The 144179-nt window shown below is 38.7% G+C and overlaps 1 protein-coding gene across 1 annotated transcript; it reads right to left on the reverse strand.

Moving 5' to 3' along the window:
• Positions 1-27822: 27822 nt before the first annotated feature.
• On the reverse strand, positions 27823-94286 carry LOC137261652 (vesicular glutamate transporter 2-like). Its single transcript, XM_067799430.1, has 12 exons — positions 93999-94286; positions 60141-60423; positions 59389-59507; positions 58420-58534; positions 57946-58033; positions 55513-55599; positions 53802-53938; positions 51564-51713; positions 50942-51071; positions 40526-40636; positions 31620-31765; positions 27823-30470 (listed from the first exon to the last, which is right to left on the reverse strand). Exons 1-12 carry the CDS (start codon positions 94085-94087, stop codon positions 30129-30131), a joined length of 1797 nt encoding a protein of 598 aa, XP_067655531.1. The 5' UTR covers positions 94088-94286; the 3' UTR covers positions 27823-30128.
• Positions 94287-144179: the final 49893 nt, after the last annotated feature.

The raw sequence follows: 144179 nt of genomic DNA on the forward strand, positions 1-144179 counted from the left end.
TGAAACCACTTTTTCCCCCAGGGTTGGGGGAAATTTAGTGAATCGTTTGAACTCCGATTTCGCGATTTTTTTTCATCGCGTTTTTTCAACTTTATAGGTTGAATTGGCATGTTTGGTGATTTGTTTCAGGAAGTGCATACCAAAAGGTATCAGAATCTGCAAAGTTGTGTTTTACGTTGCATGTGACCTTTGCATTATGGCCTTATGTTACATTACGACCTTGTATATCGATCAAGTGCTGCAAAAATGTTATCGTCAACGTTAAGATGTAGGCAGTGTACATAATAACGTATAATGGAACGTTCAGTAAATCTATTTTTACTCATGATCAAAGTTGACTGATAAATATTTACGTTTCCTAGAAAATTGCATCTTTTAAAACAATACATACAGTCGCAAGAGAAGTTACTTGTCAAAAGAGTTAGAAGCCAAAGTATATTGACTTCCAGGTGAAATTTCGCATCAATTGTTTGATAACGACGTGCTGTATCTAAATATCTCAGAGCGCAAAGGTGGATCTTAGATGTTGACTCGCCAACTATTTGTTGAAAGTCTGCAAAGAGTTCTAGACATCCTGATTTAGCTCCAGATAAGAAAATTAAACGACCATGACACGCGTTCAAAGTTGTCTTTTGATAGCAAACGAGGATAGAACATCAGATGTAAGCGAAACAATTGTAAGGCTCTGTATGAACCTATAAAAGAATGCTACAATAAATTAGAAGTCACCAAATCAATCAGTGTTGTGTAAGAACGCGATTTCAAAATAGTTGTTTTCGAGCTGTGTTTAATGAATGTCCTCTGAACAGTTTCTAATATCAAATATTTCGATCTGAATATATCTATTAGGTGACGTGAATAGATGTTGTGACACCCATGAACAGAACTGGTATAACTTTTATTCGTAATTGTTTGAAAAAGTGTTTAATCATGATATAGTCACAGCTATACAATCGACTCTGCTTTTAGCATTTTTATAAATGTGGAAAGGATGTTGTCGCTTCTATGTACTTAATGCTTCAGAATCCCTGTACTTCTATATGCAAGGATATGATAGGTGTTTATCTAATTCATAAGAATTGATATTTCTCCTGTAGGAGTCTCGAGATTTATCAAATACTCAGTAGCATATCCACTTATACAGATTCAAATGGCGTTATGGTCCGAAGCATTAAAACTTACCATCCACCATTTATCACTTAAATTCTCGCTGTAGTTTTACACGACAGTCACAGTTTAAGAAAGTTCTGATTTGCCGGTTTTTGGTTCACTTGATTGTGTGAATAGTTTGCAGGCAACATGTGCTAGGCAGGACTACTTCTGTGCTGCGCCACTAACATACTTTCTTTTGGGGCAATATTGTGAATTGCGTCTTCAACCAGTAGGGCAGGACATGCTTACCCTTCTGCAAACATACCGTGTCCTCAGTGATTTTCAGTTATCCATTCAGATACTTTTCACAGCGATATTTCACTGCAAACCAAACACCTTTTTAAGGATACAGAAGGCTTCATATGGTTTTGCAGACATAAACTGGTATTTAATTCATTAGATTCATCATGAGTTCAGAGGCATAATTACGTCTGTGGATTTAAGAACAAAGGTGTTTGGTCCGATGCATTAAAGCTGACTACCAATGCTTTGTAAAAGCATATATTTCCAAAATGTTATTTGTCTTACTTTAAAACGTCGGAGTCTCTCGGTCTTGATTCTACTAGCTGTGTTCACACTGTTCCGATTTCGACAATTTTACCTGTGAAGAAATGCAACAAATATTTCGATCTGAATATGTTTATTAGGTGACGCAAATAGATATTGTAACACCCATTCGTATTATTGATATCAGTTTTGAAACTTTATGAGAGACCCGTGAAAGTTCTGGGGTAGAATAGGCCTTCAGCAACCCATGTATGCCATAAAAAGCAACTATGCTTGTCGTAAGAGGCGACTAACAGGATCGGGTGGTCATGCTCGCTGACTTGGTTGACACATGTCATCGGTTCCCAATTGCGCAAATCGATGCTCATGTTGTTGATCACTGGATTGTCTGGTCCAGACTCGATTATTTACAGACCGCCGCCATATAGCTGGAATATTGCTGAGTGCTGTGTAAAACTAAACACGCTCACTCACTCACTTCAAAAGATGAATTAAAACATTGTCACGTGACAGATAATGTGACTAAAATAATATATGTTAGTTTCAGGATTCATATGTTAATATATATTATATATTCAATACAAAATGCCAAAGTAAGAGAGCCACCAGCTTCGATTAACCTTACTATACCCACTTGCTACACCAGATGTCAGGCATACCACAGTCACAGTGGGAGCACCCACCAGCCATGCATGCATCTTCTAATTGTGGAATCATCTTAGTTACCTACGCCCGCCTTGCATTGGCACACAGATGCTGTTTCTTGTAAAGCTCGTCTTGGAAAACTGGGGGACAGTTGTAATGTCGCGGACACACTTTTACGACTCTTATAGATACAACGTATGTTCAGTCTTTGAATGAATGACTTCATAGAAACAGTGATTTGTGAAATGTCTCTCGTGTACACAAACGTCAAGGACATTAACGACGGAATTGATACAATTTTCGATTATTAAGGAAATATTTGAATGACACATTTGCCCCCGGCTCATAAACCCCTTGTGGGGATATTACTGCTGCCTCGCTCATCACTATTTCCATATTTGTCTCATCGACTTCTCTGATGAAGACGTTAAACTGCAACAAATACCAGTTACCTTGGATCAATGGAGTCACGTTTCACGTGATTTAGTTTCGAAATATCAGTATGGAATTCGACGTTCTGACATGTTTGTGAATGATTAAAAGTGAGATTTTGCACAACTTTTATTATAACGCCATGAATGTTAAAGGCTCCCACAAAGATACAGAGAAAAAATCTCACAGCAATGTCATTTTTAGACCAATTTGCCGTTACTGTAAAGGAAAGCATTGATATTGGATTGGTAATGTTCATCTCGGCGAATAGAACTTGTTTTCATTCTGAAACCACAGGGGCATTTTGTGATACCCAAGGCAGTACGTGTGAGTGATGTCTCAACTTCAAAAAAAGTACCAGTTATTATTCACATGAAACGATGGAGGAGAAAGCGTGGGCCAAACGCAGAGATAAATGTGGCGACAGGAGGAAAGGAAACTGATCATGTGACAATCGTTTCTTCGTTTCTTGCATCTTTTGTGAAGGAAGAGGTGTAACTATGTATGAAGCTTTCAGCACGTTGTTTTATCCAGTGTTTGAAGTGTCATGCTTTGTTTTGACTTGTTATGGAGAGAGAATGAGAAAGTTACTCATCTTGTGCTCTGATATTTTCTCGTTCGACACGGCTGTGGGATCAAAGAGTGTAAGGGTGGCGTTTCCTTTAAAGTAACTGCTAATGACTGCAATCCGCTGGAAAAGTATAATACGGTGTTAATCAAATATTCACTCACTCACTCACTTATCCTTTAATGTAAGTTCAGCTATCATTTAGAAACAGTTTGAGGACTCCTGTAAAATATTTCAAAGGTTAAACATTGTTTGTGTTTTTGGAGTATTCTAGGAGATGTTTTTCTTGATAACGAGAAACCTCTGCGCCTGGGACGAGCTTTCACGGCAAAATCGATACAGACGCCTCCCAAATAACACAATAACCATAAATGATAATTAGATTTGAAACTTTATGAAAGAAAGACAAATCAGCCATACACGTGCAATTATTCGATAAGGAAATACGAATTCCGCATCTTTGACTTCCAGATTGCCAGGGTGTGAAACCTCATCTGCAGAACATAATTCCTGACATCCTGGTTCAGGCAGGGGTTGTAGTGCTTGTGTCGATGTTTTGATCAGGATGTCCATTCTAGTGAAATTATATCTGTGGACTTTAAATCTCACGTATTCGGAGACCAATGAAAGTTGATACGTGATGACTTTGGAAATAGTTATTTTCTGCGAAATAGACTTGACCTTAGAACTCTAGGAAGGCCATAACCTGGGTCAGTTATATCTAATAGTGACCCGTGAAGGTCCGGGGTAGAATAGGCCTTCAGCAACACATGCTTGCCATTAAATGCGACTGTACTTGTTGTAAGAGGCGACTAAAGGAATCGGGTGGTCAGGCTGGCTGACTTGGTTGACACATGTCATCGTTTCTCAGTTGCGCAGATCAAAGCTCATGCTGTTGATTACTGGATTGTTTGGTCCAGATTAGATTATTTACAGACCACCATGGTTTGACTATTGCTGAGTGTGGCGTGAAACTAAACCCACTCACTATGTCTTACAGTCATTCATAAGGTTTATGCAAAGTATCCGACTACAATAAGATGTATCATGATCATGAATTTACCGCTACCAGAACTACACATTAACATTGACACGACTTTGGAACTTGTTTATCTGGGAAGGTGATTGCAAGTCTGACGAGAAAACTATAGCTTTTCTAACTTGAGTAACACAAGATCGGCACTGGTAGGACATGACACATGGTATCACCACGTCCCATTTGATGGTGATTCACGGAGCTTTGTGGCATTGTTTCAAGTACGAGATGGAAACAACTGGAGGTCACAAACAAATATTTATGAAAGGCAGGCACTGATATTTTCCTAAATGTGTATCTGATGTGTTTACAACCACTCAAATGCTTTTATGAAATTATGTATAAGCCATCAGTGTTGATAATTACTGTTTGTTGATGTGTGTCCAGAAAATGCCCGCTCTTCTTGCATCAGTGGTCAAAATGTTATTTATTGCAGTTCCCTATTTTGATCTATAAAATGAGTGTATTCTGGCTTATCCATGCATGTTATAAAAATTGAAAGAGGAACAATCTAAATGATATTTCATGTAAACGTGAAAGACAGACGTAAAATATCACAGAATGGATCTATTCAGGGGTGGAGAATTGAAGACTGATTCAATGCTGTATAAGATGATACCCGATGGCATTTGTCCAATAAAAATTTGTGTTTAAAGCCATTCTAATGTAACGTTGTGTCAATAATTGAGACATGACCCAACAATCCTGTGCCTGACTTGTTTGAGTGGCATGTTTAGAAGTTCGAAGTCGAACAAGAATATATGGGTGACAACCTCTTTAATACTAGAGCACGACATTTCTATAGAAGTTCCTGTATCGTTTTCAAGTATGAATGACAGAGGAAGAGAACAGGCGACATATTACAACAGAAGACTAATTAACAAGTGATGATACGGAATAAGGGATAACAAGGGATAACAAGGGATAACAAGGGATACCAAGGCTAAACATAGAAGCCAGTAGAAGCCAGTGATACACAGAGAGTAAAATGTATACAATGTGATGATAACTAATGCTCTAGTAATTAAAGAAGTTGTTATCCATAATACGTGTTCTATCTCACCACTGCCTCATATCATGCAAATATTTCACATCGATGATTCCCAATCATCAGATCTGACCCAGTTGCCAATTATCGTATCTTGTTCATTTTGAATCCAACGTGCATACGTTTCGCGCCAATACTGATTCATTCACCAATACTAATTCATTCACCGACACTGACTCATTCACCAATACTGATTCATCACAGAGTAAAAGCGTTACATTTGAGAAAACGTCCCGTGACTAAAACGTGTTACAAGTTGTTTTTCAGGATTTTCAGGTGTTCTCACCGCAGAATGCATACAGGTTATTAATGTCACGAATTACATGACTGTATTTTGGTTATAAATGTCTTTTAGCAATACTCTAGCAATATCACTACGGGGAAAAACAATAATGGGCGAACCACTTCAGGCTATCCCACCGCCCCTTAAGTACTCCAGGACTCACAAGAGCTATCATGATCTTCTAGGTTGAGAACATCTTGTCAATTAAATCATCTATGTAAAACAAATGCAGTCTTGCTGACAACAGCCACCTCTAAAGACTAAATCATCTGGATTGATGAACACATCGACATATCAATATCTAATTTACCCCTAACTGCTTCCATACTGAAATGAATCGAAATCGAATAATAAGTAACCCCCCACGTATATATGCATATAAGAAAAAGATGATTCAACAATACCATCTGTTCTATTTTAACTTCAACAATTATGCACTTACTATATCTCTATATAAATATGGATCATTTCCCGACAAGCCCTTTTAAATCCGAGGCTACGCTGCTCGTCCAATCAGATTACTTTTATTGTTAAATGGATCGTCTGATAATTTACAGTTAGAGATTGAATATACATGTATACGCCGGCTGTCATCCGTATTGAAAACGCTGTCCGAACTCCCTTCCATAATAAAAACGTCCCAAAAGCAAGACACGTAAAATCACACATGCTATGGCTGGGAGGAAACTAACAATATTTCTATACCTTCTTATGGCTGCAATAAACCGATCTCGCTGGTTGCCCAATTATCATTGTGAATATGTTTGCTCGGGGATGCCCTCTCATGATCAAAACACTGCCGTTGGATTACAGCTCTGAAGTATGTCACTATGTCACTTTTTATGTCCTGAACATGCCAATCCAATTAACAGTTCGGGTTGAAATTGTATTTCAATAGAATTGAAATAGAATATCAAGTTTACTCTCTTCTATTGATTAAGTCATATAGCGATGTGGTTGTATTGACCGCTTTGAAAAGGTTACATTTAAGTGCAGAATGCGCTAAAGAACAATACTCGTGGTGCTCTATTTCCCACAGTTTTTCACAATCAAATCAGCCCGGTTTGCCAATACATAGTCGTTTGTTAGTTCAGGTTGTCACTTCGACTTATCTCGAACACTTCATAACTGTCAAGCAAAACTCAAACGCTCATTATTCAGCGGTAAAAATGCATGTAACATCCACGAAGGAAGTAAACGATGCATTCTATCACATTTGATTGAGGGCTTTCAGGTTGCATGAGATCATCCTTTGTCTGAAATTAGCTTCTCAATCTGCCTTTCAGCACCTGCATGCCTTGACGGAAGTGTCGTTCAAAATTTTCCGCGTACTTCATGATTGACAGCTTGTGGAATTCACAATGAACAGTTTCACGAGTGAAGATGTCAGTTTCATCTCTCAGATGAAATGAAAAGAGCGATTGTACACTTCACCAAGGTCAGGCAAATACCAAGGTTCTCTTGTCCAACATTGTCACAACATGTAACTCATGCAGATAAATTGATCTAAAATAGAAACTGCAGGAATATCTGACACTATTCTGTAATCCAATTATATGTCAAGGGTAAAATACACTGATCGACTTTTTCATAAAGTTATCATAGAAGCTTATCAAAGGGGGATTGCACACTTGGGATTGATGTCTTTTTAAATACCCATGATCAGTAATCGTTCACGAAACTAATTACCAGCCTTAGTCGTTTGATCGTTCTGCTTTGTTTGACGATGCTATAACTTTGTAGTTGTATCAAACAGTTTACCTAATCCCACTTTAATGCCTCCACTCACTCTTGTCAATTCCTTGCTGGCATGTTTAAAAATGATTTATACACGACTTTTATGCTAGACTACTGGTGTACGGTCAATGATCAAAATTACATTCACCTCATAATGCAAACATATAAAGATTGTAACAAGGTATGAGAAAACAACGTTTTGGGCATAAAATCCCATTACGATAGTTCAAAACCGTTGTTTGCACCTAGCACACCGTTTACTGTCCTATGGGGGATTAGCTGCTAACGCCTGAAGCATTTTAATCCATAAATGCTGCACTGTCATGGAAATTGCGTTCAAGCGGAACGCATTTTCGCACACAGAACATCAAAGAGTTTCACTGATAATGTAACATTATGCATATACGTTCCCTCATTCGTATGAATTATTTGTGACGCACTCACTCGCATTTCTTCAGCATCGGTTCTTCAGCAGAATAAGTTATTATGGTACATAAGAACTTGAATGTAGCACTCTTATCAGCTAATGGTCCTCAAATGTCAGAATATACGGCGAAATGTGTAATCATAAGCATTCACATCGCCACACGTCTGTGGTGTTACAAGCTGACAGACTGTCATGACAGTAGTACCATCTCGTATACAGCCAACGCCGCAAGTGGTTTAAAGTGTGCTTGAGGTGAACACAAGATCTGCAGCTTGTGAGTGAGTGAGTGGTCATTCACGCCGCTTTCAGCAGCATTGAAGCAAGATCACGGGGGAGAACACCAGACATGGACTTCACACACTGTACCCGTGTAGAACCCGGTCCTTCGGTGTGACGAGCGAACACTTTATGACTAGGTTATCCAACTGTCCCGCTTTACAAGTGGCACTTTCAGTAATACATTTGGTAGGTGATGTAGTTCTATATAACTCTATCAGTTCTACGCGGGGTCCTTTTGTGTCCATTAAGTAATCTAAGTAATCTTAAAACTGATCTTAGTTTGTTGTTGTTTAACGCCGCACTAAGCTATATGGATCGGTCTGTAAATAATCGAGTCTGGACCTGTGATCAACATTATGAACATAAATTTATAGAACTGTGACACATGTACGATGACATGTGTCACCACGTCAGCAAGTCTTACCACCCTATTCCACCAGTCGCCTCTTACGACAAAGGTTGTTGAAAGCTGCTTGTACCTCGAATCTTACGAATCTGATATTGGTAAATAGTGTAATTATGATGAACAATATTATCTACAGGAGGCGGAGCGTGCAAATTGGCAAAATGTAACAATCTTAGCACTGCTTTGGCAAGGGAGTGTATAACTGTGTAAGAATTATGAATCCCCGCAATGCTGCTTGACAGGGAGTGTAAACACGATAATGAAACAAACCCAGCACTACTCTTGTGAGAGAGCGCAATTATGTAAACTTAAAGAACTATTCTACTGATGTTCCCAAGAGAGTGTTATAATGGTAGATTCAGCAGTATTACTGTTGCCAAAAGAATGTAATTGTATGAAATTTAAAAACATAAGACTTCTGAAGGCAGAGCTGTTAACCGTGTGAGAAGCAAAGAACTGCTAATGACACAGCAAGTGTAATTGTGTGGAATAGAACAACCCCCGGCGCTGTTGTTGGTACATAATGTATTTGTGTGGAACTGAAAAACTTCAACACTAAAGTTGGCAGAGTGAGTGTAATTAAATGCGATTGGACAACCCCAGATTTACTGCTGTTGGTAGATAACGTAAATGTGACATGGTGGGCAATCTGGCTAAAGCACCAGGCTAGACATCCAGTGTGGTTGAGGTGACGGGATCGAGGCCACCTGTGACCGGGTGTAAAAACTTTGGAGTCAACATTGTCTGCAGACTCTTTCGGTGTTGTCACAACCCCTAGTGCACAACCCTGTGCACTTAAAAGAACCCACTAATCTTTTGGTATATGACCAGACGGTGGCCACACGAATACGTGCAAACACCTAGTTGTGGGTACAGGAACATGCAGCATACTTGGGCAATGTGCTGTGACTATGTGTGCCAGTCCATCCAGATGTGAATGGGTACCTCGTAAGGTGGGAAAGTCACAATAACTCAGTGCGCCTGCTCCTGGTGGCTGCAAGAGTTGTATGGTCCCCAGGGAGTTCGGAAAACAGAACAAAGCTCATATATATATACACACACACACATACACACACACACACACACACACACACACACACACACACACACACACACACACGCACACAATTTACAATTCCATTTACATACACTATATACACTATATGTATGTATGTATGTATGTATGTATGTATGTATGTATGTATGTATGTATGTATGTATGTATGTATGTATGTATGTATGTATGTACCGTTCTGTACCGTACCGTACTGTACTGTATGTACAAATTTACTGTTCTTGGTAGATAACGGAATTGTGTGGAATTAAACAATCGAAGCACAGCTGTTGGCAGAGAAAGTGTAACTGATGTAAACATCTTAAGACACTATTGGTGGTAGAAAAACGCACGCAATTGTCTGAAATTTTACAACCTGAACGCTGTTGGCCACTATAGCCCACTGCTTAGTAACGTGTATGTTCACCAACATACCAAAAGTCTCCCATGATATGTACAAGTATAACAGCAAATTATACCCTTGATATTTCCGAGTTGTCTTAAACCACCGTGGAATGGAGGACTTTGATGTGAACACATTTAAGGTATTTTTAATGCATTATCAATCATTGCCATTCCAGACTGTAATAAGATTGATACTTAATTTCGAGATGACCTTTAAAACGTTAGTGTTGATTAATTTTGGAAGTGAAAAGTTCCAACATCATTTAAAGGTTAGTGGCGGCTTTACCACAGACCACTGGTCCCGTTTTTCTATTTTTATTTGAAACAGACTGATTATGTCTGCCGCTTGCCTATAGACTTCTATAACTCTAGTTCATAATCCTGTGAATGTCATGAAACTTGCAGAACCAGACTTCAAAAGTTCGTTCATTACTATTCCCGTCGCATTATCAGTGAAGAGATATGGGGTTTCCACTTCGCACTTCGGGGTGACAGAACGATGAGCCATTCCACAAATGTTCCTTTAAATTGTGTGTTGCATTATGCCTTAGATATCTGGACAAAGCGTCCACCTCCTATCGAGAATGTACAAGCAGGACACGTTATACATGTGTGTCACCTACATACTGAATGATAAAAATATGTTAAGGGCCAGCCCAGTTATCAATGATAAAGTATTTAATGCTTCATATTATGATTCATATAAAACATAACATACAGTGAGTGAGTTCAAATTTAACGTCACATCACACACATACATATGTGTGTGTTTATATTATACATACATACATACATACATACATACATACATACATACATACATACATACATACATACATACATACATAAATACATACATACATACATACATAATGGAAAGTAAAAAAATATGATTATTTGGACAATACAATATAAAACAGGCTATCGCCGGCAACAGAAGATAGATCACCAGCCTAGGGACTGAAACATACAGTAGATGTGTTTATAATGATACGAGTATCTACAATACTGCTATTCATCACGATAGCAAGAATATGTGGTGTGATAATTGGATCGTTGCCATTAGATTCCTTTACAAACGTGATAACACTATTACACTGATTTCATGCACAGCCATCCGCTGTGTCGTGGCTACACCACAAATGAATAGCTGGGTCAATTTTGGTGTCAGTTCTTCTGTCAGGTGGCAGTCATCCACGGTGACCCTCTTGTGTTTAATGACATCTTCATTAAGCGATTGACATATCGACATATGTGACAGTTATATGATAATAATAACTACCCACTGAACACACACATATTAGTCCGACTTCGGTCTTGAACCATTAAATGTAATTACTGTTTCGGTACAGTAGTTGCTCTGTTCAATATCAGAATACTGACTTATTGTCCTCCTGAGAGGGTACGTAAGACTCGAAATGTTTTAACTAAATTTAAACTTACCAGGATTTTAGACGTAGCATTCTTGTATTTTAATTGTGGCTAATATTTCCTACAATCGCCAATCGAAGGGGTGGTGTAAATCCGACTGGGGTCCATGTAGGTAGCGAAGGTACTGTAAATCCCCGTGGACCCTAGTCTGGTGATCTCCCTTCTGTTGTTGGCGATTCTCTATTGTCCAAATAGTGATATTAGTTTAACCTTCCCACGCTAGTTTCAATTCCAAGTGTGATATTCTAGTTGTTTTACTGTTCATCGTCGACGGGGTTTTAATTAAAAACATATATTTCATTTCAGTATTAAATGTTCTCGTCACGATACCGTTACAATTTTGCCGATGTGACGTTAACTATTAACTCACTCACTCACTCACTCACTCACTCAGAATACTGACATATTGACACCTTTGACAATACCTTATCCACGTTCTCATGAAAGCACAGACATAAGAATCAGACTTCAACCTTGTAAAACCTAAACCACCATTTTAAATACCTTCCCAGAACTGCGGATTTTCTGCTAGGAACTATAACAGTTGAGATCGCCTCTAACGAGATTCCTTGCTTCCCAACCACCTCCTCAGTCATGGCTCAGCGCAAGAGTCATCATTTCTGCACTGACATTATAAACGCCAAATCGTCGACCGATTCTTATCTCTTCGGAGATATCATATAACGTTAACCATAAACCCGTATCTCGTAACATGCCACGGACCAGTGTCCCTAGAGAACACCAAGACGTTTTAGCGATAGAAGAATTATTTCAAGCCATCGTTTGTTGGTGTCCCAAGGCGAAAACAAACATCTCTGGTCGTCAGTTATGGGTCTTGGGCTGTGATCATCAGATTCCCGGGTGAACAACACATTCATCATGCGGCTGTGGAGATAGACACTCAGGAAAGAAAAATCGCGATACTATTGGAATTCAATTATCAAGCTCTAGCACGTATGTGTATGATGGAATGAAATCCCTCGAGCTTACACACGCTGAAAGAGGAGCTATCTCGACTTTTTGTATTCGCTTTTGGTGATGGAAGAATTTTATTCAAAGTTTGAGTTCAGAAGTATTTTCGTTACACTTTGGTCAGTGATACGTGATGGTTCCCAAATGGAAATTTAAAATTAAAATTGAATTTTATAAGTTACCCGGGATTCGGTCCAGAAGAGAACTCTGATTTCACAAATCAATACATCTTCAGTACTTCGGTGTCACTGGGAATATATCAAACAGAGACGTAGTTCAAAGAGGCACTTTAATACAAGAGCAGTGATAAAGACACGGGGCGTAATACTGACGCAAACAAGGCAACCGGGCGGTACATACAACGTGTATTCAACAGACAACAGACGTTTAGACAACACAGGACAGAAGAGAATATGAGACTGATGTGCACATGCAGTCATGTGTGATCCACGGGTATGGCAATACTTTAAAACATCATCCGTCTCATGTTTACTTGTCTCAGTAATCTCTCAGTAACAGTGACCCAACTTCCAACTAAGCCTGGCAAGATGGTATCATCCCATACAATGCTGGTCCCCTGATGACTTGAGATCTGAGTCGGTGAGTGAGTTTAGTTTTACGCCGCTTTTCGAAATATTCCACTCATATCAGAGCGGGGAAACCAGAAGTGGGATTCACACGATGGGGATTCGAACCGGTCCAGCGAACGCTTTAACCACAAGGATACCAGACCACTCTTGAGAAGTACTATAAGAAAAAGGGAAAAAGTTAGCACCCCTTATACACTCAAATTAATTTGGCAGAAAGTTGTACAACACCCATAGGGTTGTAAAACCTTGAAACAACTTCGAAATGTGGCGTCTTGGATGACTTCCATGTTGACGTATGGGGTAGGTAGAGTGGGGGTTCGTAAGCATATCTTTACAATGCAGTACAATAAACCCGACTTGAAGGGAAAGAAGTGTCTCATGAATATGTTCAACTCTATGTAAGTGTATGTTTGCCTTATCCCAGGTTTCGGTCAGTTTACGGCATGTCAGAACAATGGGGGAAAGACCTAGGTTACTCAGTTTCATATATACAACTTCGGGTTTACCCACGATCACAACATTTGAAACTTAATCCGGGCGAATTTGGGATTCGAACCCATGACAATAGCACTGGACGCGACTGGACACTGGCTGTTAAAAGTACTCACAATTGCCACAGATGTGAACTAACAGGCAGCATTACTCTGCCATTGCTTCTCTTCCTCTTCTCCTCCTCTTCTCCTCCTATATATCTGCTTCCCCCAATACCTCCTCGTATTCGTCATCGTATTAGCGGAATATACTGGTCGTGGATACGAATACCAGACTTGTTACTCATATTAGTTCTAGTGGTTACCATTTGCACAATACCGTCCATTTTAAGCAGGGATGTAACGTCTAGCTGGGTCGCCCATGTTTCCGAAGTAGTGGAATCTTTTAGTAAGGGCATTACAAAAGACACTCACTGAGATAAGTGATTTGGGTTTTACGCCGCTTTTAGCAATATTCTCATAAACTCACCAGAAATAAGCTTCACACGTACCCATGTAGGGAATCAAACCCTGGTCTGCGACGTGAAGAACAAACGCTTTTGAAAGGTGTATTATTACTTCAAATTTTAGTCTTAGAAGACAAACTTTAAATTGAAAATAGCTCTTTTTTAATTCATAAAAGACGTTATTTCATTTGATTACGAGTGAAATGATGCTTAATGATGTGCAATGTTTGGGTTTAGCAGCCAATGTTGTCCTTTAAAAAGTTACGTGAATGAATCATCGAGAAAGTGGAAATGACAAGCATTAGGATGATGCTTGATTATATGCCGAGTTTAAGAGTGAAATAAATCCCCGAGGGACCACACAGAACACATAAAAAGGCGTTTTGCATGTGGGAAAGTTACCAGTAGTAATTTGATTTAAAGAAGAACTATATTCCGTAATTGCAAATGTAATCGCATCAAATTATTTATAATATCAAAGTTTACAAACGAGGCAACCATCGTGAAATTATTAGGGTTTGTGATCAATTTATGCGACAAACTTTATGTTGTAAAGTGGTGTGAGATAATGAGGCTCAGCCATGTACAACAAACTCCTGAAAAATCCATTATCATGGAACAAACGGTTTCGCCCCCTTCCAATCTGTGCGAGCTCTACCATCCTGGCTGGCCTGACTCTCAAGCTCTGGCGACCGATGCAAAAATCGAATCTTTTTGTTCTGTTTTGTTTCTCTAGCGAATCTCAAATTCCTGTTAAATTTCTCCCAGGCTTTTGTTTGGTAATGGCTTGATTAAGGTGTCGATAAAACTCGACTTTCTTCACAGATACGCACCACAGCTTTAATGAAGGAAAAATGGACCTGCCAGTTTTAATTCCGCATTTTCATGTCCTATTACCATGCTCCAACTTTGAAGTCGTGGCTGATAATTATTCAAACCACTACGGGATTGTCGCACAGAAAATTCGGTTTCATTTGTAGAATCCTTTTTTTCTTTAAAGTCAACAGAATCTTCTCAACGAACTGGTCCAACGATTCTAAGGCAACCGTCGACATATAGGGCCTTTTCTGGTAAAAATAATTCCAATCAGTCAGTGAGTAAATAGGTGAGTGATTTAAAGAAATTCTTGTCAATCTTCCTACAATCATCTCAATGAGATTCTCTGCAATCTGAATGACATTTCAATCATTGGGTAGTCGATACAACGTTCGGCTCGTGTCCGGGGCTGCTGGATACAATTAAATTGCTTCGACAGACGCTAGATAATTATTGCCATAGATAGTAGACGTGTTCCATTTGTTAATAAATGATTAATCAACCTATTCGTATCTGTCACTCCCCAGTCTGTCGAGATAGAAGATTCGCGAAGTTCTGTTGTATATTTCTAACATTACACAATGTGTACATCAATTTATCTAATCGAATACTCATCATAAGGGTCACGTCGCGTTTCTGACGCTAAAGGCAGGCACGGAAATCAAAAGAATGCCACTTTGATAATGAATCATTGGCTGTGTCATAGGGGTCTAGGGGCTAGATGAAGTCTGTCCAACATTCTGACGGCTTGTTTCAAGAATAGAGAGATACGTGCCACATGCCATGATAAAATTGATCACACTGAAAGTAGGAATTCCTTGAATGGCGACTTTTTACTCTGACTACTGCTGCTTCTACTGCTACTGTTACTACTACTGCTACTACTACTACGACGACAACCACGACAACCACCACTACTACTACTACTACTACCACTACTACTACCGCAGCGTCCACCACCACCACCACCACCACCACCACCACCACCACCACCGCTGCTGCTGCTGCTGCTACTACTACTACTACTACTACAACTACCACCACCACCGCCGCCGCGCACACCACTGCTGCTGCTGCTGCTGCTACTACTACTACTACTACTACTACTACTACTACTACCACTACTACCAAATGCTAATATACCCAAAACAATGAAGCTACTCTTTCATATCATTTTTGCTATTCCACATAATTCGCGAATAGCACAATTAGAAGCATATTTCAATCACCAAAGGATGTCCATCATTGTTTAAAGCGAAATCAGAGTAATTTCATGCCTTTGATGTTTTCTACTTTTAAAATGCTATGCATCTTTAATTGGAACTGAAGAAAGGCATTTGTGTTGTGTAGAGAGCAGATAAATTTGCTATGCGACACACATCAATGCTCTTTCAATTTCTCCAACAAAAGAGGAGCTTTCTTAGTAATTAGCACTTCAGCTGAAGATTCTACTACTACAACTACTACAGTCACAACAACAACAACTACTACTACTACTACTACTCCACCTCCGACTACTTCTACAATTAGTAGTGGCACTACTACTACTACTACTACCACTACTAGAATTGCTTTAACATACACTGTGCAGTGTTATGGATGCGACAAGATAGAACTGCAGTTAAACATAAATCAAAACAATTTTTTGATGTTCCAAAAGAAATGAAAAACCGTGTACAGTGTACTCCCTCTAAATCAACATCGCTAGGAACCGGATAAAAATATCCGTTTAGAGGCATGCCGGTTTAGAGGGAGTTTGTAGAAACTCATAACAAGCACTATGAATCCATTGAACACGTAATGGGTCGCTGAAAACCGGTGATGACACCAGGTGTTCGATCAAATTGTAAGAGTCCTCTGCACTTCTTAGGAAACACGTTATAAAGTATAGGGATTATCAGCCGAGCGTCGGTATTCTGATAATGTAGGAATTAGTTTCCAGGAATGAAAACATGTATTAGAGTCAACAAATGCTCCAAATACATTTTGAAATATATACCTCGGCACAATCGGCGAATAGTATTGACTTTTTTGTCTCAAAAACACTTCCTCAGGATATGACACTGTTGGTCCCTTAAGACGGAGACATATTCAGCACCAGGTGATTCACATCTGAGACTTGTTGATTCATACTGAATTCCTCTAATAACGACGTTTTGATGCCATTGAGCTTTAATACTACCGGGAATATTCATTTAGGTATATTTCGATGCATTTGTGGTTTTGTGATGAATCCTGGATACGACAAACAAGGAATGTTTAATACTACTGACATTTATACTCACGAGAGAATATATCTACGATGTATCTATGCTTACAAGACTGCTGTGATTCTACTGGTATTTACAGTACACTCATTGAGGTATATTTCAGATACGATGATAGATCAGGATCCTAAATATGTTTACAATAATTTTCCTGTTGTAATGCAAGTCATACAACAGTTTAGGCCATACAACGTGATGAATGAGCGTCATCCTGGCTTGTAGTACTACATAGGCTCGGGTATGAATCATCCTGACATGACATCGTTTCTCATGACGCTGGGCTACTGTGGGACTACATTGCTTGTTATTGGGGAATTAATTGAATAAAGTCTTCATTGCATGGCTGATTGATTTATTGTGCTCAAAAGTCACTTCCTAGTTCTTAACGACTTTATTTTGGAGGATTCGTAAAGCTGCCTAGATCTAACTTTAAGATGGGAGAATCTTTTCTTTCGTGACCGTGCAATGATGTGAAATGGTATTTCTTGTCAACATTACCTTAAGATTACCGTTGTGTAAATGAGATGTTGCGAATTGACGTAGAAAATCTGAATGTTAATTTGATGCGGGTATAATAGCTTTGGGGGTAATTTTGGTATTTTAGTTCCACTACCTTTCTGGTTTATGACAACAATGCCATCCATAAACAACTTGTATGCATGACAGTGTCCATTCGCATGGTGACAATCACGGGACTGTCTGGTCCACACTCTTCTAGACTCAAATTGTTTACAAACAAGACCGTACAACTGGAATACTGCTGAAACATACCTTTACTCATGATATTGTCACAACTGTAAAATCGTTTGTAATTTTAGCAGAGAAAGTTTCTGGGCGTGGAGGGGCTTTTGTTTTTCAGCAACCCATGTTTACCAGAAAAGGTGAATCTGCTTGTCGTGAGAGGCGACTAACGGGATAGGGTGGTCAGGCACGCTAACTTGGTTGACACGTGTTATCGGTTCCCAGTTGCACAGATCGATGCTCATGCTGTTGATCATTGGATTGCCTGGTCCATACTCGATTATTTACAGGCCGTCGCCATAGCTGGAACATTGCTGAGTGCGACGTAAAACTAAACTCACTCACTCACACACTCACTCACCGTAACCACGGGATTTATCAGTGAGGTTATAAGAACACGTTACATTTAGAGTATTACTGTTTCTGCTAATGATAGTCATATCTGTACCTGGTTTTGCCTAAAACTATTGCAGGTATATCTGGTGTCCTAGTCATTACTAACATGCCTACTGTCCATCATTTTAACTGTTTCCCGGAGCCATGTGTCTAATACTGTTGCTGCTTCCTCTCCTCCTCCTCCTCCTTTCCTCCCTTCTCCTCCTCCTCCTACTACTACTTCTCCTCCTCCTCCTCCTACTATTGTTGCTGCTGCTGTTACTACTACTACTGCTACTAGTACTACTGTTGCTGCTGCTGTTACTACTACTACTACCACTACTACAACTGCTGGTGCTGCTGTTACTACTACTACTACCACTACTACTACTACCACTACTACTACTACCACCACCACCACCACCACCACTACTACTACTACTACTACTACTACTACTACCACCACCACCACCACCACTACTGCTGCTGCTGCTGCTGTTACCACTACTACTAGTACTACTGTTGTTGCTGCTGTTACTACTACTACTACCACTACTACAACTGCTGCAGCTGTTACTACTACTACTACTACTACTACTACTACTACTACTACTACTACCGCTACTACTACTACTACCACCACCACCACCACTACTACTACTACTACTACTACTACTACTACTACTACTACTACTACTACTACTACTACTACCACTCACACTGAAAGTAGGGATTCCTTGAATGGCGACTTTTTACTCTGACTACTGCTGCTTCTACTGCTACTGTTACTACTACTGCTACTACTACTACGACGACAACAACTACTACTACTACCACTACTACTACTGCTGCTGCTTCTGTTACTACTACTACTACTACTACTACTACCACTACCACTACTACTACTGCTGCTGCTGCTGCTCCTGCTGCTGCTACTACTACTACTACTACTACTACCACTACCACTACTACTACTACTGCTGCTGCTGTTACTACTACTACTACTACTACTTCTACTGCTACCACTACTACTACTGCTACTACTACTACCACTACTACTACTGCTGCTACTACTACTTCTTCCACTACTACTACTACTACTGCTTCTGTTACTACTACTACTAGTACTACTACCACTACCACTACTACTACTGCTGCTTCTTCTGTTACTACTACTACTACTACTACTACTACTACTACCACCACTACCACTACTACTACTGCTGCTGTTGTTACTACTACTACTACTACTGCTGCTACTACTACCCTGCTACTACTGCTGCTGCTGCTGTTACTACTACTACTACTACTGCTACTACTACTAGTACTTCTTCCACTACTACTACTACTACTGCTGCTGCTGCTGCTACTACTATTACTACTACTACTACTACTTCTACTACACTCGCTACCCGTGAAGATCCGGCTCAGAATTGTCGTAAGATTTGACTAACTGGTAGTCACGCTCACTGACTTGGTGCCGTGCCCTGTTAAACAGCAACAACAACTGAAAAGCCTAAAGAAACAAACTACTCTAGCCCCAAGAGTCGTATTTGCTCCCTCTGCAGAGGTGATATGTCTATGCAAGTGTTTACATTGGAATTCGGTGTTTGTATCGTGCTCTAAAGCTACGAGCTGCATGTTTTCTACCGCACCCATCCGATCTCACCGCATCCCACCGCACTCAGATCCACCACGCCCGTCTTCATTACATGCCACCACCACAGCCCTGCATCCTCTTACTACCATATTGTCACAATCAATGTACAGGACAGTATGTTTATTAATCAGTCGAAGGTCTCCCTGGTTCTAGTGACACATTTACTTTCTTATGGGAACACGTCCATTAAAATAAAACTAAAATGTCTAGGGTAGAATATGCTATACTGCTGCTTGTGCAAGCATGCGAAATACCTGCTAATTAAGAACTCTCCGATATTCCTTATTAGATACTGAGGCTGTTAATAATAGCTCATAAAGAAACACAAATCTCTCTCAACATATCTTATATGTAGTCATATGTGGATGTTGACAAATTATATGAGAACTAACTTAAAGTTTTATGACGAACAAAATTGTGACGGTTTGCTTTTATGCTAGTAGAAAACATAAACTTTAAGTTCATTCCAAGTGACACTGAATATTAATCGAGAGATTTACCCTTTCAGGGACGATGACTCGATGAGACCTCCACCACATCTCGTATTACGGCGGATCATGATCGTTTGACACAGGTAATACGAGACATGCTCTGGGCCTCAGCCAAAGAAACCCAAACTGCATCCATGGCAGGACTTTCTGATCATTTGGCGGATACTCTCATAACGAGCGTTTCAATTCATTATTCTTCACTTTCACCGGATCTAGCGAATCTGGCCCGTGGCGATGCCTACGGCATTTATAATAAAACTGAAGAATATTAGCTGAAGGGAATCTACCAGCGCCTAACCGATTTAATTAACCGATGGCCTATTTTCTGATATAAAGTCCCTTTTAGGTAAAATCAATCACAAATAGAGACCCCCGCAGCCACCGCCAAGGCATTATAGTACAGAAGGATACTGTCGGTTCTCTCATCTTCGCATCAAGCTTATGGGTCAGAGTTTGAAGAAATTGTATTATGGATAATCCTCTGGAAAAAACAAAGCGATAGAATGCCTATAATATTAAATGCAAAAAACATTAATCGATTTTTTGAATAGAAACGCCATGGGGTTCACGTGTCAGCGTAGCAAGCAATGCTAAGAAATGTCCTTTTAAGAGACATCTAGCTCGTATTTTTACCATTGCGTGAATTATGTTATTTAATTTAAGGAAATGATTTCCAGAAGAAATAGAATGCACATGTAAAATGCGCCCTGCATGCTTAACTTTTATGTACTTAACGATGATATTGAGACTGTGTATTTGTTAATAATGTTCAATTTTAATAATCTTTTTTCTAATTTCGTGATCTTTTCTCACTTAAGTAAAGCGATTGAGGTATTCATGGTGGTAACCTGTGTATAAAATTGTCCGTTTATTGAATTACACTTCCCGACACGATACTATCCGTATTTCTATAATCTTTCGCGTAACTATATATACCCGAGGGAAACGTTTACTGAAAAGCGGTTATGGATCACCATGCATGTTGCTTTACATTATAAACAAGGAAGAATGTATGTCACAGATATAACCCTAATGCATAACCCTAACGTATAACCCTAACGTGTAACCCTACTGCATAACCCTAACGCATAACCCTAACCTATGAACCTGATCCAAAAGCCTGATGTATAACCCTAACGTGTAACCCTAACGTATAGCCCTAACCTATAACCCTAACGTGTAACCCTAACGTATAGCCCTAACCTATAACCCTAACGTGTAACCCTAACGTGTAACCCTAACGTATAGCCCTAACGTGTAACCCTAACGTATAGCCCTAACCTATAACCCTGACCTATAACGCGAATGTATAACCCTGACGTATAACCTATCTGATCTACATGTACATGTGACAGACAAAATACAAACTTCACAACTCAAGGATGCCGATGAGGGTGTAAGTCTTAAACAGATTACGCACTGCTTTAAGACGACCTCTGATCACTCGGGAGACATTTATCCGTAAATTAGTTAATGGGTTGAAACTTTGCTGACCGCAGTCCCCTGCGCAAATAAGGCCAAATACTTGTAAACTGCTGGAAAGCGATCAGGTAGGCCCAGAGCGTTACGCCAAGTGACGTGACTGTTAGCCATACTTGATCGTAATTTGGGGCGATTGCTGAAATTAGACCTAAAATATCAAAGTGGAAGTATGTGTGTTAGGAATAGCATCATCCAGTCTGGCAGACATCTTCCCTCTGTTGAAGCAGACGTCGAAACAAGCAGCCTGACTCTAATTGGCCAGGGAGTAGCTCCATGGTTAGATAGCGAAATGGAAAGCGAAGGTCCTTTTGTTACATACTTAGAAGACAGCTGAGCGCCATGTATTCCATATTTTTGTAAGTCCTGAAAATCCATCTATGATTTTGCTGAGTTCCTTTGGGTAAATATGAAATTTATCTCCAGGAGAGTTGTTACAGACGGCGTAGCTGCATGCATTCACAAGTACTACGTTGCTAGCATGTGATGGACAAACATATGACCTGAAACAACAGGAAAGAAAAACAAAACAAAACAAAACAAACAAACAAATAACAACAATAACAACAACAAACCCCCCCAAAATAAAACAAAACAAAAATGAAAAAACAAAAGGAAAACAAAACAACCAGAATTCATAAGACAGGGTTTTGATCTGCCGATCAAGCAGTAATGGCACCACGTGATCCCATGAGGGCAAGCATATCCAACCACACAGATCAATACCTTTCCACGTGGTGCAGGAAATACAATGAGTGTACACTACATATTACAATGTAATAGGATAAATATACACCACAAACATACTCATGAATTCTAGATCATGGAAGATAAATTTTGAATGTAAGAAGATAATGGATATTAGAATTAACTGAGGTGTTTCAAATTTTAATGTGCACATATTTGGTAAAAGGTATCTTCTTATTTTGTTTTTTCATCGCAACAGGAAAGAGTAAAACTTGGACTTGGTAAGAAACGTGCCGACGAGAAATGAAATTCGGAATCTTGTCATTCAGGAAATCGCTTAGTAGCTGTAATGTATTGAGCAACAGAGTCAATAATTTAGAGTCTTGTTTAGATGCACCTCTCCTGTGTATGATATATAAAAATATATATATTTAGTTACTTATGTTATGAGTAAAGAGATATTTATCTCTGCGTATACGTTGATATATTGGACAGACGAATAGGTAGTGATAGACTTCGGTTAGATGGCCACATTAGCCTGAAGGGTTTTCGGCTTAGAATCTTCTGTGCATATCTGCCCTTAGGTTGCTACGTTCTAATCTTAGTCTACACATATTTCTTTGTAAGTGGCGTGGGCCATAGTTTGCATGCCATTTCAAGTCTTGTGTAAGAGGTCTATCTTAGTTCATAAGAAGATTAAAGTGTTTCACATTTCATGCATTTTTGATAGTGTCACTTAAATTATTCCAGCCTTGAACAACACACAGAAGAAATGACCGGCCGTGACCGACTGACCCTGAGCCTTCTGTTCTGAGGTTGGTCGAGTCCCGGAAATTATAGTGAATCCTTTCTGCAACAGAAGGGGTACTAACAGTGATAGATATGAAGCTGTCATGCCGTGTTTCATTTTGTAAAATGAACTCAACCGATGACAGTATCGGCGTTCATCAAGGGAACTTAATCCAATTTCTCTCAGTAATCACTCATAACTAGTTCGGCGAACTGCACCTGCTATAGTTCTAATTGCATCCACCTGTAAGTTTCTTAATCTTAATTCTTGGTCTTTAGTGCAATTGTGCCAAATATGGTCGCATTAGTCAAATATGGGTAGGATGAACGATTTAGACAGAATTTCGAGGCCTTTCCTGGTAGACGCTAAAGCTTCGGAGGCAGTTTATTAGTGGACTCATTTTGTTAACAACTGAGCCTATATGGCTGTGCCATTTACCCACAAATGACACTTGTCACAAGAGTAATTACCTTAACAACACAGGGTCATGTGGTGCAAGTCAGGCAACTGCCAACAGTAAAGTTCTAACACTTATCACAGATCATTTAAGCAGGAGTTTTACATCTTCACACAAAAAATAACATGTTCGATCGCACCTAAAAGTGACATTTAGATACCTGTGGCTGATGGAATATACGTTCACATGATGGGACAGTTCACTGCTGGAAAAGAATGACGGCATCGCGTCATATAGAGCTGTGGACACAATATTTTAACTTTGTCGTCTTGTTAGTTCATTTCCACACAAACGTAACAGAAAAAGTACACAAATCAATGATATAGGTTGTACTCCGCTTTTAGCAACGTTACAGCATTATCGCGGCGGTGGACATCAGAAAAGGAATTCACACATTGTATCAGGCGTGACGACCGCACGCTTTAAACACAAGGCTACCTCAACGCCCCTAATTAGTCAATTGAAAATCGTCATAACATGTGACGTCTCAGGTTGAAACTAAATAATATTCATCTTGTGTTTGCCCTTAACCGAAAGGCTACATGGCCTAAGCACTCAAAACCAAAAGACGTTGTGGGTCCTGGTCATAATGCGGAGAATAATAAATATTATAATATGAAAATAATACTGATAGTCATTTAGGATGAAAACGCTGTCGACCATAAAGACCAGCACCTTTTGGATCCGAGAGGTTTTCAGTCGGCTTCGGGCCTAACGACGATTTTAATTTCGAACGCTCTCTTTATCTATATCCACTTGAATTCAGTAATTTTTCCCGTCCCATAGTCATAATGATTAGTTTTTTTTATTGTGGTTGTTCCGAATTTATGATAATTCTTTAACATATGTACTAAGCGGTACATAGCTATTTTGAGGTTGATGTGATTAATTTGGGCAGGGGTATACCCAGCGGGGAGGAAAGCGTGCTGGATTAAAAGTAACCCTTCTCACTTGAAGGTGACTATAGTAAATTTAGGCAACGGAACATAAACAAGTATACCCCTGATTTTATAACCCGTGGAACTTTAAATGTTTTCGCACTTCCTTAGTTTTACGGTAATTTACGAAGCAGATGACCTCGCTTGAGGATTTCAGTGACAGCGCCTCTCCATCCAAAAGGAGATTTAGGATTTTTCTTAGTTTCTTTATGACGTCAGAACGAAAGGGGATTTTCTTGTAAAAACACGATAAATTTCAATTTGCCTGTCGGGGGACAATCGCATTTCATTAATGTTAGGGACAGACGGGAATAAATCCAAATGAGTGATCTTATTTGTAGGTGGGAATTTGATCAAATCACACGTGGCAATTCCCTAAAACGAATGGAAATCGATGTTTTGCTCCGAAATTAATATAAAGTTTTATTTCATGATAATTGAAGCATTAAACCACAACTCAAAGAGGACCCGAGAACGTAATTGAATAAAAGCCCAAAGGAAAAAGAATGTGGATGTTCTCCTATAAATCACAATATAGAGAACCAAACCGTTAGTTGGGAGCCCTGTAAAGAAATCCCGAAGGATTTCCATTGAATGATTTATTCAGAACGATGTAAAATGTACTCTTAAAAGACTAGTCAGTTTTTCAGAAGGCGGAACGCACCTTTGACAGTATTATCATGGATTCAATGTCTTCGTGAAATTGCTTTTGAAGATGACACTTCGATATGAAGAGACGTGTCCAATATCTCGTAGGTTACTATAGCAGGCCAAGCGATCATAATATCGTTAGTAGACACAATCTTTAGACCACTAGTCAGTCTCTCAGAAGACAATAGTCAATCTCTAATATTATTGCTGAAGTTTAGTTTCTTTTATCACTGTAGCAACTCAGCCTCTTGTAGTTGTGTTGCTGGTCAATCTATCAAATGACAATTTCTAGTTTGTTACAATTGTTAGTCAATCTATTGTATCAGTTTTACAATTCGATCTCGTATATGCATGTTGTTTGCCAATCTGTCATACAGGTGCTATTGCCCAATGCTTATTATTACTGTTGCTAAGCAGTATACGATATCGCAATTGCTTGTCAATTTTGTAGATGATTATTGCTAATCTGTGTGCGATGAGACCGCAGTTACTCAATCTATTACTACGAAAGCTGCCCAAATCATTCTTGCCGGCATATTTTTGTTGCTACCAATCAGTTATATCACTGTTTACAGTCAACCTCCCTCTGATGTCAGTATTTTACATATCATAACAAAGTATCTAGTCAACGTATCAGTCATATATATATAGTCAGTCATACTAGCTACAAATATATAAGCCCTTGGCCAGCTATTATATATATATATATATTAGCTGGCCAAGGGCTTATATATTTGTAGCTAGTATCAGCTTCATCAGTAGCACATTAAACAGAGTGAACAGCAACAACGATATAGAATATTGACCGACAAGCATCGGGGATATTAATATCTAGGTATCGGCTAACATATATATATTAGCTGGCCAAGGGCTTATATATTTGTAGCTAGTCATGTCCGATACCTAGATATTAATATCCCCGATGCTTGTCGGTCAATATTCTATATCGTTGTTGCTATTCACTCTGTTTAATGTGCTACTGATGAAGCTCATATATTGTGTCACTGATATTTGTCACTGATATCAAATGTTTTAATGCTGTGTTTTAGTCTCTGATAACCCTTATGTAACCACTAGACACCCTTTGATATAGTTTTAAGTATGAACCCTGAAACTATTACGTCATGTTACTCGAATATGTCGCTGACGTATCCGTTAACCCTCTTTGACAGTATGATTCCAACACTCAACTAGCTCGTGTATATGTGATTAGGCATATGCCCTAGATTGGGATTTTCCACCTGTTGTTCGCATTATATATGTAGAATGGACAACTATCATAGTTGTATAATATGTTTGCAAAAAGGTTAGTTCATCCGATCTATGGCAGCTGTCTAACTTATTGTTTTCGACATCTCTTATTGTAAAATGAGAATAACATATGCTGATATTGCATAAATTCAGTGTGTGACAGTTGCAGTATCTTATGTCATTTTTCATGTCAGTCAATCATTCATTTGACTGTTTGAGCTAAATATTTTATGTCATGGTTCCAAAAAATATCTGACTCAAATTTAGGTCTCTTCTACCCATGGTTCAGTTAGTAAAAGTAAGATATATTGTAGATGACAACTTTTTTATTCTATTGTGTTACGACCTTAAGTTTTCGGTGTAGATCTATGTACCTTTGTCAAGAAAGGTTGAACTTAGCAGATTACATATTAACATGGGGTAATAGAAACAACATAAGGTATGCTTGAAAGGCAACAACAAGAAGAACAACAAAATAATGGTTGATTGGTTGTGACCTATAAAATATTCGTGCCTCTATTGTCACTTACCAGCTTATAAACTGCCACTCAAACTTCATACTGTATTACACATCATGTTGTATTATACATCATACTGTATTATACGTCATGCTGCATTATACATCATGCTGTATTATACATCATGCTGTATTATACATCATACTGCATTATACATCATGTTGTATTATACATCATACTGTATTACACATCATGTTGTATTATACATCATACTGCATTATACGTCATGCTGTATTATACATCATGTTGTCTTATACATCATGTTGTATTATACATCATGCTGTATTATACATCATACTGTATTATACATCATGTTGTATTATACATCATGTTGTATTATACATCATGTTGTATTATACATCATACTGTTTTACACATCATGTTGTATTATACATCGTACTGTATTATACGTCATGCAATATTATACATCATGCTGTATTATACATCATGTTGTATTATACATCATACTGTAGTATACATCATGCTGTATTATACATCATGTTGTATTATACATCATGCTTTTATTCCACGTCATGGTTAAAGTTCTTGGATCATACATTTTAATGTGAGTTGAAGCTAGTGAAATGTGATTGCTTCGTGTTTTGCAGTTTTCTCTGGCTCACGGGAAAACCTGAGGATGTGACTGTTGCCAGTTCTGGACACATTTCGTGTTACATTGTACACACTGCTAAATATCACCGTGATTGATATTGATGATTCCTATCAGGAACCGACTGTCCATGCGTGACAAAATAACGATCTGGACATGAAAGGAAAACAGATATTAACGTGTCATGACAATTGGTTTATTTACCAATTTAATTGCTCTTGTTGGTTTATTTACTTGCGCCCTTTCTACTACTTCAAAGTATCGTATGCAAACAGCTCTTCAGTCGGGTTGTATTATTAACAAGGAGGTAATAGCTATGGATGCTAACAATATTTACACATAGTGATTGACATGAATGAACCTGCAATATACATCAACAACTACCTAATATGGGTGAGTATTTCCACATGAAACATCTATGATAGAAGAAGTAAAGAGAAGGTGGGTACTCTGCTCTTACATCGCCATTCTCACCACAAACTATGAAGCGTGTAACAAAACATTGTGAAAAAATGACGATGATGTTCTCTTATCTATCATGATGTATATTCATATACTACATGGAACATTCAGTTTGTCATCAACACAAGTGCTAATAGATCTATCCATGTACTGTCATACAAACACCGCTAATATTGCAACATAACAAGACATGGTTTAACTTCTAAATACAAATATGAAACATATTTAGTTAATACTCTTGCAAATAGTTGTTTTAAATTTCAAAATTTCTTTGCTGGAAAATTTACTTTTATCATTTATCAGTCTTGGATTACATGGAGGCGGTAACACGAAGATAACAGTGCATACATATGCATTGTAGACACTGTAAATCTGTTAAGGGGTACGTTAAATATCACAGATTAGAAGACGAGTAAGACACAAATAAATCACTTGTAGCTTAGTACAAACCGTTATAAATATTCAAAACTTAAAACTCAACACTTTAAGATGACGTTTATGAGTCAACTTGCCACTCAAAATCATTATGTACATTCATGTTATTTACAGAACAGATATGTTTTTAAAGAGATCATTTGAGTATTAGATAATATAAATATAGAATTTCTTTTGCGTCAAATATTTCATATTTAACGTAAATATCTTGATAAATATGCCAGAGAAAATTTTGACAGAAAAGTGCCAGAAATTAGTTAAAGCCGTTGAAGTACTAATGAAATTGATTCATGTCTTTTTGTGGAAGTATACATATAACCTTCACGTATTTATCACAGTATTTCAAAATGAATCATATCTAAATTAATGAGCTGTTGGTTCAATATAAAGAAATCGCCTTCTCTCTTGAATATCAAATGAATCCAAATTGCACGGACTTTCTGCTTTCTCTACCCAACAAACATTATCACAAACATCTGAAGCGATATCACTAGTAACACTTATAATCAAATTCAGTAAACGAAAATTCAGCATTGTAAAAATCAACCATTATAAAGAATACAAACGTAACTTCATTGGTCTGAATACTCCTCCTTTCCCCTTCTTTGTCATTCCATATTTTTGATGTTTCCTATTCCGCTTATACCGGCCTACAGTATATGTTACCACTGAGTATTGATTTTGGTCGTAGACACATGATCAGTTCTCCCCTTTCTCTGTGGAAACAGCTAGATAACTCTTCCTAACCTAATTTACAACCCTCAACTTGAAATGTGCGTTCTCTTTCTTCCACCGTCATCAAATTTAGCTCAAAATGTAATCAACTCAATCCTGGCCCGTGTTGAGGTCCAATCCCATTTTATATTCGGGCATCTGGCCAGAGGGAAAACATTAGCCATTGGGTTATACAGTTGCTCAAAGATATTACCCAGAGCGATTTGGGCAAATTGAATTAGAAAGTGTGATTAGAGCGGCCATGTAAGATGTCCAAAGAAAGCTTGTCTCTTGGAAAATAGACGTTAATAGGAGATACGCAACTACGGCGGCCACCTGATCCCGATAGCCGCCATTTTGGATAGTCACGTGATCACATTTTTCATTTGACGAGCATGGTCGATGATGATTTATCATGATGTGGTTTAAAGCATCTTCTTGTCGTAGAAATTTGATTTTCTACAGTGTTGTATTTGGCCTAATCATATTCTCGGCCATGCTGGCGGACCCTTGTACAGGGATCGTGATTGGATTGGTTGAGAATCCATCCCCTTCTTTCATTGCCGTGAATTCCCTGGATTCGTATTGTTCGATGTTTTTGTTGCTAAGCTTCGTTACTTCCACACTGATTGCACAATGAAACCATCAATCTCGTATCGTGAACATATGATTCAGTTACACCTAATGAAATGAACAACACTCGATTACAATACCGACAGATCCTTTTCAACTCGCCATGTTGCTCCTGACGTGACCTCGAACCAGTATCCATTACTTGAAAATTTAATCTCCTGCTGGTCCTGTGACCTTCAGCGCATGCCAATATTCCTATGACCTACGATGTGGAATTAAATGACAAATGAAATCATCTACTACTTTAGAAATCTCGTTCATTTCCATCAGCCATATAGCGATCTTTCTGTTCCTTCTGAACAAGCTGCTCTTTAGTCTCATACACGGGACTATACGGCGGGGGTACGGGTCCTCCATTGCAAGCAGTGTTCACTTCCCCCTCATACCCGTGGGTTGTGGAACCATAGGTTTGGTATTTCCATGCATTCCCGTCGTCTGTCAGGGTGTGTTCTGGGCGCCAAGTCTCCTCTGCTGGGGGTTCTGCCCATGACTGTTTTTCGCCAGAGGCAAAGATGGCGTAGAACACGACCCCGCAGAAGTGAATGATGCTGGCAATCAAGAACACGGTCTGCCATTCCTGGGCCGCCTGCAAGAACATATCAACATTATGTCACGCAATGTCAGAATGTAAAGCATTTGTCATCATTTCATTGATGGCATTCTAGAAGCCACAGCAATGTCAGTTAACAGTTCTAATTTATGTAAACTCTAATGCAAAATCCGAACGTCAGCTCAAACATTCACATCCATAATTTAGAATTTAAAAATATCGTAACATTAACATTAAGAATACATTTTGAATACTTTGTCTCGCGAAGCGCTGGATGCAAATCTCCTAAACTATTATTCCACTCGAAGGGTTCAAATGCACCAAATCGCTAAAGTGGTTTTCTTCCACGAAACTATTCGTTATTGAAATTGAAACAGATCGACTTTAATTATTTTGCACATGTTCATACCAGCAACCTGTGAGCAAGTATTTCACATAACTCTTACTTCTTTGTTTCGTCCCTCGGGAAACTCATCTCACCGATGCGAGACAAATTTCTGGACGTTTTTACACTTTGGATGTTTTAAATTTAATTATGTGGCCATGTTCCCGTAACAGTTGCACCACATGTGGCCTAATCAGGTTAGTCTTCTTCTTGTAGTAGATCCCTGCTCGTGACAGTGCGCAGTGAAGTTTGTATTATTGATGTTTTCAGCATTTCGAAATGTCGAAAAGTTTGTGTGTAGATGACATTAGCTTCAGATATTTGTGCGATAACAGCTCTATACCCGAATTGTCATCCGCCGTGAGCCGGGTAGCTTGTGTTTTTGTTTAATGCAGTCTCCAGGTGGTCGACAGGACCTAAGGTTATGGTTTGCTTTAGTTGTAACCTATTGAAATGTTCTCTTCTTTATATTTCCAGAATTCCTGATTGATTGCACTCGCCATATCTCACCAATGCTATGGACGCAAGTTAGGGATGATAAATGGCTACATCAATCGAGATCAAAACAGATCTCAAACACAATATGTCACATGGAACAATAACATTTGCCAAAATAGCCGCAGGAAAGGGACAATGCCTTTGTCATTTCGTATGACTAGAAATCCAGTGGTCTTCCCGATAGTACAAGGTCACGTCCACTTTCCCCTATTTACTTTGCTGGATTGAAACTGATTGGTGTTTGATCACACCACAGAAACTAAGTTTGAGCAAACAGGATCTGTCGATCTGTTCTGACCTACCTCTGCTGGAGACTTGTCCTGACCCTTGGTGATGTACTGCACAACAATCGGACACAACATGCCCGACAGCGTCCCTACGCTGTTGGACAGTCCCATCAAGATACTGGCGTACCGCGGGGCAATGTCAAGGTGGTTCACATTGAAACCTGAAAATGAAAGTATTCAGTTATCACCAGATGAGCGTGGGTATACACAGGTATTGGTCCTGGGTATCATGGGTAGTTTGCAGTGAAGACTACCCCCACAACTTCATATTCCACATAAGAAAAAATAGCTCATGACCGCTAGATGATTTAGTCAGTATACGTACATACAGAATGTTTACGTCAGACATTATTTCGATTATCCACCAAACAGATTCCATTGGATTGTCCAAATAGTAATGAAGTTGACACGGATGGTTCATGGGAAATGAGTGGGAGACATGCAACAAAACCTTTACGTATCCACGCCTTGCTGAGTAAAGACCACTATGAACAATTCTTATTTGCGAATTGCTTTACGACATTCAGCTTCAAATAGTTGTTTATACGGAGAACCAAAACTGTATGCATTTTACAAAATCATTTAATTACGTAAACGGAACAATTATTTGGTAAAGCAAGAATCGATAACACGATGAACCAAATACATACTGAATGCAACATATCATTAAAACCCAGTGAGAAGGAAAACTTAAAACCCCCAAAGCTCCAAACATTATGTTGACCCCCGATGTAAGTAATATATATAGAGAGATAAAAATATCTGAAAAATATGAGGAGACATGCAGATATACCTTTAAATATCTTCGTGTATTTCATAATGTACAACTACACGTCTATTTTAATAAATGTATACGCTATTATTATATATGTAAGTGATATCGATACACATTGGGAATAGGAAACGGTGTGTAATATTTGTGGCCATGTATTTAAGCTGCACATAATCACCCAGCTGCATTGTGAGTAAGAATGTCATTTGTGTGTGTCATACACATTCCAGAGAATAGCAAATTTCAAACTCAATGCCACTTACAGTCAATACCGTACTTAAAATATTCAAGATTTTGTCGAAGAGATTTTGTTATACATGTGTGCTGCGAAGAGACTCACATTGTTTTGAACAATGACGTGTTTCAGAGTACAGTGAGAAATCTGGAATGTTTAATGATGATGCCATTAAGACATTAAAGGTCATGTACATCGGTAAGGAGAAGAGATTGAATTACATGATTTATTGCATAAATTGCGAAACATTCCTTGGGGCAGTAAACTTACTGATAATGGAACTTGATGTTGATGTTTGAGAGATTGAGACTTCGTAACTTAACATGAACCTTTGAACTCGCTTGCTCACTCCCGATAGTTGGGCGTCATGATTCGCATAGAGACATCAGTATGACATGAAGCCGATTTGACCTTCTTCATGTACCCAGGACAAAGACATGGCATTTCTTCTATTCCGTATCGTGACAATAATGCCTTATATGTCTCTTGGCCCACTTAGTTTTCTGATCCAAAACACGAAGTCACAATATATTCCACGAGTTCGAGCTTGTGGCAATACAGCTTAATTTGATCAGCGATGATCGATATCTCTCTTGTGTTGTAAATAATACACGGACAATCAACAGTATGCTCTGAACACAGGCACAGATTTCCGCTTGAAATGTACATGCATGTAACGATCATATGATTGACATCCACATAATTATTTCAGACGCTGTATGTATGAATCTGTGAAATGCTGCCTGCTTTGGTTAATCACACCCTTTCAGTGCAAAGACATGGAACCCTGGTCAAGCGTGGTAACACAACTGTGTCGTCAATCTATTAACCCTTAATGTATTAATCTTTAGTGTCTGTAGCAAAGACAATAGCAAAATCGAACATTCGATCATGGTATTTGCCTGTAATTATCAAAGCAAAGCTCTCTGATATCGGCAAGCGTAAAATCAATTGCCGAGACTCTAAGTGGTTTTGGCATAGAGTGTACAGATTAAAGTTGTTGATAGCTGATGCTGATTGCAGCAGAGCTTGTAGATTGCAGTTATCTCAAGTGGGATAAGGTGCCTAGATAAAGACGCATTTTCATCAACATGAAATTGAGTGCAGACTTAGTATTTGTTCAGCGAAACAGATCTAGCGACAGAAGAGGTCATTGACTGTCTCTGATTTCACCTTTACACGCAACAGAGACGCGTGCTTACATAGGTTTTGTTACACATCTCAATGACTCTTCCTTGATATATAGAAGTGAAAAAGAAACTTACGTATCGATGAAATAAAAACAGGCTAGGTGAACATAATTAAGCTTTTTAAACAGATCACATATGGTAATTTGAAAGGAACAAAAGTAATGATGTATTTCTTTTGATGTAGTTTTCCTAGCTTTAACGTATTTTTGCACTTCACCTGTAACAACTCGGACAGATTATTTTTTTTCACAAGTAGATGTGGTTTTGGTGTTAGAACCATACGAATCATAAGACTGGTGGAATTACTTCTGTTTTAGGTAGGAAAAAACTAAATCCCACCTATGGATGTTCTTTCAGAAATCTTCATTCTGTATGTCTAGACGAGTGGTATTATTACATTCAACCTTAATTGACTTGGGGATGACTGCGGTACAAGCTACTACTACTACTACTACTACTACTACTACTACTACTACTGCTGCTGCTGCTGCTGCTGCTGCTGCTGCTCCTGCTGCTCCTCCTCCTCCTCCTCCTACTACTGCTGCTGCTGCTGCTGTTACTACTACTTCTGCTACTACTACTACTACTACTACTACTACTACTGCTGTGCTCCTGCTGCTGCTGCTGCTACTACTACTACTACTGCTGCTGCTGCTGTTACTACTACTTCTGCTACTACTGCTGCTGCTACTGCTACTACTACTTCTGCAACTACTACTATCACTACTACTACTACTACTACTGCTGGCACTGCTACTACTACCACTTCTTCTTCTGCTGCTACTACTACCACTTCTGCTACTACTGCAGCTACTACTACCACCACTACTACTACTACTACTACTACAGCTGTTGCTCCTGGTCAACTGGAGACCAACAAACACCAATGGTATGAAAGAAATACCGACGTTTTCATGTAATATCAAGCTTTTTCTAGACAATGTTGAGGACAATGTTACGCAGTGGATGGATAATGGTGAACACACTTTTATTCAACCACCAGCATTTCAATGAAAAAGATTCTTATTCGAAGTAAATCTCTAATTTCCTTTAGTGATCTCCTCACCTAAATGCCATGGATTATTGGTTACTTTCAAGCCTCGCTTAATTCATTTCATGATTTGGGAGGATTTGGAATCTTTTTAAACAATAACAGGCTGTGGATTTTCAGCTAATGGAATATTTCACACATCAGTGCCTTGATGATAGAGCAAAGGCATGTATTAGGAAAGTAATATTCAACCAATATTCCATGTATCGAATCATATTGGTTATTAATAGTCACGCCGTGCCTTCTTGTGTCTTAACATGTTCAGCTGTAGTAAATGCGAAGAGCAACTTTATCTTCCTTAGAGCGGTGGCACTGCCAATTTGAAAGCAACCAAGCATTAAATAGGTCTCCTCTCATCTGAGCTCCAATCCCTATTCTTGGTACTCGTTGGTCACGGGAACCTAAAAAAAGTGACAGGCAGCGGACTAACCCTGGAGTTTAGACAAAACCTGATAACTGTCTTTTTAGTTCGGCAACAGAATCAATTTTAGGCGGAGTAGATGACCCTCCTCATCTGATCGCATTTTATGATGAATTAAACTTGCTGAAGCAATAAACATCACATTTTGCCGCACTCCCGGAACACTTGGTAATCTGGGCTGCCAGAGAATCATAAAATCTCACTAATCATCATCAATTTCTCACCAGACATGTAAAATATATCACCCATCCACACGTGTTACGCATTGATTTATAATTGCCAGGGATATGAACATATATTGAGCCTGTACGGTGTGGGCCACCTTGTCGTACGCCACTTTCTTGGTTAATAAGTGTGATTGAGTGAAACAAAGCTTGCCGAGAACTGTTCTTCATGGGCATGAAAACGTTTATAGTTTGTTCACAAAAGATTTTCCCTTCTTTATTGTTTCTTCGATTGAAATGTGTTTTACATGCCAACAGGCATCTAACTGCAAATGGACACATAATACACCGGGTTGTCTGGATTTGAGATGTATGTTAGTAATAAGACATAAATATGTCAAGAGGAATGGGCTTTTTACTAGCTTCCTCGCAGTTGCAGGTCTCATAATGTCTGTTTACATAAGGTCTTTTATTGTTTAATGAATTATTGATAACTTTTTTCAGCTATTTGCAAATGCGAATGATTAGGAATTTATATTTCACGTGGTGTACAAGTGTGTTGCGTGAACGTCAGACTCTACAACGTACAGCCACACCAGTGACATCTGATAGTGTACAAATTTTACAGATCTTCCCATGGGCATAAATACAGGCATACACACAACCTGAAAAAAAATATATTGCTTTCCTAATGAACCGACACCCGGTGTTAAAACAGAAACAGTTTGTAAATGTTTTTTTAAAATATACTCTTATAGGATATCTATATATGGCACATATCCGGACAACTAGTGCTTGCTCACACCGCTGTACCTGTATTTCCCTTGATCAGTAGATGTTAATTTCAACGGACCATCGTATTATACATCTCAACTCCTTTGGAAGTATAGGACTCCTGTTGCATCTAGGCGCACCGAGTTATTTGTGGCTTTCTCATCCTAACGAGGTACCCATTCTCAGTTGGGTAGACTGGGACACATAGTGACAGTACATTGTCCAAGTTCATATACGATACTGTACCTCCAGCTAGGTGTTTTTGTAAGATATGTGGTTCTTTTAAGTGCACATTTTTATGCACTGTACATTAGGGGTTGGGACAAAACTGAATGAGTCTGCACACAAAATTGACTCCAAGGTTTTTACACCCGGTCACAGTTGGTTCTGATCCCGTCACCACAATCTCTCTGGATCACTAGCCTGACTAGCCAGCTCGTGCAACGCGCCCCGGTCAGAGTTTGAGGCCTGCATTTGACTGCAAAAATGGCGTGAAAATACGCATGGGCACTTATTCATAAGAAAATATTGTGGATAAGTATTGACATTGCATAGTTCAGTGTAATACAGTTTGAGAAAGTAACAATAACATTTTTGCATCTAATTCCAAGCCCTTTGTAATTAAGACGTGCTTATGGGGTTGCCCATAGAATGTATCATATAAAATGTAAATGAACGTATCCATTGTATATTTCATTTAATAACTGTTGACTGTACAAAAGTGATCTTCGCATATCTGAACAAAACTATACCAGTGACGTTTCCAGAATGTATTTCGATTAATAACATGACCATGAAAGAGTGAATTGTATATTTTCATTAATAACATGAATATGAAAATGCTAATTCTGTCCTTAACACTGGTGGACGAGTGCAATGTACATGACCTCATCCAGTGTAGATTTCTATTTAGAACATGCATGTGCAAGTGGCTGTTGTATACTTCCACCAATGACATGTCCGTAAAAATATCCTTTCTCTATCCCCTTAATAACTTGCCAACGTATCTGTGCATTGAATATTACTTCCAGTACATGCTGGTGAGTCTGTCTACTGCATACGTCGTACAGTATTATTGTAAAAGTGTCAGTTTCATATTTCTCTTAGTAAGTCTGTTCATGTACGTCTCATTAACACGTGGCCTATGACTATGTTCATACCATGGTGAAACTGCCATTGTATATGTCCATTAATATCATCCCTATGAATGTGTCCACTGCATGTGTCCCTGAATAACATGCCAGTGAAAGTGTACCTTGAATGTATTTTTATTAACATGGCTGTGAATGTGTTCATTGTAAAGGTGTCCTGGTTTTACTTCATAAACAAAAAAACGAATATTTCTAGTTACGTTGTCATTAAACACGCCCGTGAAGGTTCTGAAATATATTCCATTAAATATAGAGGAGAAAGTATCCATTGTGTATTTGATTACATCATGCCACTGAAATTGCCCATTCTATACCGTAGCATACACATGCGGATGAAAGTGCCTCATAACATTCTTTCACCTGACAAAGGGGGTTGAAGTATCGTAAAATTATTGTCCTCCTGAGAGGGTACGTAAGTCCCAAAACATTCCATGTACATTTAGACTTAAGTTTCTACTTGTTTTATTCATAGTATACGTGTATTTTTAATTTGTGGCTAGATGTGACTAAATTGCTAATATCTGAAGGGATGGTGTAAATCCAACTAGGGTCCATGCAATAAGCTAAGGTACTGTAAGTCCCCATGGCCTCTAGAGTGGTGATTTACCTTCAGTTGTTGGTGATCTATAGCCTGTTTTTTTATTGTATTGTCTGAATAGTGATATTAGTTTAACTTTTCACGCTACTTTTTCAAGAATGTTCTGGTCACGATATGGCTGCAATATTGCCGATGTGACGTTAAATATTAACTCACTCACTTTCCTCTGATGAAGGAGTAATGACAATCTCCTAAACGTTGTGTTCACCACAGTGATGAAGCCGACGTCCATTAAAGTCTCTTCATGATGTGTATCACTTCTAAATGCCACTCAAAGACCTGATGAATGAGTCATTTGTACTTTCAAAAATTCATGTGGTATAAACTGATCTTTGAAATGGATATAAAAAGTAAGGTTGGAAAGGGGTTTCTTGTATAATGCGTATATAACCATGCTGGCGTTGCTACGAACTATTCACACGTTGCTGGGCTGGAATGCGATTACCACGAAACAATGGAGGATATTGTTCTGAACTTGTCAAGATCGGAACAGAAAGCCTCAGATTACTATTGACATCCTCAATATGGAGAAAATGACGGTTTCGCACTCTTCATTGTTTGCCCAAGAGTAACCTATAAAGTGTAGCTGACTCCTGACAACTCCAATCGATGGCTGTTCGTGGGAAATATCGCCATCACGAACCCAGAGGCGGTTTAGCTTCCAACCAACGTGACCACATCGTTTAGATATGATCGCGTATCAAACAAAGGTGTCTAGCTGATCTGGGCAATCTTCTGTAGTTTAAGTACGTTTTAGCTATATGATGACTGCTTGACATTTTACTCTACATGTTACGTGTTTGATTTAGGATACACCAGTCGAGACGGCATATATGTAGTAGAAATAGCCGCAGACAAGGATCACCAGAAACATCGCTAAAACCAGTAACTAACAATCTAACATCATCTCTGGTTTCGTATTCCAATACGTTCTCCAAATATCAAAACCATAAACTTAATACCCATTACATGCTCAATATAGATCAAACTGTAACTGTTGTTTAATTTGAAATACGTATTGTGGACTTGGTTTGAAAATTCAGCCGAGCTTGGAAATTGTATTATCGGTTTTTATACACATGTAATCGATGATTTTTCATCCTGACATCCAAATTTACTGACCAAACACTGTACAATCCGACCATCATTTTCCGTGACGTCTCCTACATGCATGGATCACTTTAAGGGCCACATTGTGTCCTTCACCTTGGTGTTATGGCGCGGTGCTTTACATTTAACTTGATGTTTTTTACATCAATAATACCAAGCTGGTCCGTATTCATGTATATATTGACGTGCCCCAGTTTCCTCACACTTTTATTGTTCTGATTGACAAACATTAGCCACGAACTAGAAGAGGATACATACATTCTCAAGAACATTATATAGTCAGTTTTCGCCCTTTTACATCATATCCGGATGTGTAGTCTCATCCTCCGGCACAAGACAGCCATATATCAGGAAGCTGTTTATCAAGGGCTGATGGCGTGGTCTGCCTCTTATCGTATATTTCAATAAACCTTTTATCGGCCGTCAGCGAGCCCGATTCTTTCCCTATTGATCACTAATACCTTCAACCAACACTGAGGGCAGGGCTTTATCTGTTCCCCGTCTCATCATCCCTAGCCACAAAGAAATCCTCTGACGTTCCTCATATTCTGTAGACTGGTGGACAAAAAGGGTTTTATGTTCAGATTAACGGGTAATAGTGTTAAAACCTTCGCAGGAGCAAATATTTGCGGGAAATCGTTCTGGCAATCAGTCCAAATGAAACAGTTTTCACTTAAAAGGGTAGAGTGGAGGGATTAATCTGGCATTTCAACGAGAGGGGCAGCTTTTCCGGAAAATGCCATCAAATCATGATTATGAAAATTCCAACCCTGTCCCCCCAGTCCTCATCTCCAATTGATTTGCTAATGAAACGCAGATTTTGCTAGAAGTGGACTCTTTCAAGGAGGCAAACTTCAGAAAAAACTTTTTAACTTTGATGAAGATTGTAAAAGGGTGTTTTTTCATTAAATTGAGTGTGTAGATGATGGAATGTTTAGACATTACACAAGCTGCTGCAGCACCCACACACTCGTTCAGCCTCTAAGACTCTTACACACACAGAGCATATAGAACATTCAGATCCTGTAGTCTGATGGACCATCGGCGTCATTAGAACACACAGTTGGGCATTTCTGTTCAAAAACACTTTACATAAAAGAGTTTCTTCGGACTTTCCAACTGCATTTTATGAAATGGAACCATCAAATACTTTCCCTTCCAATTCAGTATTTGCCAAAATAAGATCTTTTTTGTATAAATTACGATTACTAATTCGGATTTTGAACTCTTTCAACGCATGTCATTCCACGCATAAGGAACAAACGGATTGCGTTTCTTTGAAGTGATGTCATGGCTCTGTTATCAAAAGGACAACACACACGCGTAGTGTTGTACAAAAGCTTTTCCGTCAGCTGGTAACACATTTCCCCATCACCGTCTTTTGCAAGGAAGGGATTCGATAAAATGTAAACCAACAGTCATTCTGTGTTGAATTCATGGCGTATAACACCTTACCGGAAATGGCAAATCCACTGAATCCTACGGCTAGAGTGAGGCAGACTATTGAAGTAGCTGTGTCACGGGTGAAGCCAACGCCCAATAGGAAAACAGCTTCCATCCCGAATCCTGAAACAGAAGGCAACAAAACAACAGTGAGACATCAAAGTGCATTCATGTAATCTCAAGAGACTAATTTTACAACTCTGAAATTCCTATGACTTCCACGTGAATTAGAAATTTTATAAATCTTATACAAAAAGTTGATTGAAAGCCTTTTATCTCAACACAAATGTGGTTTAAATGGTTTTGGAATTTACAACTATAGCAACACACGTCACAAATAGAAAAGGCATCATATTGCAAACAACCTTTTCTTCAAGCGCTGTATTTTGATACTTCTCAGACTTGCCCGAATCGCATCAATACTGTTTGCACAAATATGATAGATGAAGCTTTATGTGTGATAGTATTTTTTTCTCGGAGTCAGGTTAGTGTGGCATTAGGGCGTTAGACATCATTGGCAGATGCGTGTTCCTTTTTTCAAAGCACACGTTATTAGCCAGTAATTACATGCATGGAGTACATTCACTAAAATGACACATGTTCTGTTTTGGGAGTCAGTGGTCTTGTACACTGAAGAATCTATTTGCAACTAGAGCTTATTTTATATGGCAGTGTATGATTTCGGACATCAATCATTAAAGCATATGACGGTGTGTTAGTGTGACTTAGCATTTGGTGTATGGCGCGACAGCACAGCCGCGTTGGTGTCGGGGAGGTTGATAACCGTTATCGCAAACTACTCACGAGGATTAGGTAGCCACGGGGGTCACTTATAATAGTGGACGGATTGGCAGACAGATAAGCGAGCGGGGACGTGGTAATTTATGTTGCAGTCTGATATTTCGGGACAGATGAAGGTTGACTTTGACGAGAGGCATCCGGCAGCCCTACAGGCTAGTTGCGACTATTTGCGCGTTGACTGAATCCAGAACTTGGTAGAAATTATATGTTTGTATAACCAGCGCATAAGGAATTACACGAAAGTCACACTGAATTGATATTTACTTGTCGGAACTGATCAACCCTACTGACTAAAATGTATTTGTTGGGGAGTTTGGTGTTAATTCTATTACGAGGTTCGAAACTACTAAGCTAGCAAAATCAGGAGAAACAAGGCGCAGTGAACTCCATGTCTGTATTACTGAAATACATTAAGCACAGCTGCGATCACAAGACACCTGAACAGAGACAAATTGACTAATGCTTAGTCTTTGAATATATATAGTTTCAACAGTAACAAACAAAGGAGATCAGGGCCCGATTTCTCGGAACAAACGTTCAACTGCATTTTTTAGACTAAAAATGTCCAAACAACTAAAGAAATCTGTCCACCAAATTCAGATTGTCTGCTATGTTTGAGCTGGATACCAATATCCTTTCATTCTGGAAAATGCATGTTATTGCATTTTCTCAAATTTGAACAAAAGCCTGAACTTAAGTCAAAACTCAGACTTAAGTTTATTTCGAGAAATCGGGGCCAGAGATTCAAACTGAGGAAATCTAAACTTGCTTAATTTAAGACTTTCGCATTAAAGAGAGGGTTTGGAAGTAGGGAAAATAATGTGGTTCAGAGACTGTGAGACAGACTAAGAGATAAACTTTGGAAGCATTTGAGTATATTTTATTTTAAAACATATTCTTGATTGCTGTGATGTTTGAGTTACACTATGATGCCATTACACATTGCCTTTAGTCATACATTTGTCAAATTCAAAAGCTAATTTCACCTTTAAGACATGTTTAATCAATATGTAACATCTACAGTCATACGGTTTTCCTGGGATGAAACATCAGTTCCCAGGAGCGGATCTGCCCGTCCCGCTTTCGACGATATATAAGATCGGTATAGTATGACTGTGCCGTTTGGAAAGGTAACTGTCACATTGTATGTTGCGCCAAAACGTTTTGATAACAGATCTGGAAAGATTCCATGAGTTCTGAGAAACGTTCAGCACACATTATATTTGAATAAGACAACTTTATTACGATGAAATTGATGGTTTCTGTATTTCAACTGGCAGCGAATAGTTCACCTGCTCCGTTCTTTGAGGAAAAATGTCACTAGGTTCGAACACCAGGTCACTAGTACTGCCGCGTTCATAAACTCAATCATTGTATTGACTACAAAGGGACATGTTGATAGTGTCACAGTGTAATACAACTAATCGATTTGCAATCAATTCTTCGTGTTCTTGTGTTAGCAAGGTAAACATGGACATTAATACAAACTAATCAGATTATCCCTGTACTAATTTACACGGACTTCGTTCTCCTGTATCGCTTGGCCTGAAGCTGACAACCGCCGTGGTGTATTTCAGGATGCCGGGGTCGTTTGTGCCCCTTAAACTTTGTGCTTAAGCGAAACACGTCTAAGAACTGATTGGCTTCAGGTACAGCTAATTACCTGTTCGGAATTACCGCAGAAACAAGGTTGGGTTCTGTCCTCAGACTAAAAGTTTTACACTTTTCCAATGAACTAGAAAGACTTGCTTTACTCACATGGTACATGGCTTGTTTAGTACTCATTTCCATGTCTGATAAATCATCGACAGATTATATGTCTTCCTTTCGTCAGTGACACACACAGTTTGCAAATACAAGGACTAAGGCTTCAACTGTATTTATGAAAAGTCGAATTTATGAATAAGCGACATGTTTTAAAATTGTTTATGCGATAATCCAGAAGCGCGAGAAATCCTAAAACACAATAACATTACTTATTTAACTAAAGACGACAACGCCATGAGCCGGGAAGAGAATTTTGCAACATATATGCTATGATATAGAATATAAGAAATACAATATTTATGTATATATTATATACAGCAATATGTATACAAAGTTCCCTTCCCGGCTCCACCGTCCCACATTACCTTCAGGGATGACTGGGCGGTTGGATAGCCGGGTTAAATTTTAAGCGTTCGCTCGTCACGCTAAAGACTCGGGGTCGACTCCCTACGAGGGTATAATATTTGAAGCCAGTTTCTGGTGTCCCCTGTCGTGATGCTGTTGTAATGTTGTTAACAGCGGCGTAAAATAAACTCACTCACTCACTCAGGGATGATTTGACAGGAGCAAACACAACTCACTTTGTATGCAAACTGTTTAAGGGATGGTAATGTTTACCCCTCAGCCCTTTAATGTTAGAACATCACATATGTTTTCTGTAAGCTTTATCATATTACTGTTTTATCTGTTACGCTCAGCGGCCGAGACTGACATTTCTTTCGGGTTTAAGTGTAATATTTACATCTACATGTTCTGATTTTAACTTGTGATTCGGCGATTTTTTTAGCAAATCAAAGCTACTATACGGGTATGGTACTAAATGACCACTGGTGGGCTGAAAATGTTATGGGATGGAATCTGTTAGTAGTAAAATGCTGTTTTCCATAGGTGTTCGTTATCCCCTGATGCTGATCTCAGACAGTCCCGATCATGGCACATTCAACTTTGAAATGTATTCGTCAAAGACAAATTTCAAAACCTGCAATATAATAACGTCGACAGAAAACAGCAATAAAGTAACCTCTTGTCTTGCTTGTGTCATTACACGTGTGTTGTGCTTCATACAGATTATCTACGAAAACAGTAAAATTTGCAGTCTACCCAATGGAATCCATGTTCCCATGGTTATGTAAATTCTATTTCTAAAGAAATGATGGTAAAGTGTTCCTTTCTGAAAAGTTAAGTAAATATTTTTTTTCAGTAATGATTTCGACGTTGTAAGCATTACGTTTAATACTTGCTGACAATTTATAATTCAAGTCACTTACAATTTTAATTCACTATGTAAAGCTATTACATGTGTGAGCGACAGAAATTAACTGCAAAATAGCGCATTTTCCTTATTCTGTTTTCCAGAAAGGTAATTACGTCATTGCTCAGCACACTACCGTCGAAATTAGCCAAACCCTCTGCTTTTAGGCAACTCATCACCGTAAAATGATTTTCTCTAACACAGCATAATTAGCTTAATGCTCCAGAGTACAAGACTCAACCATTATTCCTTCTAATGCTTTACAACGTAAACATGCCCGCGATGAACTGAAAACATCGTAGGCGTGCAAGGCTACTTTGGTCACGCAATAATTTTACCTACCGCCAGATTCAAAACTGATCGAATTAGAATCGTATGGTTCTGTTTGTTGATGACGGTGGATTCGTGGCATCTCATCAGCTGATGAGTTCTAATTCACCTCCAGCATGTATTCCCACAATTTATCACGCGTGCTTTAATTAGCAGTGTTCAAATTAGCAAGCGAGTAATATCCGGTCTAAGGTGCTAGCGCCTAAACGCCCGCGGCGAACGCGGACCAATCCGCAGAGAGGATTCATTAGAGAGACACAAAAAAGCACGGCATCAGCACGCAAGAAAAAATACTAGACAGTTCAGAAGGATTCTTGACAAATGATCAGCGAAAAAGATAAAAGAAAGTCCTATCCTCTGTGTCATAGGCGACGGTTTTCCAGTGATATATTGTTAATTTTTTGTTTGGTCGAGTAGCTGGTGACACGCAACCAAAGGAGTATTTCATGAGGTTATTTTTTTATAAAGTTTATTTTTCACGCAGGTTTTCTGAAAAAGCATCGTATTGGAATTACATTTTGTTTTTCATATTTTCAATATATGAAGTAGTTATGACTGTGATATATTCTAATGTGTCACATCTTTTCTTCTAAGATGAAACTAATGACATTAGTGTTTGAGTTTGCGTGTTTGTGTGTCCATTCAAGCAATGATAAAGCAACTCATTCACTCTTTACCTGTTCTTTGCACACGTAATTCTCTGTGCATAACAGAGGAGCATTTTTGGACGTTGTCACCTATCTCCATGGCAGTTAACACCAAATGAAAGGACGTGCAAAGTCGTATATTTAAACTAAAACATTGTTCTGAAAGATATGTTCATTAGAGTTAAATGACAACCGTTAAAACATTAGGAATATAACAGACATATTTGTTTTGTCTGATAGCCAAATAACCAATGCCTAAATATGAAAAAGCATTACATTTGATATACTACCGAAATCACAGTAATCCATTTGTTCGACAATAATCGACTCTAATTATCTTAAATGTAAATCTGATGAAGAAATTGCAGGAGCAGTGAAACTAGGGGCAAACATACGTCTACCTACCCCTAAACAAAACGATCAGCATACAAAAAACATCTACCACCCACATCCCGGCCAGCCACTCAACAACTACACCACAAAATGTTTTATGTCCTAATAAAAAACATTATCCTATCATTAGTGCCTTTCCACATGCAGAAAACACATCTGTGTGTACCGTGACAGCCCCGTATCACTTGAGCATCACATTGTCGTGATGAGGGAAATATTCACAATATGACAATGCTAATGGACATGCCTATTTCCTGACTCTTCTTTTCGCAAATGAATATTTTATCACGCGGTATACCCATTTGTAAACTGATGACCAGACCACGCCTCATCACAGCAGGTTTCACTGGGCATTTGATGAACAAACTTGTGTTGTCTGGACCCAAAAAGACCCAGAAGATGAGGATGGTTTTGGGCACGTCATGTTTTTTAAAAGTACCTTGTACAAGAAAGCGTCAGGAACCATTTTCCATAATTGTAAAATGTGCGTTGGTTCTTGTATAACGCCGCACTCAGCAGAATCCCAGCAATAATGCGGCGGTCTGTAAATAATCGACTCTGGACTGGACAGTCCACCATGGAAATCGTAAAAGGCGTCTGCTAAACCAGAGACAATGGACGATGCCAACCATATTATGACCGCGTTTATGAATCAGGTTGAAACAGTGATGATGCTTGTGCTACAGATACGGTGATCACATCCTGCACCCATCACCCGAAGATGTCTAGCTTAGTCATTCAGAGAAATACTGTGTGGGTTCTGATGCAAGTCGAAAACTCGACGGTAACAAAAATATAAAATTGACAGTATTTGCATGAATTCGCTTTGAATTTTTGCCCTCCAGTACTGTGCATAGCCAGCACAAAAAGACTTGTTTAGAGCCTCATTTGGACACGTCTACCTGAACTAAAGCAGACTTAAATTAATGATTCTTGGAAAATGTGGTTAACGTTGACAGACATTATTCGCCATATTCAAATTGTTTTATACGCAGATATTATTGGCCATATTAACACAGATTAACACATAAAACAAGATCTGGTTTTCAGACAGTATGACATGGTTTCAGTGGGTGCCATCGCAACCTACAGTTTGGCACATTGTTATGGAATCTACATCAGTTCTTCGCATAAATAGTTTTAGACTGTTGAATGTAAATGAAACAGCACTGTGTTACACAACAAACAGACACATATTATGTCGACTGTGTTATTAATTTATGAATTCTGCGATCCTATATATGTGAGTGTAGGTATTGTGACTACAAAACTCAGGCCAATGTCAATTAGAGATATTGACCTAAATGGTCATTTTTCAGTATTAATTATGCGGACAAAGAAAACGAACGCAGTGTATTTATGTCAGAACTGTCACGGTGGAGAGTCATTAGAAACTGAGATGGTGTCCAAAAGATCCATTAGGATAAGATTTATTTTGATTAAAAGTGGACACATGCAGCTTGATGGAGAGTTTCTACTATGCCTGAAAACATTGTAATGAAAACCACGTTTGCTTCCCACTGACACTGTGCCGTAACATCAGCAGACAGAGCCAACTGTCCCAGCCACCCACAGAGCGATGCCCCGATTAAAATGCTCTTCTAAAGACTCTCCAGTCAGAAAGCTTCTCTCCTTGGCGGTACTCCTGGTTCGATAACGAAATAATTCAATTAAATTATTGAAAGCTAAGCTCGATTCAGGAAACTATCGCTTTGATATAAGCACGGTCTGATGTCTTTGGTCCTGACGTGTCTAAGCCTTAGCGTGATAACCAAACCCATTGGAGATTTGGCAGCAACCTCGATCTGAGTCCCAGAGCCTCGTTTTAATGAGAATGGAGGCGGCGATTGACTTTAAAAATTGATTGTGTCGATGGGCGGTATACAGTCCTTCCACGCGCATGCCACAAAAGCCCATGTCTTAGAGGTAAACACGCACGCATGGGTTTGATATGATTAAAGTTACGGATTGGGGGTGGCAGGCAAGCCAGAGCACGCCAAGAGAAAATCCGATTACCTTTCCTAAAATGCATGTCTTGAATGCTTTTGTAGTCTCTCTCACATCCAGATGAGCAGCCAAAGAAAGCGACTTAGGGAACAGGGCACGGCATTACGGTTAATGATGATTAATAATGGACTGCTCAAAGTGGTCGGACTTCTCTCTGAAGACATGGTACATCGGGCTTATTACATGCTCCCTCCGAGAATTCGAAAGTTTATCATTTTCGTGAAGACGCGTAAATGGAAGCATACTGGATTATTGTAGCCAATTTGGAGCCTGTCTTGCGCAACTTCCTACAGAGGAAGTTGAGTTGATTTCAGACAGTTATATTGGAATGGTAGGTTAGGTTCATGCCTGTCTGTTTTGGAAATTTCCTCGTCAGGTTAAGTACAGTTGATACTGATTTAAAACACAGAAACCTTATGTCTTTTTCACTTTTATAAACTTTACCAGGAACCTTAACAGCCCTGTGATGAGCATAGCTTCTATAAATGGAAGCATATCACCTGTGAACGGTAGAGAGGTTACAATTATTCCCGTTGGATTTTGTCAGTAAATTACAAATTTCATAGATTAGAATTTACTAAGAATTTAGAGTTTGCTTCTGAAGTGATACGGGCTTATTTACAGCTTCAAAGACTGTTGGTTCATGTGGTCAGTCAGCTGGACTAATTTACACCATCAAACCAAGGGGTGACTGTGTGTTGATGTGTCAAACCAGCTGAACCAAGGGGCTTTATTGTGAATTGATACTCCCTTGGCACCGCAGAAGTCAAGGTTACACATCACTTGACACATTCCGGTATGAGTTTCACATACCAAAGGTGGTTCAAATCTGATTTGCTATCGTAATGAACATTTCTAAACAGTGGTGTGTTACTTAACAAACGGAATAATAAACGAAGTATTTAATCAACACCTATTTGTTACCAGAAAGAGAAATGATTAGGAACATCAATTGGTGAAGGAAACGAATCATCAGGACTTAGGACGAAGCCTATCGAGTATCATCATATAACGTCTCGTCAGCGAATTGGTACATTGTGCCAGTCTGTGTATACACAGACGCTCACAATTGTATTTTAGACACGTGTGTATACACGCTGCTGCCAATGGAACGTAATGTCAGGTCCTATGTTGAACATCGATATGGTAGTATACTTGCACAGGTTAGTTTCAGAGACAGGATCTGTTCAAACCTACGATGAAGATAAGACACTGTTGAAAAGCAGGGTATGTTACGTTAACTGCAGTTCTACGTTAGGACCTATGCTGGGGATCAGACACAGACAATTAATAGGATAATATTATGTAAAGCTATTGCATTAAGACATATGGTGAAGATCAGACAACATGAACACTTGCTATTTAATTTCCGTGGAAGGTCGTCCTAGGACCGATGTTGAAGATGAATTAATGTTGTATGCTAGGCGTGATAATTTCAGAGGAACGCCATGTTTAGATCCATGTTGAATATCAGGAACTGTTATTTTACTAGCATAAGTTAGATCCAGATGAAGTTTATTCGTTATCCATATTGTTAACCACACCGTTGCACATACGTTACTTCCATGCAATGTTTTGGTATTTAAATATCGAACTTCAACGGCAGAGGTTGTTTCTCGAAACAGATATGAGTGGACGTCATATGTGACTAGTGAAGAAAGTCATAGGAATGAATAATGATGACAACGGATGTTCACAAAAGGGTAAGAGTCACCGCTAGCACCTTAGTAGTACAAAGTAGGTGTTTATTGCCCACCACCTGGACTTTCCTTTATAACAAAATGTCTACCAGTGTGCACTTGAAGACGTTGAGTGGAACGTTGCGTTCATTCTCTTCTTCATATGTGTAATCCTGACAACTCTTTTATGGGGTTAATGTGGTGTGCATGTGACGAATTATCCGAAGAAGTAACCTATTAAAGTGTTCTTCAATGTATGCTCGACCTGGGAGTGAACGTTACGTCAGAAGAAGTAACCTATTAAAGTGTTCTTCAATGTATGCTTGACCTGGCAGTGAACGTTACGTCAGAAGAAGTAACCTATTAAAGTGTTCTTCAATGTATGCTCGACCTGGGAGTGAACGTTACGTCAGAAGAAGTAACCTATTAAAGTGTTCTTCAATGTATGCTTGACCTGGGAGTGAACGTTACGTCAGAAGAAGTAACCTATTAAAGTGTTCTTCAATGTATGCTCGACCTGGCAGTGAACGTTACGTCAGCAGAAGTAACCTATTAAAGTGTTCTTCAATGTATGCTCGACCTGGCAGTGAACGTTACGTCAGAAGAAGTAACCTATTAAAGTGTTCTTCAATGTATGCTCGACCTGGCAGTGAACGTTACGTCAGAAGAAGTAACCTATTAAAGTGTTCTTCAATGTATGCTCGACCTGGCAGTGAACGTTACGTCAGAAGAAGTAACCTATTAAAGTGTTCTTCAATGTATGCTCGACCTGGGAGTGAACGTTACGTCAGAAGAAGTAACCTATTAAAGTGTTCTTCAATGTATGCTTGACCTGGCAGTGAACGTTACGTCAGAAGAAGTAACCTATTAAAGTGTTCTTCAATGTATGCTCGACCTGGGAGTGAACGTTACGTCAGAAGAAGTAACCTATTAAAGTGTTCTTCAATGTATGCTTGACCTGGCAGTGAACGTTACGTCAGAAGAAGTAACCTATTAAAGTGTTCTTCAATGTATGCTTGACTTGGGAGTGAACGTTACGTCAGAAGAAGTAACCTATTAAAGTGTTCTTCAATGTATGCTCGACCTGGGAGTGAACGTTACGTCAGAAGAAGTAACCTATTAAAGTGTTCTTCAATGTATGCTCGACCTGGGAGTGAAAGTTACGTCAGAAGAAGTAACCTATTAAAGTGTTCTTCAATGTATGCTTGACCTGGCAGTGAACGTTACGTCAGAAGAAGTAACCTATTAAAGTGTTCTTCAATGTATGCTTGACCTTGGGTTGAATGCTACGTCAGAAGAATTAACCTATTAAAGTGTTCTTCAATGTATGCTTGACCTTGGGTTGAATGCTACGTCAGAAGAATTAACCTATTAAAGTGTTCGTACATCTGTACTTGACCTTGGAATGAACTTTGTGTCAGAGGACGTAACCTATTGAAGTGTTCTTCTTTGTGTTCTTGATCAAACTGGTCCTCAAAATGTCCACGCATGTGAGTTCCACGTCAGCCTAAAAGACGCTGAATCATGGCAAACAATCTCCGAAATGTCCTACCTCCACAGTTGAAGATCTTCCTAACAACAGTAGTTGTGAGAATTCTACGACGTAGAAAGTCAGCAAGCTGCCCCCCTATAGGAACGATAATAGCCATCACCAAGTGGGGCAAAGCAGACAGGGTGCCGCTCTGGAACAATAAACAACATTGTTGGGGTTGGAATAATGATAATGAGAACAATGATTATCAATGATTTCACTATGCACCATTATGTGCTTTAATATCGTCAAGAAATATAATGCGAAGCCTCAGTCTGTTTCCTGTACGGATTACAGGATTATCACCATAAAACAGAAAGGGCCATAAAATTGTAGGTATACAAATGTGTAAACCGTTAGATTACGATAGGTGCAGAGCTTTAGTAAAGTTGCGACTAACCTCTGCTCAGCTCTAGGTGACAACAATAGTCATAATTGAAATACAAATTGGTTTGGTATTATGTTTGTCTTGATTCATCATCGATTGTATTTTCACATTCACAGTTACAAACCAACAGCAATATATGTTACTTATAGCTGTCTTTTGGTAATACCTCCACTTTAGGTAACAAAACAGAACTGATTGTCAGAAACGACACCAGTTCAATATTCTGTATGAACGTAACACAAATGAAGGCAATACCTTGTCAATCTCAAAGCCAAAGACCTTGAGGAAGTATGTAGGCTGACTGATGATAAGGAGATAGAACGTCCAGCTTCGGCAGAAGTTGGCTACCATGATAGCATACACCGGCATCGACGTGAAAAACTTGAGCCATGGGGTCTTATGATTCTGTAGACATGAATATAATGCATGTTATTATTATAAAATCCATATGGTTCAAAATCTGCAGACCAGTGAAGATCCAGAACAAATCTGGTCTTCAGGGAGCCATGCTTTTTGTAAGAAATGTCTACAGAGACTGGGTGGTCAGATTCGTTTACCAGGTAGACACGTGTCATCGTATTCCAAATGGACCGATTGCGCATGATAAACAGATATATGAGCTGTATTGCGCAGAGTCCGGATTACACAGAGTCCGGATTTGACAGATTCCACTGTATGTCCATTGTGTCAATCGGAAAGGTTACTAAATTCATGCTTGTAGCATACTGGGTTCACGTAATCCGAGCGACAATTTATTGATTTCTTGTGTTTTTACTGAGTCCGAATTTGATAGATTCCACTGTATGTCTATTGTGACAATTTATTGATTTCTTGTGCTTTTACTGAGGAAATACAAACATAGAAAACAATCAGTATATCCAGTAAGTAGATATAACATGCACATATTTCATCACTTGTATTGGTAGTTCTAATTCAATTAGAGCATTGACGTGTTTTACCTAAATGAACTGGTCATGAGTTAACATTCACGCTGACAATCAAAGCAGCACTGGCTCACTATGCTTCAATTCGAAGCTATATTTTTCTGAAGACGTGGCGAACTACCTGGATTGAAATACCTTAGTTACTTTCACGTTTCACACATGCTATGCTACCTTATACTTTTATGATTATTCTTCTTATGCATTACAGATGATACAGCAACATGCATAGAACCTTGGCCCACATGATATAATCTGAACGAGACTTTCCATGTGATTGAAATGGCGTAATATACAGAATGAAACATCTGTGTAATATCTAGGGTGTTTGTGTACAGTGATCCGGTTGAGTATGCTCTCAAGTTGAGTCATTTTCTTTGAATAATGGATATTATGACATATTTACATATTTACAGTTTTCATTGTTGACCCCCTTAATGAAATGGAATCTGTCTCGCATTGAAACCGATTACATTTTTATGCCGCATTTAACCGCAGTAATACAAGGGCGGGGGACACTTTAAGTGACATGACATTGCAACCATGTGAAAATGATATTGAGAACTTTTGAACCACAAAACCGACATTGACAACTCTGTATAAGTACATTATTACATGTTCTTTCTTTGTTTAGCACCACACTAAGCAATATGTCAGCTACATGGCTGCAGTTTATAAATAAAGGACCAGGCAATCCAGTGATCAACAGCATGAGTGAGTTAACTGAGTTTAGTTTTACGCCGCACTCAGCAATATTCCAGCTATATGGCGGCGGTCTGTAAATAATCGAGTCTGGACCAGACAATCCAGTGACCAACAACATGAGCATCGATCTGTACAATTGGGAACCGATGACATCTGTCAACCAAGTCAGCGAGCCTGACCACCCGATCCCGTTAGTCGTCTCTTACGACAAGCGTAGTCGCCTTTTATAGCAAGCATGGGTTGCTGAAGGCCTATTCTACCCCGGGACCTTCACGGGTTATCAACAGCATGACCACCAATCATACATACATGGGGCACGATGACATCTGTCAACCAAGTCATCGTTTCTGCCCACCGGTTCCCGTTAGTGGCCTATGTATATGTATGTATGTATGTATGTATGTATGTATGTATGTATGTATGTATGTATGTATGTATGTATGTATGTATGTATGTATGTATGTATGTATGTATGTATGTATGTATGCATGCATGCATGCATGCATGCATGTATGTATGTATGTATGTCGAAAGGATTCTTTCATCATACCATACAACAGCTTGATGTCCCTCAGCCTTTTGTACTGTGCTCTAAGCTTACAAAGTAGTTCTATTTTCCAGAATTTGAAGTGAAAGACACACAGGCAGTGGAGGGAGTGAGATGTAAGAGTTAGTAACAGTATTTAGTATTATTCCAGGATGTCAAGACCGACAGCTCTCAACGAAATTTCATAATCATAGCTAACCGAGATTCGAAACTCTCAAAATCTCAGTCATAACAATTTACATGAACGACCCCACAAGGTTGCAGAGGCTGCTTTGAAAGCATTGTAGGACAGTGGAGCACCTTATTGATGATAGATGTATTTTCTCCAATGGAGGTTTCGATGTAGATCCTCTCCTCTTCTGTAATAGTGGGATGTAGTCCCGGCCTTTCGAATGATAAGAACCACCATACAATAGACCACAACGCACCTAACACACCTGAAACAGACAGGAAAAGAGATGAAATATGCATCCAGCTTCCAATGGGATGGTAGTAGTATACACATACTGAAATGAATTACAGTCTACAACCCTCATGTTTCATAAGTTATTACACGGAATAGTAAGTACCATTGTGTAATACAATATGAAAACGAGTGTGAACCACTGATATCATGAAAACACATTGATGTAATTCTGTGACGTCATACTATTGTTGCTTTACGTTACGTCACTAACGTTGATTACAGGATGAAACTTGCCCTTCGTATGTAATAGCTGTCAGCGTGAACTTTATTGAGAAGTACGCTATTTACAGATCAACGGTATATATTGAACTGGGTCGTGGTAATTTGAGGGATAGTTTTGGGTGGTGACGACAGAGCACTCGGTTTCATATAACAGACTCCAAAATGTACTTATGATCTTCGACTGTTTTGGGTGACTATACCAATATTTCGGAGTTTTTCTTCGTGCATTAAACTATCTATGTGCTACTCCTGGCAGAATACGATACAAAATTAATAGTTCATTCGGTAGAAATCAAATGATTGCTTTAGGGTGTATCAAGTTAAATAAATCGGATGGATATGAATAGTTGGATATCCCTCGATCTGAACTGGCCCCCGATAAATCTGTTCGATTTGGGGACAGAAAAATATTGCCAGGAGAATATTTTTATTCGTATTTTGTATCGCGTATTGAATATGCAATGCTATTGCAGATTCCATTGTCGAGACTTTTAATTCAATTCGGCATTTTATTTGATTAGGAAAAGTGTCAAATGTTATTTATATGCTATTGCCCTGGCGATCGCCACAATGTAAATGTGTTTGGACATAATGCTCTTAGAGAAAGCTTCCCCTGAGGTAATAAACGAACTGTAATAGAAACTTGTATTTCCAACAACCTGCATCACTGGTCCGTAGACACTACTTCATCAGGGATAAATTTCGTAATGACAGCTGTGCATTATTCTGCTCGAGAAATCATATTGTCCGCCTAAAATGACCAGGTTCTGCTTTTCGATAAAATAAATTAAATGTGAATTTTCAATTTCGCTTTATTAGTCAAAGCCGACTGTGATTGACGCTGTAAACTGAATTAATGTTCTTGCCGTCAGATATCTTTCAATCGAACGGGGTCTCGGAAGCGATCATCAATAACAACGTATCGATATTTCGATCAAGCGATATGTCAAGACACACAATAGGTTTAAACGAGAGTGATCGTTACAATGGACAGGTCTGATTGAAGACTACGCTTCATTGAACAACGCCTAAAACGTCATTCAACGTACACCGTCCCAATCACAAACAAGCCAACCCTCTTTTCCTTTGTTGACTTTACAGTTCTCCTTGAAAATAGCTCAGATTAAGCTTTCATTTGGCTAAATGTCAGTTTTACTACAGTATGCTATCCCGCGGGGAAATACACTTAGAGAATTACACATTAAAGGCGAGACTGTACAATGGACTCTGCTAAAGGATGATGGTAGTCTAATCAAGCAGCCGGCCTGGCTCTTGCTGAGGTTTATTGAAGAGGACACGAAGTCGGAACTGGGAAAAGCTTACCGAACACGTAAAAGCCCGATTGCCATCCAAGGTACTCAGTGAGGACCGCCGATAACGGCATGCCGAGAACGGCACCCGCGTACGACCCTGAAAAATCAATGAGTAGAGGCTGAGAGAATGAATGCAAACTGGCATCGACTAATTTACAGCCGGAAACTTTGCTTTTCGAAATCGAAAGTGGGCTTCGGTGTCATGTCTGATCCCACGACACACGTCAACAGTAACGTTATATAACTCCATCTGGTACGGCATTGGAAGAACTATTGAATTCCATGGACAACGAAAATATACTTTGATGAAGGGGATTTAGAACATGATTAAGGCACGTTTGTTATTGTGTCATGCACTGTTATGTGGGAGGGTGACTTTGATTGAAGGTCTTTAAGTTGAGATAAATGCATTAAGCGCGATACTGTTCTAGAAGAGAGTGGTTTTACACGCTGAAGGGAGCGTGTGCCCTTAGGATGACACGCCATGCAGTGTTCACACATTTAGATGTCACTTCAGCCGCTTACCTATGTCGTATGCATGACATACGATTAGCTGCGACGATTTTCAAAATTGATGCGACATTGAGAAGCAATGACTAGTTAAATATAAGAAGTACTTGACGAAAGCACTTGTAACTAAAACCATCAGGATCTCGTCGCTAAGTGCCAGCAAGAGCCCGTATACATTTTATTTTCGTACCAAGATAACAATGAGTGCTGAAAGATCGATTGCAAATGAGACATGTTCATGATGTCCACATAAGCCCTGACATTTAGATTCAAAATAACTTCCATGTTGTGCTCGGGAGAGAAGATAGCGTTAATGGACCAGCTGAAGTCCCGTGAATACCGTAGTGGGGCATTAGAACCACCCAAGGACCCAGGGACTGACATTCATTGTTTCTTTCGCTACCTTTCGAAAGGATGTTTTATCAAACAATACTTGTTCATGGTCTAAAGCATTCCTCGTGTGACCAATGTAATGGCTAAAACAAGTAGTATTGGTATGTACTTACAACACAATGGTGTGCCTACATAAGTGCCTACTTACATATACATACGTGAGTTATATAGTAGGCAATATGAACATGTCCTTGTATAGGAATGGTTTGTTCAAGTGTATAATCCCTACAACGAAGGACGTAACGGATAACATGGATGCTTGTCACAAAGTGACACAATGAAAATAGCACAATGAAAATGTGCCTGACAGAAAAAAAGGAGCCATTAGAAAAAGAACTCAGCAGAAAATAGGGTGTCATGGAACAAACATGGAAATGTGATTAGCAGAAAAATCAGGCGTGGATAACACAGAAACGTGATCAGTAGGGGTAACACAGAAACGTGATCAGTAGGGATAACACAGAAACGTGATCAGTAGGGATAACACAGAAACGTGATCAGTAGGGATAACACAGAAACGTGATCAGTAGGGGTAATACAGAAACGTGATCAGTAGGGATAACACAGAAACGTGATCAGTAGGGGTAATACAGAAACGTGATCAGTAGGGGTAACACAGAAACGTGATCAGTAGGGGTAATACAGAAACGTGATCAGTAGGGGTAACACAGAAACGTGATCAGTAGGGATAACACAGAAACGTGATCAGTAGGGGTAATACAGAAACGTGATCAGTAGGGATAACACAGAAACGTGATCAGTAGGGGTAATACAGAAACGTGATCAGTAGGGATAACACAGAAACGTGATCAGTAGGGGTAACACAGAAACGTGATCAGTAGGGGTAATACAGAAACGTGATCAGTAGGGATAACACAGAAACGTGATCAGTGGGGATAACACAGAAACGTGATCAGTAGGGGTAACACAGAAACGTGATCAGTAGGGATAACACAGAAACGTGATCAGTAGGGGTAATACAGAAACGTGATCAGTAGGGGTAATACAGAAACGTGATCAGTAGGGATAACACAGAAACGTGATCAGTAGGGGTAACACAGAAACGTGATCAGTAGGGGTAATACAGAAACGTGATCAGTAGGGACGTATCCTACAGCATGGAGGGGACTAGTCAGAAAACGCTGTAGCGGTTAATGTGAATAAATGCTAAGCAAAGAATGACTTAGGATTAAGAAGATGTGCGTCAGAAATATATAGGAAATATGGGATCGTCGGAATGTGTTCCGGGGCAGCATGGAAATGCGTTCCCCAAGGGTTGTGGATTAACGTGGAATCGTGGTTACAGGTAGAACGGATTCGGCTAATGTAGGAATGATATAGGAATGTACTTACCACAAAATGATATAGGAATGTACTTACCACAAAATGATATAGGAATGTACTTACCACAAAATGATATAGGATGTACTTACCACAAAATGATATAGGATGTACTTACCACAAAATGATATAGGATGTACTTACCACAAAATGATATAGGAATGTACTTACCACAAAATGATTATAGGAATGTACTTACCACAAAATGATATAGTGGCTAGCATAGACCGTTCTAAGGGTGGGGCCCAGTGCCGCCAAATACCATGGCACGATGGATATGTCACACCCTGAAACACATAGAACCAATCGTGCACATTTTCATTTGGTAAATACAAATACTCCTTTGATATCATTCATAATGATCATATTGACACAAGTAACGAATGTATAGTGAGTGAGTGAGTTAGTTAGGTTTACGCCGCACTCAGCAATATTTCAATAGGGTGGCGGTCTGTAATAATCGAGTCTAGCCCAGACAGTCCAGTGATCAACAGCATGAACATCGATCTGCGTCGTTGGGATATGATGACATGTGTCGACCAAATCAACGAGCCTGACTATCCGATGCTGTTAGTCGCCTCTTATGAAAAGCCTGGGTTACTGAAGATCAATTCTAGCCCGGATCTTCATAGGTCTAACGTATGTATGATTGATAAGCGAAAGAACAACTTACCTCAACTAATCCTTGTAGGATACGCACTGATATAACCAAACCATAGTGTACTTTAGCGGCTGCTGGTAGTAACATATTCAGGCATGCCGATAGTCCTATAGCCAAACCAAATAACCTGGAAACAATATATCAAATTATATGTGTGCAGAAAATGTATTTGATAGATACACAGGCAAAAGGGAGTGGTGGTCTTCTCGATGTTAGTAATATACCAGCAATATCACTGTGAGAACGAACTGTACATACTGTTCACAGGGATATTTGATAATATAATACTATGCATACATATGTATGTATGATCATTAATAAGGCATGTCCAGGTTGTACTGACCAATCAAATATGATGTCCAATTACCCAATGACCTGCTGCGTCAAGAGTAAAACGATAGTGTTTTGATAACTTATGAAGTTAACGGTGAACTACTTATCATATTACAGATTAATAAGTTTTCAGTATTTACCTAAATTTCAATCCGTTATTGTTTGTATAGTGTATTAACCATCAATAAGCATTTGCTATAGGAATCACTACCATAAAATGTGAACACACTGAGGGATTTAAAACGTCGCTGTATGTCAACATATTACATGTAAGACCGAAGTTGAAAGTGACGAATGAGGCATGTGTTCTAAAACACTAGGATATGCAAGCTGGTGATCAAGGATCACTACTGGGTCTAGATGTGGGATCTGCGGATGGCGGTGGTGATGCTACTCCCCACCAGAGATCTGCGGTCGAATCACACGGGCACTCAGTCCCATTATCACACGTAATAACGTGGTTTGAAAGTCGCCCTTTGCAAATCTCGAAAAAGTTCACACTGGACACACCGTCATTACACAGTGTACCCTCGTGGGGATCTGAACCAAGGATTAGACAATACGAGACAAAACGCTTCAACCACAAGGATTGTCTTTCGTCCCTTATCACAGGCATGTTGTAACGTTGGGTAATTAAAGGGGTTTCACCTGTTGGCTGGGAATCTGGATGCCAGGTAACCTCCGGGCACCTGTGTAACTATGTATCCCCAGAAAAAAGAGCTATCCACAACACCCACTGTTTCTGGCGTCCAACTAAACTCTGGTTCCTGAAAAAAGAACATTGGATTAAAACCAGAGATACATAAAATAATTGTTAGTTATGAGTTATCGAGTCAGTCACAGTCACAAATGTCAGTCACATCTCTATCATGTCATTCAAATTGAGGGTGAATTGGTACATAAAAGTATCAGTCTCATCTTCTAGCAGTTTAAGCCAACTGTGTCAAAACAAAGCTATTAAAACCTGACACACCCAATTAACTTTATTTCACTTATGTTGGAATATACCTTGACATGCTCCATCAACTAGTGTCTTATACGGCCACATTATAAAGATAAACACTATGCCCCATGTGCTTCGACTTCACATCTCCTTGTTTCTTGTCTTAATTATACACAGCGTTTCTGTCGCTTATGAGAATGTTTCCCTTTCACAACTAGTCTTGGGATCGCGCTGTACGACTCAGTCACGAAAGGAAGCTAATGGCAATTTTGAACCCATGGTGCGTAATCATAATGTCACTATCATACCCTGAAATACCGAGGATGATGCTAGAACTGCACGAACAAGTATTTTGTCTTCAGTCAATATCATTCGTCTTGTTATTTTTGATAACAATGTTGCAAGTAAGTTTCTGATACTGCTTTTGATTACTCGATGAGTTGCTCTACCAGATTACCGATTCATTTTTTCTTATTGTTCCATCTCCATCCAAGTCCACACTTTCGTTTTTTGTCATTTTCAAGATGGCAACTCCCAAGTTGCACCGAATACCAAATGATAAAATGAATCCGATGCTGCTGAGGATGGCAATAAGATATCTCTTGGCACAGTTGCATCTGCAGCAGCTACACTTGAAAGCGGGTTTGGATTTCTTCTCCGGATCATCTTCCTCGGAATAAACCTCATCTAGTTCGTCATATTTGACAAGAGATTTCTCGTCTTGCTGCTTCCCCAACATCCTGTAAAGACAAAATCAGGATGTTTAGACCATGACAAAAATAGAATTACATATGGATAAGAATAATGTATTTAATTGTTTGCTGTTTAATGCCGCTCTCAGCACAGTTCCAGCCATATAACGACGGTCTGTAAATATTCAAAATCTGGACCAGACAATCCAGTGATTGACATAATGAGCATCTGTCTACGCCTCTGGAATACGATAATGTGCATCCTCTATTCTAATGCCAATTATAGCAACAATCTTCACCTATCTACAATAATATGATTAAGGTGAAAACATTTTAATGTGTTTATCGTTCCGTTTGAAATTGAAAAATGTTATTTATGTCGGTTCTGGTCACCCTTTGGTCACCCATCATCAGCTGGGTACCCCGCAGGAAGAAATGGTTAAATGTATGACGGACAGTTAGGGTTGTGTGATCTCAGAGGAGCTGAGAAGGCAAGTATTTGTCAATAATGTACTGGTTATGTTTTACAGATTAAGATGAAATGCAGCAAAGAGAGTTAGGTGGTCCTATCATGGTCAAACCGGCTAAACTCTTCATCAGCTGTGGGGGTGGGTGGGGTGGAAGGGCTTGCCCCTTAGACGCACAGGGTAAATAGTGTTTAGGGAGCAGTCCAGAAACAAGAACTGCCCGGAGAATTTGGATACATTGCCTTCTTCAGTATTTCAGTGTGTATGAAGAGTTATACTGAATGGAGAACCCGTGCTTCCCTGACCTGCGCCAGGATATCAGGGGGGATCAAACCAAGGGCACCGAGGAGTCTGACAACAGTGTACTGTTGCGAGCGAGACATTTCAACGGCGAGGTCCATGCATTTGCAATGTTTATTTCCCGAATCTTTATATGGACCCCAAATTTAGTAATAGTCATTTCCGATCTAATCACAAGTAAGGTTAACTATTATTTTCGTATGGCATTTATCGTTCTTCTTATTAATCAATATTAACTCAAAGCACCAGAGTTGAGTATTTACTCCCATGCCTGTTTATATATGAGTAATTGCATTTTTTGAGGAGTAACTAGCTTTTTGTGTACTCCCACTAATCAAAAGAATTGAGTACCTTTACACAGAGTTTCTTATCATTATTGGGTAGTCCCAACACTATCTTTTACCATGCATCCAGAACGAAAATAGGAGAATATAGTGCCTTGTTTAAATAGGCTGCTCTCTCTGTGCTAATGTTTCCTGGATGACCTATGATAGCTTAAATGAAAGGTCAGACATTGCACTTTATTGCCCTTTTTTGGCCCCCATTCGGCACATGGTGTTGACACCAGCCTTCCGTGATGATACGCCAAGTTCAAGGCTGTTGAGCGTGTTTCCACTCCAAACTTCCGGTGACCAGTGTTGACATTGGATAGAATAAAATCTCGCAGGTTGGTCTGTATGCAACAGAAGACCCTATGAACGATATTAATTATGGTGGAATGGCATGTCACTGTAGACAGCACAGAGTGGTGAAATAATTGTGGTATGAGACCATATACTATTAACTAATGCTGTTGTAGAGTTTGAGCGCCACGACGCATCCTACGCAGGCCAATTTAGTTAATTGAGTAAAGTACGCCAGGTCTTATAGACCTATTGGGCTTTAAGTGATTCGTATGCGTTTTCTCGTACTCTGTAAGTAATTTAGTAAATTTGATTTTTTTGAGTAAAATACTCAAATATGCGTCTTTTCTGGAGCTTTGATTATCAAGCATTAATATATCAATCGTTAATTAACTATTGATTTTATTCACATCAAATTCATTTGAATATCACTCGAAGAGGTAGCCAAGTGGTTAAAGGGTTCGCTCGTCACGCCGAAGAACCAGGTTCGCTTTCCCACAAATGTACAACTTGTGAAGCCCATCTCTGATGTCCCCTGTCGTGATATTGCCAAAAGCGGCGTAAAACTAATCTCACCAGATCCAGTCCTTTGAGTGCTTAAATGTAGCACATTACTCTTTGAAACATAACATCGTATGATACCATCACTTAAAACTGAAATCTTCCGCAAATGAACTTATTTTTAAGTTACAACAGAAACAGAATCATATTTCAACCTAGGATATTTAATACACACTACATGGTCTTTTACTAGTCACTCCTGTTGATAGTCACAATAGTCACAATATTGATTTCAGATTACCTTATTCCTAAAGGTATTTCAGTCCGTAGCTTTTGGGCATTGTATATACTTTGATAGTGTGTTGTACGTATGGAGTAAGAATATGATTGTACTGTAGTAATTGTACTTTCGTAGAACGTGAGACTGGTGTAGACAGTGATAAGTGACAGCGATACTGGGAGATTAGCGATACATAACACACTGATACTTCCATTAAAACCCGTACTTTGTAGTTTATTGCAAACCAATTCCCTACAGTCAACCCAAGACCCAACAAAAGAGTTTTCCGATTAAGGACTTCCTACAAATGGTGATCATGCTTTGGTCCGACTATATTAACTGATACTCGCAGAGTCAGAACGGCGAAGCAAAGCAATCAAACAGACTTCTCGTGTTTCAATTTATCGACCGGAATAGGAGCTAATATCGACTATATTAACATCTCGGAGAAAACACATCACCACGAGATGAACCCTAAGGGACCTTAATGTTTAGAAAGATATATCATTTTACAATGTATTTCACAACAAGAATTATCAACAAGACTTATCTGTACGGTTTGGATATAAATATCTGCTAGCTACAGTATCTTACAGTACTATATTCTTGCTATATGTATGTTGGATGGTATTTATTCAATAGCTTTAATAAGTTTTTATATGTACAGTGTAAACGGTCGTTGTTGATCTGTCTTTTTGTATATTATTCTCATTACACATTAAAAAGAGAAGATAGAGATTTTATATCATGAGTTTGCCAAAAAAATGAGCATTACATCTTTTCAACTCTGAAGATCAATCCCTGGTGTTTATAGATTCCTCGGTAACGATAATGGCATGTTTCAAGTATGTTTTAAGCCATCACTTTGCTATAAAATCTCACATCGACTGTAGCCATCAATAATGTAAATATTTTCTGAACAAGCAGATTATTATTATTTTCAATGTGCATACACAAAATCAGCCGAAACAAACTCGTTTCTACCATTCGTCTTCCATCAATCTCTCGAGTCAAGCAAAACGTGAGAGCATGGCCGCGCTCGAGGACATATAACAATTAGCTGAAGACGAGAACGACCGAAGTCGACACATCGTGCAAGAGAAGACAAAGCAGCAAGGATGACCTCACGCAATCTTTGCGCCATCAATGCAAACGTTGACAGTGACGGTGCTAGATTGTAGCAAAACAAAGAAGATTTGTAAAAGCCTCTTAGAGTGTCATTCAGGAGAAAGCATTAGGGACAGCAGCGCTAAAACGACATTGAAGTGGGCAGAAAATAAGGTTGTGAAATGATAATAATGAAGTCGATTTAATTCTAGTACATTAGGTTGGCTTAAAGAAATGCAGAAATTCTGCTTATTTATCTGAAAGTAATTTTAAGCCATACTCTTTTGCTGACTTTAAAGAAAAGTCCTCATGACTGTGGGGGTCAATCAATATTCGAAATAATGTATACAATTTCCTCTTTCATGGTTATATAGCCATGGTGCATCCTTATATACATGATAGAAATACATTTTAACTTGAACATATGTTTATATATCTGGAACGACAGATACGAAGACGTGAAATTGTGGATAACATTTTCTGATATATTGGATCCAGCTGAATGTTAAACTCACAAAAGTCATTATCATAATGTTGCATGCTTTCATATTCGCTGACCAATATGTATAATGCCAATCAAACACTTTATGTATCCCTGAATTGCAGTTGTCATTTTGTGATACTAATGGTGATACATAACCGGAATACCCTTTTGCGGCTGGTACAAAAGCACTGTATTTTCCTATGGGTACTTGTGATACATAATGATACAAAACCAGAGTAAGCAGCTGGAAAGACAGTCCAATGACCATTGACATGGACATAAAGTACCGCTAGAGAACCCTCTTCATTTCCTTAAATCGGTCCATTGATAAAGAACAATTACATAATTGTAATGAACCTGATGTCTAAAGGAAGCTTAACTTTCCTCAACCCTCTCTCCCCATCTATCTATGTATCTATATGTGTGTGACTATTTGTTTTGGTATTTGTTTCAGTTACTTGGTCAAATGACAGGTTTGACAAACTGACTGTAACACGCACACACACATGCGCGCACGCACACACACACACACACACACACACACTCTGCGTGTGATACTGTTATTGTAACTGTTGATACAGGTCGAGTAAATATAGCACTGTTGTCTGCCAAGTAATACAATAAACGATTTAATAGATGAAATCATTTTCTTGTTATTAGTAACAAGTTGCCTATCAAGTAACAAATCAGTGACAACGAGCCACGCCCATAATCTGCACTTGGTGAATGGGACTGATCACGGCTAAAAGCATGGAAAGACTTTTCCTTCTCTACTAGAGCAGTCCTAATGTTATTTGTGCGCAGTAACTGATAAGTAACAATATGTTACGGTTTCTGAAGTGCAGCTTGTCACAAGTACAATCAATTCGCAGCCATCAAAATCACACACCGATCATTCATTATCCCGAAGAAAACAATAAATTGCATAATTTTAATAGTATTCATGTACATGTATTACATACACGATTCACTTCAACATACACACACAGCAAATACATAACACGACTAAACTCAATTTATTTTATGAAAACAGCCCAACATGTCCAAACAGCCCAAAACGTCATGACTGCTTTTGTTGATACCAAATTCTGATGCTGTGTCTGATGACACATCAAATGTGATAGACGTCATTTTCAAACGTCAATACAAAAGTGAAGTAGTCAAACTTGAACGGAATATTATCGCTGATGTTATGGAAACTGATTGACAGATTTCAAAGAGTCAGAAGAAAAAACATTGAAATAATCATTTTTGATCAAGGGGCAATGTTTGTGTACCTCAGTTGTCAGGGTAACCAATCTGGTTTACGATGACTTTGCATGAATGAGAAACCATGCGGAAAAGGTTCTGATTAAATGCTTTTATATAATAAACTGGTTAGATGTGAGCGGATGAATTGTCACTGCCAACAGACAGGATTGATTGCTCCGGGAAGGCCGACACGCAAGTGTGACAATTTTGCAAACGTCAGATGTCACGTATAAAGATAAATGGTTTGATACAGGTATTGTAATCAGTGTGGCAGCCTAGGCAGGTTAATATAAAATCATTGCAGTATATTTTCCAATATGTCGTTTTAGGTAAAATACTTAGTAAAACACATTATGTGACATGTGAACTACATGAAAGTGACCATGTACACACATGTACAAACTGCAAACTTAATCAGGTCGGTGTTAGCTAATGCTTATAAGCTGTTATAAAGCACATGAATTATTATAGCCGTCAGTTTATTTGAAAGATACCGATAAATATACAAACAATCATTACGTGTACGTGTGTGTTTCGAGTTCACGTCACATTGTACAATACAAATTGAGGGGGGGGGAGGGGGAGGGGGAGGGCACATTCCGACAGTTGTCTCACTGTGACGATCTTGAATACAAACTGTATCATTACGTATGAACACTTACAGTAAATATACGGATGGATGATCGAAATGTGGTGTATCCATCAATAAACATCAGATTATGTAACTTCCATGCTCTGCCACAACGAAGGACATCACATTGCATTGTACAATTCATCTCCGGAATTGTCTGCAGCGTGTAATGTAGAAACCAAATACATTTTAATGGAGGGAGGTTTCTAATCTGATTTGGAAAACGAAACAAGAGCTGGGCAAATATTATTGCAATGCGAGCACATGCCCTTTGTTGCACTGACCAGTGAGATTACTCCTTGGCAAAAATTGGGTAACGTATTCTCAAGAGGACTTCGCGTATTGCTCTCTGTATGACTCTGTGGAGATGAATATTCCATAACCTACAGAAAAACATTTAGATTAACTGATGAAAAGACGTCAATTCATGAGGCATTCATTCACAATATTCCAAATATTTGTTTTACTTGATCGGCGTTAAGACCTCTCTATTCTGGAACTCCCAGGTGATTGATGACAATATGCTGTTGAGTGCTATCAGTACACTTGGCACCCCAACAAGCAGCTCACAAACTACATAGCAATTTATACTGATACGGTGTATAAATCACATGCTGAAACAACTTGCCACCGACAAGGAAAACATTGGTGCTGTACTCGTTTGATTAGAAAATGATACATTTCGATAAATTCCTCATTTCAACGTGGCAGATTTAAGGGACAAAGATGTAAAAAATATCAAAATTTGCACAGCTTCTAGGTAGAGATAAGCGGGAGAATATTTATGACAAAATGATTTTCCCATCATTTTTGTAAGCTGATTTTGCTGGCACAAGCCAAGTCCTGAACTGCAATGTATGACCCTCTTCCTCTCTTCAATCTAGATGCTGGTAACCCTCTCTCTACAAGTGTCGTCTAACGTCTTTAAGTCTTCCCAGCTTCTGTGTTTGGTATTTCTTATTACTCTATTCTCAGAATTCGAGACTTTACTTTGGCTGTTGTGTACGTGAAATATACGCGTTTATTTAGCATCGCTTTTGATTCAAGAAAGATCCGTCTTGTTTAAACGGACGTGCTCCCATCTTAAACGAATATCAATCTTATTTCTTCGCTGCACATGGTCATCACCAGAAAACAGGTATAAGTACTTTGTGAGACAGAAAGACATGACCAGGTACACACAAAACATTAAATCCGCAGGCATCAAAACTTTGGTGGTTAAAGTGGAGAAGATCCCGTTTTGGGATATTTAGCAATTGATATGCTTCATTTTTATTTCATTCTTTCCTCATATGCAATTTCTGTTGACGTGGACGTTTGGAAACCGAATAACTATGAAATCAATATAATTCTTTCTGACATTCCTTTTCATATAAAAGCAATGATGAATATTCGAATATTATTTCCCATGAGCCTTTTGGCCTTCATTGTCATTTTTGTAAAATAAATAGGATTACAAATTAGAATTACAAAACAAAACCTTCAGTGAGGTGAACATTAATCAGACACCGACTGAGGTTTCAAACACGGTGCTGTAAGATCACAGAAATAAGTAAAACAATGCATTGCTCTTATTAACAGTAAAAAAGTACCAACAAAAACAAGAAAACAAAATCCATTATGCACAGAGCACATCACAGACAGCTTGTCTATACGGGTATACTGAGATTTAGCATAAAAGAAGCGGTTGTAAAGTGTTTACTGGTAAAGATATACATTTGTTTCAGTTTTATGCTGTTTCACTCTGCTTTGATATTTTTAACATTTTATCCTTGCAGCTGATTTTATAAAGCCAAGTTTACCTTATTAGATTTGAATGCTGTACCTTTTGGCGATAAGATCAAACAGATTCATGAGTCATGAAAGGATGATCGCAAGTGGGAACACGAGATTAAACGGGGGAAATTTATCGTAGACGCTATTAGCTTTAATGAAAACAGTATCGCCTCATTGCCTCAGGCGATGTTAATTGGGATATGAGTGTCCTACCGCTTGAAAAGAAATAATTTAAGAGGATGTTGTTTAATAGGTTTGTGCTAATGTAGCATATGATCAGCAGATTCTTAAATACTTCTGATGCCTTTTTTAAGTCAGTAGAATAAATTTTGAGAAAAGTAGTTCCATAGGTGGATTATTTCGGATTTTTGTTCATCAAGAGAGCATGTTCATGCAGAGAAATATCCATTACCCATTGATTTCTAATTCCGATGCACGTATCAACATACTTCATAATGACCTTTGATACAGAGAGGAACATAAGATGGAATCTTCAAAAGACAACACATCCAGCAGAACGTAAAACGGTTCCGTGAGTATGGATCTTGGTTTCCCAAGACAATTGTATCTTTAACATCTCGCGTTCTCTATCGTTCGCGGGTGAAGTAGTTCAGAACGGAAACTCATGACTCTGTCTTTTCATAGACAATTTACCGGTGACAAATCGGTTCTGCCACGTCTTTTGTCACGTGGATGAACTGTCTTAGATCCTGAACACATACGGCGCTCGCTGCCTCCCTGGAGGGCTAATTTAAAGGTTTAGGTGAAGCAAGATTTTTTCTTACACCCTTTTTGAATCAAATTGATATATCACTGTCCTTTGACCATTCTCTGAGGACGATTGTTTATTTTCTTACATGATAATAGACTTGTTAAATCCATGTTTTGCACAAAATAATCTTTAGTTTAATACATTGGTTGAATTGACATAACCATCAGCGTTTGGTGTGCGGAGTTGAATATATTCATGACGTTTAAAGTTTTTCAGTTACGCAAACATTAAAGAGAAGTACAGTGGTCAACATTCCTCTAGCTGATGCGTTGCTACTGATTCGTTATGCATTTACGGTAATCTAGATGATATTATCCTATGGCGGAAGCCGCATAATTTTGCCATAAACCTGGTACACAAATACCCTGCCATGCGTTTCTTTGATGTCCAATAAATGGTTTCTCTGTCGCTGCAATATCCTCACATTGTCATTTTGTAATAACCTGTCCATATTCTTTCAAAGGAGGAGAATGTTATCACAGTAAACATGCATTCATTTGATACCGAGGACATATTCTTTCATAACGGTAAACGTGGACTGAATAATTTACGTAATCGCGAGAGTCCTGTGTCAAGGCCAGTAATATCTGAAGAAGATATGGAACTGGAATCGTCCTCACGCTCAACTCAAGTTGTTCATTCATCACAGCTTCTTCTTGAGCAGTGATGAAGTATGTCATGTTCGAACGATATGACAAGGGACGATGGGAGATGTCATCTCAGCTTTAAGAGATGGAAATCCTTGTTCAAACTAAGAACCAATGTCACTCTCGTTTCTATTACCAGTCCAGATGGGGCCATAGACAAAAAGCACATCTGGTGGAGTTTTTGCACCCTTTGCCTGCATATTGCAGCCCGATTGCTTTTTCAGCATCCGTATCTGGAGATTGCAATTTCGTTTGTAGCCGTACTCAAATCTAATGTAAATACATGAAATGGCTTTTGAATGTCTGCCTAGGGGCTTGTAATAGTGCATCTGTGTGTGTGTATGAAATCGTCAATATTACTGATAAATGTGTATTAGAACAGTATATATGAATAGCATATTGCGTAAGAGTTGAAATGCTGACACCTTCTTGCAAAACGATAGGACGACAGGATGTCACACAATGTCAAGATCCTTTTCATGACTATTTGCACATGTGCGTTACTCCTGTGATACTTAATTAAAATACTGAACGGGTTATTGCATGTTTAGATTAACGAATACAGGTTACTGGGACCGGAAAGTGACTCGGAAAAAATGAATGATCAAATCGATGGATTTCTCGACAATTATTACATGCTTTCACAAAATCGATAGCTGTATTTCGAAAAAAACATTCTTCATTAATGTCTGCAGGTTAATTGTAATTTTTCCACTACTGAAATTACCGTTGTTGTGCTTGCTGGACTTATAGTAGAAATTGGTTGCAACAACAGCTGATATCACGATATCAGTGATGATAGTGATGACGTGAAACGTACACAACCTTTCAACGCCTTTCTTGAAGATCTGTCATAAACTCTTAATGCAGTGATGACTATTTCTTCACAGCAATTACCACAGATGACCCTAAAAGAATATTTCGCACGTGGACCGATATTTCGTGATGATTAATACAGCGATTAACACTAAACGCGTGTAGAGGCATCACATTCATTGCCTCGCCTTGGTAATTCATACTCAGACACTGGGTACTGCCTCAATAATAACTCAGATATTAGCCAGTAGGACAGAAAATTAATCACCACCCATATACATTTGGTCGTTACCGCAGGACAGTACTGATAAAAATGGTTATGATTCCTTAGATATTGACTTCAGGCATGAAGATTACAATGACTTTGATAACGAGCATATTTGACACTACCGCACCATTGTAACGATTATGTTGGGATTGCTGATGATTACAGTGATAAAGGTTACCCATCCATTAGCCTCTATCGCACCTTTGTGGTGATATCAGTGGAAATGATTACTCATTCATTAGCCTCTGCCGCACCTTAGTGGTGATATCAGTGGAAATGATTACCCATTCATTAGCCTCTACCACTCCTAGTGATGATACCAACAGTACTGATTACCCATTTATTAGCGGCTACCGCCCCTAGTGATGATGCAAATGGTAATGGTTACCCAGCAACAACAGCGGTAACCATTCAATAGTCTCTACGCCACCGTGTCATGATGCCAACGATAACGATTACCCATTCACCAGACTCTGCCGCCCCTAGTGATGATGCAGATGGTAGTGATTACCAAGTCAGAAGTCTCTACCGCACTTAGTGATGATACCAATAGTAATGGTTACCCATTCACCAGTCTGTACCGCGCCTAGTGATAATACGAATGGTTGTGATTACCCATTCATTAGCATCTACCGAACCTAGTGATGATACAGTAAGGATTACACATTCATTAGCGTCTACCGCAGCATGGCAATGATTACAATGGGTAGAACGAGATATGCTACAACAGTGTGTTTTTCAATCACGCATTTGTGTACTTTCCATCATCATGTTGCCCTCACGCCTTATTAAGATTGTGTTTCGACAAATACGGGCGACTGATGAGTCTCTAGCTTTGACGTGTTAAGTTTAGATATAAGTCGCTACTGACGATTGGAAGTGAATACTCAATCATTGGCCAAGACCGTACCAAGATGGAAAGTATCCTATAATAGACAATACGACCATCGTAATTATCTCAAAACGGCTTTAAGACCTGTACACAACCCTTCCCGGGACCTGGCACTTTTATGGAACCTACAACTAAGGCCATTTAAACATCTGCATCTACTAAAATTGTCTACCCATGAATTAAGTTGAAAACCGACGGCCACTTTCCCCGAGTGCACAAGAGGGTTTGTTGTGAATAAGGAAAGCCATTCCAAGTGAACGGCCTGCTCCGGCATTCAGTTCCTGGCATCATGTGTGGCATATTGACAAAGACACGTCTAGCCAGTGTGACTATCAAACTGAGAAGCTCATCCCCAGCCATCCTCAACCATCAATCTGCCCTGCACAGTCTCAATGTCACTTCAGGGTACTTCCTTTCCTTTTGAAAGCTAATTCATCTTTATGCTTGCGTTAAACATTGGTTCTGTTGTGTGGTGACTATACGAGACTGTGTTGACAACTTGAAACCGTTGTCCATATACAGATGTGGAGATCATTATACTCAAGCGCAAAAATACACATATTTTATTTTCTCTAAGGTTTTAGAAGCACACATTCTGATTCATATTGAGAAGTGATTGTTAAATTTGGTTGAAGATGGACATGTTTGATTATAAATTTAATTAAAATATCTTAAAATAAACTTGAAAAACATGTAATTCAAATTCTCATTTTGTGTTGTAGTTAGTTTTGTTTTGGTCATTGTTTGATGTGTTGTCCTTTTGAGTCCGTTGGAACTGGTAACATTCTTGGCCTAGTGGTTAATGCGTTTGTCCGGAGAGTGGAAGATCGAGTTTTCATCCCCTTTCTCATGTTAAAGAAATGATATTTTATAGGCATTAAGCTGATATAAATCATATTCTAAAACATGGTCTTGAACATTGGATTGGTGTTTCCACCGCACAGTCATGTTGGAGAAACACAATTATTCTCGTTTTGACACAGAACATGTAATAACACTATTTGCATCCAATCACGGATTATGTTAATATACACACTTGGTTCCATTGCATAAATATTTATTGTTGTTCTGGAGCTCTTCAGTAGCCTTGTGGTTTAGCGTTCTCTTGTCAGGCTGAATGGCAGGATTCGACTCGTTAACAAGGATACATTGTGAGAAGCCTATTTCTGTTTTCCCCTGTCATGATATTGTTGGAATATTGCTAATAACGACGATAAGCATACTCACAATTCATGCTCTTACTTACAGCTCGCTGAGGTCATATTAAAACTTGAAAAGAATAATGTACTTATGGGCATGTGGAAACTGGTGTACACGCTGATACAAACATGAAATCAATATATGAGTCCCAGCCCTGGGGAATCCACTGCCCTGTTTTTATTAGACCCTTGTCCTACCGCGGGAGACACCTCATAAGAGATTAAGAGTAAATCGGCTTACGTTCTCGCGATGTTTATTAGTGAAAGACGCGGCCTGAGTCGGAAGTTTGGGGATAAATCAGCGGGATGGATCACGTTTAATCGGATTTCCGACATTCATAAATGAAAATATCCTGGCACTGTTCATGGTAAACATGATACTGTTAGAATTGCTATGTTTAGACAGAAATGTCTTTTTAACTGGGTAAACTGTGTTTGGTGGATTACATATGTTATGTTGCTTTATATCACTCTATTCTATATTCATTCTGTTCTATACAGCAGAGGGGTACACTGTCTCGTATAGCTTTACTGGACCTATTTAAAGAAGAATAGGGACCTATTAAAGCACGGGAAAGAATGCTATCGTGAGAGGAAGTAAAGCTGAAATATATTAACATACTCTAAATACATTACTCGAAGGGTATTCACGCCATTGCTATATGATATATAGGGACCTCAAAGAGGCCAGTGGCAGTAAGGATTGTTCTTGTTGATATATCAATTCTCACAGATCTCGATTAAGCCAGTGCAATCAATTCTGTCAACTGAGCCATTGCATGTGCAGTACAATGACACGTTGGTATGGATTGAAATAACAATAAACAACTTGCTAAAAACGAAATTCATGCTAACAGTTGATGCCAATCTGTTCTTTGTATCTCCTCAAAGACGGTCAATAATCATTTGCATAAATATAATTTGTATGTTTACGTAATGCATAAAAGATTTCTATACAGTTATAATCGCGTTTAAATATCAGACAAATCATTCACAAAGGCATAGCCCTTAAATAAGCGGTCATCTAAAGCAGTACATGTATTCATATAGATCATGTTCTCTGCAGACGAATTGCTAAGGCAACATTGGTTATCTATGTCCCTCCAGGAACTATGCATAGGGAGAACAAAAGGCAAAGCAATCAATACAATGATAATGTCAAAAAAGAAAAACAATCTCCTTTGTTCGTTGACTTTTATAGCAATGTTGGACACAGCTCTTGTGTACATGGTCTGTTGGCTACAGCCGAGCCAGAGACACAGACTTTTATTGATCAGAACCTTGTTGTCTATATGCTCTGCACATATTCGTTAAAAGCTTTTTTCTGAAGTCTCGCTGGATGGTGTGAATTGATACATGTACGTTGTATGCTTCGTCTGTTTACTGAAAGGTTCATCGGTGACTAAAGATCGGTGACTAAAGATGGGAAGAAGATAGTGATGTTTGATATGAAGACAAGTCAAGTTAAGATCAGACCTTTAGGTCACTTTTGTAATTTTTCGATTTTTTTATAATTATAGAATGAATGTAAATAATGGGTCTTTTCATGTGCACCGACATTGTATTTGTGTTGACAAGGTTGGGGTTTAGGCAAGTGCAAAACAATACAGGCAGCGGCTGTGGTGATGTTGGATAACTTGGACAACATGTCCTCTAGTGTCTAGTTGAAAGTTTCTGACAAATCTCCTGTTACCATAGTAAAATGGCGTTTTTCAAAGTATTTAAGAAAATGACATCTGTCCTATTTGTCACTGAACATGTTTGCATTCACCAGTAAAAGTTAGCGTATTTTCGGGGGCGTTAGGTAGTGACTTTTCTTTTCCTCAATGCACTATTAAATTTCACGCTGCATATATCTTCATATATTTTTCTTTGTTGGAATAGCATTGCACAACGTTAGCGAAAACGAACCTTATCTATTTCTGCCTCATTGGTAATCTACTCGTTAATGTAAAACATCATTAATTCTTACGCCATAAACGCGAGTTATCTTGAAGGGATGACGCCGAAAAGAGGCTTAACGACAAAATCCATCGAGTCGTAACCAGAAATCTTTGAAAGAAATATAAATATGTTCCGAGAACGAGGCCAACCCACTGTTTAACGCCACGCTCATAAACATATCGGATCGTAAATAAAGCATTGCAGTTAGTTTCCATTAGGCCATAATAACGTAAAGATAATGATCCTGTCCCCTCGTAGTTATCTGAAGGGAATGAGGAGTAAATGAAAACTAAAGATGTTTGCTTCTTGCATTCTAATTTCAACAAAATAATCGTTGTTTCCTGTGTCCCTAACGTTATTTATCGGCGCATCATAGAAGGTCTAAAAGCCTAACAATGAAAATTTATGGCCGACGGATAATAAACACCCACAACTACCAGTACAATCCATTGTATACCTAATGCGTTGCCTTGTTCCAGTTTTTTCATCCTGTTATTATGAGCTCTACTAGAGGAAAATGACTGTCAACTGAACCACCACATTACATGGAACAATAAACTGTCTGTTTGATCTCCGCATCAAAAGGAAGTTGAGCGAGCAGTCACCGGAAGTCAGAATACAAAGAACAGTAGCGCAGCGATTAAATGCGCTTTCCTCCTGAACGCGATCTGAAAAATGTCCTCTGAGATAAGACAATTTACTTGAACGTTTATGATTAACCATATCCGAAAGGAGTCGATCAAACTATCTCCGGGTATACCAAGAGCCCTTGAAAGGCACGTGTAGCTGTTAAGAATTCAGGATGTGAGATGTCGTCCCTTACGTTAAAGGATCAAGTTCAGAGTACTGTGGGAACGTCGGAAGAAAGCAGTATTTCTACTTTATTGCGTTTCGTTTTGACGAGGCATGCACTCTCAGGCCAGTCTTGCACTCTAGTAATTGAGAGGCAAAAGAGAGTAGTCCTGCACACGGCAATTACCTTTGTAACCGGAAGCGCCAACACGCGGACGACATCCGTCTAATATAAAGACGCTTCTAACATAATAAAACGATGATGAATAAATGCATATTCACTATACAAACACGGTCTTTCTAATGGTTTTGTAAGTAACGCATTTATGTTAAATGTCTTGCAAAAATCGATCTGTCTTTTCAATACACTGTTAATGGACTGTTAGCGACTCTTTTATCGACTGGTTTCGCCTGTCACTTGAGAAAAGGCATGCTATTGGTTCGGAAAGCATTCTGTTTGCTTGATCAATCCCAGCGCGTTCATGTTGAGTCTGACTTTGGTTGCGTTGTCTACGTAATGCATTGCCCCTTGGCTGAACACTCGCGTGTTTGCACAAACAGATTCAAAATCGAAAGCTATGCTAATATTTACAATATAAAGAACGCATTGTTATCTATTTATGAGTTCCCACGAAGCGACAATGATACAGTTGGAGGACAATAACGTCTCTCTGAGATAGTGCAGCAGAAAGTGTCCCGGCTTCAGACATTACTTTGATCAGACTAGCCGGTGTGTTCTGTCTTTAGTTAGTATAGCTGCACCATTGGATATAAGGAACAATAGACACCTATCAAAATGAACAATGAATAATTGATTGACCTCATTACCATCATGATTTGACGTGGGCGTAGGACGTACCTATACACACCTTCAATGATCCGATACAGGGTCCCGTCCAACAAGCCTTGAGTTGATCGTGATCCCGTACGTTAACATTGGTTTAGGGTAGTCATAGCGGTCACGTGTCCATGTTTTCGGACCACCGGGGATCATGACAAAAGTTGTCGTTAATATTATTAGGCTGTCTTCTTAACTGTTAAGTTGCTTAATTTTAGTTCTATGCTTTATGTGCAAGTGCAGTCTTTTTCGACTAGGCGCATTAGAAACGGGTTTGCATCTGCTGCTCGCTCAGTATAAAAAATGGGCTTTCAACATTGTGCCCATGTTGGGAATTGAACTAGGAACATCATCGATCCATGCACATGTTTTAGCCTATGCACACGGTGTGACACAGAAAAATCATATTACACCCTCGCCACCAACTCTTCCGACAAATGGCGTTGAGTTTCAACATACGTTAGGAACACATCCTACGATCCTTTGTGTAAAAATATGTTGCAGACAAAAGAAATTGCCTTTCCCGCATGATCATAGCAGGGTTAAGTCAACACAAGATGCGCCATCACAAATGGCCAACCTAATGCTTTTTCTGCATCCCATGTGGTTGTTCTCCGAGAAAGAGAAGGGGCGCACACCTGACAGTGCCCACGGAACATTGTGCAAGATTATTTCTGTTGTAGAAGACACCTGATCTTTGGTTCATGGGCTCTAACGTACAGGAATCAATTTGGCTTTCATTCAGTTAAAATGTCACGAGTGGAACGAGTAGTGCTCTCTTTGTCCACCCTGATTACAAGGCGGGCTTGTCATTACATCATATCAACAAGGTGTAACACACGGGCACACGTCTGGTACATTTCACCATCAACGCGATCAATAAATAATTAGTAGGGGTTAATTAATTTCGTGATTACAGAATGGAAATGATGCAACATCACGGGGATGATTAAATATCGATGAGCCTGCTGATTGAGTTCAATAAGATTTTGAGATGTGCTTCATCAGCAAGGTTGAAGAGCTTTATCCATCACACTGCGGAATGATACAAAGACGCATATTCACATGAACTCATATACACAACCATAGAGTGGCTACAAAAGATCAAATTCTTTTCATAACAGCCAGCGTTTGTAAATCTCTTGATGAATCCGAAATCACCTTGGCAACAAATTACAATCCACATACGCTGTTGGTGACAACAGGTCTATGTTCCTCTAGAGCAGTGTGACCTGTTTATCAGAACTCAATGTACATCTCTATGCATATGTTCAAGGGTACTCAACGTCTCGACAACTTAAAGCACGGTGGCGTGGGTTGAATAGGAACTCCTGCATAAACCACAACCTAGAAATAATTACAATGACAGTTTCAGCACAGCGGAATTGCAGCGCATCAAACCGTGCCTCGAGACAGAGGCCATATTGACACAGGCTGTATTTTCACCATAAAGCCAGACTGGATTTAAGCAACATCCTTTACTATATTTCTATGACAATGCTGTAATCAGGATGAAATCTCTAAAATGTGTACTGTGTAGTTCAAATAAAGTATTGGCCGATTTGACAGTGCATTATAGATGAATAAATCAAGTGATATCAGAATGATCTGTGGACGTAGTTCCAAGTCAATGTGTGCGGGGCAGAGGACACAAGGCTCTATTCTAGTCTTGTGTTGTGCCAGACACTTAACGAGGGTATTACTCAACATTTGCCAGTGCGTATTAGCACATCTAAATTCGGTGTGTTGTGGGCAGGACACAGGTGCTTAACATGTCACCTAAGAGGCCGGTAACTGGCAGACTTAATTCGCAATCTCAGATTGCTTGTGGACCATGCCAGACTTAATCATGAGACAAGGGCGCTTGTCCATGCTGAGACAAGGGTGCTATATTTTCACAATATGTCAGAACGACCAGTCTTACGTAACATGCTTACCTCAGAAGAACGATGAGTAGTGGTCTTCGCGAAAGGTGAAACAAAGAGAACGGGGAGGGGGGGGGGGGGGGGGGGGGTGGAGAGGGGGAAGGTCGAATAAATATTGTACTTATGGAAACGATTGTGTCACAAAGTACAATACGTTTTTCACCATCCCGTCTGTATATAGAACACAGTTCCTCAGGTTGCAAAGTTCGGCTGTCAATATCCAACTCATTACACCTCCTTTGGGGAATACCATGTTCAGGCTTGAATAATGGGTCGACAATGGCCAAGAATGTCATTTGATGTTCCTAGAGAAACCAACCCCATGTTGCACTGAAACTCCTTAAAATAGTAAAAATAACTGAATAACGTAATGTTACTATATCGTGCAAATACTGGAGCCGGCGTCTTACTTATCGAAAATGTAACGGAGGAGTGACTTTCACGGGTGGGTAGCCTAGTATTGACGTCATCAATGTACAAAGTATACCCGAGGGGGATGTTTTACGAGCGCATGCAAGGTATCAACACCAATGAGCGCATTTCAGGTAAGAAAATAGAAACGCTCTTGAATAATTTATACTGATCGTAAACTCATACTGACAAGAGGCTCTGGAAAACAATTATCGACCTGGAACTGGTGTTTCTGTGCGTGTTGAGAAAATGTTGGCGACAGTTTCAAGGCGGTTCCACAGGTCACTTGAAGGTTAAACTTAATGCATAACTGTAAAAGTGCAGTAAACCGCCTGTAGATAAAAACCTACTTGAAGTGAACAACCATAGACAACAGAGAGCATGTATAGAGGAAAATACTATATGTACACTTGGTGTATACTAAGGCCATTTTTAAGTCTTTAGAGCGAGAGCGTTGTGATTAAGATTGAAGGCGTTTGCTAATTTGTCGACGATAGTGATGACGAACAAAGGTCATAGTATATGCAAATCGGGGATTCCAACCCGCTCTAAACACAGCCAGCTTCACCAAGAAAGGCAACAACCCAAACTAAATTACTGTACCTTCGCTACCTGTGTTCATTTGAGGTTGAGTGTATTTGGCTAAACACATCGGTAAGTTCACCATCCTTCAAATTTGGAAACCGAATCCTGGATTAAGTAAGGGAGGCAAATCCCCGGATCACCCTTCTTCATCTTTGGCAAGCGTCGCACATCATGACATTCTCCCAAAATGCGAATTTTGCAGATGACGTGTGTTTAATATTGGATGCTGCTTGAATTCTAAAGTATCACATAATGACGTCATTAAATAATTTGTACTCGAGAGTAATAAAGAAGACTAATAAAACATGTTACATTTCGTCAATCAATATTCATGAACGAACCAGTGAATATATCATGCAAATAGCAGAATCCATTCAAGTGGATAAAAAAAAAAAAATAAATAAATGTACTTAACTTGCAAAAATAAATATGACATTTCTTTTTGAAGATACAGCTATCATTCGATAACAGAAGGAGCTAATCCTCTTGCTGAGAAACCTCCAAGAAATTTCATTTTATCTGCTAAACAAACACACTCAACCGAAAACGAAATCAATATTTCAAAGAAATCCTCCAATCTTGGAAAATGTTTGATAAATATCTAATCAGGGATAACACATTTTCGCCCAACACCTTCCTCCCCATAGTGATGTGACTGTCCAAACGCTCCACAAGACCATGCTCACACAACGATAAATAATTCATTCCCATCCCACTGTTCAAGGATTAAGTCTGGGCCATTGCTGGGCTTGCGGACAGAACAACAGCTGAGGAAATTTCATTTAGATAGAGTAGAGTTATTTAATTTAGAGCGGGTGTTCCCCTCCCCTAATCAATTATTCCGACTGATAGTAAGCAGAACTTCCCCGGGCAAGAACATGTATCATTAACCCTTTTGATGTTAGTCAGTCATTCCGTAAGAAGGTTCCGAGAGCTGTTTGAGATTCCATGTATCATCTGTCCAGCAAACACTTACAATTACATGACAGGGATTTAAAAGGTTACTTAAAAGTGAAAGAAATTCATTATGATAAACACATAAAGATCAACTGATTTCAGTTTCATTTCGTCAGGTGATCTCTTTCTTAGATGAGTACATGGCCTCTGTACAGACAGCATTTATTCTGGAACAAAGAACATTTGTGAAGAAGTGTTCTTAATGTACATTTTCACATTTTGATGCAAATGTGTATGGCTGATGTAAAACTAAGTCATCAATTTTATTGCACAAAATGAAAGAAGAATATTCAGATGCAATTCGACTGATACTATTCGCAATAATAGCATTTTGCGCGGAAGGAGGAGTGAAATAGACACGTTATTTTTGTTTTATTTTTTTATTTTTTTAATTTTATTCTGGCTACGAAGGGTTACTCCATCAAATAATATGGTGTGCTGGCATTCTGTCTCTTGTGAGACGCAGGGATCCTGGGATGTTATATTAAACTAAGTAACATAGCAACTGCCAAATATATATTCCAAACATCAGAATAACTATTGGGTTAAGGGTATCATAAGACGTTGGCTGACGATTCAAAATCGCATCCGTGTCTGCACGAAGTGAAATTGAAATAAAGCGTGTAGATTTCCATGAACTGTCGATCACCACATTGCGCTAAAAGCCTCGTATCATAAGATGGATGCACAACTTAAATATTTAATGCTTATCTTTGCTGTTCAAGAACAGGGGAGGTCCGTGATGTACATCATTAAACAGGTCAATGAAATCTCAATTTCGGCCATTTAATATTCAAAGCCAGCCTAAGAAAATGTATAAATTGGCTGCAATGTTTGGGTCATACTGGAACATGTCGAAAGATGCTTCATAACCATTGGTCCTGGAATATATAAATTGTAATAAAAACAATGTAAATTTATACAAAATATCTATCAGGTTAACCAACATTATTATATTAAAATGCCACTGTATTGCCACAAAACCTTCCCAGGAGAATTCTGCAACGGGAAACTCCAATTTCAATTATATTTGATATTCTTTTAATCATGTAGTAATTTCAGCTGCTCTCAATGTAGACTCCCAGTCTTTTCATAAATCAATAAAAGTTAAAGTCCGGAGCACAAGCCCTTTCCAAACCTTCTCCTGACTTAACCCAAATTCACTCATTCTTTAATCAGTGTCAAAGCACTTTAAGTCTGGATCCTTCACTGGAAAAGTCATCAATATTTTGGCACTTTTCTCTTGCCAGAATCCGTATCAGCCACAAAATCAATTCCCATGTTTACACAAAACCAACATGACAGAAACGCAGTTAATAATACAGTCCCGAGGATAATATTTTATTTATTCATCTTCCGTGAATGAGACACCGTGGTAGGGTCAGTGACATTGGTAAATACTATCTTTACACAATGAAACAATCAGTTGGAATTAGATACGACAAACAATGTGTGTGGTCATTTTCTACGATATACACACATGCGCCATACTAAATATAACTTTAAGCGAGTGAGTTAAACGTTTACATCACTTCGGCAATTTTGCAGCCATGTCGCTATAAAAACAAGTTAGTTATCATTCAATGCAATACCTTTAAGAAATCGCGGGGCATCAGGAAAATCTGCCCACGAAATGTCTTACTAGAGCTGAATAATCTTTTGAGTCTATCTTCACATTTCCTGTGTAATTTTATAAATCGTATGAATTATTCAGTATATGTATGCCCCTATCAAAATGCATCGCATGGATATATTTGAACTGTCAATATACGTCACATGCAATATTAAAAGGAAACAACTACCATTAAGATAGAGCGCAGAAGATAAAATTCCAAATGGCCCTTGAAGCAAAGTGGAAATAGCCAGTGCACCTTTTATTGATATGTAACGGCAACAGCGGTGAAACGACACGAAGAGAGCAATGCCCATTGTCGAAGAATCATACCAGCCTGTGACCTGCAGACTAGACTATTTACCATTTATTCTTTGTCTCTGCCAATATTGTAAAACCATTTGCAAACGATGGGAGAAGTTGGATCAATTTTGGGCCACCCTATACGTCTCAGGAGTACTTGCCCGTACCATGGGAGCACTGCTTCCAGAACCTTGACAGGGCTCTTCCTACCACATGTTAATTGATATTGTCACTAACGTTAATCCAACCCAGAAAAATGGACATCTATTGGTCGTTCAGTGCTAGGCCTTTTCCCAAGAGGGACTTTGAAATTGGTTCCAAGAAAATTCAAGATCCACTCTTTGGAGTTTTGATGGGCTCGTTCTTGCATATCAGTTCGTCTGAGAGGCAGAATGTAGCTCACTGGATAAGGAGGCGTGCTAAAGACAAGTGTGGCATCATTTGTCTGTGGTGCCAAGGCTGTATATTTTGCAAATATCAAAGTTCAACAGAAATTCATACTTTAGAAGGGTTTTATCTGGAAAATGTGATTGTATGTCATTTGATGAGTACAAAATCTTCACGATTTCATGCTTCACATCATATCATTATTATTTCGCATAGAAAATGGTTATGAGGCATAGGTTACTTGTGGCATCAACGTACACACATTGATATACCCTGTGCCTTAGTTGTCTCTGAAATCTTTCTACCAATAGCGTAACACTGACTATACTATTTTTTGAGAGGGTTATAATACGCTTTTGTACATGGCTTGGCATATGCACGCCCTTCATCCGACAATAAAGCACAATGGAGTTTTATCATCTGGTTTATTCGAAAATAGGCATATCCAATCATATGAAAGCAGAAGATATCAGTTATGTATTTTTTATGATTGCGTGCTAATGAGACTGACCCACTGAACATACGCAAGCAAGGTTTTTCAATAGGAAATATACTGTACCTTAATGACATGTCTATACACAAAGAATCGTGAACAACTACTACATTTGTCTTCAACGTCTAACACTTTATCTATCATAGTTTTACTCATTCATGTAGCAGGGGGATTGTAACAACACAATCAATCATGTGATAAATATCACGACGAAATAGGTCTGGAAAGGTGTTATCCTTAGTATAGTAGCATTGCCCTGGACAGACCTTGTTTCTTGGGCCAACGGTGTGGGGATAAGCAACACACGTCTTTTCCTATCGAAAGGAAAACGGTATCATTTGCATGTTGCTGTTTGTTGAATGAATTGGATTTTTCGCTTGCGTCCGTTATCTTTTGGCCAGAACTCGCATATAGACTACTGGCATTAACCTTTAGTCGGAGTACTAATTTAAGTAGGTCTGAGAAGCGTTTTACCAATTGTACACGCACGTGTTAACGTCAACAGTAGAGTTACGCCATTACCCTTGATAAACGACCCTGACCTTTCAGCGCAGCTACACCGCTCGTTAGAGGGTTCTTGTTATTCGCCGCAGACAGTAGCCTAGATTGTTAGCTGCATAAGAGAGAAAGCTTTCGTCAGACAACCTAAATGAAACCTTTTTAACTGGAACATGACGAGACAAGGAGGACCATCTATAAGAGGATGGGGATTATAAGGATAGACTTGCATATAGCTACATCGGTTAGGATTATCTCTTGTGGGGCAGGCACAAGAAGAAGAACGGAGGAAGATGTATGTAAACCCAGTAGTAATTCCACTCTTCTATCAATGTACGAGAAGAAGGTACCAAGCATTCAGAATACCAAACAGGTTATTATTTTCAGAAGATGTAAGTGCAGGGAAAGGCCCAGAAGTCTAAGATGACAAGTGTCGTGCTGTTCGTTGTTACATTCTTAGCTCAAGCCAATCATGTAGAAATCTCGGGATTGTCTCGTTCGTGATTTTTGATCTGTCAGCATCATGGTTGTTTTATGGATTTCACCAGAGCAGTAAAAGTCTTCGACTTGTGCTGCTTTATTGCCGCCTTATGCTTACATACCAACAAATCATGTTTTGGTGGACACCTGTACTTGTAAATTCGCACATTTATTTACATGCACTTTGTTCTAAATTGGCTATCTTCCGTTTGAATCCTTTAAAAATCCCTCCTCCTGAAATTCAAATTCATTCTACTTACTTTTTGTGTTTGTTTCAAATCACGATCGCGTGCACAATGAAAAGGTTAACAAGAAATTCGCATGTTTAGGGCCTCTTTCGGGTAATTTTTTCTATGTACTCCATGTGAGGTATTGAATCAAAAATTGCATGTTGGTTCATTATATGGAATCTTCACAACGTCTGTGTTTTCTACTTTATTGCCTGCTTTAAGCACATATTACACTCAGCTTCATTCTCTGTACTACAGAACGCTTCCATTGCAGCCGAACACAACAAAAGCCCAAGAAAAACAGATGACAAGTCATTGAGGACCCATCCCTGAAAGTGTTTAATTATTAACTGCCAAGAACCTATAAATGTCGCTACCTACATAAAACAATGTGAACGGGTTTGGGTAAGTTTGTGCAGCCTCAATCAATATCGTCAAAGGGTCCCTGATATGTGCTATGACGGTGTGTTTGCGTGCCATGACAACGTTGAGTGTACAATTTGTCACCGATTATTCACATTTCAACAGAACTATCAAGTAGAAGGCGGTGTATTAGTTGGTATTGTTTCGATTGTTGGATAACCTTTACAATTCATCGAAAGTGATATTATCGGTGATGACTTGAAGCGTTTTGATTTCTGTGTTTTAAAGAGGATGTTCTATCTCGTCACAACAAATGAGAATTGCACTGCTTATCGGATTCGATTTTAAATATACATCGTACAACAAAACAGTATATAATGCATGTGGTAATATCAATCCTCCTAACATTAGGGATCCCCATTATCCATTATTAAGTCGTTACAGCTTAAATAGGAATTACATATTGCCCTCCACATGTAGCATTATTATTACACATCTACTGGAAATCACGCCCCGTCCTGTTCTTATGTAACTCACCCCAACCCCAACCCCCGGTATCGCATTAATGCGAAAAAATAGAATTTATACCGAAAAAATCCTAGTTCTTACGTTTAAAGAATTCTACTTTTTGCAAAGATTCGCGGCCTCTCAGACACTAAGTCTCCCGATTTCTGTTAGACCTAAAGACATTAAGTCCATCGTTCGTTCGAATAGGAATAAATGTGAAATGGTGTTTTGACGGGGTCGTAAAATGGCTCTTGGTGCATGAGAGCCAGTTCTGATGCATGTTAAGGTAATAACGGGGGACAACTCATAACAATTTCCTCCTAGATGACAGGATGTGCTGGTGTACCTCATCTCATGACACCAACAGAACAAATCCTTCCATTAAACATCCGTCAATCTAAGAGTAGAGAGTCAGATCTTCTCGGCACTCTTTCAGCTGGCCCAGGCGCTACACAGAGAGAATCCACGGTAATCGGGGGGTAATTTCAGTCCTGAAGACCATGATGACAGATTACCTTGCCCTGATGGCTGTCAAGCTGGACGAAGACAGCAAGGTTAAGAGGATTCATCCCTATCCTCTGTATCAGACGACCCATCAGTTCCACAGGAAAGACAATGCAACCAGTCAAATACAGACGCCTGCTGTTGAAGATTCTACCTCCGTATTCAAATACGTAAGATTAGGAATAAAAGCACCGCTTCTTTTCCGTCACTTCCATCTTCGACTTGATTATGAAGTGAACAAACGTTAGCACGAGCAGAGGGGAAGAGACGGTTGTCAAGGCCGCCTACCGAGCTTCCTTTGAAATCGAGCGCACCTTTACACACATGGACTTGATTACACTGACACGGTCCTGAAATCTTAGAGACCTTTGCGAAAACTGCATAATTTTATCTAATTAATCAAGGACTAGACGAGTGCACTTTGTGTACGTTATTGTGATATGAATGGCTTCAAAGCAATTATTCTTTGGCCTTTGGAGATGGGGAAGAACCCACAATCGAAATAATTGCCATTATGAATTCCGAGGCGAGGAGATGTGTTTGGATCGCAAGTCTTCCCACATCCGCTGAAACCAACGTCGGGGTGCAAATTAAGCTAATAAGCCCACAAACACTCCATCAGCAAGGAACCACAGTCGCTACGTGACCTATCTTCAGCTGAAGGCCACGGTAAGAAGCAAGATGACAGCAAAGAGGAGTCCAATCATAAATGAAGACAAATCTCGCTAATGTCCCCTGAACTTGTAAAATCTGCACCACGAACGTAATGACACGGTCAGTTGTAATTTGTCTGAACGTACATATCCTAAATTAGTAAAGCACCTCTGAGTACTCAAGACAATTGATAATTCAAGTCTTCTGAACGACCTGGCTCAAAGGATCCAATTGTCTAGTCCATTCTTGGTGAACTCGCGCGAAAGGGCACTCAATCAATCTCAGATGCAAGACGTGTATGTGTCAAACTAGGGTGTCATATCAGCTGACATAGTGACAACAAACAGAAAACCCCTCATCAGTTTAAACTATGTGTGTTCCTATATATTCAACTGTGTTAAGTTACAATACATGGCGACGTGAAAACAGGTGGCTGCTGAACATACTGTCATCGTTCTGAGCACCTGGTGTCAATTTACTGTGATACATTCAACTATTTCACTGTTTACGCTTAATGAAATCTGAATAGGTAGATCTATGTTTCATAAGTGTATGCTTGTATCATTTGACTATGGACTAAATGCCTCATGTCGCTGTTGTATACAATCCATGCTCGTTATTTATGGTATCGCCCGTTTATTAATTCACAGCTCTTTGTTTGATGGATATCAATCCATTTGAAAGATGTAAAATTAGGTATATCCATTCTGACACCCCACCCCTCAAACACGCAAGCAGAGTTAAAGCAATTTGTAAAATCCCCACACCATATAAAACCATCAAGAGAGTCCTAATTAAAGTTGCAAACGCTATTGTTGTGCACAATGAACTATATGAACTATATCTAGTCTGGAAAGACTATTTGCCCAAATACAATTCAGAAGCCGGAAACGCAAGAGCTCATTTAGCTTCCTTATGTCTTCTCGAGTTCATTACACAGTAACAGTATCTCGTGATTTGCTGAACATGTTTGGTTTCCATTCACTGTAAGGAGCGTTGATTAAATTGGTGCCCTTTCAAGTAATTAATTAGCTATGTTCTATCAATTATTCATTGCAATCCTCCAACTTCAATGTGACGGTCAGGCACTGGTACATCCTCACACTGCTATTTGCTATGGTATTTTTAAGACCACATCTACTCTCAGGAAATGAAAGCATCGAGTGACTGTACATCTGCGGAACACTGTATATAACGTTCTATGATGCCTGGATAATGGCCATATGCCAATCAGTTTGTTCAGATGCCTGTTCAGTATACGAGTGTCAGTAAAGGGTAATGGGAAGTATTATTAATTTATCACCTTTGTCCATTAATCAGATTGTCTTTTCACTGAAAGTATATATTGGATTGCTGACCTTACACCAAACCGGTTACTGTTTTAATAACCTGTTTCAATCATTAATGCTGTAATGCACACGTCTTTTCGTGAGGTCAGTGAGGGTCAATGGTACAAATGAATTACCGAAATAATATACACAAACGTAGGATGGTCAACATTCATATATGGAACATAGGTGTTTCAAAATACTACTTTGGCAACCGCGAACCAACATAGGTAAATTATTATGTAGTTTGCTACATCTCTCAGAACATCACTGGATGAGGCGTTTCACAACAAATCATACATCGTGTCTTTGAACCTTTAGGGTTAACATATAAATATGTTTGCTAGAAAACAAACGTTAATGGAGATCGGACTACCTATTTTACCTACACACAACACTTTTTCATCTTATCGGCTTTGTCGTGATTGTACAAAAATCTTTAGTTTTTCCCATGTATGTGGTGTTTAAAAGCAACGCAAACAATGGTAGGTGTGGTATTGGAAACATAGAGCACTACACAAAGGTTGTTCCTCGCAAATGCTGCATAATCTGTAGTCACCACAGAAAAAAACCCCAAGTTAACCATGGTTTAGCTGAAATGAAGCAGCACGGGGGATTTAAACGCTGCTCTTTGTATTCCCCATACGATCCGTGCATTAACAAAAAATGAACTCAAATACAATACTGCAATCAATGTTTCATCGATGTCGCTAACATCTACTGTGTGTGTTTAATTTACTTAAAACTTTCATTTCCTTCACAACGTAAAAGCATTCCACAGAGCTAATGGCTTTATATATTTTGTCGATAATTCCATGCAGAGGCTAAAACATTTGGACTTACCTGATAGCAGAATAGTATTTGTTTATTGACATCCTTGCATTATCGTGCTGAGATTGTCAAACACATTGACATCAACCGCTAGTGCATGAGCGTCATTTATTGTGAGAAACAAATCATATATCCGAACTGACTGAAACGCAACCTTCGGTGTGAAGGCGTGACAATCATTTAGAAATTTTGAAATGGTTCCGTACAAAGAAACAAATGCATTTATCTCTGACGGAACAATATCCCGGGGGATGTGACTTGTAATATATCCGCCTGAACAGAAGGCGACAAACATTTTGATAACACGCAGCAAAAGACATTATGATTATTGATTTTGGATTTGAAACAGATAATTAACACAACGTCCACCATTCAACGTTCTGAATTTATACTGCAATCGGGACAATGCACAGCTGGTATTTTGTCATGGTTACTGTAAACGTACACCGTTTCCAACGCAAAGAACTGGTTGTGGTTTTAAAAGCACCATGGGATCATGTCACTGTGCCAGGAGAACAAACATGACCGCATTGAACTTATAGGGTATTGAAATAGAAGGATATTTATCCGTCAAATATAGCCGCTACTGAACCAAAACCGGGAACGCCTTGCTTCTGCGGTATGTAAATATTCTCTGCTAGTGCCAGTTGAATCGACATTATTGCTGATAAAAGGGCAGGTGTTCTTGTGTTATGTCCGCATAAACGGAAATTGAAAATATCAAACCGAGACTGACGTTTAACTTCCTGTCTGAAGGTCAAGGTTGCTCATAAAATCCATTACTTGGCTTGGCCGAGCAAATTCAACACTGTTGGTAATGAAGACAATATTAATGTGATCAGAAAATCATCCTCGGTTTGTTTGTATTTCTTATTGCCTGACATAGGGATATCTCGACATAACTTAGTCCAGTAAATGGTATAGAGATCCAAAGATACCCATTATTTATGATTCTTCATAGTCAAGAACGCTTCCTTTTCCGCGGCCGTACCATGTTACCACAATTCCCGTAAGTTCAAATCGTACGTTATTGCTTTCTAGTACTGTATGCACAATAAAGCCATAATTCTATTATCAGCTCCGGCAGATGCTATTCATTGTTTCCATGGAAACATTTTAAAAATTCATGGATGAGTTAAATCTAAGAAGTTTCAGAACTGGTTTGATGTCGACATTGTAACAGATACACCGTGGCAACAAAAACAGGAACATTGCAGAACAAACATAGTCACACAGCAGAACAAATATAAACTGAGTAGGATACGTTTAACACCGTTAAAGGGAGCGTAACAAACAGTGACAATGGAATGGACATTGTTAACTCTGTAATTGTTTACAGAGGAAGTCTTTATCAGCAAGGGATAAAATGAATGTGTTGGGGATTTTCACATCAAATGGTTCTGACACATGTCAATACGAGATAGGCATGATACCAGTGGAAGCTAAGGGAATTATGTATTCGGCATAAGACATAGGACCCATTTGATTGACGACACGATGTACAGTGTTATACATTCAAGGAAGACCCTGGTGACACGTCCAGCACACCAGCTCGTCGTGTCGGCCATCGTGGGACTGACGGTTCGTGAATGGGCACTGCCAATAAAAGTGACATGCTTAGGATGTTTCACTTGTTTAGCTTATCCCTGTAACTGACCATTAAACTGCAAGACCAATCCTGCAACAGCTGGTTAAAACAGGTCACTCTGTTCCTAACGTCCTCCAGGTTCCCTATCGAGAGTCACACCATTGTCCAAAGTCCATCTCATGTGTTAACAAGCCATATACGATAAGCGATCTGCCTGGGGCGTTGCTGTATCTATTATATAGTGACACACAGACCCTACTCATATGCCTGGAAAAATACCTTTTTCTTGTCTGTCAGACACAGTGTAATTTACAGACCGTCCTTTTTCAGATATCAGTAAAGTATTTATTTTTGTGACAATCGAATGCATGATAATACTGTCATATTTTCAGGAAAATTACTAGTTGTTGCCTTGCACAAATATCAAGTATCTGAGTAATTGTGTAAGATGGAGGTATGTACCACAGCTGCAGATTTTCACCGTATCTTGGAACATAAATGTATGGTTAGGTTAAACGTGGTTAACATCGAGACTGGAGTGTTTGCCATCAGTATAATTACGACATTTACAACAGTAGGGTGGATTTGGATTCTATTGTGTACTAGACGATTTGCAATCCAATTCATGTACACATACACACACACGCGCGCGCGCACACGCACACGCACTCGCATGAAGACGTATACATGTTTATACCCTCCGATATGCTGCGGGATTAGTACGTACTCTCTCACCAGTTTATTTCCCATTGAACTGCTTACGTAGGCACAAAGTTCCAAGTCATTCATGTCGCCATAATTGATTTTCATATGATATTTCGAAGTTTCGAATGGTCTATGTTTGAATCGTAGTGGAGTACCACTTTTAAGAAATGGCTTAATTTAGATATTTTGTAATTATTTTGCAGTATCTAGTTTATATCCATATGTAGAGCATTTATTGAATGCAAGGTAGCTGTCTGGTTGTATTTATAACTGAAAGCAGAAGGAAATTAAGTGGCTATTATGAGTAAATGAGACCGTGCCAGGAACATCAGCATCTTTCATGAAGATACGAAACACGGATTAGGCTATCGACAGACCGAGGATCATGACACTGGGTTTCAAATCAGATCCTACATTTCCTTATGTTTCAGGATCCACCCTACAGAAACAGACATGTAGTATGTTAGATCATATGGGATCAAACGAAAGAGTTAGCAAATACGTAAAGTAATCTTCAACAATTTATAGGTTTAAGATTGCATAAGCAGCTACGAGACCTCTACATTCATATACTTTACCCCATGAACTAATCATATACAGAATGACCCGAGCTCTGAACCTCAGTCAATTTCAGCAAATTCATATATGTTGTATTTTTCAAGCGGTGACATGACTTCATGACACAAAATAATTTAACCATGGATATTTACAAGCTACACACAAATAAACAATGCTTAATTACTGCATGACCCTGAGGGTATTAAATGACGACTTTAGGAGAGCATGTTAATCATTAGCATAGTGGTGAAATCAACATGTCTATTGAGACTACTTTGAATGGCATTGCTAATGATTGCACACCTCTTCCGCATGTTATCGACCCTTTGAAACATTCTGCATTTCGGGACATCCGTAATGACATACGTAATGAAACGATTGCTGTATAGGTGTTCGATATGAAATGTAGACAGTCGTGGTAATATGAATGGGACGCGTTGTACATTGTGATTTGAATATGTATCTGTTCGCGATCTAAAAACAGTTAATATTTTAATGGTTTGTTAATATTTAAATGGTTTCTAAAATGTTCTTCAAATACAATGCCGATGAAATTTACATTACATTAATTTTTAATTCTGAAAAAAGAAAAAATAGGTGTATAAATGAAACATCTCGTGGGCTGATATGAAATGGCGAAGATGCATGTGACGTCACTTGAATTAAACAATGACGTCACGGGCTTTCACAACTGACTTTTTGGGTCATATGTATATTTATCCTGTTCTATCTATGGCAACAAATCATGTCCATCGAAATAAAGAATTCTTTGTCACCACAACTACGCATCGGAATACGACATGCACTACAATGTGGATGTTGAAATCAACATGTATTATTCATCAGAGCCCGATCTTTCCAAGGCATCATTACTATTTAAACATCAGAGCGCGACTGCAGTTCCTGTCAGTGTTGTATAGAGTTTCCATATGAAAGCCGCTTCATGGTTACTGCATTGTCATGGAATAAACGGTTTCCCTTGGGAAAATGAAACCATGGTTACTTTGTTACATTCCCACATATACAGGCCAACATCGGGCATTCGTCTAATGACGGTGTATCAAAATCGGTGAACTTATTTTACGTTGCTTCAATGGATAGCATATGTGTCTATCTGCAGCTTTTTGCAACACCTGTAAATAGTCTGTATTTGTTGATCATGTACACACTTATACCATATCTGTCGCCAAACAAACTTGTTAGGGTGACCCCACTTTTCTATAGCTCACGTAATCTGATATTGTTTATTGTGGTTCCATAAGAATTCAAACAAACAAAACCACACAAACAAAATCCCCCAAAACCAAATACATGCAGAACACCCGGTGTCATCATAGATATTCCGGCATTCGTGCGCATAATTTGCATGATACATCCAGCGGTGATTATTCTGACTTTATATATTTATGATGAAAGGTTAGATGTTCTTTACTAAGTCACTGTGATTTATAAACAAACGCTGGTACATTTGCAATCGTCAAATCAAGTCTACTTTTAGCAGAGATTTTGTATGAGGAATTGTTTGTGTCCGTTTAATTACACAGTGATTAGAATGCGTTTAATTTGAACACATACCGAAACAGATATTGTGGAAAATATTCAGTAGGCATGTGCAACTGAACTGGCTGGTGTTACTAAATCGGGGGATGAATGACTTTCTATATTGGCGTGCTGGACGAGTCGTGAAATTAAACTGCCGATGAAATTGAAACGTCTCTGTGCTGCTCAGTTCACATCTGGTTTCCATGGCTGGAAGATGATAATTTCATAGTCATTTATTTCCCAGAACAATTTACATACGGCCATCATTCTCTATCGTACATGCATCAGATGTTGCATTGCCACGGGGACAAAAACACAGGCGCCTTTGCAATCGTGCTTTTTGACATTATATATTTCATTGCTTCTTTCTTATGACTTGCAAATCACATTTGACATTTGCAGAATATTTTGAATGATATTAGAGAAGAAATACATTGTAAACGGCATCCAAAACCGCTTCTTTCTTTTCACTACAGTACAATGCATTCTTCTTCATATTTAATAGCTCCGGAAAGTTTAGCTTATCTTGCTCGGTTGCCATGGCAATGGTTATGGTATGTTTAGGTATTGACATTTTATCTGAGTGTAAGTAGGTAGAAATCTTCTCATCTGCTCGTTTCCATTTCTATCATCTACTGTCCACGTCTCGCAATTGTAGAACCGGCATTGTAGTATTTCATAAAAGCTTTATTCAGGATAAATATCTTGATTATAGGTGTATAATGTGTAAATGAAACAGAACGTGGGGTTATTTGTGTTTAGAAATATTGATGTTAAATTCTTGATTTGAAATACCACCCATTTACAGTTTAAGTTTTATGTTATTATCCTTGTCCCTTGCTTAGTAGATATCATTATGTGTGAATATATAACATTAATAGGTAAAGTAGGTACCATGAGATAACAGATACCCTGAACATATTAGCCTTTCAAGGAACCTGCTTGCATAAAGATACATACAGTGTATTTGATTTTGAGGTGTTAATTTGCTGAGAAATGTTGCTCTTTATGGCAAGAATACTAAAAAGCCATTTGTGATAAACACTATCCGAGTGGGTCACATATGAGTCTTTGACGCTTGAGATGATACATTCGCAGAATGTCACAAGAGGGTTCGAGAAACTCGTACTGACTAATCTTTTGGTTACGCACATAGGCACGCACACACGTACACACACACACACACACACACACACACACACACACACACACACGCATGATTTCTATACAATAATCACCATGTATATGTTGAATAGTTAGTAATTGTGTCATCAAATTCATAACAAGGTCTTGAAAAAAATAACCTAACACATGGGTGTATAGGACCGTTTTGTCTTGTCATATTATTTTTCGCGATGTATTTGATCTGATAGTTAACCATGCATCAATGGTGTAATTCCGTTGATATTGTGCCATCCATATGCGTTAAAAATACGTTATGTTAATTGAATTATGTTAAATGTGAATGCTCCCAGTATCGGCTGCCCAAATCTCGCAAACTTTTTCAACACACTTTGAAAAGTTTCAGACTTAAAGGTTTCAAGAATCCTGACCTTCATATGGTTTCGACTTACCTCTGAAAGGACATTTTCGCCAAATGGGCAGCATCCTTGGGGGGTTGCAGGACCCTTCCTTTCAGGTTTTCAAAATTTCCGAAGGGCATCTTGGTCTTTTTTGGTTCTAAGGGAACCAGACCAATCTGTTCCACTCCGTTGGAAGTAATATTTTCTCCAATTTTGCCACACCTCACATTAAGGCCCCAGAAAGACTTGTCTTTCGCTTGCTCCACACCTGTGGCCGAAGGAAACACCTAGAGTAAAGTGATCAAAAAGTCGCTGCCACTACGAACAAGCGCATTCGCCATACACGTATTTGAGCAGACGATCTACCTGCCGGAGCAGACGACCAATCAGAATGAAGATTGACTTTTGAATAATTTAGTCGGATGTGGGTTCTTCTGCTAAGCAAGGAATGTCGTCATACCAGCACGCCAAACCGTGGGCTCGCTGGCATTGTTAATTCCACATCGGCATGAAAGCTCCTACCGTTCCCAAGAGCCCATTAGTAAATTGAATTTTCCGCGGACAATGCAGACGAGCCGAGAGTGTGATGGAATGGCGAGCCGGTTCCCTCAGATCGGACTTTTATGTCAATGGTGCTGATCTTGAACGGACGAGATCGGTTGTTGTACAATGAGAAATGTACAATAACTAATCGATATAAAGCTGAACTCGGTTGAGTGACTTTGACAGTTGAACACTGTTTGAGCCTAGTGTACATACTGCAATTCCGACTCCAGTCATTATTATCACAGACCTCTATATATAAACATTGTCAGGCAAAGGTGTTCCCTTCCAGGCAAGAATTATCGACTAACTTTTTTGTCGGTGACAAAACACGACAATGCAGTTTCGACGAGGCTGCAGTGCTTTTAGCTCCGGAGTGGCAGGATTTAAAGTGACAATTCTCATTTTCCTTGTCGATTGCGATCAATTTCGAGCTAAAGCAAAGAGTCAATGAAACTTTACTTGGCCATCTTACAGCCAGTATCATGGCTCCTAGCAAGATAAATTTAGATTCATTATATGTTTTGAAAGCTAGTCTACCATACTAAGTACTCCTCCTCTGGCTCGTTTAGTTCGTAACAATGGACGTTGACATTCGTATGTTGGGTAATGGTTATTACTGAGATGCTATTCAATTGAATATGCAAGGGAATGTTCTCTCTACACTGAAATGAGCAAATGAATTGGAGTAGTTAAGAAAACAAGCTGATCATTAATAGGATAGAGACTGGACACCAGAATTTTATTATTGTTTCAGGGTCTACAATTAAAAGACTAATGGGCTACGAATGATGACTTAAGATTCGTAACTAGTGCTACCGATCTTGTTAATCTTTAAGAAACAATGATTAAAGCACAAGAATTTTACGAAAGCGACCTTAACATTCAATACGGTTCGCCAGAGAACTGAATATGAAGACGTAAAATAATACTAACACCAATGCTATAGTAGGTTTAAAGCATGGAGTTTCATCAGTTGTTTGATTGGTGCATGTTAAAGTGAGCATTGAACTGTGTAAATATAGAAAAACCTTAAACTCGTATATGTTTTGAAACAGCAAGATCATAAAAACCTTTACCCAAGAACGTCCGGGTTAAAATATTGGCTTTTAGTTACCCAAGCTTTTCGTAAGATGCGACAAACGGGTCAGGCTCGCTGTCTTGGTTGACACATGCCATCGGTTCCCAATTGCGCAGATTTATGCTCATGTCGATGACCAATGGATTGTCTGATCTAGATTTGATTATTTGCAGGCCCCGACCATAAAATCTGTAATATTGCTGACTGCGGCGTAAAACTCACTCATGAGAAAATACGTGTGAAAACTTTTACGTTGAACAGAATTGCTTTATCGAGGGTTGACTACTGAACAATGGTGCCTCACTGTTTTGTTAAAACAAGCTAACTGAGCGTTATTCATGAAACATTGCTTATGATGTTGTCGGAGTGGGGTCTGCCCTTTTAGCACAGATTACTTGTCATATTATGGAAATGGTGTCGTCGCTTTACGAAAAGTTCATCAATAAATGTAGGTCAGCTGAGGAATCGAAACTTCCATACGTTGTTAGTATTTGAAATGCTGAATGTAGGTCATATTAAAGAATGTCTTTGAACATCTTTGGTAGACTTGTTGTTTGTGGATTGTTTGCACGGAGAAATATTCAGGCTATTAAGAATGGTATGTAAATAGTGAAATTTTGACGAGGATATCGAGTGACTAATACCATCAGCATGAGTCTACGGGATTAGGATATGATGACATTGATCACCCAATAGGAATGGTGATGCATTCTTGGATCTTCACGCGTCCGTTCACCAAACAGTCATGTGTTCCACTTCTTGCTGATCTGTCATATGCGTTTACAGTTGCGCGGGTGGTGGGTTGGAGCGTGCGTGCGTTTGTGCATGCGTGTGTGCGTGTGTGTACTGATGGTCGGATGTGTATGTTGCATATGGATGTATATATGTTTTTGTAAATTTGAAGGGTTCTTTTGTAGAGACTGGAAAAAGCAAATCAAATCATGAATTCACCATGCACTCTCTATCACCATCCACTGGGATTTGCTACAAGTAAAAGAGGTCTCTCCTGCCTCAGAATCTAAACTATTCAATGATAAATTGCAACAGAAATTTAGAATGGTTCGTTGGTATAATTATCATACACCACAGGGAGAAAATATATTTTAAAAATAATTTACAGAGCATGTCACTTGAATAAGTATGATGAAATATATACAACTGGCGAACTGTGTAAAAAAATCCAATTAGTTTTAGGGGCATCTGATTTCATGGAAGGATATCGCCTTACAGACCGAATTATGTGTGGAAGAAATATGAACATGTAATCAAGTTGTTTCGTACGACTTCCTTAAAGTGGTTACGCTCAAAAATGTTGTAGGCCATAAATGAAAGCGCTTCGTTTTACCACCGTTTCTACTTGGGTACAATGTATGTAGCTCAGTTTTGGTGATAAGGTATGGATATTGCCACACAATACCGTTACACTTCACTCAACATGAAAGATATGGTACATTTCATGACGGAGCTCCGAAGCTGAGTGAGTAGGTGAGTGCATGGGTCTACTCCACTTTAAGCAATATTCCAATAATGCCAGGGCGGGAGACACCCAAAATGGGCTTCACATACTGTACCCATTATTGTTATCTATCCAACCCGAGTGACCCGTTATGTCAGTCTCCCAAAATATTGGAACTTTAACCCCGAAAATATATTTTAAATTGTTTGATGCACAAATTCAACCGATTATGCTCTATGGTTCTGAAATTTGGGGATTTCAACGTTATGAATGCCTGGAGAAACTGCACCTTTTAGCATGCAAAAGATTTTTAAATGTAGCGCAAGCAACACCATCTTGTATGGTTTATGGAGAATGCGGTAGATATCCGATCTATATAAATTCTCAAATCAGATGTCTAAAATATTGGTTAAAGATTCTTGGAATGCATGAACAAAGAATTCCAAAACTAGCTTATAATATGCTTGTATTTTTAGACGCTAGGGGTAAGACAACATGGGCTTCCTATATTAGAAATCTCTTGTTTTCTCATGGCTTTAGATTTGTTTGGCTAAATCAAACAGTTGGTAATATCAGTCTATTTCTTAAACAATTTCGAGATCAATCTGTAAATATGTATTATCAAGAATGGCATTTCTGTCTAGACAACAGTTCGAGATATCAGTTGTATAGATCTTTTAAGAGCTTAATCCAACCAGAATTATATCTGTCTGTATTGAGATCTAGAAATATCAGACGTATATTTGTTAATTTTCGATTGGGCCTATTAGACTTATCAGTCAATAAGGGCAGACGACTTTCAATAGAGAGACATTTAAGGTTATGTCCATTATGTAACTCGGCCATAGAAGACGAAATCCACTTCGCTTTTGTGTGTCCACATTACACTGATTTAAGAAAAAAATATATCCCAAATAACTACCTGTTGAAATATCCATCAACTGCATTTACTTCCATTCTGTCCTCCAAAAATGAAAATGTAATACGTAGTCTTGCCCTCTATGTGAAACATTCTGTTAACCTTAGAAGCAATATTTTATCTGCACTGTAAGTTCTTCCGTGAAATGTCTGTAACATGTGCTAACAATGTACTTGTATTACTTGTATATGGGCCGGAGGCCTTAAGTACAATAAATATCTTTGTCTTGTCTTGTCTTGTCTGAGTGACTTGTGAACCCCTTAACCACAAGTCTAATCCTCCTCCCTCGATGACATAGCGTCACCGACAACGGACCCAGATCTACATAACGAGTTTACACTGGTCACCTTTGCTCTCAATACACAAGGCAAATGTTCACGCTGTTGAATTTTGACAAAAAGGAAAAATTCGGAAAGCTTCGGTTGGATAGGAGGTACCCGATTTTTTGTAGCCCGTTACTGGACCAAAGACAAATTGGTTCTCGGTTTTAGACAATCACAGACTGCGTGAAGCAAAACATCTCACGCCTACCATAAGTACAGCAGTTGGTTGTACCTTTATCCCCAAACCTAAGGTCAAGGACACATGGTAAGGACTACATATCTCTGCACGTGTAGTTGAATGTGCATCTGTGCAGCATCCGTTCGTAACAGTCTTGCTGCGCGAATAGCCGTCGAACTCGTCTAAACATTCTATTTTTTGAGACAGACCCTTAATATTGCAATCAGCACCATTGCAGTAAGGTATATTCTCAGGCAGAGATTACTGGAAATAAAACTTTTACGGTGATAATATTTCTTTGGCATCTATCTTGATTCCATCAATGTTTTGCACTGTTCATTTGAAAAGGACTGGCGGCTTGGAGATGGTTTCGGCTACCTAAAGGCTGATTAATTAAAGATAACGTCATGTGACCCTCCAGCAATTATTGGAAATCTGATTTCAGGGATCATGGAATCGACTTCACCGGACAATTATCACCTTCATCAGTGTTATGGAATTAAAAGGAAGATGTTCCAATGATGGGAGGCTCAGACGCATCTTCTATGGCGTGAAGAATCTGGACATTCCGACGTCTTCAAAGAAGTTTCAGCTGATATCAGGATCACAAAATTAAAGTCATGGCCTATTTGAATAACAAAGTTAGAGGGTCTTAAGACAGCCTCTACTTTGTAGATTTCCTGGGTAATTTGGCATCACCAGTCATGTTATAAAACTGTGAAATGAGTCACCCTGTTTAAGCAACAAAGTAGTCTTATTTCTCTCCAACAGCACTGTAAATAGCCTCGAGTTTGGCATGCTAAATTCGGACCCAGTTGCACATTTTAATCTACAATCTACAATTCCAAGCAAGCCTTGTCTAAAACCTCTGCTAGATGTTGCTTTTGCTTATAATTATTAAGGTAAGCTTGGGCGATCTGGGAATAAAATTCTTAATAATTCTATACCAATCTGCTCATACTATTTTTGAAAATTTGACGAAAATGAGAACTCCTTTAACATGAATACCATTGAAGGAGAGGGATTCTCAAGCAACTGATATTAATATCTGGTGTCGAACATGTTCAAGATATAGTCGCAATCCTTCAATGAAAACCGTGTTGGGCAGAGATGTGCTTTGACTAATGAAACGTATATTATTTTTATTCTGAATTTAGGTTTCATAATATGGTTTAAATATGAAGAATATCTCCCATATAGTATTTGGTGAAACAACGCTTTGAACATCATTTTCATTATTTCGGAGAGTGCCGAAATAAATGTTTTTCTTGGTGTACCGAGGAGCGCAAACATTATCAGATCGAATGTGGGATTCGAACCCACGACAGAGTTCTAATATGCCCACGAGCTACATCACTACAATCAGGCCATAGCTCTACGTATTCGAGGACAATGTTCAGGTGAAGACATACCAATTAATAACAACACGGAAAACGTCATTTATGCTCTTCTTAGAGGACATCACCATCTCTACCACCACAATTGCCACAGCTTTTTAATCCTCTGAGAATCTGAACTAAAAAAAACAAGCGTCGATGGTTATGTTTACATTCAAAACATTTCTACAATGGATCTGTTTAGAAATAATCACGTCGGCGAGGCGTTAATCGTCAGCGGTGTGATAGAAATATGGCTGTGGAGAAACGCTCCCAGATGCAGTTCATGCGGGACATTATTCATCTAACACCATCCAACCACATAAGCAACTGAAGTCAATTTGCACCGACAGAAGTAGGATCTCATTGCCGTGATAGATCAACGGCCATTCCCTGTAAACCGATAAGAACGCTTTACGATTGTCATGAGGAATGCAAATGCATTCTACTAGAGCAATGTACTTGCCCCACATGTGTTGTTTAGGGAATTGTTTCGAGACGGAATTCCCACTACTCTCAGATGTTCCGATTTTTTGCACACATCATACCTATGAATATTCTTAGAGCTTTTCACTAAGAGCAATGCCGTGAATAAATATTTTGGGAATCTGTCGCCAGAGGAACATATTTTTAACGCTAGATAGGTTTTGGAGATCTGGAAACATATTAGACCTCAATCCTCTAAGGATATTCAAGCACCAGAGTTTCGAAAACAAATGATTTCTAAAAGTCTGGATGTTCAGTATAGACTGTTGATATGCATGTATACGCTCAATTCATGTATATGAATGATTCAGAGTACACTTTTACTTTTCCTTAACCAAATTGCAGTTTTAGATTGATAAACAGTTGTAAGGAAGCTATCATTGATGGTTTGAATAGGTGAATTTCAAAATGTCCGACGACTTCGAGAATGGCTTCATCCTTTTCTGGCGATAGGCCTATTCACAACGGTGGATATGGATTTTTCTACGTTGTCATCACATGGAGAATGTGTTTAGCATTTGTTCCATCCAAATAAAATGTAACTCCCAGCGCTGTCAAATATCCGGACAACGGCGGGTCGTTGTATTAACCTGAACAGGGACAGCTTCAAGCAGATTATATAAAATGGGAGTCAGTGGTACAGATCACTGCAGTTTCTGGCGGACAATGTACACCTATATTGCTAGCCATATGCTCAATCACCGCGACATGACATCAATACCGTAGACGCAATATATCATGAATAGTCATAAACATTTAAATAATTATATCGTGGTCTCACAATGAATTTATTTAATCATGTTACCCCAGGCGTCTAAGTGTATTATTTGTCCCTTATTCAATTCCCACGATATACAATCAGCCTCCCCAGCCGCCATGGCAAAATTCAGCAGTACTGTTAATTGTGGTACATGTTGTCCATTACACATTAGGTATTACATTAAGTGAATGGCGGTAGGGTGCAAGTTGTCAGTGATGTTTATTTGGTCAAATGATAGCCTTAAGTGAAATTACCCAAATTCTTACTGGATACCACATATCATCTAAGGTACATGTTGTCCATTGCACATTAGGTATTACACTAAGTGAATGGCGGTAGGGAGCAAGCTGTCAGTGATGTTTATTTGGTCAAATGATAGCCTTAAGTGAAATTACCCAAATTCTTTCTGGATACCACATATCATCTAAGGTACATGTTGATCTAAACGTTTCAATATGAGAATTCACATTTGGTGAAATTAACTTCAGACAGCTGAGATATAGAAACTAAATCGAAACACCAAACAGTCATTTCAGCAACGATCAGAGCATTCGATGTCTGAAAACACTAACATCATTGTATTAAACAATAACATTGAATTTTGTACTTGTGTATGCCATACCGTCAACTGATCCCAGTCGTCTCGAAAATGACGACATATTTCTACCCCGAGACAGACAAGTACCCATCCGGAGATTCGAACCAGGGTCCTTGACATGACGATACAACAATGTACCAAAGGCCAACACACTGCATCTAACCACTAAATGATGTTGAGTTGCCAAAGCCTTGAGCTCATAAATCTGCCATTTTCTATCTGAATGGAGAGGCAGCTGATCAGACCATCCCCAACCGATAAATTCTGTGTCTGGCCTGTAGTACGAAAACACACACCACACCGATCTTGTAGCAGGCTGAAGGTCACTTCGCACCGCCCTCGCTACTGTTATTCTGATCCCTACTATTCGGTTTATCTCAGACGGTAGTCCCGCACTTGTTCGCGACAGCAATTCTAGTTAACTTAATCTGACTCCCGAAAATTCGTTTACAGTCACCACAGGATATTGGGTGCACCGAGAGCAAAGAGAGCCAGATCTCTCTACTTGTGATATGCGACTGAAGAGAGACATAATTAAGTAGCGGGTTATATGCCAGATCTGTTTAGTGGGCAACAAAGGGAAGAGATGGTTTGCAGGGATTCGGTGGGATAAATACCTTTGGACCTGACAAACGTACATTTATAAGGAATGTTATAGTTGTCAGTGTGTGGAATATGATCTGACATCTGGCAGACTGACTGGGCAAGGAGACAGGAACACCATGCTATGTTCAAGTGGTGCATGGACGTAACTTTGAAATAAAGTTCAAATTATCGATTGTTCTCCAGTAATCACTTTACACTTGTTGGTGTCTCGCTGTGTGGTTCTTGTCTGTGGTTTACATTCTGCAGCCGGCTTGTCAACAATACTGTACCATCATTCTCATGCCTTGTTCCAAGTGCTTGGAGGGGACGTGCCACTGTCACACGTCACACGTTCTGGCATTAACTGAATGCTGGTGTAAGACGTGACATCAGTGCTCCCTTAGACCATCGTTTGATCGGCATTATAGAAGTTGGTGAGTCCAAAATTAAGCACACAACTTTATGGATGACAATGTCATGCATACTGCATACAGCTGTATGTAGATGTAGATGATGTAGATGTAGATTCTTGCGACAAGCAACAAGTTGCCATCATAACGTTTTATCCTTCAATGCTACCTGATATTATTATACATCCACATCTATAGTAAAAGATAACTGTATACACACACACACACACACACACACACACACTCATATATATATATAGTGAGAGACATACATGCATACATACATACATACATACACACATACATACATACATACATACATACATACATACATACATACATACATACATACATACATACATACATACATACATACATACATACATAGATAGCGAGAGAGAGAGGGGGAGAGAAACAAAAACAATGGGATCCGGGCAGTATTATATATATATATATATAAACAAGCAGGCTGGGGCAATGCACGATACTCATGGTATCGTCTCTGTTTCAAAGTGATTCGCTAGCATGTGGTCGTTATATAATCAGAATGATAACGTGGCGATGGATTTTTCATGATTATGTTTTACTCTATACAGATAAGGACAATTTTTATTGACGAGCAACTTCTTTATTCAGGGGAAGCGGCGTTTCATACTTGTCAAGCAAGTATGAGGCAGATTAGACAGGATGGCTCATATATATATATATATATATATATATATATATATATATATGAAATACATACATGTATGAAATACATGTATGTATGTATGTATATATATATATATATATGTAGGTATGTATGTATGTATGTATGTATGTATGTATGTATGTATGTATGTATGTATGTGTGTGTGTGTGTATATATATATAAATATATATATATATATATATATATATATATATATATATATATATATATATATATATATATATATATATATATATATATATATATATATATATATATATATATATATATATGTTTACTTGAAAAATATATACAGATGTGGTAGCAGGTTTGAAAACTATGCCGAAGTTGGATATGTCACCATTGTCTAACAAATGATTTGGATTGCTGTAGATTTCTTTCGAACGAGAGTCGTATGGCGTTCTTTGAAAGCCTCCAGACAGGACTTGTTCGATTGTAACAGAAAACAAAAGACTGTCTCAGTGCTGCCGGAATATTGTTCAAGGTAAAAGGGAAGTTATTAAGGATATTCAACGCTGACATCTTAAATGTCCACATGACGTTTAAGTTCTTGAGAATCTACGTGGTATTCATTCCCTCTGTCTCAAATATATAGACGTACACTGCTTATGTTCGTACAATGACATCTGCTGTTCATTTAGAATTCACACCATGGCATGACTACGCAAACTAGCCGTGTATGGGCAATGATATGTAATGATGCATAATAAATTGACATTGTCCCACGCATACTTTGTGTGGGACTTTGATGACAGTTGAAAAAAAGAGACGCAGTCAACTTGGCATGAAACGATCATTCTATATGTTTTTGTTTTTTTTTTAAAACAAAAACATAAGTTGAAAAAGAGATGTCTGATTAAATTTGCAGTACGAGAGCTATTAGACGACTACTTATGTCAGCGAGAATGAGTTTCAGTTCATATTCGTTAACTACGTTTTGTAATTAATCCTACGTGAAATCACAAATGAATATTTATGCAGTCGTGGGACACTAACCACGCTAACGTCAATGAATGTTCTTTTTTTAACACATATCTGAATCATTTATATTATATTTCACATGTGCCATATGCATTTCGACATTGGCATCTAGTCAGTATAAGCAAAATAGCTGTTAGATTAAACGTTTTAATGGTGATAAAGATGTAATACTGCCACTCAATCAAGCTTCATAAATCCGTTCAAGGAGACAGCCAATCCATCATTATTTCTCCAAGATTTCTCTAGAGAGCTACATCAGCTTCATCTATCTTTCTGTCCTTTTGGAAAAATAGATGTCTGTCAGAGATGGTCTTTTTACGATGTACATCTCGGTATAGAAAACCGCACAATTTCACATTATTTTGCAAAAACGTGCCTGAATTATGACTGTTCTTAAAACTGTTATTCAAGTGATCTCACGGTATTGTTAAATGCCACTGAGTTCATGTTCAGGCCTTATGTCCCAGAAGAGCAAGCCTCTTCAAGATCGACACAGATGGTTTGTCAACCGTTCGTGGCATAGAAGCTGCTACGGGCATTAATACCTGCATCGTGGTGCTCTATAAACCCGGACTCATGATAACAACATCTTCTCCTTTCAGTTACATCCCCTTGGGACATAGCGAGGCCATATGCTTACGTCATACTTAAACAATAGGTCGTCATTATCTATTAACACGACTCTCTATTGTAGTAGATAATAGACATCGATTTTCTGAATTGTATATCTGTTAATTTACCCTGACAGTCCAGTTTTAATACACGTATAAATTGTGCTGAATGCAAAAAACAACAACGAAACCATGTAAATGCATGTAAACAGAAACGTAATGTAATGCCAGTTTGATTACATACATTTGATTCTGTAATATCATATGAAAAAAATATGCTGAACCAAATACCACGGATAGAACGTTGTTGAAATAAACCCACATACTGGATGTATGTTAAACTGAGGATTTGTATCAAGCTCCAGTGCCACGGTCACAACGCACAGACAAACCTGAAACAACTGAGGAATTGCGTGGGCACCGTGATAAACTAGATTGCAACTTTTAATTTGAGTGTCTTCAAGTATAATTCAATTAAAATGAGTCTGTTCCAAGCGATTCCTGGTAACATAATACGCGTGGGTGTGGACATCTATACTCCACGTTACACAACGTTCGTTTTTAACATCATCTCCACACGCTGATACTAGCAGTTTAAGAACACCCCACACTACGTGTATATGGTTTTATATGTATCTCTATCTGTAAGTGTTGTTGAATGTCCCGAACAAGGAGCATTGTGCCATTTCTTCAATATTATAGGGAACAAATCAGTGTAAATCGACCATTCGGGGTGATGAAGGGTAGTAGGGGTGGGGTGGTGGTGGGGATGGGAGTGGGGATGGGAGTGGGGATGGGAGTGGGGGTGGAGTGGAGGTATGTGTGCTGCGAGCTGAGGGAGTAGAACGGAATTAAAATTAAATAAGTCCTCCCCCCGCCACCCACACCAACACCCCAACCCACCCCCCACCCCCACAACCCCCTGCCATCTACAGCACATGTGTTACCAGACACAATACATGCGATCTGTCCTACTTTTAAATGAGAGGTGTGTGTATGTCTATAACACGCATACCAATCGCTTCATTCCTCCTCCGATGATAATATTGTGCTTTCCAATGTTTTGGTTTCAAACATATATTTTGAATAGAAATTCTCCGACATACTCGATGGTGATACTAAAATCGGTGCTTGCACATGTATAAGAGTAAGGTGATCTGGACTGTGTGTACTGCGCGACCGTGATGGCCTACTGCCGGTCCATTAGTGCCAATGAGCTTAGGAAGAACAGGTTTACAGCTTCTGGTATTGACTCGGAATCAATAATGAGCATAATGGCAGGCTTACAGCACAGGTGCGTTCCTGAACATGCTTCTGACCCAGTATCACATATACCCCTTTGAGATTCAAGCAATTCGTCGTTGGATTCTTCGGTCAAGCTAACATTGCACAGTGCATAAAACTACATTGTACATCGTTGTAGGTAGGAACCCCGTTTATACAGCGCTAACTGTAAGTTCCTGTTACATGGATAACCGGATATGTAAGGGAGGATAACATATGTGGACGAAGAACTTGTACCATACTTTACCGAAACTATTGCAGGTGAACAGATGACTTGACTTTAGTTATGTTTACGACTTGATACCTTTTCACTGTTTCATACTATTAGTAATTCATAAACACATGCCCTGTCATCGCACCACATGGTGAAAATCATTAGATTGTGTGGTCCAGACTTGACTTGTTTGGAAACAGCATACAGCTGCAATACTGCTGAAACACAAACACACGCATATACATATACATATACATATACATATACATATACATGTACATTCATGATATAGCCACAGTTGTACAATAGACCCTGCTTTAAGGAAGGATTTCTTATGAATGTTGATAGTGTTTTCACATTTATGATGACATGATAATGTACACATTATGGTTGAGCTGTATTTACATGTATACCAGTTTGAAGATGAGTTTACCAATGGAGCGGAGAGACCAGTTACGAAGACAGTGTGTACAACATGAGTTAAAACAGTAACAGGTGAAGCCTGCCGTATGAAAATGGATTATGGCTGATGGGAATCTTTGATCCGATGAAGGGATGTTACAGCCTTGATCACATTTGATTGATTGTTCTGTCTTTCAGTGGAGATTGCTTCTTGGAGTTTCTGATTTTGAAGTCTTTGAAGCTTGTTGTTAGGGCTTTGATTTGACCCACTGGATGCTAAGGCTGATTCGGAGTTTGGATGCTGAGTTCTGATGGTGGTTCAGTCTCTTTGTGAAGACTCTGGATGTTTCACAACGATACGTATGTCCACAGTTTCACTTAAGGTGGTAAACTGATCTTGCAATCAGTACATCACATTCTTTGTAACTGTGGGCATGCTCATATCCTCATCTGTGCACATCACTCGCTTGATTACGATGCTAGAACCTTCACCGAAACGTAATCATTACTAAGCGTTTGTACACCCACATATCTAATCCATCCTCACTACTTTAATTTCTAAATAATCCCACGTTAATCCGAATGTTAGCGCGAAGCGAGGGATATAGTATTTGGCTCCGTCTCTTCGTACGTACGAACTGGAATATCCTTTGACTAAATTCTACATGTCTACTTTCTACATTTGGTGCCTAGGTTCATTACATTATAAGGAAAGTCTCAGACAGGTTTGGTGACAATATCCTTCATGTTAGGGTCACAAGGGAACTTAATCTCTTGTCTTTGTAAGCAAGATATCTCAAGAACCGTTTCCTGGATTTTCTTCACATCCAGCTTCAAGCATAATCTATGAAAGGCGCAGGACCCAATCGTGTTGGGTGGCCTTCACATTAATTTTTAAGGTCATGGTCACACTTTTAAGATTTCAGCATTTTAACCTGAATTGATAGCAAGATATCACAAGATCAGTTCACTGGATTTACTTGATAGTCTTTCAAGACTTAACGTGAATGGTTTGCAATAAGGAATTACGTTAGTACTATGTTTGCATATTTCATACAGCATGGCAGCTGTAAAGCGACGGTCTGTACATAATAATGGGATCTGGACCAGGCACAACAGTGATCATCAGTTTGAACATCGTTTTACGCGACTGGGATACGATGACGTGTGTCAATCAGGTCAATGAGTCTGACCACCCGATCCCGTTAGTCTCCTCTCACGACAAACATGGGTTGCTGAAGACCAATTCTAAAGTGGATTCAGGGTGAATGTGATTCTGTTCAGACGCAGCTCTAACAGCCCCATTTAAGTTCCGTTTAAATGAATACCCGGATGTCACAGTCCGACTTCATACGTGGATGCCAGAATCGTTTATTGTTGAAACATACACAATCAATGGTCGTCACGGGGCGCCTGATGATTAATATCTAGTATCAAATCTCGTCTACAGTAATCTAAACAATAATCATTTCACGCTCGAGCACATCAAATTGATTTTGGTCATATATCTATATATACGAAATTGACTGCTGATTGATTATTCTTTATGTACATGATAATGTAAACACTGTGAAAATTGATGCTAATGTTTCTTTCAGCGTGAGTCCAATAGGGTACGAATCTGTAGTATGGCTGACAACCCAGTTTGTAATTCATTTAAGAAAAACACCTCACGAAACTCCTGAATAATTCACAGATTTCCATTTTGCATTTATCTTCTTTAATGTTTCTGCTTCAGGAAAGGACAGAAAACATGACAGTCTATTGCTTATTTTCAGAGTTGGTGTAGACGTTACCTGGATTGTTTTACCGAAATAATACACCGGTAGCTAGTAGAAAATGTGATGTAAATGACAGTGGTACATATTCAAATCTAGTGTCTCTGATATACATGTGTAAACTCTGATCAGATTTTCAAACACTATTATTTTCAGCATTTTTTTAGTGTACAGATTTAAAAGGTCATGCAAACAGAGATCATAAAAGCCATTTTGAAAGCTGAAAAAATATTTTGTGACAATATTTTTTTGCGAACAATGTATCTTTATACACACAATAATACGACAAAAACGGCACTGACATTTAAAACGCGTAGCAAATGCAAACCTCGGACATAAAAACATATCGTATGTATGAGAAATATCAAGATTATGAAAGCGAATAAATGTTGAACATAGGTAACTGTTCTGGTGTTATGTTAAATGAGTGAGTACCTGAGTGAGTGAATATTCTTTAACGCCCCTTGAGCGTACGTAAATATTGAGACAATGTAGTAGAGGGCTATGAATTCATGGTAGATCGATGCAGATTATTCTTAGTGTATATCAGTCACCTGACTGAAATCTGTTAATGCAGCAGATAGAACCAGAACCAAACATTCCTCCAACATTAGCACTCTGGCTCTAGCATACAAGGTTGATGGATCGGGAAGTGTTTAGAGGGTTATCTCACTCACTCACTCACTCACTCACTCACTCACTCAAAATATCCATTCATTATCGTGGTATTTCTAGTTCCAAAGGCCTTTCGCTATCCCCATCATTAGAATAAAGTACCGGATATATTGTTTGTAATTATGCAGTATGATAAAATAATGCCCTGTGCAGTTTGTTTCCGTATTCCTGACATCTTACGCTTCACTATCTTGCATTAAGTTCCATCACCACCGTCGGTAGTTTACACTTGTACAAACAATATAATTCTTGACGACAACATAATTGTAAATGCAGGTGGGGTCATTTAGAGCACAACTTGAAACCTAGGGTTATGATCTCGAGAAACTGAAACATAAAGAAATATTCTCTACCTGAAAAAATGAGACAGACTGCAACAGCTGGCCAGATGTTTTGAAAGTGCAAATGAGGATATGTTTTAGTGAGATGATGTGTTCATGAAATGTGCCCAGCATATGAGAGCAACAACTTACAACGACGTTTCCTGATGATTTAGTGATAAGAAGAGCTCCGAAGAATATTACTTGAATGTTTATTACAATGCCAATGGGATTTATGTTAACATGTAGCATGCATTTGTGTGGAAGAGATAGATTCGACAGAACCGCATATGTTTAATAATCTTGAATGTTTATGCAGCTTTTATTGAGATTTACCATTACGCACTGTAAGGCTGCCATGTCGACAAACAAGCTGAAGTACACAGCATACGCGGTACGTAACTAATGTCTTCTAATCATACGAGTAAAGTTCCCTTCGTGATATAAAATGTCATGAGGTGATTTTATAGAATACCAATTATATTCTGCCCATACAATACAAATCTACCCAGGCAAAACAACTTCACTGAGTTGTACACTTCACTTCAAAACCTCGCTCACATCCAAGAGATCATAATTCGTCCTTTTTACAATGAGGTGTTTTTCAGTGGCAAACGCTTTATTAACTGTAAGTTGTGCTTGACTTTCAAGGTGAATGCCTGAGAAGCTATGCAGTGCAAACTGCTTCTCGTTGTGCACAGTTGTATCCCTTAGACGTGGTTGGATCCGCCGTTTGTTGATTGAATGTCTGATTCGCAAAGATTGCGTCACATTACGGGGTCATACCAATGCTCACAAATTTCGAAAAAAATAGTTATTTTGGTTTTGATACGAAAACTGGTAGTGGGTATGTGTTCGAATCCCGGATCAGACTCTACCTAACAAAAAGTACTAGAATCTGTATTTTACTAAGAACGTAATCCAGAATATAACATATGTTACATTAATTTTGATCACTTTCTAAATGGCATTGTTTATCCGTAGACACCTGCTTAACAGGCCATTTTGTTAAAGGACATGGAACTGACCATGGTGCCATATAGTTCTGGTTGTGAAGGTAATGAATCATGTCTAGATGGTTATCAATTTCCAGGTGGAGCAAGGATGTTCATGTCCAACGATATTTTACATATCAGAATCTGCTTTCTCATGTGAAGGTCAAAATGAATGCCCATTCAATGTAAGACCTAAAACGCCATTTCATGCAAACGGAGTCATAATGGATTATTACAAGATTATTACCTGCCTAAGGTGAGTCAACCTGCCAAACACGGTCTCCAATCAGAGGACTCGGCGAGCTCAACGTTCCTTAACTTCAACTGATTTGTGTCCTGAGTGTTCCGAGCTATGTGCACATGACCACGCACCACCAGTAACACTGTCAGTTAAAGTTTCGCTACTCATCACACATAGCATCAGCAAACGTGTCAGCAGTAATGCATATATAGATAAGAAAATGGTTTACATTTTCTGTAAATCCTTGAAGTCTGCTACAAGAAATTACGTGGACTATCTAATCTCCTGCAACATCAACATCTAGTTTTACGCAAAACATATGTGTTTGAAGCAGTTTCATGTCGCTGAACGTTACATATCCGAGGGAATGGACATGTCAATAAACCTTAGTATAGAATGTTTTCAGCCCAACTATGTGGAAATCATTTTTTTCAAAAATACGTCAGAGAGGCTTAGTTGATCAAATCGTCACTACGTAGAGTTACGTCCCTTGGGCATTTAGGTATTAATCCCGGCTAGTGGTTGACTGTGTTTGACAATGCGATGAATATAGTCTGCATGTCTTCCTCCGTGATTTCCACTTCCATGTCGCTATAGATCTGCTCAAACACTAAAACACTATTGACCGTATTGCAACAGTTTGTCATATTTTTGGTACAATGCACGCAACAAAATAACACCTGACTTTGCACAGTTAATCAGATGTAGTAACCAAAATGGCCGTTCCTGAGTTTATTTTAAACAATATCACCAATCCTAAGTAACCAGCTCAGACGGTGCCTTAGCTTCCCACACAAATTATGCCCCCGTGTCTCTAGCTCCGATTGAAGTTCTTTGTTCTAGTCTGTTAGCAAAGTTCATCCGATCATATTTTCATTTCATTGGTTCCTAAAGGCACTTTGGCATATTGATACTTATATTGACACTAACACGTTGCGAAGAATACCAGAGCTGGTAGATGGATGAAAACACACATGTAATTGGAAAACAGTAGATAGGTTATTGCAGGTATATTGCAATACCCTAGCATAAGAAGACTGGATGATCAGGACCTTTGAGTCAACAATACAGGTCAGTTTTTTTCAGGAACGTTTAGAAAGAATACAGGTAAAAGGTTGCAGATGGCCTCTCAAGGAACATGTAAAATCCTTGCACATGTTTGTTCCGGGTTGTTCGGAATCCTATTGTAAACACATTAGAATCTTACTAATGTAGTCGTTTGCTCATCGGAAAAATAAGGTGAATTATAACTGGTCTCGTGCATGGCGTGAGTGATAAAGCGAGTTTAGTTTCGTCCCGCATTTATCGATATCCACCAATGGAGAACACCGGAATTTGGCTTCACACGATGTGCCCATGTAAGGAATCGAACTCGGGTCTTTGGCGTGACGAGCGAACGCCTTAACCACTAAGCTAACCCACCACCTCTCTGGTATAGAGTCTTCTCATTTCCAACTGCTAAATACTCGACATTGCAGTGTTTGAATTACTCGCATTTAATATTCCACGCACTTTTGAAACTAATTGCGTCAACAGATGGGAAGCAATGTCACTTGCAGCGTTTCAACAATGGAGTTTCAGAACAGGTCCTGATAATGAACTGTTCTTCATAAAACAAGCTTAAAATGCCCAGAAGGTTTAGATTTCAAATGATATTTATGTCCATTGTCTCTAGCTAAGTTACATCATTTCAATTATTAAGGATTTAACTCTAACTTTAACTTTAACTTTAAGTTTTTTAGATATCGTATGCACATAGTGTACATCATGTTAAGTATCAATGATTGAACTCAACTTCGAGATATCACATACATACGGAAGCGTATTAGGGCCACGGTGAAAAATTATTTTGGTGTCACTATCTCCTACGTAGGACTTACTATCACCTACGTAGGACTTACTATCTCCTACGTAGGACATAGTATCTCCTACGTAGGACTTACTACTTAGCATCTCCTAAGTAAGACTTAGTACTTACTAAGGACTTACTAAGGACTTACTATCTCCTATGAAGGACTTATTATCATCTACGTATGACTTACTATCACCTACGTAGGACTTACTATCTCCTACATAGGAAATAGTATCTCCTACGTAGGACTTACTATCTCCTACGTAGGACTTATTATCACCTACGTAAGACTTAGTATCTCCTACTTAGGACTTATTATACCCTACGTAGGACTTATTATCTCCTACGTAGGACTTACTATCTCCTACGTAGGACTTACTATCTCCTACGTAGGACTTATTATCTCCTACGTAGGACGTAATATCTCCTACGTAGGACGTAATATCACCTACGTAGGACTCACTATCTCCTACGTAGGAGTTAAGAATACTATCTTCTACATAGGACTTACTATCTCCTACGTAGGAGTTAGTAAGTTCTACGTACGTGATAATAAGTCCTACGTAGGGAAAGAAGAAAACAAACACATGATCATGATAAAATCGGAACTGTACAGCTGACATCCGGGTGTTTTTATGTGGGAAAAAGGTTTGTCGTTCTTTATTAATACCTATTTGATATCAGTTAAACGTCTACAGTTGGTTGATTGGTAATAAATCACAGTGACTGAGTGAGTAAGACATTACGCCACTATTAGCATACTGTCCAGCAACCAACAACGGTAACTCCAGAAATGGGACCCTCCCACAATGTACCCATTTGGGGAATCGAACACGGGTCTATAGCATGACAAACGGACGCTTTAACCATTAAGCTAACCCACAACCCCGTAATAAATCAAAACTCATATGGGTAAACAGATACGTTTAATCGTAAGTTGATTTGGTTAACATGACATTGCTTTCCACAATATTTTAATTTATTCGTTAAAAAGACACATACTTAACTGTTTTCAAATGTTATTTGCTCTTCAATCACATGAGACGGTGTCTGTATTTTGATGTTAACGACGACAATAAGGACCGTCGCTGTCATATCAGCATCAAACGTATACAATATAAAACTGTTAACTGTAAATGTCAAGCAGACAAAGACGATGGTGCCAGGTGTGAGGGAAAAGGCTGACCACCATTCTGATATTTACTGATTTCCTCTGACCACAAAACAACACCCAAAAGGCCAGCACCAGAATCGGAGCTTGGACTTTTAGCCTGGAAGGTTTAATACTCTATCCTGGTATTATATATCATTCATTAAGTTTCGCTAAACTGCATGTAGCAACAAATCATCACAAGGCTGGTGGTATAAATGTCAAGCTTATGGAAGTAATATTATAGGTTCGGTGCGTGGTTATCATGTTGCCCTACATTGTACTGATGTCGTCAATACAAAGAAAGCTCTGTGTGCTGCAGTAGAAACGTAGGCTGGGAATGAAGATTAATTCAAATGTCAAAACATCAAAATTGATTGAAAATATCAAGGGATGTAAAGTAGACATGTTTCCGCAATATATACGTATTCATAGAACAACTAATACTTACACTAAGAATAACTGAAGACTACTAATGTTTATACCAAGAAGACTTTACTTCAGAAAGTGGTCATACTGTGTTTTTGATGACACTTTCTTAGTAAAATACAAATCCCAGTACCTTGAGGGTGTGGGTTCCAATCTTGGATCGATGCAACAAGAACTTATCAATTTACTCATTAGGTTTATGATTCATTGTATGGAGGCGGGGTAGTCTATGGATAAAAGGGTCTGTCAGGCTGAAGAACCGTGTTCGATTAGTCGAAAGGATACACTGAGGGAGGGTCCTACTTTTTGTGTTTTCGTTTCTGGATGGGACTAAAACCCCTAAGGACTAAGCTTCGTTGTTATATTAATAAGGATTATTCTAAGAATTAAAACATGGCGAGTATTTTCCCCTGCATGCATGTCAGGCTGTGTTTTCAAACATGTGTATGCTAAACGTTCACTTAATATATTCAATGAAAAGTAATTATTTCAGAGTTTAGAACTCGTAAACGTGAGCTGAAAGTTTGGGGAAACAGTTGGATGTCTAACACAATACGTTTTCGCCGTTGAGAAGAGGCATACAATCTTAGTTCGTTAGTGAAAACGAGACACCCCTGTGTACATCATTCAGCTAGATTGTCAGTATCAGTGGCTGATGAAGAGAACCAGCCCTGTAATGGGAAGAGCCATCCAATACAAATAGTATATATATTGGTTAAATACTTGGTTTTATATACTGTACACACGTGAAACAAGGAATCTCAGGATGTGATTGTCATTTGCATGAGTACAGATTTCAGTTAACGACTTCGATCTCGCCTCTTTTAGCAAGCATTACCGGAAGGCTGTTTTGGATGGGAAGGTTTGGGTGTACACTGAGTATAAGAAGATGAGAAACTATTACCCATAGGGTTGAATGGTCATCGAATAGAAGTGACCGATAGATGGGCATGTGGATAGTTGATTTTCTGAGGTCATAAGTCATTTCAGAGTTTCATTGTTTGGAAAAATGCGATATGACGTCATCATCGTCAGGTATTGCATATATGACGTCATCTGATTAATAAGCTATTGTCAATGAATATATTTGTTGGGTTGACTTTTCGTCTTAGGTTTTTTGAATGCCTTCTCAATGGCTTATACCTTAAAATCTGTTTCAGGTTTATGAAGGATTTTGTTTTAGTTTCGTTTCTTTGAGTAATATACGAGAATAATGTCTTTGTTTATTGATTCGGGTATAATTACCAACCTGCATTTCAGACTGATTTTCTGATGCATTGTGGAGATATCAAATCCTGGCCTGGGGACAAACACTGCTTTATCCGCAGATGGTTGAAATCTTTTATTTTTGTTCCATCTTCATGTTTAATGACTCCATTTAAAAAGACATCTGTCTTTAATAACAGTGAAGGTTTTATGGTTTTGCAAAGGAGCCAGCACATGATTATATGTCACTGTTTGATAATGTCGACTTTTGAACGTCTCCGGAACAGATGGATATTTACATTAGGTCAGAATAATTCACATTCGTGTTTTATAGTTGAATATTTCCGATATTTATCTCATCATCATGTTGGGAGTTGAAAGTTGATGTTAATTTGCAGTCTTGCTTCGCGTTGATTTGACGAGTTGCAGCTACAGTATGCATCATACAGAGGGTTGTGGTAAGCATTTTTAAGATTTGACGTTTAAAATATTGGGCACTGCAACTCTCTCAGATGTTTGTGGCCGATGCCATTGGTGGACCAGGATATGCTACTTTTCCGCGTAGGCTTGGCATTCGTACCATTTGATAGTGATTCATGAAGACAATCTCCTGATAGAGTCGAAATCTTAAGATCAACTCTGCTTTCACAGACATATATCCCTTGAATATGAAAAGTGTATGACCCCCATATCGTGTATCTTTCAGTGGTCACCATCTACTATAAATACTACTACCGCCGTCTTCACCTCACTACTATACTACAACTACTACTGATGCCACCTTCACCCTCACCGCCACTGCAACAGTTTTCGATACGACTTCAATGGCAGCTTCTGAAGCACGATCAGCCACGCCGTGTGCGTTTATCATGTCTGAAACCTGAGATTCGACTCAGTGGACGATGTTTCTGGGCTTGTCAATGGGATCCAGCTGTGTGGAACGACTACTGCTTCGAGTACGACTACGACAGCACCTACTACGCCCGTGGAGATCCGAGATAGATTATATCTACAAAAAAAACCCAGTGCAGCAGTTGTTAAAAGGCGCGATTGTAGGGATCCTTTGGTCAGGCCGGTTACGTTGCTGACAAATGTCTTAACGTTTGTATCCTAGTTGTGCATATCGAGGAACATGATGTTGTCTTGTTCAGACTCAACTATATACAGCTACCGTATAGTTGGAATGTAGCGTTTAGCAAAACGAAAACAAAACTGCTATTACTCCTCCTCGCCCTCCTCTTCCTCTTCATCCTACTGCTGATGTTGCTACTACCCCTGCAGCTACAAGAGCAGCAACAGCTGTTGAAAAAGCAACTAATATATTTGTAATTTTCTAGAGACGTGCAACGTCTTCTGCCAAAGCAATAATGTTGTTATGACTTAACATTGTCCACTACAACAACTGCTACAACCCCAACTGATGCCACACATATGACCAACCCCAGGAAATGAAAACACTGAAGTATAAGACTACCACTTATGCAAAGAGAAGCTATTTCTGTTAAAGCTACCGCCAAATATATTAGCGTCCCAGATTAAATTACACACGTTTTCTAATTCGGTACCAACCTTAAATCATATTACATTTCATGTTAGAACCACCTCTCTCATGTTAATGTGAGACTGGCTTAAAAGCAGATATCCTGTTGAGATAGAGCTCTTATAGCCACTCTTACAATAGACAACATGTATTCATGAAAGAGAAATCAACACACACGTGATGACATGATTCTATATCCCTTACACGAACTCTCGCCGTCCTACATCAAAGATGTCTCTATTTGATATATGCTTACGGCCTAAGGCCTGGCGACACAACCTTCGAAATAGTTGCAAGTACATGTTTTCTGTATTATTTTGAGAAAATTCTATCTCAATATTGAGAACTGCTTTTGTGAGCGCATGTCGATTCAGATTCTTGTTGTCAAGCATGTTGTTATCCATAAAGTTTGTCAGTGTTGTACTTTCCAACTTCAGAAATGCCACTTTTAGAAATTCTATTCAGTTTTACACATATGCATTTATGTTAATAAGCAGGGCGAAACATTCCAACAACACCGTTGCATTTTCTGAGCTGATTCGTAAACACAACCCTAAGTAACTATCTGAATTAGTGCCTCGGTGATCATACGCAGATTATGCCCCCGTGTCTCTCCAACTGAAGTTCTTTGTTCTAGTAACTGATAAAGTTCATTTGATCATATGTTTTTTCACTGGTTCCTAAAGGCACTTTGGAATATTGGTAATCATATTGACACTAACACGCTGCAAGAATACCCGAGTCGGTAGACGGATAAAAACATCAATGTGACTGATAAAACAATATTAATTGACATGTAATTACAAGTATACTGCTTTACCCTGGTATTGGATGATCGGATGATTAGGCCCCTTGAGTCAACAATACAGATCAGGCTTTGTCAGAATAGTTTAGGAACGATGAAGGTAAAAGGTTGCAGATGGACCCACAAGCAACAATTCCCTGCACGTTTTTGGTTCCTGCAGTCTAACTGTAAATACATGAGTATCTTAGTCATTTGTTGATTTGTAAAATATTCTTGACAATATTGAAGTGTCTGTGGCATGAAATGAGTGAGTGAGTGAGTTAAGTTTGTCGCCACCCTTGGCGATATTCCGGCAATATCTGGACTGCTGACACCGTCATTCGCTTCACACGTTGCGCCCATATAGGTAAATGAACCCAGCGGACACCTTAACGACTAGGGTATCCCACCACCTTTCTGGAATGGAATCATGCTGTGTTTTGCAGTGTTTGAATTAAGGGCCATACGTTTTCCACATACTATTGAAACGAATTTTGTTAATAGTTGAAACTAAGGATTTCGGGGGAGATCCTGAGGCAGAAGTGTTCTTTATGAACAAGTTTCAAAACTAACCAGAAGGTATTGTCTCAAGATAATTTACATCGTGTAATTTGTTAAGAATTTAGCTCAACTTCAATCTATCACATACACGTCTATAATCTGTTGATTCCTGACGTTATAAAATAATTAAGTATCCAACTAAACCTTGAGATACAAGATACAGACACATATTGCAGTAAGTACAGCATCTGTATCATAGCCTTCAGCTGTAAATAAAAATGTTTCTTTTATCCGAGAGGAATGCCATCGCAGACAACCACAACAGATTAGAGAGCAAGGTAATTCGAAATGTAGATAAGGTCATTCTCAATTGAATGTAGGCTAGCTCAACATAAACACTATCATTTTACTGGAGTATATTCAATTCAGGTTAATGTCTGCACCCGTGGCGAGCCACCTCCTCGTGGTGAGTGTTGGATAATTCTAAGTGCACGCCAACCCCCCGTTGCGAACCCGAGGGCACATGTGGTCCACCAACCCGTTTGCTGTGGGTTACGGACCTGTGTTGGTGGAGGACGGGATCTTGGTGGTTGAGGGCAATGGGAGCCTGCAACCGTGTTCCTGTTGCTCAACACACCACCTTGGCGCTTACCTCACCTAGACGGGTGGTAGAATGGGCCCGATTCTATCAATCGGCTGGTCACGCCATGCCCTGAACACGTGACTCCTGTATTTGTAAATTGATCCATTTATACATGTTTGTTTTATGGAAATAATAGTTTCTAAGAAAAAACACCTTTGCCTAGAGACTATATGCCAGAAGGCGGTGGCTCATGGGCCAATCTGGCCTATTTGACCTCCAGATTCTATCTGTCTTCGGGTATCTGTCTTGGGCTGAACCACCCTGACCTTTATTCTGTTGGGCTGAAATATCTATCTATCTATCTATCTTTTTGCTTGAGTATAACATCCCTGTAACCCTGGTGTTTGTAGGGGGCTTCCACTTCAACATCGTCCTTGTTGACACTCGATGGCGGGTGGGGAGCAGGGATGCCGAATAACCTCTGTTCCATTCTGGATACAACACATTTGACTGGTTCTCGTTCAAAAACAAAATGACGTCACTGACGCTGATATAGCAACATCTTCTGATGAGGAATCTGTTCAAAGTGTTGATTCTTGGCCACGTTTTCTTGCCGTTGAAAGAGTTAATAGTGAACCCCTTAAAATCAATCCCTTCGTAGTTTCAAAATTTATTGAAAGAATTTGTGGTACAGTTAGGAATGTCCGCTCCGGTTCCCTGCTTGTGGAGTGTACAAGGAGACAACAGTTTTGAAAACACTGAGATTGTTGTGTCAGTGCATAAAACTCTCAACTCATGTCGAGGTATTGTCTACGATCGAGGTGTCTCTCGGACATGTCCGAAGATGAAATTGTCACAGAACTGAAACCCCAAGGTGTATCATCAGTGACACGTTTTACAAGGAAAGATGGTGACAGTATTGTAAATACCAACACGTATTTGTTTACCTTGGCCCTCACAAAGACCCCAAAGCTGAGTATTTCAACATAGGAGTTGATGTATATATTCCCAACCCACGTCGATGTTTTAAATGTCAGCTGCAGTAAACAACACGACAGCACAGACTGCACAGATGAAATGTAGCGTGCTCACATGTTCTCATCCATATCTTGTCCCTCTGTCGTCACCCAAACACAAATATTGAAATTAAAATACACCAATGATATTTCGTTCGCTGAGGCCAAAAGGTTGGTAACAAATGCATCAACAAATTCCTCTCCTTCGCGGTCTTTTTCCGCTGCAGTTTCCTGTACTCCTATCACATCTGATACTGACTGTGCAACTGCTATTAGCTGGGTCTCAAACGATCAGAAACTACTGTACCCAATTGATACTGAAGACACCACCACTTCATCGGCTTCGCAGACTCTGGCTGTATAAATGAAGGGAAACAATTCTAACTCCAAAAGAACGAAAATTACAACGGAAAAAAGAAGCAAGGCCCCCTGAACATATTCAGGACCCGTCTACTTCAACATCCCCTCTGGAGGTTTATAATGTCTTTGAACCTATAGCTATGGAAGTCAATCCAACATCTCCAGTTAAGCCGCCATGGGTGGCTTTTCCGACATAATACAGTGGAATTGTGGAGAAATTTGGAACAATTTCAGTGATCTTCAACTTATATCACAGGATTTTAAACCATCAACACTTTGTTTGCAAGAAACGTTTTTCAAAAGCACAGATAACTTTGACCTGATACATTATGATTTATACCATATTATCCATAGTCCCGTTTCTCTCAATACCCCTCTCCAGGCTGTTGCTATTCGAATGACATTAAGTGTTGTTTTCACATTATGTTCTTTGTATATTCCACCGTCGACCTCCCTTCAACAGTCTCATCTTCAGGCATTAGATGATCAATTCCTTCAACTAATGTGTCATCATGGGAGATTTAAATGGTCATAACCCACTTTGGGGCAGTACTGCAAACAAGCTAGGGAGGCTCGGAAGAAAGCTGAACAGTACTTCCGTCGTCTTTCTATGGTCCATAATTCAGACAAGTTTTAAATTTTAAATGCTACAGGCGTACTTTTAAATAAACACCAATCTTGGCAAAAATTATGTTTCAAAAATACATTCACGTACGCCAGTGTCAAAGGTATGGAACATGATCCAGACTATAAAAGGTAACGGCTCTAAATCTAGTATTCACCATCTTAAAGATGGGAATTATTGACTAATAAATCAGATATTCATAATAAACTTGGTGAGACTTGGAAATTCTTCCTCATCTAATTGTGTACCTGAGTTGCAAAAATATTAAAACATCAAGGAACGAAATTTATTAATTTTACTGCCGAGAATGGGGAAGATTACAATGAAATCTTTTCAATACATGAATTTCATACTGCTCTTGACCATGGTATACATTATCAACTCCTGAAGCACTTGCCAGAATCCTGTTTAGAGACACTTTCACATATATTTGATGATATTTGGACATCTGGAAAATTTCCTTCCTCGTTGCGAGATGCCATAATTGTGCCCATCCCTAAACTTGGACGTGATCATACCGATCCATCGAATTATAGACCAATTTCATGAACAAGCTGTGTTTGCAAAACCATCGAACGCATGATAAATAATCGTCATAGAAAGTAATAACCAAATAACAGATATACAATGTGGTTTCCGTAAAAATAAAAGTACCATCGATCATTTAGTGCGTTTAGAATCTTTTGATAAGAATGCCATAATTAATAAACAACATGCAGTGTCAATCTTTTTCGATCTAGAAAAGCATACGACACGACATGGAAACATGGGATTTTAAAAGATTTACATGACTTTGGATTACGACCCCGCCTGCCTCAATTTATATCCAACTTTTTAAATGACAGGCAATTTCAAGTCCGAGTGGGTTCAACCCTATCTGACCATTATACTTTTGGATCAGGGTGTCCCACAAGGCAGTATTATGTCTGTCACTCTGTTTAGTATTAAGATCAACAGTTTATCCAAGGTTTTAACTGATTCAATCGATGGATCACTTTTTGTGGGTGATTTTAATATTTCTTGTTGCGGTAAAAAACATGCATGCCACTGAACGCCAATTACAGTTGTGTTTACATAAAATAAATAAATGGTGCCTTGAAAACGGCTTTAAAGTTTCTCAATCAAAAACTAAGTGTACACAGTTTTGTATAAAATATAAACCGCATAAGGACCCAGAACTATCTTTAAATGGCACTCCAATCAATGTTGTAAAGGAGACTAAGTTCTTGGGTTTAAGTTTTGATTCTCATATAACCTTCTTACCACACATTATATCTCATATGTTACATTTGCTGAAAGTTGTTTCAAATTCTAAGTGGGGAGGGGACCAAACTACCCTCCTTTACTTACGCAGATCATTGGTACGATCTAAACTTGATTATGGCTTCTTTGTATATGGCTGAGCTTCCTAAATCAGCCTAAAACTTTTAGAATCTGTCCATCACCAAGGTGTAAGACTTTGTCTTCGTTCGTTTTGAACTTCACCTGTTGACAGCCTTCCCGTCGAGGCTGATGAACTGTCTCTGGAGCAGCGACGTATAAAATTAGCTTTCCAGTACGTAAACAAAACAAACTATATTCCAATGATTCAAACCCTGCATATAACTGCCTCTTCAACCCTCTCTATGAGGATAGTAAGAAATCTTCTCTTGTCCCGCCTCTTGGTTTACGAATATAAACATTTATTTCCGCTGCCGGCATTGAGCTGGGTAATATAGCTTCTTTACTTCTTCTTTCTTCTCTTTGGAAATTGGTTAGGCCACAAGTCGACCTAACATTAACTACATTTAAAAATCAGAAACGAATGAACTGCAATGTAAACAAGAATATAATCAATTATAACATACATATAGCAATAATTACAGATCCTTATTTACAGATGGGTCCAAGGATGATGGCGCAGTGGCTTGTGCCACTGTCGTTGGATCCAGAACAATGTCTTCTAGAGTACCAAATAACAGCTCTGTTTTCACAACTGAAGCACATGCCATATTAACGGCTTTTAAATATATTCGAAGACACCCTAAACATAAACATTATATAATCTATTCAGATTCTCTTTCTTGCCTTCAGGCTATAAAAATGTTTCTTGTAGACATCCACTTTTAATTGAAATCATTGAATTGTATAATGACCTTGCTACTCGCCAATACGACATCGGCTTTTGTTGGTTACCCAGGCACGTAGGAATTCCTGGTAACACAATGGCCGATCTTGCTGCCAAAGCATCACTCAACGAATCTGTGGCACCACTTTTTATTCCAAACTCTGATTCCAAACCTAGGTTTCAATAAAGGTAGGTATCAATAAATCACATGAAATAAAACCGTTTATTGGTTACAGATACTTGGGTTGTCAGTCCAGATTTGAAGAGGTCATCATGCGATGATGTCGTATTGGTCATACAAGGTATAACCCATTGAAAGGTGAGGATCCTCCATTCTGTATCCCCTCTGATGAAAGACTCACGGTCAAGCATGTCCTGCTTGACTGTGTTGAATATTCCATCACAAGGGATGACTATTTTAAATCCCGAACTATGAAGGATCTTTTTAACAATAGCAGTTGTCAATTACTTATTGCATTTTTAAAAGAATTACATTTGTTAAAAGAATTGTAACTAGATGAATATTTTATGATTGGATGTTTGAATTAGTAACTAAGATTGTTCGTGGCTGTATCCTCGATGGGGGTTAAAGTACTGTAAAATTATTGTCTTACTGACAGAGTACGTAAGTCCCAAAACATTTCTAAGTACATTTAGACTTTCCACCAATTTAATCGTAGAATATGTGCATTTTTATTTATGGCTAGATATGTCTAAATTGCTAACAGCAGAAGGGATGATGTGAATCCAGCTGGGGACCATGCATGAAGCAAATGTACAGTAAGTCCCCATGGTCCCTAGTATGTTGATCTACCTTCAGTTGCTGGCGATCTATAGCCTGTTTTTATACTGACTTGTCTGAATTTGGAATCCAATTTTAGAGATAGATGCTAGTTTTACATCTCAAATAATGCGATAGTCTAGTTCTGTCCTTTGTCGACAGGTTTTTATAATGTACATGTATGAACGGTAAAATTACAACTTGTTTTAGTCATGATATGGCTGAAATATTACCGACGTGACTATATATTTTAACTCACTCACTCACTCAGGTTAATATCAGATTAGTAGGTTAGTAAACCACAGGTACGGGGTTGTGGCACCTTGGATTGGAAATCCTACATAAAGGTTTAAATGTCGAGATGTTAGTCAAAATAGAGCACTAAACATTTCAACCAAATACGTAACCAGTGTCGGTATTATCTGTTCTATCACAGGTACGGGCTTGTGGCACCTTGGATTGGAAATCCTACATAAAGGTTTAAATGTCGAGATGTTAGTCAAAATAGAGCACTAAACATTTCAACCAAATACGTAACCAGTGTCGGTATTATCTGTTCTATCATGGTCAAATGCAGAATTGCGCTTGCTATACAATCTAGAAGTAATAAACACATTCGTGAACGAGGAATGTTGTATTTTCAGTGAGCTCAGTTTTACGCCGTTTTTAACACAATTTCACCAAATCATTCCTGGGGACACAAGAAATCGGCTTCAGTCGTTATACCCATGTGGCGAATCAAACCTGTATCTTTGGAGTGTTGCACGAACGTTTTTACCACTAGGGCACCTCACCGTGGTGAAAATGTGGGTAAAACTTCAGTATTTTCTGCATGGTAAAATGATCTCGGATGCAACTCCTTATTTCAAATTGAGCCACACGTTCCCATGTTATTTTTCCGAGTGACAGTTGAAGAGGGCCAACATTTGTTGGAGAGAATATGTTCACCAGTCCAACACTATGCATCATCTTTGTTTGACAATGAGTCATAAGCACATGACCTGGTATCGGATGTCACTGTGTCAGTCACTTGAATGTGTGATCCAGACTTGATTATTTACAGACCACCGCCATTCATTGCGTGGGGTGTTAAAGAAAGAAGAAAACAAACACATGATCATGATAAAATCGGAAATGTACAACTGACGTACGAGTGTTTTTATGTGGGAAAAGGTTTGTCGTTCTTTATTAATATCTCTTGATATCAGTTAAACGCCTACAGTTGGCTGATTGGTAATAAATCACAGTGACTGAGTGAGTAAGACATTACGCCACTATTAGCATACTGTCCAGCAACCAACAACGGTAACTCCAGAAATGGGACCCTCCCACAATGTACCCATTTGGGGAATCGAACACGGGTCTATAGCATGACAAACGGACGCTTTAACCAGTAGGCTAACCCACCACCCCGTAATAAATCAAAACTCATATGGGTAAACAGATACGTTTAATCGTAAGTTGATTTGGTTAACATGACATTGCTTTCCACAATATTTTAATTTATTCGTTAAAAAGACACATACTTAACTGTTTTCAAAGGTTATTTGCTCTTCAATCACATGAGACGGTGTCTGTGTTTGGATGTTAACGACGACAATACGTACCGTCGCTGTCATGTCAACGTCAAACGTATACAATATAAAACTGTTAACTGCAAATGTCAAGCAAACAAAGACGATGGTGCCAGGTGTGAGGGAAAAGGCTGACCACCATTCTGATATTTACTGATTTCCTCTGACCACAAAACAATACCCAAAAGGCCAGCACCAGAATCGGAGCTTGGACTTAAAAGCCTGGAAGGTTTAATACTCTATCCTGGTATTATATATCATTCATTAAGTTTCGCTAAACTGCATGTAGCAACAAATCATCACAAGGCTGGTGGTATAAATGTCAAGCTTATGGAAGTAATATTATAGGTTCGGTGCGTGGTTATCATGTTGCCCTACATTGTACTGATGTCGTCAATACAAAGAAAGCTCTGTGTGCTGCAGTAGAAACGTAGACTGGGAACGAAGATTAATTCAAATGTCAAAACATCAAAGTTGATTCAAACTATCAAGGGATGTAAAGTACACATGTTTCCGCAATATATACGTATTCATAGAACAAGTAATACTTAATACAATAACTAACTGAAGAGTTTATTTTAGAGAGTGTTCATACTGTTCTTTTATGAAACGTTCTTAGTAGAAGTACAACTCCTAGTACTTTGGTGACTTACTTGAGAGTGTGGGCTCGAATCTTGGACCGATACATAATTAGCTCATGATCTATTTACTCATATGGTTTATGATTCTTTGTGGGCGTCGGGGGTACTCTATTGGTGAAGGTGTCTGTCATGCTGAAGACCATTGTTCGATTGTCCAAAAGGGTATATTTCCTGCAACCCCCACTCCAAAGTACGAGCTTTGTTATTACATTAATGCAGAGAATATTTCTAGTGATTATAAGCATAAAGAGTTTCCCTTGCAATGATGTCAGGCTGTGTCTTCTAGAAGGTGTATGCTCCAGACATTAATGTTTTACTTTCAAGGAAAACTAATGATTTCCTGACTTAGAAATCGTAAACGTGAGCTGAAAATTGGGGAAAACAGTTGAATATCTAACTCAATGCGATTTCTCCGTTGAAAAGAGGCATACATACTTAGCTCTTTAGTGAAGACGAGACACCTCTGTGTACATCATTCAGCTAGATTGTCTGCATCAGTGGCTGATGAAGAGAACCAGCCCTGTAATGGGAAGAGCTACCCAATACAAATAGTATATATATTGGTTAAATACTTGGTTTTATATACTGTACACACGTGAAACAAGGAATCTCAGGATGTGACTGTCATTTATATGAGTACAGATTTCAGTTAACGACTTCGATCTCGCCTCTTTTAGCAAGCATTACCGGAAAGCTGTTTTGGATGGGAAGGTTTGGGTGTACATTGAGTATAAGAAGATGAGAAACTATTACACACAGGGTTGCATGGTTATCGAATAGAAGTGACTGATAATTGGACGTGTGCATTTGGAGATTCTCATTTCCGATAGTACCGACTTTTCTTTTTAGTTTCGTACAGTGCCTTCTTAAAATCTGCTTCAGGTTAATGAAGGATTATATTCGTTTATTTGAGTGATGTACGAGAATTATGTCTTTGTTTATTGATTCGGGTACAACTACCAACCTGCATTTCAGACTGATCTTCTGATGTATTGTGGAGATATCAGATCCTGGCCTCGGTACTATGCTTTAACCGCAGATGGTTGTGAGCTTTTTGTTGTTGTTTCATCTTAATGTTTAATGACTCTATTTAGAAAAAGACTGCCTCTAATGACATTGAACATTTTACGGTTCTGAAAAGGAACCAGCGAATGATTATATGGCACTCTTTGATAATGTCGTCTTTCCGACGTCTCAGAATAATTCATGTTCGTGTTTTATAATTGAACATTTCCGATATTTATCTCATTGTTGGGAGTTGAATGTTGATGTTAATTTGCAGTCTTGCTTCGCGTTGAGTTGACGAATTGCATCTGAAGAAAAACATTCCATGAATCTGATCTGAATGACCTGTGAACTCAGTTGTAACAGCCAGCATCATGTGGAGGCTTACGTTAAATATATTTAAGATTCGACGTTGAAAATATTGGGCTCTGCAATTCTCACAAATGTTTGTAAAGGATGCCACTGTTGGGTCAGAATATGCTCACTTTTTCCGCGAAGGTTTGGCAGTGGTACTATTTGTGGCTCATGACAGAGAAAACTTATAATCAGTTCTGCTTTCATAGATATATGTGCTTCAAATATGGAAAGTGAATGTCACCCCATATCGTGTCTCTTCCTGACCTCATCCACCGTCATCACCTCACCACTATCCTACAACTACTACTACTGCCACGACCACCGGAACTGCAACAGGTTTTGATACGACTACATCTGCAACTTCTGAAGCATGATCAGCTCCGTCGTGTGCCACGTTCCATTGGCTTGCCTGAAATCTGAGATTTGACTCAATGGATGATCATGTTTCTGGGCTTGTCAATGGCATACAGATTGACTCTTGGTATATGGTGTGTGGAGCAACTACAGCTACGACTACCACTACGACGACTTCAACGACACCTACAACACCCGTGTAGAGCCGGGTTGGCTTGGATCTACAGAAACCAGTGCAGTTGGTGTCGTAAAAGGCGCGATTGTCGGGATCCTGTGGTCAGGTCCGCTTACATTGGTGACCCATATCATCGCTCCCAACTTGCATATATTGAAGGACATGTTGTTGCTTTGTTCAGTCTCAACTATATACAGACCTCCTCCATATAGCTGGAATATAGCGTTGGACAACAACGAAAAAGCCTCCTCCGCCTCCTCCTCCTACACTAGATTACAACTACCACTACTAGTCCTGCTGCTGCTGCTGCTGCTGCTACTACTACTACTGCTGCTGCTGCTGCATCTACTACCACTACTACTACTGCTGCTGCTACTACTACTACTGCACTACACTACTACTACCGCTGCTGCTGTTGCTACCAGTACAACGAAAGAAAACTCCTCCGCCGCCTCCTCCTCTTACACTACATTACTACTAGCAATACTAGTGATGCTGCTGCTACTACTACTACCACTACTACAGCTGCTGCTGCTGCTACTACTACCACTACTACTGCTGCTACTGCTACTACTACTACCACTACTTCTGCTACAATACTCCTACTACTGCTGCTGCTACTATTACTACTACTACTACTACTAGTACTACTCCTGCAGCTGCAAGAGCAGCAACTACTGTTGAAGAAACAACTAATATATTTGTAATTTTCTGGAGATATGCAGCGTCTTCCGCCCAAACAATAATGCTATTATCACTTTATCAGGTGCAGCATCTAGTACAACAAGTGATATTGCTACATCCCCCAACTAATGCCACACATATGACCAACCCCAAGAAATGAAAACACTGAACTATAGGACTGATCTATACCACTTACGCAAAGAGAAGCTATTTCTGTTAAAGCTATCGCTGAATATACTAGTGGCTCAGATTAAATTAGATAAGGTTCCTAATGCGGAACCAAGCTAATCAGGGTGTAAATCACATTACATTTCATGTTAGAACCACCTCTCTTATGTTGATGTGAGACAGGCTTCAAGGTAGATATCCTGTTGAGACAGAGCTCTTATAGCCACTCTTACAATAGACAACCTGTATTCATGAAAGGGAAATCAGCGCGCACATGATGACATGAATCTATGTCCCTTACATCGCCAACTCTCGCCATTCTACATCAAAGATATCTTCATTTGATATAATAAGATGCTCATTGCATCCGCGGAATCCAACAACAATGTCAGTAATAGACCGAACGGAATGCATGCTCCTGGGGGTAAGAAGCAGACAAGTTCTCAAGACAATATATTGTAAATGAAATTCGAGTAGTTGTGTGGCAATCAGTATGAATATATTGCGTGGGAGTTGGACGATAAACACACCAGGTACAGTATCATTAATAGTTCGAACGGAATGCACGATAGAGGGTTCCAGAAGCAGATAAGTTCTCAAAACAATATGTTGTAAATACAATGCGACTCTGTGTGTGACACTCCGCATTAATAGTTTGCATGGGAGTTGGACGTAGACACATCAGGATTCAAGTTAGAACAGTTCACAACATATTTCCATGCAAAGTAAGCTTTCTGTGAATTGGTTCCTGCATTAACCACCCGAATGCCACAGAGATAATTATATATGCCCTCTTCTTCAACACTCACTTTGAAGTCCAATAAAAATCGAAACATATCATGCACATATATACTTCACAGTTTTGAATTCTGCTGAAAATTCCGTTTCATTATACCACACACCATTAACTCAGACCAACGTAACGTGCTTAAAATAACTTTTCAAATGAGCCTTCATCATAAATGTCGCCATAATTCACACTATACAAAATCGCGAGTCACAGCGTTGTTTGTTGTATGTTCTGAAATGTGAAAATCGGATAAATGCTGGGAGTATTGAATTTCAAAAATAAATTATTAATGATCACTGATGTCAAGTTTTCATGTAACCAGTAATGATAATTCTGACACGTCGTCGATGAACTCAGAATCGGTTGGGATGCTTTTTGAAAATACGGTCACTCGAACACCGAAGTGCGCTTTCCGCCATAATGAATAGTATTTATAAAATCACGTTTCAAGAAGGCTGGTACTGAGGCGCCTATTACACCAGGTATATTTCAATGTCACCTGCGACAAACACACCATTGAATTCTAATCATTGATTACAATAGCTCAGTGCACTTAGATTATGTTGGGGTGGAGTATCGTAGCAAGAAAAAGCAGGCTGAAAATAGATAGAATGCAAGGATTCGAAAATTCATAAAAACTGTCAAAGTTTCCTTGCAGCGTGTCGCCATTATTGACGCAAAAGTCATGTAGAACTGGCTTCTTCTGTTATTTACAATGTAAACGATAAAAAGCATACAGCAATACACATATGGGCAGAATAATTCTGATTACTTACATCTCACATTTATGAACAAAACGCCAGTTTGAAATAAATCTTTCATCGGTAGTAATGTCACACGTCAACATTGTTGCACATATTGCACAATTTCTTTGAGGTGAAGGTCTCTTGAACAAGAGTAAACTCAATGGCCCTATCATTCCGATTACACTTTCAGTATTATGATGTATGAATTGCGCGTCGGTCAAATACTTTTCATGAAACTGATTTCAGTATCTACATATATCCTTGTTCAAACTTATATCATATGTGGATATAGGGTATTCGTTTTTATTCTTTGAATAATAATTACATGGGGAATTGACTCATTAAGTGTGCTATACCACATTTAAAGCCTCTATACAAGTGTTAGAAGATCACACGTTGCCATTACTGCAACATGTGCTTTAGTTCCTGTGATGTACAATGTTCAATAGGTTGGGACTAATATTGCAGTTTCGTATGAACAGATTAATAAACAGCGATTTAATTAAACCTTAGAAGTAAAACTGATGATATTAACGAAAATGATTTATACGTTTTATGAAATGTATAGGCACACATATTTAAGGACTTGTCTTGTTCATTGAATTTGTTTGTGTCGTTTTTGAAGAAAAAAATATGAAAATTGATGTACGAGGTGCGAGTTTGTCAAAATGTTTTATGATTCATTATCATTAATACAATGAAATCAAATTCGATTGAAACATATTGTGATAGCAGGATATCTAACTTAAACAATATTTATATGAAGATTGTATAAAAATATATAAACCAGGTCATGTTTTAATTTGGACAAACCTAGTATCCATATTCCAATAGTTCCATATTAAGACAACAATCTCTTTGTAACTTTCATTGTATATTTATATAGAGAAAAAAATACACAATCATAAGAAGAAACGTTTATATCCTAAATGAATATATAATGAACATTCGGAGGTTGTGAAATATTATTTCCAATTTAAGCTAAATTGATGCCAGACAGGTGCGTGTGTTAAGCACAGTAAGATACATAGTAAAACTAAGTCTAATTGTTGATATATTCAGGACACTATTTTAAAAGTAAAATCATTCATTTTATGTTTTGTCTAAAGAGTGTTGAATTCTGACATAGAAGCCGTTACCTTTTACATTCAGTGGGAATTAGGTGAGATATATGTTGATCAGGAAACCAGTGTCGTCTTTTTCCGACGTCACGAAATGCACAAAACATGCCATGACGTCAGCTTAAATGGTGTACTATTTTCGGTCATTTCAAAACGTTTGAAGATATGGCTATTACTCCGTTAAGAATGACGCAAAATTAGTCAAAACTCAAGTGGTAAAACATGAGAACGTGAAGATTTGAAGAACTAACGTATTGTATCGGATAGGTCCATCCAAATAGCTATTACCTGCTTTTCATGCAGTACATTTTTTTACAAATTGTGAAACTACCAAAGGGTATCCGCTCACATTGGGAAACTTTGTATTGGAATTGTTTGGTTGAAATATACCGTCCGTATCCACAACTAATTCTCTCCATGTGATCTGAATTATATTGACCTAATGTAAATCATAGCGGATGCCCCCTATTTTTGTACGTGTATGACCCCTGTGTCGACGTTTGACGTCGTAGAAGAGATTCCATTTTTGATATTTTTTGCTGAACATTTTTAATGTTGATCGTATAATATGCATTAGCACATAAATCCATTTCATATACATTTATGTCGCTCAGACATCAGGCTGAATTTTCTTCGCTCACACTTTACGTGAAGATGACAAATTAAAAAAAATCGTACCAGAGAGCTTTTATTGGATTTTATTTATATAAATTACTGTTTCTTAACGCATACAACGTTTTAGTCAATTACCAGTGTCGCACAACGTTCACATTTCAAGCCTAATGAAAATGTGCACCTGAAAAAAAATCTAGGCGTCCAGAGAGCAAATACTCTGACAAATATGAACACATTTGGATACACAGAAATAGAAACCGATTATCAAATGCCTCACAAGGATTATAATAAATCGCATTCCTATAATGAATCATACAATCTACACAGTCTTTTTGATAATATGGATATAACTGGCAGTCATCTCAAATTCTACTTAACTTTACATGTGCATATATGATAATAAGCAGAGTGAGGTTCTATATATCATACACAACTAGGTAAATTGGTACCTCAGTCATCATTATACGCAGATTGTAACCACTACCCCCCACCGTGTCTCTATGATTGAAGTTCTTTGTACACATCAGCGAACAAATTTCATTAGATCATATGTTTTTTTCATTGGTTCCTAAAAGCACTTTCGCATGTCGGTAATCATATTGACATTAACACGTTGTGAAGAATACCCGAGCCACTAGATAGATGAAAACACTCATGTACTTGATGAAAGAGTAGATATGTAATCACACGTATATTGCTTTACCCTGGCATCGGGTGATGGGATGATCAGGACAACAATACAGATAAGTTTGTTTTTCAGAAAAGATTAGAAAAGATGAAGGTAAAAGGTTGCAGTTGGACCCTCAAGCAACTTGAATATTGCTTGCACGATTTTTGTTCCTGGTTATTTGCAATCTAACTGTAAATACATGAGCAATTTGGTCAACTTCTGATTTGTAAAATATTCTTGACAATATTGAGGTGTATTATTAGTCTGTGGCATGAAGTGAGTGAGTGAGTTAAGTTTGTTTCCACTTTGGCAATATTCCATCACAATCTGGACTGGCGACACATTCGCCTTACATGTTGTGCCTATAAATATAGATATTCGAACCCAGGTCTCTGGCTGTGACGAGTGGACACCTTAACGACTAGGGTACCTCAAATCCTTTCTGGCATGAAGTCGTGTTGTGATTTGCAGTTTGAATTACAGGCCATAAGCTTTCCACATACTATGCAAACTAATTTCCTTAATATTTGAAACTAACGATTTTGACTGCATCAACCCTGCATCTTTGGGGTGATGCGTGAAGGTTTTTTACCACTAGGCCACCCACCACACCGTGGTGGAATTGTGGGTAAAACTTCAACAATTGGTGCATCAATGGTGAAAATGGTGCCGGGTGCAACACCTTATATTGAATTGAGCCACACGTTCCCATGTGATTTTGCCGAGGGATAGTTGAAGAGGACCAACATTTGCTGGTCAGAATACGTTCACCAGTCCAACACTATACATCATCTTTGTTTGACAATGAGTCATAATCGGATCTCATTGTGTCTGTCACTTGACTGTCTGGTCCCTTCAGCTGTATCATTGCTGAGTGTGGTGATAAAGAAAGAAGACAACAAACACATGATCATGATAATTAGTTGGTTGATTGGTAATAAATCACAGTGACTGAGTAACACTTTACGACACTATTACCATATTATCCAGCAACCAACAACAGAAACATAAGAAATGGGACCCTCCCACAATGTACCTATTTGGGGAATCGAACAAGATCTTTAGCATGACAAACGGACACTTTAATCATACCCCACCACACCGTAATAAATTATAATTCATATGGGTAAACATATACGCTTAATCATGAATTGATTAAGTATCAATGTCTACTAATTTATTTGGGTGACATCAGTGTGCTTTCCACAATATTTTAATTTATTCGTTGAAAAGATACATACTTATAAATTGTTTTCAAAGGTTATTTGCTCTTTAATCACATGAGACGGTGTCTGTGTTTGGATGTTTACGACAGCAATAAGCACTGTCGCTGTCATATCAACATCAAACGTATACAATATAAAACTGTTAACTGCAAATGTCAAGCATCCAAAGACGATGGCGCCAGGTGTGAGGGAAAAGGCTGGCCACCATTCTGATATTCACTGATTTCGTGTGACCACAAAACAATACCCAAAAGGCCAGCACCAGAACTGGAGCCTTGACTTAAAAGCCTGGAAGGTTTAATACTCTATCCTGGCATTAGGTTTCGCTAAACTGCATGTAGCAACAAATCATCACAAGGCTGGTGGTATAAATTTCAAGCGTATGGAAGTAATATTATAAGTTCGGTGCGTGGTAATCAAGGTGCCCTACATTGTACTGATGTCGTTAATACAAAGAAAGCTCTGTGTGCTGCAGAAGAAACGTAGGCTGGGAACGAAGATTAATTCAAATGTCAAAGCATCAAAATTGATTTAAAACATCAAGGGATGTAAAACAGACATGTTTCCGCAATATATACGCATTCGTAGAACTATTAATAATTATACTAAGACTAACTGAAGGCTATATTTTAGAAAATGTTCATATCATACTTTTGATGGTACATTCTGAGTAAATTAGAAATCCTTCTACTTTGAAGCCGTATTTGAGAGTGTGAGTTCGAATCTTGGATCGATACATAATCAGCTCATGAACTTATCCATTTACTCATGTGGTTTATGATATATCATTCTGGGTGGTGGGGTAGTCTATTGGAGAAAGTGTCTGTCACGCTGAAGATCTGTGTTTGAGTGCCTGAAAGGGTACATTTCCTGCAAACCCCCCTTCCACCCCCCTCTCCCCACTCCAAAGTACAAGCTTTGTTATTACATAACAAGGAGAATAATTCTGATGATTATGAAATTTGGCGAGAAGTTTCCCCTGCAATGATATCAGGCTGTGTCCAAACATTCATGTTTCACTTTCAATGAAAAGTAATAAAAATTATTATTTAATGCTTTAGAACGTGAGCTGAAAGTTTGGGGAAACAGTTGAACATCTAACACAACACGATTTCTCCGTTGAAAAGAGCCACACATACTTAGTTCTTTAGTGAAGACGAGAACCAGCCCTGTAATGGGAAGAGCTACCCAATACAAATAGTATAATATATATTGGTTAAATACTTGGTTTTATATACTGTACACACGTGAAACAAGAAATCTCAGGGTGTGATTGTCATTTGCATGAGTACAGATTTCAGTTAACGACTTCAGTTAACGACAGTCTCGCCTCTTTTAGCAAGCATTACCGGAAAGCTGTTTTGGATGGGAATGTTTGGGTGTACATTGAGTATAAGAAGATGAGAAACTATTACTCATAGGGTTGAATTGTCGTGAGAAGTGACTGATAGTTGGACGTGTGCATTTGGAGATTCTCATTTCCGATAGTACCGACTTTTCTTTTTAGTTTCGTACAGTGCCTTCTTAATGGCTTATGTCTTAAAATCTGCTTCAGGTTAATGAAGGATTATATTCGTGTGCAGTTGGAGATTCCCATTAACGATTGGTTTGCCAAGCCATAAATCTTCTCAGAGTTTCATTGTTTGGAAAAATGCGATATGGCGCTACCCATCGTTCATGTATACGTGACATTATCTGATTAATAGGTTGTTCTCAATTAATATATTTGTTGGTTATACCTTTCTACTTAGTTTTGTAGAATGCCTTCTTAATGGCCTATACCTGAAAATCTGTTTCAGGTTTATGAAGGATTTTATTTAAGTTTCGTTTATTCGAGTAAGATACTAGAATAGTGTCTTTGTTTATTGATTCGGGTATAATTATCAACATGCATTTCAGGTTGATCTTCTGATGTGTTGTGGAGATATCAGATCCTGGCCTGGGGACAAGCAATGCTTTATCCGCAGATGGTTTTGAGCTTTGGTTTTTGTTTCATCTCCATGTTTTATGACTCCATTTAGAAAAGACATCTGTCTCTAATTACAGTTACGTTTTTATGGTTTTGAACCAGGAGCCAGCACATGATTGTATGGCATTGTTTGATTATGTCGTCTTTTTGAACGTCTCCGGAACAGATGGATATTTACATTAGGTCGGAATAATTCACATTCGTGTTTTATAATTGAATATTTCCGATCTTTATCTCATTGTTGGGAGTTGAATTTTCATGTTAATTTGCTGTCTTGCTTCTCGTTGATTTGCAGTTCAAGAACATTATATGAATCTGAATGACCTATGAGCTCAGTTGTAACAGCCAGCATCAAATGGAGGTTTATGGTAAATATATCTTTAGTTTCGACGTTGAAAATATTGGGCTCTGCAATTCTCTCAAACGTTTTAAGGATGCCACTGGTGGGTCAGGATATGTTCACTTTTCCGCAAAGGCTTGGCAGTGGTACTATTTGATTCGTGAAGACACGCGCCTGATAGAGAATCTTACGATCAGTTTTGCTTTCACAGACATATGACCTTCGAGTATGGAAAGTGTATGACCCCCATATCGTGTCTCTTCATGACGTCCCACCTCTCCATGTCTACATCTACTAAAACTACTACTACCACCATGATCACCTCACTACTATTCTACAACTACTACTGACTGCTGCCACCACCACCACTGCAACAGGTTTTAATATGACTAGAATTGCAGTTTCTGAAGCACGATGAGCCCCGTCGTGTGCCACTGGCGTGTCTGAAACCTGAGATTTGGCTCAATGGATGATCATGTTTCTTGGCTTGTCAATGGTATACCCATTGACCCTTGATGTATGGTAACTGTGTTGAACGACTACTGCTACAACGACTTCGACGACGTTTAGTACACACGTGTAGATCCGGGTCAGCTTGGATCTACAGAAACCAGTGCAATGGTTGTCGTAAAAGGAGAGATTGTCGGGATCCTGTAGTCAGGTCCGTTTACGTTTCTGACACATGTTTGTGTATCCTAGTTGTACACATGGATGCACATGCTGTTGTCTTGTTCAGATTCAACTATACACAACCCGCCACCATATAGCTAGGATATAGCGTTGGACAACAACAAAAACTACTACTCCTTCGCCACATACCACTACTTCTACTACACTACTACTACTACTGCTATAACTACTACTACTGCTGCTGCTACTACTACTATTGCTGTTACTACTATTACTACTACTACTGGTACTGCTGCTACTACTACTACTGCTACTACTACTATTACTACTGCTGCTGCTACTGCTACTATTATTACTACTACTATTGCTGCTGCTACTACTACTACTACTACTATTACTACTACATTGCTGCTGCTACTGCTACTACTACTACTACTACTGCTACTCATGCAACTGCAAGAGCAGCAACTACTGTTGAAGAGCCAATACACTTGTAATCTTCTAGAGACGTGCAGCGTCTTCCGCCAAAAGAACAATGTTGTTATAGCTTAATCAGGTACAGCATCCAGTTCAACAACTGATATTGTTACAACCCCAACTATTGTCACACATTTTCTCAACCCCAAGAAATGCAGACACTGAACTATAAGACTACCACTTACACAAAAAGAAATTGTTTCTGTTAAAACTATCGCCGAGTATATTAGCAATCCAGATTAAATTAGATATGGCTCCTAATTCGGAATCAAGCCAATCGGGGTTCGACATCACATTAAATTTCATGTTAGAACCACCTCTCTCATGTTGATGTGAGACAGGCTTCAAGGCAGATATCCTGTTGAGATAGAGCCTTTATAGCCATGTTCGGGGACGAGAAATCAACGTGGACATGATGACATAAATCTATGTCCCTTACACCAACTCTCGTCGTCCTACTTCAAAGATGTCTCTATCTGATATGTGCGCAGTCCAACAGCAGTATCATTGATAGACCAAACTGAATGCTTGATAGAGGGTTGCAGAAGCAGACACGTTCTCAAGACAACATGTTGTAAATGAAGTGCCACTCTGTATGTGGTAATCTGTAGGAATTGGGCCAAAGACACATCAGGAACCAAGTTAGTACAGTTTACAGCTTATTTTCATGCGAAGTAAGCTTTCTATTAAATATAAATTGGTTTCTGTATTAACCCCCTGGTGGTCACAGAGACATATATGTCCTTCTTTTTCAACCGTCACTTTGAAGTATCGTGAAATTCTAAATATATCACGCACATATATACTCCATAGTCTTGAATTCTGTGGGAATTCCCTATTCCTTGATACCAGCCACTATTATCTCAGACCAAGGTAACGTGCTTAAAATTACCTTTCAAAATAGTTTTCGTCGTAAATGTCGTCATTTTTCACACTATACAAAATCGCAATTCACGGCGTCATTTGTTGTATGTTTTGAAATGTGAAAATCGGATAAATGCTGGGAGTATTGAATTTAAAAAATAAATTATTAATGATCACTGATGTCAAGTTTTCATGTATCCAGTAACGATAATTCTGACACGTCGTCGATGAGCCCAGAATCGGTTGGGATGCTTTTTGAAAATACGGTCACTCGAATGCGGAAGTGCGTTTTCCGACATAATGAATACTGTTTACAAAATCCCTTTTCGAGAAGGCTGGTATTCATACACCAATTTCATCACATATATTTCATAGTGAGGTGCGACAAATGCGTCATTGAAATCCCCATACATCTTAGAATCAATCTACAAATGGTCTTTCTCACCTATGCCAACAGTGTTGATAACCCGAAACGATTCCGATTCCACACTACATAGCATTTTCAGAACTTTTCAGACATCCAGCCTTCTAATCACTGCTTACAATAACCCAATACGTTGAGAATATTAGGGGAAGAGTATCGTAGCAAGAAATCGCAAACTGAAAATTGATGCAAAGCAACGATTCGATAATTCACAAGAACGACGAGGGTACTTATCAGCATTTCTGGCTTCCTCTGTTATTGACAACGTAAACAAAATCATTCTTATTACGTACATCTCATATTTATGCACGAACGATAGCTGATTCAGAGGAAGAGTCCTCGCAAAATTCTATGTACGCTTGTCAACATTTTTGCACATATTAGGCAGTTTCTTTGAGGTGAAGGTTGGTTGAACAAGAGTAAACACAATGGCCCTATCGTTCCGATGACATTTTCAGTATTATGATGTCTATTTTGTGTATCTTTCAGGTAAACTAATCTCAGTATCTACATATGAATTATATCATATGTGGATATAGGGTATCCGTTTTTATTCTTTGAAGGTTTTTGATTGCTTGAATAATATTTACATGGGAAATTGACTCATTGAATGTACTATACCACATTTAAAGCCTCTACACAAGTGTTAGAAGATCACACGTTGCCATTACTGCAACATGTGCTTTACTTCCTGTGATGTACAATATTCAATAGGTTGGGATTAATATTGCAGTTTCGTTTGAACAGGTTCATAAACAGCGATTTAATTAAACCTTAGAAGTAAAACTGATAATATTAACGGAAATAATTTATAATTACAAAATGTATAGGCACACATATTTAAGGACTTGTCTTGTTCATTGAATTTGTTTGTGTCATTTTTGAAGACAAAACAATTATGAAAATTGATGTACGAGGTGCCAGTTTGTCAAAAACGTTTTAATATTCTTTATCATTGTTTTGGAGAGTTCAAATTCGATTAAAACATATTGTGATAGCAGGATAACTCACTCAGACGATATTTATACGAAAAATATATAAACCAGGTCATGTTTGGTTAGGACAAACCTTGCATATATGTTCTAGTAGTTCCATACTAAAAGAGCGATTCACATTGTAACCTTCATTGCATACTTATGAAGACAAATGATTACATAATCATAAGTAGAAACGTTTATATCCTAAATGAATATTCAATGAATATTCGGAGGTTATGAAATATTTTTCATTTACGCTAAAGTGATGCCAGACAGGTGCTCGTCTTGCTCACAATAAGATACGTAGTAAAACCATCTAATTGTTGATATATTCAGGACACTATTTCAATAGTAAAGGAATTCGTTTTATGTTTTGTCTAAAGAACGTTGAATAGAAACCGAGACCTTTTATACAGTCAATGAGATATATACTAACCAGCAAACTAGTGACGTCTTTTGCCGATGTTACGAAATGCACAAAACATGCCATGACGTCAGTGAAAGTGTTGTACTAATTTTGGCCTTTTTGATACGTTTGAAAATATGGCATTTACTCCGTTAACAAGGATGCAAAATTAGTGAAAAGAAAAACAAAACAAAACAGGAGATCATGATATTCGAAGAACTAACACATTGTATCGGATAGTGCCATCCAAATCGCTATTAGCTGCTTTCTCATGTAGTACATTGGCATAGTTTTTATAAATTGTGAAACTTCCAAACGGTATTTTTTTGTATTGGATTTGTTTGGTTCATTGTGCACAAACCATAACGCAAATATTCTGTTCGTATCCACACCAAATACTCTCCATGTGATCTGAATTATATTGACCTAATGTAAAGCATAGCGGAGCTATGCCTCCCCCTTATCTTCATACGTGTATGGCCTCTCTGTCTACGTTTTACGTCGTAGAAGAAAATCCATTTGATATTTATAGCGGGACAATTTCAATGTTGAGCTTGTAATGTGTATTAGCACATAAATCCATTTCATATACATTTATGTCGTTCACACAATGTCATCAAGCTGAATTGTCTTCGCTCACACTTTACTTACAGATGGCAATTATAAAAAGCGTACCAGAGTGCTTTCACTGGTAAAAACGGAGGACTTTACTGTTTTTTAACGCCTACAAAGTTTTGGACGACATTTAGCAGTGTCTATAGTCTATACCCCAAACCCCTGAGGTAGTCGCAGTTATATTTATATCAACGGATAGGAAATTAAATTTTCTCCATTTCTGTGTGAATCTATAGCCATCCGCAGATCCAGAACCACTAGAGCACAATTCTCACACAACGTTCACTTTTCAAACCTTATGAAAATGTGCGCCTCAAAAAAATCTCGGCATCCAAGTAGTTGATACTCTGACACATATGAACACATTTGGATACACAGAAACAGAAAACGATGCATTTCAAGGTGTGTCTTTGTTGTAAACGTCGATGTTTACGTCACTCCAAAACGCATATGGTAATCAATCGTGGGCAGTCTTGATGACCCAAGGTCTGGTGACACAACCGTCGTGCCAGAATGTTGGAATTGCATGTTTTCTTTACTACTGTGAGAAAATTCTATCTCAACATTGACAGCTTCTTTTGTGAGCGCGACATGTTGATACATATTCTTGTAGCGTTGTCAAGCATGTTGTTATCCATAAAGTTTGTCAGTGTTGTACTTTCCAACTTCTGAAATGCCACTTAAGAAGAAATCCTACTTAACTTTACATGTACATATATGATAATAAGCAGGGCGAAGTTTTCCAACTACATCATAACTAACTAGGTAAATTGGTACCTCAGCCATCATTATACGCAGATTATACCCCCTTTTCTCTATGATTGAAGTTCTTTTTTCAAATCAGCGAACAAATTTCATTCGATAATAGGTTTTTGTCACTGGTTTCTAAAAGCACTTTGGCATATTGGTAATCATATTGGCATTAACAGGTTGTGAAGAATACCCCAGCCACAAGAAAACTTAATGTACTTGATAAAAGAGTATATATGTAATCACACGTATATTGCTTTACCCTGGCATCGGGTGATGGGATGATCAGGACAACAATACAGATCAGGTTTTGTCAGAAAAATTCAGAAAAGGTAAATGTAAAAGGTTGCAGATGGACTCTCAAACAACATGTATATTGCTTGCATTTTTTTGGATCCTGTTTATTTGCTGATTTCTACAACATTCTTGACAATACTGAGGTGTATTACTACTCTGTGGCATGAAGTGAGTGAGTGAGTTAAGTTTGTCGCCACTTTTGACAATATTCCAGCAATATTTGGACGTGGGACACCGCCATTCGCCCAAATAGGTAATAAATCCCAGGTCTCTGGCTGTGACGCGCGAACACCTAAACGACTAGGATATCCACCCACCTTTCTGGAATGGAGTCATGTTGTGTTTTGCAGTTTTGAATTACGGGCCCAAAGTTTGCCATATATTATTGAAACTAAATTCGTTAATATTTGAAACTAAGGATTTCGGAGCAGATCCTGGGGTAGACGTGTTCTCTAGGAATAAGTTTAAAAACTACCCAGAAGGTTTAGATTTCAAATGATCTGTATGACTCAATATCCATTGCCCCAATATAGTTTACATCGTGTTAATTAAGAATAGAGCTCGACTTCTGGATATCACATACATGTCTATAATCTGTCGATTCTTCACGTTATAGAATAATTAAGATATAAGATACGTTTTGCAGTAAGTACAGTATCACTCAGATTCATAGCCTTCAGCTGTAAATAGAAATATGTCCTTTATGCGAGAGGAAGGCAATCATAGAAAACCACAACAGATTAGAGTGCAAGGTATTTCGATATGTAGAAGAGGCCATTCTCAGTATAGGCTAGCTCAACATAAGCACTATTATTGTACTAAGGTATATCCAATTCAGGTTAATATTAGATCAGTCGGGAAGAAAACCAAGGGCACGTGGCTGTCTCACCTTGGTTTGAAAATCCTACATGAATCGAAGGCTTAAATGTCGAGATGGTAGCCAATTTAGAGCCCTAAACATTGTCAACCAAAAGTGTCATGATCGGTATCATCTCTCCTAGAATGGTCGAATGCCGAATTATGCGTTCTATATTATCCAGAAGTAATAGACACATCCGTAACCTAACAACGTTGCATTTTAAGTGAGTTTAGTTTTACGCCGCTTTTAACAACATGTTATTTTTCTGGTGAACAGTTGGAGAGAATATGTTGGCCAGTTCACGAACAGGTTTGTTTGACAATGAGCCATAAGCACATGATTTGTTATCGTATCTTACTGTGTCAGTCACTGGATTGTCTGGTCCAGACTTGATTAATTACAGACCACCGCCATTCAGCTTTATCATTGCTGAGTGGGGTGTTAAAGAAAGAAGAAAACAAACACATGATCATGATAAAATCAGAACTGTACAGCTGACGTTCGGGTGTTTTTATGTGGAAAAGGATTTGTCGTTTTTCATTACATGCCTGTTTGATATCAATTAAACGCCTAAAGTTGGTTCATTGATTATACATCACAGTGACTGAGTGAGTAACACGTTTCGCCGGTTGTTGCATATTTTCCAGCAGCAAGCAACGGAAACACCAGAAATGGGACCCTCCCACATTGTACCTATTCGGGGAATCGAACACGGGTCTTTAGCATGACAAACGGACACTTAACCATTAGGCTAACCCACCACCCCGTAATAAATCAAAACTCATATGGGTAGACAGATACGTTTAATCAGTTGAGTTGATTATGTATCAACGTCTACTAATTGATTTGGGTAACATCAGTTCGCTTTCCACAACATTTTAATTTATTTGTTAGAAAGATAAATACTTTTAAATTGTTTTCAAAGGTTATTTGCTCTTTAATCACTTGAGACGGTGTCTATGTTTGGATGTTTACGACAGCAATAAGCACTGTCGCTGTCATATCAACATCAAACGTATACAATATAAAACTGTTAACTGCAAATGTCAAGCATCCAAAGACGATGGCGCCAGGTGTGAGTGGAAAGGCCGATCATCATTCTGATATTCACTGATTTCGTGTGACCACAAAACAACACCCAAAAGGCCAGCACCAGATTCGGAACTTGGACTTAAAAGCCTGGAAGGTTTAATACTCTATCCTGGTATTATATATCAGGCATTAGGTTTTGCTAAACTGCAGCAACACATCGTTACAAGGCTGGTGGTATAAATGTCAAGCCTGTTGAAGTAATATTATAAGTTCGGTGCGTGGTAATCAAGCTGCCCTACTTTATACTGATGTCGTCAATACAAAGAAAAGTCTGTGTGTGACAATAGAAACAGAGGCTGGGAATGAAGATTAATTCAAATGTCAAAGCATCGAAATTGATTTAAAATATCAAGGGATGTAAAGTAGACATATTTCCACAATATGCACGCAGTCGTAGAACTATCAATAAGTATACTAACACTAACAGAATGCTATATTTTAGAAAGTGTTCATACTATACTTTTGATGGTACATTCTGAGTAAAGTAGAAATCGTAGTACTTTGATGCCATATTTGAGAGTGTGAGTTCGAATCTTTGATCGAT

The sequence above is a fragment of the Haliotis asinina genome, chromosome 14 (assembly GCF_037392515.1).
Source record: "Haliotis asinina isolate JCU_RB_2024 chromosome 14, JCU_Hal_asi_v2, whole genome shotgun sequence".
NCBI lineage: Eukaryota > Metazoa > Mollusca > Gastropoda > Lepetellida > Haliotidae > Haliotis > Haliotis asinina.

What these genes read in the sequence shown, in the direction of transcription:
- LOC137261652 (XM_067799430.1), bottom strand. Translation starts at nt 94,087, where the DNA reads ATGCCCTTCGGAAATTTTGAAAACCTGAAAGGAAGGGTCCTGCAACCC. An exon ending in GCGAAAATGTCCTTTCAGAG is followed by an intron (nt 60,424 to 93,998) that starts GTAAGTCGAAAC and finishes TTGTCTTTACAG; the next exon opens with GATGTTGGGGAAGCAGCAAG. An exon ending in AGGACAAGTCTCCAGCAGAG is followed by an intron (nt 30,471 to 31,619) that starts GTAGGTCAGAAC and finishes ATGTTCTTGCAG; the next exon opens with GCGGCCCAGGAATGGCAGAC.